We start from the raw sequence: 144,179 nt of genomic DNA, 5'->3' as shown, positions 1-144,179 counted from the left end.
AAAGTCACTGAGCTCTTCAGTAAGCCCAATCTATTGCCAATGTTTGTCTATGGAGATTGCATGGCTCTGTGATCGAGTTAATACAACTGTCAGCAATGTGTGTTGCTGAAATACCCCAATCCACAAATTTGAAGGGGTGTCCCCATACTTTTGTATTTCTTTCACCAACATATGTATATTTGTATTCCCAATCATGTGAAATCCATAGGCCTAATGAATTAATTTCATTGGACTGATTTCCATATGAATGTATTCAGTAAAATCTTGCGTTTAAATTTTTGTTCAGTATAGAATATGTCAAGTTATCCCTCTGTCACAGATTTTGATTTATACTGCCTTACTCTGGCCACTGTACATACTGATAGTAATAGCTGTCCTCTGTTTCACTCTGAAGGAAAACATTTTAAAACATGCAGCTCTTTTCTCCAGCACTTTGGATATGAGATCAAATGTTTAATAAGAGGTGACATTATAGAATGTCACCTTTCATTTGAGAGTATTTTCATACATGAAGGGCACTATTCGGCATTTGCTGTATGATTGATGAGGATCTCCATATTGCAAATGTACGGTCCCTTACTAGACGTCCGCAAATGTTTTTAAAATAGGCCGATGTCCCCGGGCCGTGTCCCAGGGCCAGATCTACCGGGAAGTTGTCGAATTAAGTCTCTTGGACATTTGGTTTCCGTATTATGATATTTATTTTTTTTCACGCTGTTCTGGAAAATTCCACCAGATAGTGAGTGGCTGCTTATTGCAAATGGACAAAACATCACCAAAGCGACATGGCCATTTCTCCTAAATGGAAAAGACTTTGAAGACGAAACTCGGTGAGCTCAGGTTTTGCCAAATGGGCTGTTAGCCCAGAAACAAGATGGCGTAAAGGCTTCAATGCTTTTTGAGTTAAGGTCCATTTTCTGGGAATAAAGGTCAAACACTTTCATAGAGCGCTAATTTGACCTCTTCACGTCAAAGTAAATGAACTCTACGGTGTCAGGAAAAAAAGAACCAGCCATTTATCTATCGTAATTTATGAGAATTCGTACAATGTACAATTGGTGATGGTTAAACAAATTTTTTTTTCAAATAAGTTACAGATCCAGTTGCGGCATGTTCAGATGAATCCGTTAACTTCTACTTGCACAGCATCCCGGATCCGGGAGCACCCCCCACAGTAAAAAAGCTGACTAGCATAGCCTAGCATAGCGTCACAAGTAAATACTAGCATCTAAATATCATTAAATCACAAGTCCAAGACACCAGATGAAAGATACACATCTTGTGAATCCAGCCATCATTTCTGATTTTTAAAATGTTTTACAGGGAAGACACAATATGTAAATCTATTAGCTAACCACGATAAGAAAAGACACAACTTTTTTTTCCCACCATTTTTTTCCTGCATGGGTAACTATCACAATTTCGACCAAATAAAGATATATATAGCCACTAGCCAAGAAACAACTTCATAAGATGACAGTCTGATAACATATTTATTGTATAGCATATGTTTTTTTAGAAAAATGTGCATATTTCAGGTATAAATCACAGTTCTACATTGCAGCTGAAATCTGAAATAGTGCCGAAGCTGCCAGAATAATTACAGAGACCAACGTCAAATACCTAATTACTCATCTTAAAACATTTCTGAAAAATACACAGCGTACAGCAAATGAAAGCCCAACATCTTGTGAATCCAGCCAATATTTCAGATTTTTTAAGTGTTTTACAGCGAAAACACAATATAGCATTATATTAGCTTACCACAACAGCCAGAAACACAAGCAATTTACCAGCAGCAAAGGTTAGCGATCGTAACAATCCAGCAAAAGATATATAATTTTTGACTAACCTTGATATACTTCATCAGATGACAGTCCTGTAACATCATATTACACAATGCATATAGGTTTTGTTCGAAAATGTGCATATTTAGCAGCACAAATCGTGGTTATACAATGTGATCAGTAGCTGCATTTCATGCATTCTGGCCGGCGCCATCTTGGAGAGGCACCTAATCTAATCGATAAATAATCGTAAACTTGACTAAAAAATACAGGTTGGACAGCAATTGAAAGATGCATTAGTTATTAATGCAACCACTGTGTTAGATTTTTAAAATTAACGTTACTAGACATACAGTGTGCGTTACAGCCAGACCAGTGCCGCAATAATGGCGGACAAATCCTTTTACATTTTTCCACATAAATACGGAATAACATCATAAATAGCTCTTACTTTTGGACGAGCTTCCATCAGAATCTTGGGCAAGTGGTCCTTTGTCCAGAATCATCGTTGCTCGGTTGTAGATTGCCGTCTTCAACTTAGGAATCAGCAGCAAACATTAGCCATGTGGCGAAGACGTGCCCAAATGTTCAAAACGCAATACTAAGGAAATTCCGAAAATTGCAATATACTCGCATAAACTGATATAACTCGGTTTAACCTTTCTAGCCCCAGCGTTCCGCTAGCGGAACTCCTCCCACATTCCACTGAAAAGGCAGAGCGCGAAATTCAAAAAATATTTATATTTATGTTAGCTCACCAACAAATAGAAAAAAGCACAGACATTTTTCACAGCACAGGTAGTATGCACAAAATCAACCAAACTAACCTAGAACAAACCAAAGAAACCAAGAAACAACTTCATCAGATGACAGTCTTATAACATGTTATACAATAAATCGATGTTTTGTTCGAAAAATTTGCATATTTCAGGTATAAATCATAGTTTACATTGCGGCTACAATCAGAAATTGCACCGAAAGCAGCCAGAATAATTACAGACACCAGCGTGACATACCGAAATACTCATCATAAAACATTTCTGAAAAATACATGGTGTATAGCAAATGAAAGACAAAGATCTTGTGAATACAGCCAATATTTCCGATTTTTTAAGTGTTTTACAGCGAAAACACAATATAGCATTATATTAGCTTACTACAATAGCCTACCACACTACCACATTCATTCATCAAGGCACGTTAGCGATAGCAATAGGCACGTTAGCGTTAGCGAATAAACCAGCAAAAGATATTACATTTCACTAACCTTCATAAACCTTCCTCAGATGACAGTCCTATAACATCAGGTTATACATACACTTATGTTTTGTTCGAAAATGTGCATATTTAGAGCTGAAATCTGTGGTTATACAACGTAGCATAACGTAGCATAACGTGCTAACGTAGCATATTTTTCCCAGAATGTGCGGATATTTCTATTAGACTCTCACCTATTCTGACCAAATAGCTATTCATAAACATTACAAAAAAATACATGTTGTATAGGAAACGATAGATCCATTAGTTCTTAATGCAATCGCAGCGTTAGAATTCTAAAAATATCTTCATTACGACATAAGACTTAGTTATGGTAAGGGAATAACCAAAACCTGAGCGCAAAGCTACTAGTACACAGTTCGACAGATATATGAAATAGCATCACAAAATGGTTCCTACCTTTGCTGATCTTCCATCAGAATGTTGTACAAGGGGTCCTTTGTCCAGAACCGTCGTTGCTTGGATTCAGAACAAACTCTTTCCCTCTTGAATTAGCAAGCACACTGGCCAGGTGGTGCTAACCTCTCCTTCGTGAACAAACGCAAACGACGCAACACGCCTAATGTCCCGAATAAATTTCAATAGTCTAATAAAACTATATTGAAAAAACATACTTTACGATGATATTGTGACATGTATCAAATAAAATCAAAGCCGGAGAGAGTATTCGCCCATAACGACAGCTTTCCAGTAGGCAATAACAGGTCCCAACACGCGCCTTGCAGAAAACAGAAAATGGGGGACACGTTGTTCCAAGATGGTTTATTCAACCTCAGACAGAGATAATCAACTCATTTTTCCTCTCACTTCCTCTTGACATCCAGGGGAAGGTGTATGATGTGCACGTATAGTCATACGTATCATGCCCATTTATAGGCAGCCACTTGAACACAGCATCGATTTCAGACTTTCCACTTCCTGGTCAGAAAGTGTGCTGCCAAATGAGTTGTGTTTTACCCACAGACAAAATTCAAACGGTTTTAGAAACTACAGAGTGTTTTCTATCCAATAGTAATAATAATATGCATATTGTACGAGCAAGAATTGAGTACGAGGCCGTTTAAATTGGGTACGATTTTCCCCCAAAGTGAAAACAGCGCCCTCTGGTCCTCATCAGGTTAAAATAACTTCGTTATGATGTTTCTAACACCTATATCGAATTAAATTACAGACGGATATATCTAAGGCCGATAACTGAGCGTTTCAAAATGCCACCCTGAGGTCTTGCTTTGCGTCATGACGAATGTCAAAAAGAGAGCTCCCTTCGTTCCTTGGGGCTTTATAAGGTCTGAGATCTGCGTAGAAACTCCATTCCAATTCTCATTGGTTACTGACATCCAGGGGAAGGCGGGTGCAGTTCATGTCGACCCATAGGATACATACAGAGCTTTAAACTGATCTGAGAACAAAGCCTCGTTTTCAGACCTTCGCAGTTCCTGTCATGAATTTCGCTGCAGAAAGAGTTCTGTTTCACCCACAGACATAACTCAAACGGTTTTAGAAACTAGAGATTGTTTTCTATCCAATAGTAATAATAATATGCATATTGTACGAGCAAGAATTGAGTACGAGGCAGTTTAATTTGGGAACGATAAATGGTAACGTTGAAACAGCACCCCCTATATTGAGAAAAGGTTTTAAGGCAGGTTTTGGAGCTCTACCTGATTTCTGTGATTTTCTGAAATCACACACACACACAGTCAACGGGCAGTGACACAGTGTGGGGCTTAGAGACACACAGAGCCTGCAATAGTTACCTGCGTTAAAACTATCAAAGAACAGTCAGACCTAGAGCTCTGAAACTTTATATACATGTTGTAGAGCTTAATGCAACCGCCTTGTTAGATTTTTAAAAATAACTTTACCATAACAAACAGCTTGCGTTATTGCGAGACAGCGCTCGCGAAAACGGCAGAGAATAGGAATCAACATTTTCCACAGAAATACAAAATAACATCATAAATTGTTCTTACTTTTCCTGAGCTTCCATCAGAATCTTGTACAAGGAGTCCTTGGTCCAGAATAAATCGTTGTTTGGTTTTAGAATGTCCTTTTCTTCTGTCGAATTCGCGCCACAATGCTAGCCAAGCTTGATAACGTTCCCATCTTCTCTCTACGCAAAGAATGGAAAACTCCAAAAGTCCCAATAAACGTTGAATAATCTGATAAAACTCGGTTGAAAAAACAGACTTTACGATGTTATTATCACATGTATCAAATAAAATCAGAGCCGGAGATATTCGCCGTGTAAACCGAACGCTTATCAGAAGACAAGATCGAGGTGCTTCGCGCGCCTTGGTAGAGAAAGGAAATTCCTGACCTGCCACTCCAAAAGCTCTTGTTCAACCTCAGATCAAGCTAGACACCCCATTCCACCTTCCACTGCCTGTTGACATCTAGTGGAAGGCGTATGAAGTGCATGTATATCGATAAATATAAGCCAGTTGAATAGGCAGGCCCTGAAACAGAGCCCCATTTTCAGAATTTTCACTTCCTGACTGGAAGTTTGCTGCCAAATGAGTTCTGTTTTACTCACAGATATAATTCAAACAGTTTTAGAAACTTGAGAGTGTTTTCTATCCAATAATACTAAAAGAGTTGGCAAATGGCATCACTGTAGTCCCTAGGCCGTGCCGAGATCAAGAGGATGCCCCACTTGACCGTAGCTCGCTCTGTCTGACCGCAGTGACCGTGCAAGAAAGTAGGCACAAAATGAAGCCTGGCAAAACCGTTAAACCACACACAAGTCAGAGTTATATTTTAAACTTCATCTTTAAACATATGAGCTTCACCATAGCCCTTTGACTCTCAGATCAATTCAGTGTCTATAAATTAATTATCTGAGAGTACTTACAAAATAATAAAAAAAATTGTAAACTTTGTAAACTTTTCTACGCTAGCCAGCTGACATGTGGCGTGCCGTCATGTCTCCTGAGGTTGTGGATTATGTTCCAAACTCGGCTCTGACATCACCCAAACCAGTTAGTCTGCACAGGTATCCTTTTAGTCTTTTAGTGACCAAAACCTAACCCATACTATACTTTCCCCATTAAAATGCTCAGTTGAGAAAATGTACCATTCCTCTCATCTCTACCTATCAAAAAGGCTGAAGGACAGGCCAGGTGGGCACAGCAACATCCAATCCTTTCATACATTACATCATGCTTTCATTAATTATTTGTTAATCTAACCGTGTGTGTGTGTGTGTGTGTGTGTGTGTGTGTGTGTGTGTGTGTGTGTGTGTGTGTGTGTGTGTGTGTGTGTGTGTGTGTGTGTGTGTGTGTGTGTGTGTGTGTGTGTGTGTGTGTGTGTGTGTGTGTGTGTGTGTGTGTGTGTGTGTGTGTGTGTGTGAGTAGAGAGGCTCCTAAGAGGGGAGTGTCTGTCAGTAACTCAGGGATAAATAGAGAGGCAGAGCTCAGAGTTTGTCAGAAGGCGGACCTGACAGGGTCACACACAGGACCAAGCAGGAACAACAGGAACAAGACCTCAGCATTTTGACCTTTTACTACAAATGGAGAAACATGAAGATGTTCAATACTGTTTTCAAGAGAGAAACTCTTCCTGCAGAAAGGCTCGGCTATCGACATCTATCTACATAACACTGTACATCTTCTTCTCATTGTTTTCAGCGGTTACAGTATTTTTGAACGTACTGGTGATCATCTCCATCTCTCACTTCAAGCAGCTCCACACTCCAACCAACCTGCTCATCCTCTCTCTGGCTGCGTCAGATCTCCTGGTGGGACTGATTGTGATACCAGTAGTGACTGTAGCAATAATGGAACCATGCTGGGGTTTTGGGGAATATTTCTGTGTGTTTCATGCATACGTCTCTTTTTTATGTACTTCTTTATCTCTGGGTAATTTGGTCTTGATATCTATTGACCGCTATGTTGCTGTGTGTGATCCCTTATTGTACCACTCTAAAATAACAATAACAAGAATTATGTGTTGTATATTCATTACCTGGTGTTGTTGTATCATATATCGTGCCGGTATTATAAAACACTTTGTAAATGTACAAGTACGAAGTAGGTGTTTGAAAGAATGTTTCACTGTTGAAATAACATGGAGTAATATAATTGACCTTGTAATTACAACGGTTGTCCCGTGCTCTATTATTATAACACTTTATATGAACATCTTTGTGGTGGCCAGATCACAGGCCAGAAAGGTATTTTCTAAAGAGGCTGCCAGTGTGTCTGGTGTTAAAACTGCACAGGCAAATAAGTCTGAGAGAAAAGCAGCAAAAACTCTTTCTATTGTTGTTTTCAACTATCTCATTTGTTGGATTCCATTTCTATTTTCTTCTTTCTTTCTTGTGTCTTTTTTAAGTGACAATTTATCATTTATCATCGGTCTTCTACCACTTGTTAATTCTTTTATCAATCCAATAATTTATGCTTTCTTTTATCCATGGTTCAAAGTGACAGCTAAACATATTTTAACTCTGAACCTATGTTTGACAAACATAAGTTTAATATAGTTTTGTAATACAATTGTTGTAATTGCTTCTTTCATGTAACAATACACTGACATTACTTATCTCAGTGTTGTTATCATATATATATGTGGTGTTGATACAGAATAATTAGTCTGGATTGGAATGGAATGACTTGGAGAAGGCAACAGAAGGAGTAAGCTTGTTGTCTAAAAAAACTATGTAGACATTTTGGTTTGTATATTCCAAATAACAAAGTATGTGGTTGTTCCATGTTATTTAATTATATGTAAGTATAATGTAAGTATTCTAAAAGTACATTTTGAGGATGTCATGAGTCATTATGTAGGTTTAACATCACCCTGTAGTGGCTCAATTGGGACACACATGCCTTCAACAAGTGCAGTAACATGTTTTATGTACAATATGATATCAGATAACGTCCACGTGTAACTCAATAGTGTATTGTGTAAGTAGTTGATGGTCAAATGTAAGAATATGCAATTATGGGTAACACTTTATAATGTGCGGTAATAAACTATTTTTAAGGAATTTACAGTTTGTTCACCTTTTATTAATCATTACCCCCCACATGTGTTAAATGTTAGTCAGCTAGGTATTCTCACATGTATAAATAACTACTATATGTATTAATGATTAAGCACAACAGTGCAGGAGACCGCAGCAGACAGTTCAACCTCAACATACTGGGTATGAACACTACCACTAATCTCACAACCACTATTCTCACTACATCTCTGCTGCCAGGTCAGGGGTCACACCAGAGCAGGTCTCAGATGCTGTGGAGTCAGAATGAATATAGAGATTGGTAACACTTTATAATAACACTTTGTAATAAAGAATGTATAATTGAATAGTTAAAAGTTTAATCATCATTCATGTATTACTCCCACAGTTGTTTTAATAAGCTATTTATTCGCACATTTATAAACAGCATAGTATGTAATAATGATTCAGAAGATCATTCGTAAGATGTTTAATAAATTAACGTATAAACCATTTACTGATCATTAGTAAAGTAGTTTTGCAGTCCCTAATCTAAAGTGAGGACTATTCACACTTTCTTAATACTTTATAAATGTTTTGAACAGTGACCAGTGTAATTTATAACAAAAAAGAAGGACATTCTATTGGTAGATATTCCAGCAGTACCTGATGCTCCTTAAGTTCTCACAATGACCTAGAACAAATCAATGGTTAAACAATAAGCACACAACACAGAGGATGTTAAAGGAAATATATTTAACATTTTATTCCAAAACAGTCACATTGTTGTAGTAGTGTGCTGAAGGAAGTCATGTGTTTGTCTGAAAATGATAACAGTCTTGTTTGTTGGCAGTCACTACCAAAACCAAAGTGTGGATTGCAGTCACTCATTAGAAATCAAATCACATTTCATTTTGTATGGGTCACATAAAGATGTTTAGCAGATGTTATTGTGGTTGTAGCGAAATGCTTGTGCATCTAGTTCTGCCAGTGCAGCAATATCTAACAAGTAACATCTAACAAATTCACAACAAATACCTAATACACACAAATCTAAGTAAAGACTGGAATTTAGAGTATATGAATATGTGGATGAGCAATGTCAGAGAGGCACAGACTAAGAGCAGTTCATAGACTGTTTACAGGGTCAGGGAACCAATATATAAATCCATAAATTAAATGAACATTACATTTAAAGGGTTACTAACTTTAATACACTAACAAATCAAATCAAAATCTAATTTTACATGCCACATAAACATATTTAGCAGAGGTTATTGCAGGTGTAGTGAAATGCTTGTGTTCCTAGCTCCAACAGTGCAGAAGTATCTAACAACTTACAACAATACACACAAATCTAAAAGTAAAAGAATGGAATTAAGAAATATATAATTATTAGGACAAGCAATGTCTGAGTGGCATTGACAAAAAATACAGTAGAATACAATATATACATATGAGATGAGTAAAATAGCATGTAAACATTATTAAAGTGACTATTGTTCCATTATTAAAATGACCAGTGATTCCATGTCTATGTACATAGGGCAGCATCCTCTAAGGTGCAGGGTTGAGTAACTGGGTGGTAGTCGGCTAGCGATGGCTATTTAACAGTCTGATGGCTTTGAGTTAGAAGCTGTTATTCAGTCTCTCGGTCACAGCTTTGATGCACCTGTACTTATCTCACCTTCCGGATGATAACGGGATGAACAGGTCGTGGCTTGGATGGTTGTTGTCCTTGATGATCTTTTTGGCCATCCTGTGACATCGGGTACTGTTGGTTTCCTGGAGGGCAGGCAGGGTTCCCCCGGTGATGCGTTGGACACCACCCTCTGGAGAGCCTTAAGTATTCAGACCCTGTACTCAGGAACTTGTTGAAGCATTGTTGCCAGCGAATACAGGGTATGACGCTACAAGCTTGGCACACCTGTATTTGGGAATTTCTCCCAATCTTCTCTGCAGATCCTCTCAAGCTCGGTCAGGTAGAATGGGGAGCGTCCCTGCACAGCTATTTTCAGGTCTCTCCACAGACATTCGGTCAGGTTCTAGTCCGGGCTCTGGCTGGGCCATTCAAGCACATTCAGAGACTTGTCCCGAAGCCACTCCTGCATTGTCTTGGCTGTGTGCTTAGGGTCATTGTTCTTTTGGAAGGTGAACCTTTGACCCGTCTGAGGTCCTGAGAGCTCTGGGGCAGGTTTTCATCAAGGAACTCTCGCTGTACTTTACTCCCTTCATACTTCCCTTTTTCCTGACTAGTCTCTCAGTCCCTTACACTGAAAAACATCCCGGCAGCATGATGCTGCCACCACCATGCTTCACCGTAGGGATGGTGCCAGGTTTCCTCCCAATGCGACGCTTGGCATTCAGTCCAAAGAGTTACATTTTGTTTTCATCAGACCAGAGAATCTTGTTTCTCATGGTCTGAGAGTCCTTTAGGCGCCATTTGGCAAACTCAAAGGCTGTTATGTGCCTTTCAAATCAAATCAAATCAAATTGTATTTGTCACATACACATGGTTAGCAGATGTTAATGCGAGTGTAGCGAAATGCTTGTGCTTCTAGTTCCGACAATACAGTAATAACCAACAAGTAATCTAACCTAACAATTCCACAACTACTACCTTATACACACAAGTGTAAAGGGATGAAGAATATGTACATAAAGATATATGAATGAGTGATGGTACGGAACGGCATAGGCAAGATGCAGTAGATGGTATAGTGTACAGTCTATACATATGAGATGAGTAATGTAAACATAAAGTGGCATAGTTTAAAGTGGCTAGTGATACATGTGTTACATAAAGATGGCAAGATGCAGTGGATGATATACAGTACAGTATATACATATACATATGACATGAGTAATGTAGGGTATGTAAACATTATATTAAGTGGCATTGTTTAAAGTGGCTAGTGATACATTTTTACATAATTTCCATCAATTCCCATTATTAAAGTGGCTGGAGTTGAGTCAGTATGTTGGCAGCGGCCACTAAATATTAGTGGTGACTGTTTAACAGTCTGATGGCCTTGAGATAGAAGCTGTTTATCAGTCTCTCGGTCCCTGCTTTGATGCACCTGTACTGACCTTGCCTTCTGGATGATAGCGGGGTGAACAGGCAGTGGCTCGGGTGGTTGTTGTCCTTGATGATCTTTATGGCCTTCCTGTGACATCGGGTGGTGTAGGTGTCCTGGAGGGCAGGTAGTTTGCCCCCGGTGATGCGTTGTGCAGACCTCACTACCCTCTGGAGAGCCTTACGGTTGTGGGCGGAGCAGTTGCCGTACCAGGCGGTGATACAGCCCGACAGGATGCTCTCGATTGTGCATCTGTAGAAGTTTGTGAGTGCTTTTGGTGACAAGCTGAATTTCTTCAGCCTCCTGAGGTTGAAGAGGCGCTGCTGCGCCTTCTTCACAACGCTGTCTGTGTGGGTGGAGCAATTCAGTTTGTCCGTGATGTGTACACCGAGGAACTTAAAACTTTCCACCTTCTCCACTACTGTCCCGTCGATGTGGATAGGGGGGTGCTCCCTCTGCTGTTTCCTGAAGTCCACAATCATCTCCTTTGTTTTGTTGACGTTGAGTGTGAGATTATTTTCCTGACACCACACTCCGAGGGCCCTCACCTCCTCCCTGTAGGCCGTCTCGTCGTTGTTGGTAATCAAGCCTACCACTGTAGTGTCGTCCGCAAACTTGATGATTGAGTTGGAGGCGTGAATGACCACACAGTCGTGGGTGAACAGGGAGTACAGGAGAGGGCTCAGAACGCACCCTTGTGGGGCCCCAGTGTTGAAGATCAGCGGGGTGGAGATGTTGTTACCTACCCTCACCACCTGGGGGCGGCCCGTCAGGAAGTCCAGGACCCAGTTGCACAGGGCGGGGTCGAGACCCAGGATCTCGAGCTTGATGACGAGTTGAGGGTACTATGGTGTTAAATGCTGAGCTGTAGTCGATGAACAGCATTCTCACATAGGTATTCCTCTTGTCCAGATGGGTTAGGGCAGTGTGCAGTGTGGTTGCGATTGCGTCGTCTGTGGACCTATTGGGGCGGTAAGCAAATTGGAGTGGGTCTAGGGTGTCAGGTAGGGTGGAGGTGATATGGTCCTTGACTAGTCTCTCAAAGCATTTCATGATGACGGAAGTGAGTGCTACGGGGCAGTAGTCGTTTAGCTCAGTTACCTTAGCTTTCTTGGGAACAGGAACAATGGTGGCCCTCTTGAAGCATGTGGGAACAGCAGACTGGGATAAGGATTGATTGAATATGTCCTTAAACACACCAGCCAGCTGGTCTGCGCATGCTCTGAGGACGCGGCTGGGAATGCCGTCTGGGCCTGCAGCCTTGCGAGGGTTAACACGTTTAAATGTTTTACTCACCTCGGCTGCAGTGAAGGAGAGCCCGCAGGTTTTGGTAGCGGGCCGTGTCAGTGGCGCTGTATTGTCCTCAAAGCAAGCCAAAAAGTTATTTAGTCTGTCTGGGAGCAAGACATCCTGGTCCGCGACGGGGCTGGTTTTCTTTTTGTAATCCGTGATTGACTGTAGACCCTGCCACATACCTCTTGTGTCTGAGCTGTTGAATTGCGACTCTACTTTGTCTCTATACTGGGACTTAGCTTGTTTGATTGCCTTGCGGAGGGAATAGCTACACTGTTTGTATTCGGTCATGTTTCCGGTCACCTTGCCCTGGTTAAAAGCAGTGGTTCGCGCTTTCAGTTTCACGCGAATGCTGCCATCAATCCACGGTTTCTGGTTTGGGAATGTTTTAATCGTTGCTGTGGGTACGACATCGTCAATGCACTTTCTAATGAACTCGCTCACCGAATCAGCGTATTCGTCAATGTTGTTGTTGGACGCAATGCGGAACATATCCCAATCCACGTGATCGAAGCAGTCTTGAAGCATGGAATCAGATTGGTCGGACCAGCGTTGAACAGATCTGAGCGCGGGAGCTTGCTGTTTTAGTTTCTGTTTGTAGGCTGGAAGCAACAAAATGGAGTCGTGGTCAGCTTTTCCAAAAGGAGGGCGGGGGAGGGCCTTATATGCGTCGCGGAAGTTAGTTTAACAATGATCCAAGGTTTTACCAGCCCTGGTAGCACAAGTTTTGTTTTCAGATTAGCCTTGTTAAAATCCCCAGCTACGATGAATGCAGCCTCAGGGTGTGTGGTTTCCAGTTTACAAAGAGTCAGATAAAGTTCGTTCAGGGCCATCGATGTGTCTGCTTGGGGGGGGATATATGGCTGTGATTATAATCGAAGAGAATTCCCTTGGTAGATAATGCGGTCGACATTTGATTGTGAGGAATTCTAAATCTGGTGAACAGAATGACTTGAGTTCCTGTATGTTGTTATGATCACACCACGTCTCGTTGATCATAAGGCATACACCCCCGCCCCTCTTCTTACCAGAAAGATGTTTGTTTCTGTCGGCGCGATGCGAGAAGAAACCAGCTGGCTGCACCGACTCCGTTAGCGTCTCTTGAGTGAGCCATGTTTCCGTGAAGCAAAGAACGTTACAATCCCTGATATCTCTCTGGAATGTTACCCTTGCTCGGATTTCATCAACCTTATTGTCAAGAGACTGGACATTGGCGAGTAGTATGCTAGGGAGTGGAGCGCGATGTGCCCGTCTCCGAAGCCTGACCAGGAGACCGCTTCGTTTGCCCCTTTTTCGGCGTCGTTGTTTAGGGTCACCGGCTGGGATCAGATCCATTGTATTGGGTGGAAGGCAAAACACAGGATCCTCTTCGGGAAAGTCATATTCCTGGTTGTAACGATGGTGAGTTGACGTTGCTCTTATATTCAGTAGTTCCTCCCGACTGTATGTAATGAAACCTAAGATTACCTGGGGTACCAATGTAAGGAATAACACATAAAAAAACAAAATACTGCATAGTTCCCTAGGAACGCGAAGCGAGGCGGCCATCTCGGTCGGCGCCGGAAGTTAAAACCTTTTACTGTGGTGTGGCTTCAGTTTGGCCACTCTACAATACAGGCCTGATTGTTGGAGTGCTGCAGAGATGTTTATCCTTCTGGAAGGTTCTCCCATCTCCACAGAGGAACTCCGGAGCTCTTTCAGAGTGAACATCAGGAACATTGGTCACCTTCTCCCTGATTGCTCAGTTTGGCCGGGCAGCCAGATCTAGGAAGAGTCTTGGTGGTTCCAAACTTCTGAAATTTCTAGCACTGAGATGCAGTGCCTTAGACCACTCCGCCCCTCAGGAGCCCAAATCATGTCCAATCAATTGAATCTACCACAGGTGGACTCCAATCAAGTTGTAGAAACATCTCGAGGATGATCAATGGAAACAGGATGCACTTTAGCTCAATTTCGAGTCGCATAGCAAAGGGTCTGAATACTTATGTAAATAAGGTATTTCTGTTTTATTTTTAATACATTTGCAAACATTCCAAAAAACCTGTTTGTGTGTAGATTGATGAGAGAAAAAAGTGGAACTAAGGAGCTGGGCCCCTTAGTTCCAGTAAAGGGAAACCTTAACACTACAACATACAATGACATTCTAGACGTTGTGGCAATCCAGGCTGTATCACAACCGGGAGTAACCATAGGGCAGCGCACAATTGGCCCAGCATCATCCAGGTTTGGCCGGTGATGCCCGTGTACAGATGTTGAAGACTGACATGCGTAAATGATCATGTTGAAACATGAGGTGATGGTGGTGAATGAATGGCACTAAAATGGGCCTCAGGATCTCGTCACGGTATTTCTGTGATTTCAACAGAAAGGTTTTACTTGCTATGACTGTGATATACCTTCGTTTTTATTAACCTTGGTTGAATGCAGTGACTGTACGTTACTAAGGACAAGAGCGCCCGCTAAATGACCAAAATGTAAATAAAAAAAATGTAACTTGCAAAGAACACTGGGTAATATCAAATCAAATCAAATGCATTTATATAGCCCTTCTTACATCAGCTGATATCTCAAAGTGCTGTACAGAAACCCAGCCTAAAACTCCAAACATCAAGCAATGCAGGTGTAGAATATGTAGCTGCAATTCCTGTACTGTAAATTACATTACAGTAAAAATGTTAGTACCATAAAAATGAATTGCCAAAAATTGATTACAGTCACTGTACTGTAAAATAAATTACGGTAACTTACTGGCCAATTGCTTCCAGTAAGTTACTGTACATTTTACAGGAAATGCTTTACAGTGTGGTTCCAGTTGCATCCTACTAGGGCAGCACCAGTCTGCAGTTGGCCTCGTGGCACCTTGTACAGGGACATGCTGAGGGCCTATGAGACCAGGAGGAACTAGTTCCCACTGGATCTTAATTTCCAACTGCGCCAGAGAAAGCTGCTCCACTGGCTGCAGGATGGAAATTTTGAAGAACAGATGTTTCTATACACAGCCATGGCAGCTGCTGCTCCAGCCTGACACCAGTCTACCTGTAGGGGACAGAAAAAACAAGACATTAGGTTCACACCTAGGTTTCAATTGACAATATTTGGAATGTCAAATCAAATTATATTTTATTAGTCACGTGCGCCGAATACGCATGTGATATGCTTACAGTGAAATTATTAATTACGAGCCCAAAACCAACAATGCAGTTGAAAAAAATACAGATAAGAATAAGAAATAAAAGTAACAAGTATTTAAAGAGCAGCAGTAAAATAACATTAGCGAGACTATATACAGGGAGGTACCGGTGCAGAGTCAACTTGCGGGGGCACCTGTTAGTTGAGGTAATATCTACATGTAGGTAAGAGGGGGAGGGGGGGGCAATGCAAATAGTCTGGGTAGCCATTTGATTATATGTTGATGAGTCTTGTGGCTTGGGGGTAGAAGCTGTTTAGAAGCCTCTTGGACCGATACTTGGTCCTCCAGTACCGCTTGCCGTGCTGTAGCAGAGGGAACAGTCTATGACTGGGGTGGCTGGAGTCTGACACATTTTAGGGCCTTCCTCTTCCACCGCCTGGTATAGAGGTCCTGGATGGCAGGATGTTTGGCCCCTCTGTAGTGCTTTGTGGTCGGAGGCCGAGCAGTTGCAGTGATGTAACAGTGATGTAACTAGTCAGGATGCTCTCGATGGTGCAGCTGTAGCACCTTTTGAGTATCTGAGGACCAATGCCAAATCTTTTCAGTCTCTTGAGGGGGAGTAGGTTTTGTCGTTCCCTCTTCACAACTGTCTGTTTTTTTCTTGCCTTGTCCCGTTTATAAATCCTTTTCTTTGTATATATTTCGTTAATAATAAAAACATTTAAATCTCAATTTCCATCTACGGACTGAACATACTCTCCTACAATCCGCCTCACCCAATGTAGTACGGATCTGCTATTTTTTATGCTTTGGAACCGGAATCAACATCAGATGCTAGCCAGCTAACTAGCTACTAGCTAGTAGTCAGTTAGCCACTGCTAGCGGTCATCACCGTTAACTCGGACATCAGCCAGCCTCAGCCCGATCAACTCCTGCCTGTCTGCACAGTGTGATATCAACCCAGAGCATATTGGACTGCTTTTTCCCTACCACATCTCCGGAGTCCTACCACAAGCGCTGAACCTTTGCACGGGTTCATCGCAGCTAGTTAGCTGCTATCCGAGCTGCTGCTCCTGGCTAAAGTCTCTGTCCCGAAGCAAGCACCAGTTAGCCTGGAGCTAGCCTCAAGCTAGGCCCATCTCCCGGCTAGCCTCAGAGATCCATCAGCCAATTCCTGGGCTACAATACCTATTTGCCTTTTGGCCTGGACCCCTTCACTGCCGACACGGAGCCCCGCAAATCCATCACGACTGGTCTGCCGACATAACCGCCCGAGGGGGTTTCTACAGGCTCTTCCATTTCAACGTCTCCCAGAGACCCATCTGCTAGCTTGCTAGACCCGGCCTGCTAGCTGTCTGAATCGCCATGTCTCCAGCTCGCCTAGCTACTCACTGGACCCTATGATCACTCGGCTACACATGACTCTCCCTAATGTCAATATTCCTTGCCTACTGCTGTTTTGGTTAATGATTATTGTCTTATTTCACTGTAGAGCCTCCAGCCCTGCTCAATATTCCTTAGCTAGCCATTTTGTTCCACCCCCCACACATGCTGTGACCTCACCTGGCTTAAATGGTGGGCTTAAATGGTGCCTCTAGAGACAAAACCTCTCTCATTGTCACTCAATGCCTAGGTTTACCTCCACTGTATTCACACCCTACCATACCCTTGTCTGTACATTATGCCTTGAATCTATTCTTCCGCGCCAGAAATCTGATTATTTTACTCTCTGTTCCTGTCTCACTAGACGACCAGGTCTTATAGCCTTTAGCCATGCCCTTATCCTACTCTGTTCCTCTGGTGATGTAGAGGTTAACCCAGGCACTGCAGCCCCAGCACACTGAAGTAATCCCTGTTCTCTATTTTACTATGCAGTGTCCATATGCAAAGTGCTTTACTCCAGCACTTTGGATATGAGATTTAGTTTAATATGAGGTGACATTATAGAACATCAACTTTTATTTTAGGGTATTTTCATACAAACGGTGCATTCGGAAAGTATTCAGACCTCCTGGCTTTTTACACATTTTGTTACGTTACAGCCTTATTCTAAAATGTATTAAACACTTTTTTCTCTCATCAATCTACACACAATACCCCACAAACAGGTTTTTAGGAATGTTTGCAAATGTATTAAAAATAAAATAGAAATACCTTATTTACATAAGTATTCAGACCCTTTGCTATGAGACTAGAAATTGAGCTAAAGTGCATCCTGTTTCCATTGATCATTCCTTGAGATGTTTCTACAACTTGATTGGAGTCCACCTGTGGTAGATTTAATTGATTGGACATGATTTGGGCTCCGGAGTGGCGGAGCGGTCTAAGGCACTGCATCTCAGTGCTAGAAACCCTGGTCAAAACTGGTCGTGATTGGAGGTCCCATAGGACAGCACACAATTGGCCCAGCGTCCTCTGGGTTTGGCCGGTGTAGGCCGTCATCGTAAAAAATAATTTGTTCTTTAACTGACTTACCTAGTTAAATAAAAAATATTATTTTTTGGAAATGCACATACCAGTCTATATAAGGTCCCGCAGTTGACAGTGCATGTCAGAGCAGAAACCAAGCCATAAGGTCGAAGGAGATGTCAGTAGAGCTCCGAGACAGGAATGTGTCGAGGCACAGATCTGTGGAAGGGTACCAAAACTTTTCTTCAGCATTGAAGGCCCCCAAGAACACAGTGGCCTCCATTCTTAAATGGAAGAAGTTTGGAACCACCAAGACTCTTCCTAGATCTGGCTGCCCGGCCAAACTGAGCAATCAGGGAGAAGGTCCTTGGTCATGGAGGTGACCAAGTACCTGATGTTCACTCTGAGAGTGCTCCGGAGTTCCTCTGTGGAGATGGGAGAACCTTCCAGAAGGACAAACATCTCTGCAGCACTCCAACAATCAGGCCTTTAGTGTAGAGTGGCCAGACTGAAACCACACCACAGTAGATGGCACATAACAGCCTTTGAATTTGCCAAGTGGCACCTAAAGGACTCTCAGACCATGAAAAACAAGATTTTCTGGTCTGATGAAACCAAAAATTAACTCTTTGGCCTGAATGCCAAGCGTCGTGTTGGGAGGAAACCTGGCACCATCCCTACGGTGAAGCACGGTGGTGGCAGCATCATGCTGTCGGGATGTTTTTCAGTGTAAGGGACTGAGAGATTAGTCAGGATATAGGGAAAGATGAACGGAGCAAAGTGCAGAGAGAGTTCCTTTATGAAAACCTGCCCCAGAGCTCTCAGGACCTCAGACGGGTCAAAGGTTCACCTTCCAAAAGAACAATGACCCTAAGCACACAGCCAAGGCAATGCAGGAGTGGCTTCGGGACAAGTCTCTGAATGTGCTTGAATGGCTCTGCCAGAGCCCGGACTAGAACCTGACCGAACGTCTGTGGAGAGACCTGAAAATAGCTGTGCAGCGACGCTCCCCATTCTACCTGACCGAGCTTGAGAAGATCTGCAGAGAAGAATGGGAGAAATTCCCCAAATACAGGTGTGCCAAGCTTGTAGCGTCATACCCTGTATTCGCTGGAAACAATGCTTCAACAAGGTACTGAGTACAGGGTCTGAATACTTAGGGCTCTCCACAGGGTGGTGCGGTCCAACGCATCACCGGGGGCAACCTGCCTGCCCTCCAGGAAACCAACAGTACCCGATGTCACAGGATGGCCAAAAAGATCATCAAGGACAACAACCATCCAAGCCACGACCTGTTCATCCCGCTATCATCCGGAAGGTGAGATAAGTACAGGTGCATCAAAGCTGTGACCGAGAGACTGAATAACAGCTTCTAACTCAAAGCCATCAGACTGTTAAATAGCCATCACTAGCCGACTACCACCCAGTTACTCAACCCTGCACCTTAGAGGATGCTGCCCTATGTACATAGACCTGGAATGACTGGTCACTAATAATGGAACAGTAGTCACTTTAATAATGTTTACATGCTATTTTACTCATCTCATGTGTATATACTGTATTCTACTGTTTTTTTTGTCTATTTGTGTTTGTGTTTGTCTATCTAGTTGTGTTTATTTGTGTGTATTGTTGTGAATAGTTAGATACTTCTGCAATGTTGGAGCTAGGAACAAAAGCATTTCACTACACCTGCAATAACCTGCTAAATATGTTTATGTGGCCTATAAAATTTGATTTTGATTTGATTTTGCAGTGTATTAAAGGTAGTAACCCTTTAAATGTAATGTTCATTTAATTTATGTATTTATATATTGGTTCTCTTACCCTGTAAGCAGTGTATGAACTTCTCTTAGTCTATGCCGCTCTGACATTGCTCATCCATATATTCATATACTCTTATTTACATTCCTTTACTTAGATTTGTGTGTGTTAGGTATTTGTTGTGAATTTGTTAGATGTTACTTGTTAGATATTGCTGCACTGTCGGAACTAGATGCACAAGCATTTCGCTACACCCACAATAACATCTGCTAAACACATGTTTGTGACATATTAAATGTGATTTGATTTCCAATGAGTGACTGCAATCCACACTTTGGTTTTGGTAGTTACTGCCAACAAACAAGAAAGTTATCATTTTCAGACAAACACATTACTTCCTTTAGCACACTACTACAACAGTGTGACTGTTTTGTAATAAAATGTAAGATATATTTTCTTTAACATCCTCTGTGTTGTGTGCTTATTGTTTAACCATTGATATGTTCTAGGTCATTTTGAGACCTTAAGGAGCATCAGGTCCTGCTGGAATATCTACCAATAGCATGTCCATCTTATTGTGATAAATTACACTGGTCACTGTTCAAAACATTTATAAAGTATTAAGAAAGTATTAATAGTCCTCACTTTAGATTAGGGACTAGAAAACTACTTTACTAATGATCAGTAAATGGTTTATAAGGATATTTAGGAGATAGGGTGCAGGCCAGGCAGCAGGCTGTTAGCCAGCCTGCCAACTTAGTGGAGTCTGCCACTAGCAAAGTCAGTGTAGTAGGCTCAGCTATCCCCATTGAGACCGTGTATGTGTCTCGACCTAGGTTGGGCAACACTAAACATGGCGGTGTTCGCCTTAGCAATCTCACTGGAATAAAGACCTCCTCCATTCCTGCCATTATTGAAAGAGATTGTGACACCTCACATCTCAAAATAGGGTGACTTAATGTTAGATCCCTCACTTCCAAGGCAGTTATAGTCAATGAATTTATCACTGATCATAATCTTGATGTGATTGGCCTGACAGAAACATGGCTTAAGCCTGATGTATTTACTGTGTTAAATGAGGCCTCACTTCCTGGTTACACTAGTGACCATATCCCCCGCGCATCCCGCTAGAGAGGAGGTGTTGCTAACATTTATGATAGCAAATTTCAATTTCCAACAAAAAAAAAATGACGTTTTCATTTTTTGAGCTTCTAGTCATGAGCTCTATGCAGCCTATTCAATCACTTTTTATCGCTACTGGTTACATATATAGCGTTCCTCGCTGAGTTCCCTGAATTCCTCCAGAAACATTCTCAGGACCATCATGATGGTAACACGGATGTTCAGGAGTCAGTCAAGCACACCTTCTATGTTGACAATGCTCTCCAAACTCTAGCCATGGGGACCAAAGCAAAGTCATTGGTGGACAGGCTGCAAAGCTGCCTCTTGGCCGGGGGGTTGAATGGGCCAGTAACATTACCTCTGTGGAACACCTTCTCCAGGAGGGAGGTCAAATAGCAGTGAGCTATGGCTCTCCCAGACCACCATCCACAAGAACCAACTCTGGGCCTGAGCTGTTAGCCAGACACCCTCGGCTACAAACATCGACCTGCCCAGAGAGAAGAGGAACCAAACTTGAGGGTCATTTACAGAGTTTACAAGCCAACTCCACCTTATCCTCCAGTGACAGGGGGGGTCAGATCATCATACTGTTACGACAGATGGCAAAACCTACCTCCTTCCTTCAACTGCCCTTGGTACTCCATGGGGCAGCAGTACCACTCCCCTTCATCATCCTCCTGCCTGACCAGACTCAGTCACTCCCAACTTGGGGATAAGCGACAGCTCTCCGCCCCAAACTATCTATGCTGACAGTGATGTCAGTGGCCTCTTCTCTTTTTTCTCTTTTTCAACTGGCCTCTTCAATCCAGCATTTTGTATATGAAATCTACTGTTTCATGAAGCGACATTATAGATCGTCACCTTTTACTTGAGGGTATTTTCATACATATGTTTTACCGTTTAGGAACAAATACTAATTTTGTATCTAGTCACCCCATTTGAAGAAGTCATAAGTATTTGGACACCTTCACTTGTAGTGTATTAAAGGTTGTAACACTTTAAACGTAAAGTTCAGTTAAATTATGTATTTAGAAATTGGTTCCCTTACCCTGTAAACGGTGTATGAACTTCTCTAATGAGTGACTGCAATCCACACTTTGGTTTAGGTAGTCAGGGCCAACAAACAATAATGTTATCATTTTCAGACAAACACATTACTTCCTTCAGCACACTACTACAACAGTGTGACTGTTTTGGAATAAAATACTCAATATATATCCTTTAATGTCCTCTGTGTTGTGTGCTTATTGTTTAACCATTGATATGTTCTAGGTCATTTTGAGAACTTAAGGAGCATCAAGTACTGCTGGAATATCTACCAATAGCATGTCCATCTTTTTGTGATAAATTACACTGGTCACTGTTCAAAACATTTATAAAGTATTCGGAAGTATGAAATGTCCTCACTTTAGATTAGGGACTGCAAAATGACTGTATTAATGATCAGTGAATGGTTTATAAGTTAATTCATTAAACATCTCATGAATGATCATCATTATTATATACTATAAATGGTGTTAATAAATATGTGAATAACCAGCTTACTAAAACAAATGTGGGAGTTATAATACATGAATGATGAATAAACTCTTTACTAAACCATTATACATTCTTTATTACAAAGTGTTATTATAATGTGTTACTAATCTCTATATTAGTTCTGACTCCACAGTCTCTGAGAGAGCTGCTCTGGTGTGACCCTTGACCTGGCAGCAGTGATGTAGTGAGAGTGGTTGTGGTGTCTGCTGTGGTCTCCTGCACTGTTGTGCATAATCATTAATGCATATTGTAGTTATTTATACATGTGAGAATCCCTAGCTGACTAAAATTTAACAAATGTGCGAGTAATGATGAATATATTGTGAACAAAATGTAAATGGCTTACAAATGGTTTATTACTTAACATTATAGTTGTACCCTTAATTGCATATTCTTGCATTTTACCCTCAACTACTTACACAATACACCATTGAGATAGACTTGGACATTATCTGATATCATGCAGTATTGTACATTTCAACTTTACTGCTGAAGATGTTGTGTCACAATTGAGCCACCAGAGGGAGATGTTAAACAACATATAGAATGATTCATGACGTCCTCAGAATGTACTTTTATGTACTTACATACTATTTATCATTGAATAACATGGAACAACAACAGACTTATGCCTTCTTATGCCTTCTCCAAGTCCTTCAAATCCATTCCATCCTAATCATTCTGTATCAACACAACATGTATCTATGATGACAACACTGAGATAAGTAATGTAGTATATTGTTACATGAAAGAAGCAATTACAGCAATTGTATAACATAACTATATAAAACCTTTGTGAAACTAGGGAATACAATTATAGGAGCTTCAGAGTTAAAATATGTTTAGCTGTCACTTTGAACCATGGATAAAATAATGCATAAATTATTATTATTATTTATTAAGGATTAACAAGTGGTAGAAAACGGATGAAAAGTGATAAATTGTCACTTAAAAAAGTTGAGTACAGATCCAAAGGTGTTCGATGGGTTTGAGGTCAGGGCTCTGTGCAGGCCAGTCAGATTCTTCCACAACGATCTCGACAAACAATTTCTGTATGGACCTCACTATGTACACTTTGGCATTTTCATGCTGAAACAGGAAAGGGCCTTCCCCAAACTGTTGTCACAAAGTTTACAATGTCATTGTATGCTGTAGTGTTAAGATTTCCCTTCACTGGAACTAAGGGGCCTAGCTCAACCCATGAAAAACATCCTGAGACCGTTATTCCTCCTCCACCAAACTTTACAGTTGGCACTACGCATTGGGGCAGGTAGCGTTCTCCTGGATTCCGCCAAACCCAGATTTGTCTGTCGGACTGCCAGATACTGAAGCGTGATTAATCACTCCAGAGAATGCGTTTCCACTGCTCTAGAGTCCAATGACGGCATGCTTTACAACACTTGAGCCGAAACTTGGCATTGCCCATGGTGATCTTAAGATTGTGTTTGGCTGCTCGGCCATGTAAATCCATTTCATGAAGTTCCCAATGAACAGTTATTGTGCTGACGTTGCTTTCACAGTTAGTTTGGAACTCGGTACTGAGTGTTGCAGCCGAGGACATAGGATTTTTACACGCTACGCGCTGCAGCACACCTTCCCGTTCTGTGAGCTTGTGTGGCCTACCACTTAGCGGCTGAGTTGTTTTTGCTCCTAGACGTAAAAACACAACCAAGACGATGCAAGAGTGGCTTCAGGACAAGTAAGCGACGCTCCCCATCCAACCTGACAGGCCTTAGAGGATCTTCAGAGAAGAATGGGAGAAACTCCCCAAATACAGGTGTGCCAAGCTTGTATCGTCATACTGGCAAAGGTGCTGGCAAAGGTGCTTCAACAAGGTACTGAGTAAATGGTCGAAACACTTAGGGATCTCCAAAGGGTGGTGCGGTCTGCCAAACGTATCACAGGGGGCACACTGCCTGCCCTCCAGGACACCTACAGTACCCGATGTCACAGGAAGGCCAAAAAGATCATCAGGACCATCAACCACCCGAGAAACGGCCTGTTCAACCCGCTATCATCCAGAAGGCAAGGTCAGTACAGGTGCATCAATGCCGGGATCGAGAGACTGAAAAACAGCTTCTATCTCAAAGCCATCAGACTGTTAAATACCCATCACCAGCCGACTACCACCCGGTTACTCAACCCTGCACCTTAGAGGATACTGCCCTATGTACATAGACATGGAATCACTGGTCAATTTAAAGGAAACACTAGTCACTTTAATAATGTTAACATAATATTTTACCCATTTCATATGTACATACTGTATTCTACTGCATTTTTTATCAATACCACTCAGACTTTGCTATTCCTAATATTTATATATTTATTTTATTTTTTAGATTTGTGTGTATTATTGTGAATTGTTAGATACTACTGCACTGTTGGAGCTACGAACAAAGAATGTTGGTTAACTAGCAATAACATCTTCTAAATATGTGTATGTGACCAATACAATTTGATTTTGATTTGATTTTGTGTATTAAAGGTAATAACCCTTTAAACATAATGTTCAGTTAAATTATGTATTTAGATATTGGTTCCATTACCCTGTAAGCAGTCTATGAACTGCTCTAATGAGTGACTGCAATCTACACTTTGGTTTAGGTAGTCACTGCCAACAAACAAGAATGTTATCATTTTCAGACAAAACACATTACTTCCTTCAGCACACTACTATAAGTGAGACTGTTTTGGAATAAAATGTTCAACATATTTCCTTAAACATCCTCTGTGTTGTGTGCTTAATGTTTAACCATTGATATGTTCTAGGTCATTTTGTGTACTTAAGGAGCTTTAGGTACTGCTGGAATGTCTACCAATAGCATGTCCATCTTTTTGTGATAAATTGCACTGGTCACTGTTCAACATTTTTTAAAAGTATTAATAAAGTATGAATAGTCCTCACTTTAGATTAGGGACTGCAACACTACTTTACTAATGATCAGTAAATGGTTTAAAAATACATTTATTAAACATTAAACAAGTTACAACTTCTTATGGCTGGGGGGCAGTATTAAGTAGCTTGGATGAATAAGGTGCCCAGAGTAAACTGCCTGCTACTCAGGCCCAGGAGCTAAGATATGCATATTATTATTAGTAGATTTGGATAGAAAACACTCTGAAGTTTCTAAAACTGTTTGAATGATGTCTGTGCGTATAACATAACTCATATGGCAGGAAAAACCTGAGAAAAAATCCAACCAGGAAGTGGGAAATCTGAGGTTTGTAGTTTTTCAACTCATTGCCAATCGAATATACAGTGTCTATGGGGTCATATTGCACTTCATAAGGCTTCCACTAGATGTCAACAGTCTTTAGATCCTTGTTTCAGGCTTCTACTGTGAAGGAGGGGGGAATGAGAGCTCTTTCAATGAGGTGTCTGGCATGAGCTGATCACGCGTACTCCCGTGAGAGCGGCCTGCGTTCCATTGCATTTCTGAAGACAAAGGAATTCTCCAGTTGGAACATTACTGAAGATTTATGTTAAAAACATCATAAAGATTGATTCTATACATCGTTTGACATGTTTTTACGAACTGCATTGTGAATTTGGATTTGTGAACTCAAGGCGCGAACAAAAAGGAGGTATTTGGAAACAAATGATGGACTTTATCGAACAAAACAAACATTTATTGTGGAACTGGGATTCCTGGGAGTGCATTCTGATGAAGATCATCAAAGTTAAGTGAATATTTATAACGCTATTTCTGACTTCTGTTGACTCCACAACATGGCGGATATCTGTATGGCTTGTTTTTTGTGTCTGAGCGCCATACTCAGATTATTGCATGGTGTGCTTATTCGGTAAAGCTTTTTTGAAATCTGACACAGCGGTTGCAATAACTTTTACTTGGTACTCATCCCGGATCCGGGAGCACCCCCCACAGTAAAAAAGCTGACTAGCATAGCCTAGCATAGCGTCACAAGTAAATACAAGCATCTAAATATCATTAAATCACAAGTCCAAGACACCAGATGAAAGATACAGATCTTGTGAATCCAGCCATCATTTCTGATTTTTAAAATGTTTTACAGGGAAGACACAATATGTAAATCTATTAGCTAACCACGTTAGCAAAAGACACCACTTTTTTTACTCTACCAGTTTTTTACTCCATCAGTAGCTATCACTAATTCGACAAAATAAAGATATATATAGCCACTAACCAAGAAACAACTTCATAAGATGACAGTCTGATAACATATTTATGGTATAGGATATGTTTTTTTAGAAAAATGTGCATTTTTCAGGTATAAATCACAGTTGTACATTGCAGCTGCAATCTGAAATAGCGTTGGAAGCAGCCGGAATAATTACAGAGACCGACGTCAATTACCAAAATACTCATCCTAAAACATTTCTGAAAAATACACAGCCTACAGCAATCGAAAGACACAGATCTTGTGAATCCAGACAATATTTCAGATTTTCTAAGTGTTTTACAGCGAAAACACAATATATCGTTATATTAGCATACCACATGAGCTAACATCACACCAGCATTAAATCAAGGCAAAGGGGGCGATAACGTTATCGCCACCAAAATATATAAATTTTTTCACTAACCTTCTCAGAATTCTTCAGATGACAGTCCTGTAACATCATATTACACAATGCATATAGAGTTTGTTCGAAAATGTGCATATTTAGCATCACAAATCGTGGTTATGCAATGTAATCTGTCAAAACATGGCATGCATTTGGGCCGGCGCCATCTTGGAAAGGCACCTATGTTTACGATTATTTATCGATTAGATTGACTAAAAAAATACAGGTTGGACAGCTAATGAAAGATGCATTGGTTATTAATGCAACCGCTGATTTAGATTTTTAAAATTTACGTTACTAGACATACATTGTGAGTTACAGCCAGATTAGTGCCGCAAAAAATGGCTGACAACTGCGTTTACATTTTTCCACATAAATACGGAATAAAATCATAAATAACTCTTACTTTTGGACGAGCTTCCATCAGTATCTTGGGCAATGTGTCCTTTGTCCAAAATAATCGTTGCTTTGTTGTAAAACGACCTCCTCAACTTCGAAACTAGCAGCTAACGATAGCTACACGGCACACACATGCCCAAATCCTCAAACGCAATACTAAGGAAATTCCGAAAAATAGCAATATACTCGCATAAACTGATATAAATCGGTTTCAAATAACTTCGTTATGATGTTTCTAACACCTATATCGAATTAAATCACAGACGGATATATCTTTGATCAATAACGAGAGCTTTTGAGCATGCGATTCTGATGTCCTCCCTTGCGTCCTGGCAAGCGTCGAAAAGAAGGGACATCTCACTCCATTCCCTTTTAAAAACTCTGACAAACACGTAGAGACACCATTCCACTTCTCATTGGTTACTGACATCCAGGGGAAGGCGGGTGCAGTTCATGTCAAGCCATAGGGCACACACAGAGTTTTAAACTGATCCGAGATCAGAGACTATTTTTCAGAGCTTCGCATGTCCTGTCATGTGCTTCGCTGTAGAAAGAGTTCTGGTTCACCCACAGACATAATTCAAACGGTTTTAGAAACTAGAGATTGTTTTCTATCCAATAGTAATAATAATATGCATATTGTACGAGCAAGAATTGAGTATGAGGCAGTTTAATTTGGAGACGATATTTTCCAAAGTGGAAACAGCACCCCCTGTATTGAGAAAAGGTTTTAAGGAGAAGTTTATCTAAAGTTCCATGCATAACACTTGTAATTTCATCAACATTTATGATGAGTATTTCTGTAAATTGATGTGGCTCTCTGCAAAATCACCAGATGTTTTGGAAGCAAAACATTACTGAACATAACGCGCCAATGTAAACTGAGAATTTTGGATATAAATATGAACTTTATCGGACAAAACATACATGTATTGTGTAACATGAAGTCCTATGAGTGTCATCTGATGAAGATCATCAAAGGTTAGTGATTCATTTTATCTCTATTTCTGCTTTTTGTGACTCCTCTCTTTGGCTGGAAAAATGGCTGTGTTTTTCTGTGACTAGGTTCTGACCTAACATAATCATTTGGTGTGCTTTCGTCGTAAAGCCTTTTTGAAATTGGACACTGTGGTGGGATTAACAACAAGTTTATCTTTAAAATGGTGTAAAATACTTGTATGTTTGAGGAATTTCATTTTTATGATATTTCTGTTGTTTGAATTTGGGCCCCTGCACTTTCACTGGCTGTTGTCATGTCGATCCCGTTAATGGGATCTCACCCATAATAAGTTTTAAGAAAGTTTGAATAGTCCTCACTTTAGATGAGGGACTGCAAAACTACTTTACTAAAGATTATTAAATGGTTTATATGGATATTTATTAAACATCATGAATGATTTTATGAATCATTATTGCAGACTATAAATGTTGTATATAAATGTGTGAATTACCAGCTTACTAATACAAATGTGGGTGTAATGATATATGAATAATGAATAAACTATTTAATGATCGATTATACATTCTTTATTACAAAGTGTTATTATAAAGTGTTACTAATCTCTATATTCATTCTGACTCCACAGCATCTGAGAGAGCTGCTCTTGCATGACCTATGACCTGGCAGCAGTGATGTAGTGAGAGTTGTTAACAATTAAAGCATATAGTAGTTATTTATACATTTGAGAATACTTAGCTGACTAACATTTAACAAATGTGAGAGTAATGATTCAACAATGGTAAGCAAACTGTAAATTCCTTACAAATGGTTTATTACTGAATGCTATAATGAAGTGTTTCCCATAATTGCATATTCTTAATTTTGACCATCAACTACTTACACAATACACCATTAACTACACCTTGGGTGTTATCTGATATGATGCCTATTGTACATTTAAATTTGACTACTTGTTGAAGGCACTGTGTACCATTTAAGCCACTAGATGGTGATGTTAAACATACATAATGACTCATGACGTCCTCAGAATGTACTTTTAGAATACTTACATACTATTTATCATTAAATAACATGGAACAACAACACACTTTGGTATTTGGAATATACAACCCAAAAATGTCTTCAAAGTGTTTTATAAAACAATCTTATTCCTTATTTTGCCTTCTCCAATTCATTCCAATCCAATCCAGCCAAATCATTCTCTATCAACACCACATGTATCTATGATGACAACACTGAGATAAGTCCTGTCAGTGTATTGTTACATGAATGAAATACTTACAACAATGGTATTACAAAACTATATGAAACCTGTTTCTCAAACTGGGGAATGAAAACAAAGGAACTATGAACGCCGTAAGATCAGGGTTAAAATATGTTTAGCTGTCACTTTGAACCATGGATAAAAGAAAGCATAAATTATTGGATTGATGAAAGAATTAACAAGTGGCAGAAAACCAAGGATAAATGAAAAATTGTCACTAAAAAAAGACAACTGAAAGAAAGAAGAAAATAGAAATGGAATCCAACAAATGAGATAGGTGAAAACAACAATAGACAGAGTTTTTGCTGCTTTTCTCTCAGACTTATTTGCCTGTACAGTTTTAACACCAGACACACTGGCAGCCTCTTTTGAAAATACCTTTCTGGCCTGTAATCTGGCCACCACAAAGATTTTCATATAAAGTGTTATAATAACAGAGCATGGGACAACCATTGTAAATACAATTTCAACGATATTACCCCATGTTATTCCTTCAAAAATAAAACATTCTGTCAAACACCTATTTGGTACCTGTACATTTACAAAGTTTTTTATAATAGCAGCATCGTATATGATACAACAACACCAGGTAATGGATATACAACACATCAACCTTGTTATTGTTATTTTAGAGTGGTACAATAAGGGATCACACACAGCAACATAGCGGTCAATAGATATCAAGACCAAATTGCCCAGAGATAAAGAAGTACATAAAAAATCTATGTAGATATGAAACACACAGAAATATTCCCCAAAACCCCAGCATGGTTCCATTATTGCTACAGTCGTTACTGGTATCGCAATCAGTCCCACCAGGACATCTGCCACAGCCAGAGAGAGGATGAGCAGGTTGGTTGTAGTGTGGAGCTGCTTGAAGTGAGAGATGGAGATGATCACCAGTACGTTCAAAAATACTGTAACTGCTGAAATCAATGAGAAGAAGATGTACAGTGTTATGTAGATAGATGTCTATAGCAAAGCCTTTCTGCAAGAAGAGTTTCCATCTTGAAAACAGTATTGAACATCTTCATGTTTCTCCATTTGTAATAAAAGGTAAAAATGCTGAGGTCCTTCTCCTGCTTGGTCCTGTGTGTGACCCTGTCAGGTCAGCCTTCTGACAAACTCTGAGCTCTGCCTCTCTATTTATCCCTGAGTTACTGACAGAAACTCCCCTCCCAGGATCTCTCTGCACGCACACACACACACACACACACACACACACACACACACACACACACACACACACACACACACACACACACACACACACACACACACACACACACACACACACACACACACACACACACACACACACACACGCACACGCACACACACACACACACACACACACACACACACACACACACACACCACCACCACAAACAAAACAAGTGATTGGCGGCAACGTCAGAGTTCAGATTGGAACATAATCCACAACCTCAGGAGACATGACGGCACGCCACATGTCAGCTGGCCAGTGTGTAGGAAAGTTGACAGTAAGGAAGGTCATGATATAGCATTAGTTTACGGTGTAAACGCTTATTGTAAATGCATTCAAAATTGTGACATTTCATAGGAACATTCCATAGACTTTAAAAATGTCCATCTGACCTGAATTATTCATACATTACAAAATCAAATCAAAATCAAATTTTATTGGTCACATACACATTTTCAGATGATATTGCGGGTGAAGAGAGATGCTTTGATTCCTACAGTTGCTTCAACAGTGCAGTAGAATCTAACAATTCACAATAATACACACAAATCTAAAAATAAAATAATGGAATTAAGAAATATATAAATATTTGGACAAGCAATGTCTGAGTGTTATTGACCAAAAATACAGTAGAATACAGTATGTACATATTAAATGGGTAAAATAGTATGTACACATTATTAAAGTGACTAGTGTTCAATTTAAAGTGACCAGTAATTCCATGTCTATGTACATAGGGCAGCATCCTCTAAGGTGCAGGGTTGAGTAACCGAATGGTAGTCGGATTGTGATGGGTATTTAACTGTCAGATGGCTTTGAGATAGAAGCTGTTTTTCAGTCTCTCGGTCACAGCTTTGATGCACCTGTACTGAACTCGCCTTCTGGATGATAGCGGGGTAAACAGGCCGTGGCTCGGGTGGTTGATGTCCTTGATGATCTTTTTGGCCTTCCTGTAACATTGGGTACTGTTGGTTTCCTGGAGGGCAGGCAGGTTGCCCCCGGTGATGCGTTGGACCGCACCACCCTCTGGAGAGCCCTAAGTATTTAGACCCTTTACTCAGTAACTTGTTGATGCATCTTTGCCAGCGATTGCAGGGTATGATGCTACAAGCTTGGCACACCTGTATTTGGGGAGTTTGTCACATTCTTCTCTGCAGATCCTCTCAAGCTCTGTCAGGTTGGATAGGGAGCTTCGCTTCACAGCTATTTTCAGGTCTCTCCACAGATGTTCAATCAGGTTCTAGTCTGGGCTCTGGCTGGGCCACTCAAGCACATTCAGAGACTTGTCCCGAAGCCACTCCTGCATTTTCTTGGCTATGTGCTTAGCGTTGTTGTTCTGTTGGAAGGTGAACCTTCGACCCAGTCTGAGATGCTGAGCTCTCTGGAGCAGGTTTTCATCAAGGATCTCTCTGTAGTTTGCTCCGCTCATCTTTCCCTTAATCCTGACTTGTCTCTCAGTCCCTGCCACTGAAAAACATCCCCACAGCATGATGATGCCAGCATCATGCTTCACCGTAGGGATGGTGTCAGGTTTCCTCCAGATATGACGCCTGGCATTCAGGCCAAAGAGTTCAATTTTGGTTTCATCAGACCGGATAATCTTGTTTCTCATGGTCTGAGTGTCCTTTAGGTGCCTTCTGGCAAACTCCAATACTCTTATGTGCCTTTTACTGTGGCGTGGCTTCCATCTAGCCACTCTTTTGTCACACAACACAATACCACAAATGTCTCAAGTTTTAAGGGAGCATGCAAATTGGCATGCTGGCATGCTGAACGGAATAATGTATGTAACCGGTGAGAAATGGCAAGTTAGTACGTGGGGTGCGTGCTAATAGCGTTTCAATCGTTGACGTCACTCGCTCTGAGACCATGAAGTAGTTGTTCCCTTGCTCTGCAAGGGCCACGGCTTTTGTGGAGCGATGGGTAATGGTGTTTCGTGGGTGACTGTCGTTGCTGTGTGCAGAGGGTCCCTGGTTCGAGCCCAGTTAGGGGCGAGGAGAGGGACAGAAGCAAAACTGTTACAAGTACACCAGAGCTGTTGACAGAGAATGTAATGTTCATTTCTCTACCATAATCTGCCTCGGCAGTACGTCCAACCGGCATACTGTGTTACTTTAATAAGATTTTTTGTTAACTTTAGTTTATTTTGTACAATTTTATTTATTTGGAGCAGTGGCTTCTTCCTTGCTGAGTGGCCTTTAGGTTATCTTGATATAGAACTTGTTTTACTGTGGATATAGATACTTTTGTACCTGTTTCCTCCAGCATCTTCACAAGGTCCTTTGCTGTTGTTCTGGGATTGATTTGCACTTTTCGCACCAAAGTACGTTCATCTCTAGGAGACAGAACGTGTCTCCTTCCTGAGCGGTTTGACGGCTGCGTGGTCCCATGGTGTTTATACTTGCGTACTATTGTTTGTACAGATGAACATGGTACCTTCAGGTGTTTGTAAATTGCTCCCAAGGATGAACCAAACTTGTGGAGGATCCAAACATTTTTCTGAGGTCTTGGCTGATTTCTTTTGATTTTCCCATGATGTCAAGCAAAGAGGCACTGAGTTTGAAGTTAGGCCTTGAAATACATCCACAGGTACACCTCCAATTGACTCAAATGATGTCAATTAGCCTATCAGAAGCTTCTAAAGCCATGACATAATTTTCTGGAATTTTCCATGCTGTTTAAAGGCTCAGTCAATTTAGTGTATGTAAACTTCTGACCCACTGAAATTGTGACACAGTGAATTATAAGTGAAATAATCTGTCTGTAAACAATTGTTGAAAAAATTACTTGTCATGCACAAAGTAGATGTCCTAACCGACATGCCAAAACTATAGTTTGTTAACAAGAAATGTGTGGAGTGGTTGAAAAACGAGTTTTAATGACTCCAAACTAAGTGTATGTAAACTTCCGACTTCAACTGTATCTTCTCTGTTCTGCCGGGGCATTGAAAATCCCTCCGGCTCTATAATGTCTGTGTCGTCGTTCAGCCACGACTCTGTGAAACATAGGATATTACAGTTGTTATGTCCCATTGGTAGGATAATCGTAATCGTAGGTGATCCATTTTATTTTCCAATGATTGCATGTTAGCAAGTAGAATTGATGACAATGGGGGATTACTCGCTCACCTACGGATTCTCAAAAGGCAGCCTGATCTGCGTCATCTTTCCCTCCGTCTTTTTTTCACGCAAATGACGTGGATCTGGGCCTGTTCCCGGGAGAGCAGTATATCTTTCTCATCGGACTCGTTAAAGGAAAAAACTTCTTCCAGTCCGTGTTGAGTAATCGCTGTTCTGATGTCCAGAAGTTATTTTCGGTCATAAGAGATGGAAGCAGCAACATTATGTACAAAATAAGTTACAAACAACGCAAAACAATTATCAAAATAGCACAACTGATTACGGGCATGTAAAACATCAGCCATCCTCTTCGGCGCCATTTTTTCTTGAAGACGGTGACTGAGGTGGTATACTCCTCAATGCCATTGGATGAATACCGGAACATTTTCCAGTCTGTGCTAGCAAAACAGTCCTGTAGCGTAGCATTCGCGCCATCTGACCACTTAAGTATTGAGAGAGTCACTTTAAAACTGCATTCGTTTTTGCTTGTTAGCAGGAATCAGGAGGATAGAACTATGGTCAGATGTGCCAAATGGAGGGCAAGGGAGAGCTTTGTATGCGGCTCTGTGTATGGAGTAAAGGTTGTCTAGAGTTTTTTCCCTCTGGTTGCACACATGGCATGCTGGTAGAAATTTGGTAAAACGGATTTAAGTTTGCCTTCATTAAAGTCCCCGGCCACTAGGTGCTATGTTATGAACAAGCATTTTCTTGTTTGCTTATGGCCTTCCGATCGTTGAGTGCGGTCTTAGTGCCAGCATCTGTTTGTGGTGGTAAATAGAAGGCTACAAATAATATAGATGAGAACTCTCTTGGTTAGATAGTGTGGTCTACAGCTTATCATAAGGTACTCTACCTCAGGCGAGCAATACCTCGAGACTTCTTTAATATGTGAAATCACCACCAGCTATTATTTACAAATAGACACACACGCCCGCCCCTCGTCTTACCAGACGTAGCTTCTCTGTCCTGCCGATGCACGGAATACCCAGCCAGCTCTATATTATCTGTGTCGTCGTTCAGCCACAACTCGGTGAAACATAAGATATTACAGTTTTTAATTTCCTGTTAGCAGGATAGTCTAAATCGTGGATCATCAATTTTATTTTCAAGTGATTGAAGGTTGGACAACTGTACGGATGGTGGTGGAAATTTACTCACTCGCCTACGAATTCTCAGAAGGCAGCCCGACCTCCGTCCCCTTCTTCTTCATCTTTTCTTTACGCAAATGCCTGGGGTTTGGGCCTGGTCTAGAGAAAGCAGTATGCCCTTTACGTCGGACTCGTTAAAGGAAAAAGCTTCTTCCAGTCCGTGGTGAGTAATCGCTGTTCTGATGTCCAGAAGCTCTTTTCGGTCATAGGAGACGTTAGTAGTAACATTATGTACAAAATAAGTTAAAAAATAAGTTACAAACAATGCGAAAAAACAAACAAAATAGCACAGTTGGTTAGGAGCCCGTACTGTTCTATAGTGTATTGTCAGAAAACGGACATGGCAGATTCACCGCTACGGATTCCAGGATTAAAGGGAAATGTCACTCAAAAACAAGAATCAAAGTGTCGACGGCTACATCATCATGATGATGATGCAAAATATTGTATGATGCAAAACGCATCACATGATGATTTGGCCGGTGACACTTTGCTTCTTGAAAGTCCAATATATTGAAAAGTTGACATCAGACATGCAAAACATTTTGGGACTGTATCAACAGTGGACCTGTAAAAAATAAGAAAAAACATGTTTTTTGAGTGTCCATTTAAGGACATAATTGCTAACCTCTAGGCCACTCCACACTATTAGCCACAACCCTGGGTCAGTGATGCATCGCACCACGGCCACCCCGGGCTGCAATCGATTTAACACACTGCTGCAATACCCACGTACATGCTCTAAAGAGGTTAACAAAGCCATCTACACAGCCGTCAGCAACGCAGCAAAGGAGTACAGCCTGCAGGTATATGGTACGTGAACAACAACATCAGAATAGTACCAAATGTATGTGTACAGTATGTGTGTGTGTGTGTGTGTGTGTGCGTGCGTGCGTGCGTGCTCATGTATGTTAATATACAGTATGTGTATTTTGTCCCTCCAATCTCGCCCAGGATCTGTGGTTAGGTCCCAGGTCCCAGAAAACTTGAGTGTATTGGTGAACAACCCTGTGTCTCTTACCTGTGAGGCCTCTGGCATCCCTCGTCCTGCTATCACCTGGCTGAAGGATGGAAACACAACAGCGCAGGAGACCGCAGCAGACACTTCAACCTCAACGTACTGAGTATGATCTCTATGACTACTCTCACTACATCACTGTCAGAGTGCTGCCAGGTCAGGGGTCATGCCAGAGCAGCTCTCTCAGATGCTGTTGAGTCTGAATGAATATGTGACAGACAGGCTCAATTCGGTCCTACTGTCTGAAGCAACATTTACATTTTTTTACATTGGATAAAATTAGAGACTCATTCACACTGCGTTCACAACCTCTTAAGCCTTAACTCCACCCATGTCTTTTAGGACTCACATGTGAGGCCATGTGCTAAACAGAGTGAGTAAGGTAGTGTCGTAAACAACCAAATATTTCAAGACTAAAAGTGGTGAAAATAGTGGCAAAAATACACTTTATCTAGTCCTGGGCCTATGAAAGCACTGAAGTTGGAAGGCAGAGTTTTCCGAGTTCCCAGGTCCGACTTCCCAGTTGTTTTGAACGCTGCATAAGCCCAACCTATACTGTCTGTAATAGCTAGCCACCATGCATGAATCTCCACAGGTAGGTCAAGCTAACCGACTACATTCAATGTTAGCTAGCTAGCTAATATTAGGCTATAACTAGCAATGCAAATGGCTTTCTGAGATACGAGTAATATTACTACACAGATCATGGATGTAATGTTATCTAGCAAGCCAGCAATGAAAACAACTTTTTGACAAAATTAGAAACGTATACTAATTGAAAATGTAGCTTGCTAGACTCTTACCCATATATAGTACATGGATGAGTGCAGATAGCATACACTTTTATGGATACCATGGCTGCCCTTAGTTTGAAGATGTAATCCAGAGATAGGTGTTTTATATCCCTCTGCATAGTTGCAATCAAACGCCAGAATGTTCTCCATCTCCTTAGCTATCCTACTCTGCCTCCACCGGGCATCTCGGTCAACTTCTTCAATGACAACAACACTGTTGATTGTCGTTTCTTCCCCATCATTGTCATCAGAAGACTCTACAATGTCTGGTTCAATGAACATGTTTTTACCTAAATCAGGGATTTCCTCATCGTCTGATTAATTTTCAGAATCAGAGAGAGTCAACATGGCATGATCGTTCTCTAGTAACTGGACAGCAGTAGCAACACATTTGCAATTCTTCATGATATCTTTCTAAAAAGCAGAGGTAGAAAAGATGATCTACACATACTGAGAAGCTCGTGTTATAGTCAGAAGCATGCTACATGGTAGACCAATCCAAACTCATCTCTCCGTATATCCAGCCGTCCATTATCTCAGCCAATCATGGCTAGCGGCAAGGTTCCTGACTTTTTCCGTGGCTAAACCAACTAAGCTCAAAAATGTATTTTTTTTCTCGTATTTACAGATAGCATACACTTTTGTTACATGAAAGTTGCTCATACGTTCCAGAAGGCATTTCTGCCCCCCAAAAAACACATTTTGATGAGAATAAATGTTTACGGTCAAATGCCTCTTCTGGGAAGTAGTGACGTGTGACATATGCCTAGTTTCCTGAAATGAGTCACATATAGAGATTTAGTAACACTTTATAATAATACCTTGTAATAAAGCATTTGTAATGGATTAGAACATTGTTTTTTCATCATAAATGTGTCGTTACTGCCACATCTGTAACTGTTAGTAAGCTAGTTATTCACACATGTATTAATAAGTTATAATTAGTAAGCTGGTTATTCACATATTTATTTACCTCTTAAGGATCAGACCATTCAATTTCCTCCTAAAATGACATCAGTCCATCACAACTGTTTCCCACTGACATTTATCGAAAGCGCCTGATAAATTCAGGGCAGCAATATTATTGAGAGCAGTAGCAACATATTTGCGGTTCTCCATGGCTGAAGATATATATTCTGAGAAAAAAAACTGTATTACCAGCAGCTCATTTTATAGACACAAGACCGCAGACCAATCCAAACTAATCTTTCGGCATGTCCAGCCCACTCATTATCTCAGCCTGTCATGGCTTGCGGGAAGGTTGCTTGCTTTCTCTATGGCTAAACCAACTAGGCTCGTAATTTAACCATTTTATTTGTATTTACAGAGGACATACAAGTTTGATATTAAGGCACATGAAAGTTCACATGTTCGAGAAGGAATTTCTGCCAAAAAATGCATTTTGATAAACTACAACAATTTACGTTCAAAAGGCTCTCCTGTGAAGTCGTGACTTGCGACATACGCCTAGTTTCCTGAAATCGGGTCACATTTGTCACGTGCACCTAATACACCAGGTATAGTATATATACAGGTGGTACCGGTACAAAGGTGGTACCGGTACAGAGTTGTGATCATACCACGACATACCCAAATCTAACTGCCTGTAGCTCAGGTAAATAAACAATTTACTAATCCATCATAAATGCTTCATAACAATGTGTTATTATAAAGTACTACCAGTTAGGGTTACAGTATGAAGGTTGTAACATCTTAAAAATCAAACTAATATCTACTTTGAGTAAACAACTTGAAAATCAGCATCCGAAAGGTTTGTTCTCATGAACACCATGGCGTTCTCTGTTTTGCTCTACCACCACAACAAGAGTCATTTGACTCATTTGAAGGTAACCGGTTTAGTATAGAGGTCATTTGTATTTTTTTATAAAGAAATAAAGTATAAATAAAATCTCTATATATATTTTCTGAGCTTTCTTATATAGGACAGACACTTCAAAACCTTATTCCTTATGATTTATTATTTGACTGTCTTTTTTGCCATTTATGAATGTGTTATTCAATGTGTTTCTATGGGCTATAGTAGTAAAGGCCAAATCAAATATATTTTGGAACTGAATTGGAATTGTTTATCTTAAAACAACCCCCCCAACCTCCAAAGGCTGAGACTTTTACTAATTAATGCCCCCCCCCACATTCTGCTAAATGACTAAAATGTGTAGCAGAGGTGAGGTAAGCTCTTGTGATGAGGTGACCCTGCCACAATCAGTGTCACCCTCGGTCCAATAGTACATTTCTTATTGGACTATTGGTTAAGATGTTGGTTTTCCACTTAGGAAACAACAGTTCAGATCCCACTTGTGACAGAGTCATGATTCAGAGGTGGGATTCTTGACCTGTGCAGGGAAGACTAGTTTAGGGGTGAGGGTTGTACTGAGGCTGAGGCCTGGTGGAAGTTGTACTCACACAAATGACAATAGAGCTGTACTTAGGTTCACGTTGAATGTTTATGTTGTATTAGGACCTTATTGGGGCCCTGGAGTAAAGCATTTGTGTGTCTCCAACACCTTTAATTGGTAGAATTCCTTAGAGGTTTGGACGTCAATCACAAGAGCACAGGTTGCGTTTTGCTGTGTGTGTGTGTGTGTGTGTGTGTGTGTGTGTGTGTGTGTGTGTGTGTGTGTGTGTGTGTGTGTGTGTGTGTGTGTGTGTGTGTGTGTGTGTGTGTGTGTGTGTGTGTGTGTGTGTGTGTGTGTGTGTGTGTGTGTGTGTGTGTGTGTGTGTGTGTGTTCTTGTCTTACCACTTTAATTGGTAGAGTGACGTGTCATTATTACAGAGCCTTGCAGGTCAGTGCTAACAGGTCCCTCTGGAACCTGAGACAACAACAAACTATACAAACAATATGATTGGGCAGAATACTGCAGGGTGATGTCTGGCAAATAGTATGTGTCCCAATGATGTAACTGTCTCCCTCAACTTGAATCATTGTTTCATAATTCAGTTCAGATGGACATTTGTACAAGTCTATGGAATGTTCCTATGGTATGCCATTAGCACATATTGCATAAAGATATGCCATCTTAGCAACTGCAATGGCCAAATGACATATGCTGTGATGTTGTCCTGTTGTTTCGCAAGGCCATCCTTCCAAATCGTATTTCGTTGTCTTGACTATTGGAAGTCTAAAGAACTTCAGTATGAGATGTTGTGTTTGTGGCAGGGCTGGCATCTAACACTCACCATTAGCTTCTTATCTTAATAAAGGCCACTATGGAAAACGCTGTGGTAGTTTGTGCATGCAAAACACCATGTTTACCATTACAGCAAGAGTGAAGGAAAAGCAGCCAACAAGTTCTCAGCATATGTGGTAATTAAGAGAACTTTGGCAGTATGCCGGTTGGACGTACTGCCAAATTCTCTAAAATGACTTTGGAGGCAGCTTATGGTAGAGAAATTAACATTACATTCTCTGTCAACAGCTCTGGTGTAATTTCTTGTGGTCAGCATGCCAGCATTGCAATTTGACTGCTCCCTTAAAACTTGAGACATCTGTGGCATCGTGTTGTGTGACAAACTGCATTTTTTAGAGTGGCCTTTTATTGTACCCTGCACAAGTTGCACCTGTGCAAGGATCATGCTGTTTAATCAGCGTCTTGACATGTCAAACCTGTCAGGCACGATAGACAATGGGGACATGCTCACTATCAGGGATTTAAACAAATTTGTGTACAACATTTTTGATGAATATTTTTGTGAGTTTGGAATAACCGCAGACCACGTGTAACCACGTCAGCCCAGGTACTCCACATCGGCTTCTTCACCTGTGGGATCATGCAAAGGAGATGTTTTGCACTGCATGAGGCAAATGGTGGTCACACAAGACACTGACTGGTTTTCTGATCCACGTCCCTACTTTGTTTTTCAAGGTACACTACATGACCAAAAGCATGTGGACACTTGCTCGTTGAACATCTCATTCCAAAATCATGGGCATTAATATGGAGTTGGTCCGCTCTTTGCTGTTATAACAGTCCTCACTCTTCTGGGAAGGCTTTCCACTAGATGTTGGAACATTGCTGCGGGGACTTTGGTTCCATTCAGCCACAGGAGCGTTTGTGAAGTCGTCCATTGGTTTTGGCCGATTAGGAGGTGCTCGATGGGGTATGCTGCAGTGTTAAGATTTCCCTTCACTGGAGCTAAGGGGCCTAGCTCAAAAATGTCAGCAACGGTTGAGGCTGAAATAGCCAGATCCACTCATTTGAAGGCATGTCCCCATACTTTTGTATATGTAGTCTATCTGTGACCAAGAGATGCATATCTGTATTCCCAATCATGTGAAATCCATAGGTTAGGGACGAACAAATGTACTAAAATTTACTGATTTCCTAATATGACTGTGACTCAGTAAACTCATGCATTTATATGTTTCTTCAGTATAGAATAAGTCAAGTCATTCCTCTGTAACAGATTGTGAATTATATTGCCGTCCTCTGGCCTCTGCACACACTGAAAGCAATCCCTGTCCTCTGTTTCACTCTGCAGGAAAACACTTTAAGAAATGTGGTTCTTTACTCCAGCACTTTGGATATGAGATCAAATGATTAAATATAGAATGTCACCTTTTATTTGAGGATATTTTCATACGTACAGTGCATTCGGAAAGTATTCAGACTTTGTAACTATTTTGTGACTATTTTCACATTTTGTTACGAAACAACCTTATTCTAAAATGTATTAAATACTTTTTTTCTGTCATCAATCTACACAATACCACATTAACAGGTTTTTAGAATTTTTAGCAAATGTATTAAAAATAAAAACAGAAATACCTTATTTACATAAGTATTCAGACCCTTTGCTGTGAGACATGAAATTGAGCTAAGGTGCATCCTGTTTACATTGATCATCCTTGGGATGTTTCCACAACTTGAATGGAGTCCACCTGTGGTAGATTCAGTTGATTGGACATGATTTGGAAAGGCACACTCCTGTCTATTTAAAAGGTCCCACAGTTGACAGTGCATTTCAGACCAGAAACAAAGCCATGAGATCGAAGAAATTTTAGATCTCCGAGACAGGATTGTGTCGTGGCACCGTTCTGGGGAAGGGTACCAAAAAATGGCTGCAAGATTATAGGTTCCTAAGAGCACAGTGGTCTCCATAATCCTTAAATGGAAGACGTTTTAAACCACCAAGACTCTTCCTATAGCTGGCCGCCCGGCCAAACTGAGCAATCTGGTAGAAGGGCCTTGGTCATGGATGTTCACTCTGAGAGAGCTCCAGAGTTACTCTAGGGAGATGGGAGAACCTTCCAGAAGGACAAACATCTCCATATTGTAGAGTGGCCAGATGGAAGCCATGCCAGAGTAAAAAGCACATAACAGCCTTGGAGTTTGCAAGGAGGCACCTAAAGGACTCTCAGACCATGAGAAACAAGATTCTCTGATCTGACGAAACCAAGATTGAACTCTTTGGCCCGAATGCCAAACTTCACGTCTGGAAGAAACCTGGCACCATCACTACTGTGAAGCATGGTGGTGGCAGCATCATGCTGTGGGGATGTTTTCATTGGCAGGGACGGAGAGACTAGTCAGGATTAAGGGAAAGATGAACGGAGCAAAGTACAGAGAGATCCTTGATTAAAACCTGCTCCAGAGAGCTCAGGATCTCAGACTGGGTTGAAGGTTCACCTTCCAACAGAACAACGACCGTAAGCACACAGACAAGACAATGGAGGAGTGGCTTCGGGACAAGTCTCTGAAAGTGCTTGAGTGGCCCAGCCAGAGCCCGGACTAGAATCTGATGGAACGTCTGTGGAGAGACCTGAAAATAGCTGTTACAGCGACTCTCCCCATCCAATCTGACAGAGCTTGAGAGGATCTGCAGAGAAGAATGGGAGAAACTCCCCAAATACCCTGTAATCGCTGGCAATGATGCTTCAACGAGATACAGAATAAAGGGTCTGAATACTTAGAGGTCTCCAGAAGGTGGTGCGGTCTGCCCAACGCATCACCGGGGGCACACTGGCTGCCCTCCAGGACACCTACAGTACCCAATGTCACAGAAAGGCCAAAAAGATCATTAAGGACATCATCCACCTGAGCCACGGCCTGTTCACCCCGCTATCATCCAGAAGGCGAGGTCAGTACAGGTGCATCAAAGCTGGGACAGAGAGACTGAAAAACAGCTTCTATCTCAAGGCCATCAGACTGTTAAATACCCATCACCAGCCGACTACCACCCGGTTACTCAACCCTGCACATTAGAGGATGTTGCCCTACAGTCTGTACATAGTCATGGAATCACTGGTCACTTTAATAATGGAACACTAGTCACTTTAATAATGTTTACATACTGCTTTACTCATCTCATATGTATATACTGTATTTTACTGTATTTTTTTGTCAGTACCACTCAGACATTGCTTGTCCTAAAATATACATATTTTTTAATTCCATTATTTTACTTTTATATTTGTGTGTATTGTTGTGAATAGTTAGATACTTCTGCACTGTTGGAGCTAGGAACAAAAGCAGTTCACTACACCCGCAATAACATCTGCTAAATATGTTTATGGGACCAATAAAATTAGATTTTGATTTGATTTTGAAGTGTATTCAAGGTAGTAACCTTTGAAACGTAATGTTCAGTTAATTTATGTATTTGGATATTGGTTCCCTGACCCTGTAAGCAGTCTATAAACTGCTCTTAGTCTGGGCCACTCTGACATTGCTCATCCATATATTCTTAATTCCATTCCTTTACTTAGATTTGTGTGTATTAGGTATTTGTTGTGAAATTGTTAGATATTACTTGTTAGATATTGCTGTACTGTCAGAACTAGATGCACAAGCATTTCGCTACACCTGCAATAACATCTGCTAAACACCTGTATGTGACCAATACAATTTGATTTGATCTCATTTCTAATGAGTGACTGCAATCCACACTTTAGTTTTGGTAGTCACTGCCAACAAACACGAATGTTAACATTTTCAGACAAACACATTACTTTCTCCAGCACACTGCCACAACAGTGTGATTCTAAGAGAGCATATTACATCAGCAAAAGGCAACCTGTGCTCTGTGAATAAGGTCTAAAACTAAGGAATTCCACCAATTAAAGGTGTTACTCCAGGAACCTAATAAGGCCCTAATACAGCATAAACATTGAAAGTGAACCTGAGTAAAGCTTTATTGTCATTTGTGTGAGTACAACTTCCATTAGGCCTCAGCCTCAGTACAACCCTCACCCCTAAACTAGTCTTCCCTGCACAGGTCAAGAATCCCACCTCTGAATCATGACTCTGTCACAGGTGGGATCTCAACCGTGGGATCCTGATTGGAAAACCAACATCTTAACCAATAGTCCAAGAGGAAAGTACTTCTTCGACTGAGGGTGACACTGATTTAGAGGTACCAGGCAGAGCTACCTCAACATGAGAGCATGAGTCTGACTCACCTCTTCTACACTTTTTCTATTTTAGTCATTTCACTTTGTCTGCATGTTGAACGAGTGGATTACTGAAATCGATGGCGCCAACTAAACAGACTTTTTGGGATATAAAGAAGGATTTTATCAAACAAAACGACCATTCATGTTGTATCTGGGACCCTTGGGATTGCAAACAGAGGACGATCTTCAAAAGTAAGTGATTTATTTAATTGTTATTTTTGATTTGGTGAAGCCTGTGCTGGACGAAAAATATGTTGATGTGGGGCGCCGTCCTCAGACAATCGCATGGTATGTTTTCGCCGTAAAGCCTATTGTAAATCGGACAACGCAGTTAGATTAACCAAAATGTAAGTTTTTAAATGACATAAGATACTTGTATGTTCATGAATGTTTAATATTATGATTATTTATTTGAATTGCGCTCCCTCCAATTTCACCGGATGTTGTCGGCTGGTGTCCCGCTAGCATTGGATGGGTGCTCTATTGGCAGAGTCACTCAGACCACGTATCCCATTAACCTGAGAGTGTCGGGTAATCACAGTGAGTTTATGTAGTTCCTGCCCGTCGAATCCCCTCATGCACCCGTGGTTTTGGGGTTTTCCAGGCTCCAAAGGGACAATCTATTGATTGACTGGGCTACTAGTTCTATCCTGGGTTGGAGCCTGTTTTGCATGGGCATTGCCTGAAGTCGGGGCTGCCTGCCCCGAAATGTCTTCCTGCGGGCTTGGGAAAAGCCCCGGACCTCTCTGCCGTTCCCGCGGAGTACCAGGACCTTTTCAGCAAGGAGGTTTTCAGCAAGGCCCGTGCTACAGCTCTTCATCTGCATCGGTCCTATGACTACGCCATCGACCTTCTCCCGAGCACTCATCACCTGGGGGGTAGCTTTATTCCCTGTCAGACTCAGATGTGAAGGCGATGGAGACGTATATTGAGCACTCCCTGGCTGCAGGGGGTATCAGTCCTTCTGCCTCTCCTGCCGGCGCAGGGTTCTTTTTTGTTGAGGACAAAACCCTGCGTCCATGTATCGACTACCGGGGCCTGATTGACATCAAGGTTAAAAAACGTTACCCTCTTCCACTCATCGCCTCGGCTTCGAGCCTCTCCAGGAGGCTACCATCTGCTCCAAGTTAGACATCCGGAACGCCTACCATCTGGTACGGATCTGGGAAGGGGATGAGTTGAAGACCGCTTTTAACACAGCTAGGGGCACTACGAATACCTGGTGATGCCATTTGGACTGTCCATCGCTCCTGTTGTGTTCCAGGCCCTGGTAAACAACATTCTCCGGGACATGTTGAACCGGTTCGTATTCGTCTACCTTGATGACATCCCCATGTTTTCCTACTCTGCTCAAGAACATGTCCTCCATGTCAGACAAGTTCTCCAGCATCTTCTGGAGAACCAGCTGTAAGTCAAAGCAGAATTTTTTTAATTCCCTCGCTCCACCATCTCCTTCCTGGGGTACATATTAGCTGCAGGCAACATCAGGATGGATCCTGTAAAGGTGAGAGCGGTGGTGGATTGGCTGCAACCCAACTCCAAAGTTCAGCTGCAATGCTTCCTAGGGTTTGACAATTTCTTTCTCCTGTTCATCCGGGGCTACAGCACCCGGGCTTCCCCCCTGTCACCACTCACCTTTCCCAATTTTCTGTTTACGTGGTCTCCAGCTGCAGACCAGGCGTTCTTGTACCTCAAACACCAATTAACTTCTTCCCCCGTCCTAATCCATCCAGATCCGTATTGGCAGTTTGTGGGGGAGGACAACGCTTCAGACGTCAGAGTGGTGGCTGTCCTGTCCAAGTGTTTGGCCAAAGAACAAAACTGCATCCTTTTGCTTTCCTCTCCCATCGTATCAACCTCACACGAAGTCTAAAATGTCATGGTATGCTGTAGTGTTAAGATTTCCTTTCACTGGAAATAAGGGTTCTAGATCAAAACCATTAAAAACTGCCAGATACCAGTATTCCTCCCACACCAAACTTTACAGTTGGCACTATGCATTTGGGCAGGTAGCGTTCTCATGTAATCTGCCAAAACTAGACTCGTGAAGTGTGATTAATCACTCCAGAGACACTTTTTTCACTGCTCCAGAGCCCAATGGCGGTGTGCTTTACACCACACGATCCGACACTTGGCACTGCGCATGGTGATCTTAGGCTTGTCTGCAGCTGTACGGCCATGGAAACCCATTTCATGAAGCTCCTGATGAACAGTTATTGTGCTGACGTTGCTTCCAGAGGCAGTTTGGAACTCGGTAGTGAGTGTTGCAACCAACGACAGAGGATTTTTAATCGCTACGCGCTGCAGCACTCGGCCTTCACGTTCTGTGAGCTTGTGTGGCCTACCACTTAGCGGCTGAGACATTGTTACTCTTAGATGTTTCCATTTAACAATAACAGCACTTACAGTTGAACAGGGCAGCTCTAGCAGGGCAGAAATTTGACGAACTGACTTATTGGAAAGGTGGCATCCTATGACGGTGCCAGGTTGAAAGTCACCGAGCTCTTCAGTAAACGAATTCTACTGCCAATGTTTGTCTATGGAAATTGCATGGTTTTGTGCTCGAGTTTATACAACTGTCAGTAACGGGTGTGGCTGAAATAGCCAAATCCACTTTTTGAAGGGGTGTCCCCATACTTTTGCGTATATAGTGTATCTTTGACCAACATATGCATATTTGTATTCCCAATCATGTGAAATCCATAGATTAAGGACAAATTAATTAATTTCAATAGACTGATTTCCTTATGACTTTAACTCAGTAAAATCTTGCGTTTATATTTTTGTTCTGTATAGAATAAGTCAAGTTATCCCTCTGTCACAGATTGTGAATTATACTGCCTTCCTCTGGTCACTGTATATACTGAAAGTAATCCCTGTCCTCTGTTTCACTCTGCAGGAAAAAGTTTTACAAAATCTAGCTCTTCACTCCAGCACTTTGGATATAAGATGAAATGTTTAATATGAGGCGACATTATAGAATGTCACCTTTAATTTTAGGGTATTTTCATACATACAGTGCATTCAGAAAGTATTCATACCCCTTTACTTTTTCCACATTTTGTTACGTTACAGCCATACAGTATTACAGTATTCAATTATTTGTTTTTATCATCAGTCTACACACATTTTGCAAATGTATTAAAAATAAAAACCGAATACCTTATATATATAAATATTCAGACCCTTTGCTATGAGACTCAAAATTGAGCTCAGGTGCATCCTGTTTCCATTGATCATCCTTGATGTTTCTATAACTTGATTGAAGTCCACCTGTGGTAGAATCAATTGATTGGACATGATTTGGAAAGGCACACACCTGTCTATATAAGGTCCCACTGTTGAAATTGCATGTCAGGGCAGAAACCAAGTCATGAGGTTGAAGGAATTGTTCCTAGAGCTCCTAGACAGGATTGTGTCGAGGCACCGATCTGGGGAAGGGTATCAAAAAATGTCTGCAACATTATAGGTTCCCAAGAGCACAGTGGTCTCCATCATTCTAAAATGGAACACGTTTTAAACCACCAAGACTCTTCCTATAGCTGGCTGCCCGGCCAAACTGAGCAATCTGGGAGAAGAGCCTTGGTCAGGGAGGTGACCAAGAACATGCTGGTCACTCTGAGAGAGCTCCACAGTTCCTCTGTGGAGATGGGAGAACCTTCCAGAAGTACAACCATCTTTGCAGCACTCCAACAATCAGGCCTTTATTGTAGAGTGAGTGGTCAGACAGAAGCCACACGTCAATTAAAGACACATAAAAGCCTTGAAGTTTGCCAAAAAAGCACCTCAGACCATGAGAAACAAGATTATCTGGTCAGATAAAACAAAGATTGAACTCTTTGGTCTGAATGTCAAGTGTCACGTTTGGACGAAACCTAGCACCATGCTGTGGTGAAGCATGGTGGTAGCAGCATCAGGCTGTGGGGATGTTTTTCAGTGGCAGGGACTGGGAGACTAGTCAGGATCGAGGGGAAGATGAACGGAGCAAGGTACAGAGAGATCCTTGATGATAACCTGCTCTAGAGCCCTCAGGACCTCAGAATGGGATGAATGCTCACCTTCCATTTTGACAATGACCCTAAACACACAGCCAAGACAATGCAGGAGTGACTTCTGGAAAAGTCTCTGAAAGTCCTTAAGTGGCCCAGCCAGAGCCCGGACTTAAACCTGATCGAACATATCTGGAGAGACCTGAAAATAGCAGGTGTGCCAATATTGTAGCGTCATATCCTGTAATTGCTGCTAAAGGTGCTTCAAAAAGGTACTGAGTAAAGAGTCTGAATACTTATGTAAATGTAAGTCTGAAATGTTTAATACATTTACAAACAAAATAAAACCTGTTTTTCTTTGTCATATTAGTAGTTAATGTTACTCTTCAGTGACACAGACCACAAAAATAGGTTTATTCAAAGAAGACAAATCATAGGTTTTATAGATGTTATGCTGAGAGGTAGTTGATCATTCTCCCCTGTCCTCAGTGAATCTCTCCACAGAACAAAGAGACAGGATATAGTTTTATAACCCAACCCCAGCCTGTGGTTGACCAATTAGAATTCCTTGCAATAAAACTGGGCCAAACGCCAAATAACAAGTATCATGTTTCAGGCTCAATGTCTAGACAAATTCCTCCCATGTCTCTGACTCATTGATCATTAATTCCCTATTCCAGAAAAAACACTATTTCCATTGACCGTTAATTCCTTATGGACCGTTAGTCCTCTGCGTTGTGTATTATCTTAAAACATTCTAACATTTGTAATGAACACGAAGGGAGACAGAGAGCTGGTTTCAAGTGCAGGGATTAGTAGGTGTTTATTGTAAAGGATCACTGTTAGATGGAGCGGCACAGGGGAACCAAAGAGCAGACTCATACGAGGAAACTGGATGAATAAACCAAAGTAATTATTGCCAAACAGGGAGAGATGGAGTGCAGGCCAGAGGAAGCTTGGGTGGGTTGTAAGAAACCAGATGTGGAGGCTGGGGTTGGAGTGAGCTGGGTTGGGACAGGGTAAAGAGGTCCGGAGGGAAACCCAAGGCAGTGATGGTGAGCTGAATCCAGAACAGGGTAGCAGGGTGGTGAGATGTGGAACAGGAAACAGGGACCAGAGTCAGAGCTGCGAAACTGCAGTGGAGAGGATAAATAGCGTCAGGCAGGGAAACAAACACAGCAGGGTAACAGGATCTTGAATAACAATAAATAGCTAGAAGCAGGACTGAGCAGAGATTACGATCTGGCAGAGTGGAAGTGGCAGGACTGAGTTTTTGTAGAGGTCTTGATTATGGAATGGGTTGCAGCTGGTGGTGATCTGCTCTGACTCCAGCACACCTGTCTCCAACCACACAATCGCACAGAGAGGGAGAGGGAGAGAGAGAGAGTGCACTGGGGAAGTGGCTGCAGGTCAAGAAGACACCAAATGAACACACGAGGGCGTAGCAGGAGCAGATGTGACAACCACAGGAGGAGGCATGTAGCTGGGTCCAGGGGCAGACAGAAGGTCATACACAGGGGGTCCAAAAAGTCATCAGTACAGGCAGGGAAAAGGCTAGTAACATCGTCCGGGAGATTAGGCTAAAGTACAGGTAGGGAATAGGCAAAAGGCATCATTAGTGAGGAAGTCAAAAAACTATCTTATGCGGGAGGAGTAAATTACATGAAAACCAGCGATTCGAAAAGACGTGTGTCACAAAACCTCAATGATGGGGTGCAAAGAACTGAACTAAATAGGTGTGATCATGACATACAGATCTGTGAACAGGTGATCAGAATTCAGGTGATTGGGATCTGGAGAGTGAGCGTTCAGGGGATCTACGTGTTTGAGAGTGTGAGTTGGAAGCAGACGTTACAACAGTCATTATGGGGTATTGTGCGTAGATTGATTAGGGGTGAATAAAACAATGCAACACATTTTAGAATAGGGCTGTAACGTAAGAAAATGTAGAAAAAGTCAAGGGATCTGAATCATTTCTGAATGCACTTTCTGTTTTACTGTTTAGAAATAAAAACACCTTATGTATCTAGTCCCCCCATTTGAAGAATTCATAAGTATTTGAACAACTTCGGCAATCATTCCTCTCCATGGAGTTGAGGCGGTGGGAGAAGAAGGATGCAGCTTAAGGTCCCGGGCAGAACATTGGGACAGAACCCCCACTCCGACATCTGAAGCATTGGCCTCCACCACGAAGTGACGGGAAGGGTCCGGATGAACCAGGATCGGAGCCGTGGTGAAGCGATGTTTAAGGTCCCGGAATGCCCGGTCAGTGGCCGTGGATCATGTGAATGGAACCTTGGTAGAGGTGAGGGCAGACAGGGGGAGGCCAGGGTGCTGTAACCCCGGATAAAGCAGCAATAAAAGTTGGCAACTTCAGGATGCGTTGCAGCTGCACCCTGGACGTAGGCTTAGGCCAGTCCACCACCGCTTTCACCTTCTCGGGGTCTATCTGGACACTCCCAACAGAGATGATGTAGCTCAGTAAAGGAATGGTGGAGCAATGGAACTCGCACGTTTCCTCCTTGACAAACAACTAGTTCTCCAGAAGGCGCTGGAGAACCTGTCGGACATGGAGCACGTGTTCCTCGCGGGAGAAGATGAGGATGTCATCAATGTAGACGAAGACGAAGCGGTTCAGCATGTCGCGGAGAACATCGTTCAACAGAGCCTGGAACACAGCAGGGGCATTGGCGAGGCCAAATGGCATGACCAGATATTTGTTGTGGCCGCTGGCTGGGTTGAAGGCGGTCTTCCACTCATCCCCCTCGTATCTGCAGCAGGCCGCAGGGTCTTATCCTTGATGATAAAACGATGGTGCCGACAGAGAAAGTCGCCTCGCTTCAGGTCCTGAGAAAACTATGCAGTTATTTGTTTTGTAATGTGTTATTTCTTACATTGTTAGCCCAGAAAATCTCAAGTGTTATTACATACAGCCGGGAAGAATTATTGGATCTAAAAGCTATGTCAACTTACCATAATTATGACCAGGAATACGTCTTTCCTGAAACAGATCCTTTAATCGGACCACCACCCTGGACATGCGATCTTATCCCAGAGGCCGACCCAAAACAACGTGGTCGCTGCAAATTTGGCTGGACATCTAAAACACTCAAACTTTACAGATGCACGGCCATCGCTCATCCATATATTTATATGTACATACTCTTATTCATCCCTGCAAATTTGTGTGTATCAGGTAGTTGTTGTTAATTTGTTGTTATATATTACTGCATAGTCGAAACTAGAAGCACAAGCATTTCGCTACACTTGCATTAACATCTGCTAACCATGTATGTGACCAATACATTTGATTTGATAGGCGTTTCGTAGATCCAGCTTGGAGAAGACAGTGGCCTCCTGGAGCAGCTCGAAGGCTGAGGAAATGAGTGTTAGCGGATAACAGTTTTTCACAGTGATGTCACTGAGTCCCCGGTAGTCAATGCACTGCCCCAGGGTCTTGTCCTTCTTCTACACGAAGAAGAACCCTGAGCCAGCGGGAGAAGAGGAGGGACGGATAAATCCTGTAGCTAGGGAGTCCCCAATGTAGTCCTCAATAGCCTTGGTTTCTGGTCCCAACAGCGAGTACAGACGTCCCAGGGGCGGCGTGGTGCCAGGGAGAAGGTCAATCCCGCAGTCATAGGGGCTGTGTGGCGGAAGGGAAGTGGCTCGGGCCTTGCTGAACAACTCTCGGAAGATCCTGGTACTCTGCGGGAATGGCAAAGAGGTCTGGAACCACCTCCGAGAGCAAAGGAAGACGTCCTGGGGCAGGTTGCACCGACTTCAAAACAATGGGAATGGCAGAACAGACTCCAGCCCATCATAGCACCCGTAGAACAGTTGATGAGTGGAATGTGTCGCTGGAGTCAGGAGAATCCCAACATCATTGGAATCTGGGGGGACTTGATGAGCAGGAACTGAATGGTCTCGCTGTGATTCACTGACACACGTAGGTTGATGGGAGTGGTGTTATTGGTGACCCGACCTATAGAGAGCACGTCCAGCACGGTGCATGGTGTCGGGAAACAGTGCCACTGCCCTTTTCGGTGACTCTCGAGGAAGGTCGGGAAACCTTGGGTGCTCTCGGCCACGGGACCGTCGGGGACTTCCAGGATGGCTCGAAGGCGAGGTGAAATCTCTGGACGAGCGAGTGACATCGAATTCCCTGCTCATCTGTCATTCCAGCAATCTCCCATCGATGTGGATGGTCAAAGCGATGAGGGAGCCAAGATCCATGGGTAACTCCTGCCGGAGCTAGATTGGCCTCCGGGCAGCTTCTAGAGAACGAGGCATCGAAAACCTTCCTCACCTCTCCCACGAACCCCCCCCCCAGGCTGACGCATATGGCCGGCTGCTGTTCCCATACGGCGGTAGCCCAGGTGAGAGCCCTCTCAGACATCAACATGATGAGGTAGGCTATTTTGGAGCGATCTGAGGGGAAGGAGGAGGGCTGAAGCTCGAAAATGAGGACAATCTTTGCTAAAAAACGCCCGACAGGTGCTCGGCTCTCCATTAAATAGTTTCGGGGGATATAACCCGGGGATTCAAGGAAGGTGGAGTGGCCGGTGGGGCGGTGCTGCTAAATTGAATTGTTCATGTAGCATGTCCAACACCCGGTCATGGCACTCAGCCAACGTTTGAACCCCCTCCCATCAGCCCACGAAGCAATTCCTCATGCATACCAATGGAGGCTCCTTAGGAGGAGATGTCGTTGGGCAGCTGGTCCGGGTCTGCTGGGTCAGTCAGGGCCAATTCCTACTATCAGATATGAAGGTAAGACCCAGATGCGGACCACGTTGGATAACCAATAGTTTAAAAATCCCAAAGGGGCAGGCAGACAGACAGGTTAAGGCAGGCAGGGGTCAAAAGTCTAGAGAAGTGGGGGAAAGGTACATTACGGCAGGCAGGCTCAGGGTCAGGGGCAGGCAGAGTCGTCAGGCAAGCAGGCTCAGAGACAGGACAGGCAAGGGTCAAAACCAGGAGGGCAAGAAAAATAGAGACTGGAGAAAAGCAGGAGCTGAGACAAACCGCTGGTTGGCAAGACGAACTGGCACAGACAGACAGAAAACACAGGTATAAATACACAGGGGACAATGAGGAAGAAGGGCGACACCTACAGGGGGGTGGACACAATCACAAAGATAGGTGAAACAGATCAGGGTGTGACACAAACAGGCAAAATGTCAGTAGAGAGATAAAGTGGAGTCACAATTCAACGACTCAGACAAGGGATTTATTAATAATTCAGTTCAGATCGACATTTTTATAGTCTATTGAACGTTCCTATGGAATTCCACTATTTTGATTGCATTTGCTATAAACATGTACACCATAAACTTATGCTATCTCATCAACTTAACTACTGTCAACTTTCCTAAACACTGACTAGCTGACATGTGGCGTGCCGTCATGACTCCTGAGGTTGTGGAATATGTTCCAAACTGAGCACTGACATCACCCAAACCAGTCAGTCAAAACAGTTATCATATTTAGTCTTTTAGTGACCAAAACATCACCAATACTATATTTTCCCCATTAAAATGCTCAGTTGAGTACCTTTTCTCTCATCTCTAACGATCAATAAGGTTGAAGGACAGGCTAGGTGGGCACAGCAACATCCAAACCCGTCATGCATTCATACATTACATCATGCTTTCACAAATTATTTGTTTATCCAACCATTTGTTAATTTGTGTGTTCACTTGAGTATGTTTTGTTGGTTGGGGTGGTGTGTGTGTGTCTGTGTGTGTCTGTGTGTGTGTGTGTGTGTGTGTGTGTGTGTGTGTGTGTGTGTGTGTGTGTGTGTGTGTGTGTGTGTGTGTGTGTGTGTGTGTGTGTGTGTGTGTGTGTGTGTGTGTGTGTGTGTGTGTGTGTGTGTGTGTGTGTGTGTGTGTGTGTGTGTGTGTGCCTACTTTGCTTGTTTATGTACTTCTTTATCTCTGGGTAATTTGGTTATGATATCTATTGACCGCTATGTTGCTGTGTGTGATCCCTTATTGTACCACTCTAAAATAACAATAACAAGAATCATGTGTTGTATATCCATTACCTGGTGCTGTTGTATCATATACCGTGCTGCTAATATACAATTTTTTGTAAATGTACAGGTACCGAGTAGGTGTTTGAAAGAATGTTTCACTGTTGAAATAACATGGAGTAATATAATTGACCTTGTAATTACAACGGTTGTCCCGTGCTCTATTATTATAACACTTTATGTGAAAATCTTTGTGGTGGCCAGATCACAGGCCAGAAATGTATTTTCTAAAGAGGCTGCCAGTGTGTCTGGTGTTAAAACTGTACAGGCAAATAAGTCTGAGAGAAAAGCAACGAAAACTCTAGCTATTGTTGTTTTCACCTATTTCATTTGTTGGATTCCATTTCTATTTTCTTCTTTCTTTCTTGTGTCTTTTTTAAGTGACAATTTATCATTTATCATCGGTCTTCTACCACTTGTTAATTCTTTTATCAATCCAATAATTTATGCTTTCTTTTATCCATGGTTCAAAGGGACAGCTAAACATATTTTAACTCTGAACCTATGTTTGACAAACATAAGTTTAATATAGTTTTGTAATACAATTGTTGTAATTGCTTCTTTCATGTAACAATACACTGACATGATTTATCTCAGTGTTGTTATCATATATATATATGTAGTGTTGATACAGAATAATTAGTCTGGATTGGAATGGAATGACTTGGAGAAGGCAACAGAAGGAGTAAGCTTGTTTTCTAAAAAAACTATGTGGACATTTTCGTTTGTATATTCCAAATAACAAAGTATTTGGTTGTTCAATGTTATTTAATGATAACTAGTATGTAAGTATTCTAAACGTACATTTTGAGGACGTCATGAGTCATCATGTATGTTTATCATCACCCTCTAGTGGCTCAATTGGGACACAATGCCTTCAACAAGTGTAGTAACATTTTTATGTACAATATGATATCAGATAACTTCCAAGTATAACTCAATGGTGTATAACTCCAATGGTGTATAAACGTATAACTCAATGGTGTATAACTCCAATGGTGTATAAACGTATAACTCAATGGTGTATAACTCCAATGGTGTATAAACGTATAACTCAATGGTGTAATGTGTAAGTAGTTGATGGTCAAATGAAAGAATATGCAATTATGGGTAACACTTTATAATGTTTGGTAATAAACTATTTGTAAGGAATTTACAGTTTGTTCACCTTTTTTTAATCATTACTCCCACATTTGTTAAATTTTAGTCAGCTAGGCTTTCTCACATTTATAAATAACTACTACAGTATATACATCAATGATTCAACACAACAGTGCAGGAGACCACAGCAGACACTTCAACCTCAACATACTGGGTATGAACACTACCACTACTCTCACTACATCTCTGCTGCCAGGTCAGGGGTCACACCAGAGCAGCTCTCTCAGATACTGTTTACTCTGAATGAATATAGAGATTGTTAACACTTTATAATAACACTTTGTAATAAAGAATGTGTAATGGAATAGTAAAACATTTAATCATCATTCATGTTATACTCCCACATTTGTTTTAATATGCTATTTATTCACACATTTATAAACAACATAGTATTAAATAATAATGATTCAGAAGATCATTCGTAAGATGTTTAATAAATATCCTTATAAACCATTTACTGATGATTAGTACAGTCATTTTGCAGTCCCTAATCTAAAGTGAGGACTATTCATACATCCTAATACTTTATAAATGTTTTGAACAGTGACCTGTGTAATTTATCACAAACATGGATGGACATGCTATTGGTTCTCAAAATGACCTAGAAAAAATCTATGGTTAAACAATAAGCACACAACACAGAGGATGTTAAAGGAAATATATTGAACATTTTATTCCAAAACATTCACACTGTTGTAGTAGTGTGCTGAAGGAAGTAATGTGTTTGTCTGAAAATGATAACATTCTTGTTTGTTGGCAGTGACTACCAAAACCAAAGTGTGGTTTGCAGTCACTCATTAGAAAACAAATCACATTTCATTTTGTATGGGTCACAAACATGTATTTATCAGATGTTATTGCGGGTATAGCGAAATGCTTGTGCATCTAGTTCTGACAGTGCAGCAATATCTAACAAGTAATATCTAACAATTTCACAACAAATACCTAACAAACACAAATCTAAGTAAAGGAATGGAATTAAGAATATATGCATATATGGATGAGCAATGTCAGAGCGGCATAGACTAAGAGCAGTTCATAGACTGTTTACAGGGTAAGGGAACCAATATATGAATGCATAAATTAACTGAACATTACGTTTAAAGGGTTAATATCTTTAATACACTACAAAATCAAATCAAATCTAATTTTATAGGTCACATAAACATATTTAGCAGAGGTTATTGTGGGTGTAGTGAAATGCTTTTGTTCCTAGCTCCAAAATTGCAGAAGTATCTAACAATTCACAACAATACACACAAATCTAAAAGTAAAAGAATGGAATTAAGAAATATATAAATATTAGGACAAGCAATGTCTGAGTGGCATTGACCAAAAATACAGTAGAATACAGTATATACATATGAGATGAGTAAAGCAGTATGTAAACATTATTAATAAAGTGACTAGTGTTCCATGATTAAAGTGACAAGGGATTCCATGTCTATGTACATAGGGCAGCATCGTTTAAGGTGCAGAGTTGAGTAACTGGGTGGTAGTCGGCTAGTGATGGCTATTTAACAGTCTGATGGCAATGAGATAGTAGCTGTTTTTCAGTGTCTCGGTCACAGCTTTGATGCACCTGTACTTATCTCACCTTCTGGATGACAGCAGGGTGAACAGGTCGTGGCTCGGAAGGTTGATGTCCTTGATGATCTTTTTAGCCATCCTGTGACATTGGGTACTGTTGGTTTCCTGGAGGGCAGGCAGGTTGCCCCCGGTGATGCGTTGGACCGCACCACCCTGTGGAGAGCCCTAAGTATTCAGACCCTGTACTCAGTACCTTGTTGAAGGATTGTTGCCATCGATTACAGGGTATGACGCTACAAGCTTGGCACACCTGTATTTGGGGAATTTCTCCCATTCTTCTCTGCAGATCCTCTCAAGCTTGGTCAGGTAGAATGGGGAGAGTCGCTGCACAGCTATTTTAAGGTCTCTCCACAGACGTTCGGTCAGGTTCTAGTCCGGGCTCTGGCTGGGCCATTCAAGCACATTCAGAAACTGGTCCCGAAGCCACTCCTGCATTGTCTTGGCTGTGTGCTTAGGGTCATTGTTCTTTTGGAAGGTGAACCTTTGACCCGTCTGAGGTCCTGAGAGCTCTGGGGCAGGTTTTCATCAAGGAACTCTCTCTGTACTTTGCTCCGTTCATCCTTCCCTTTATCCTGACTAGTCTCTCAGTCCCTTCCACTGAAAAACATCCGGACAGCATGATGCTGCCACCGCCATGCTTCACCGTAGGAATGGTGCCAGGTTTCCTCCCAATGCGATGCTTGGAATTTGCAAATTGTGTTGATGTGAGCCATCACCAGCCTTTCAAAGCACTTCATGGCTACGAACGTGAGTGCTACGGGTCGGTAGTCATTTAGGCAGATTGTCTTCGTGGTCTTGGCCACAGGGACTATGGTGGTCTGCTTGAAGTATTTTGGTAATACAGACTCAATCAGGGACATGTTGAAAATGTCCATGAAGACACCTGCCAGTTGATCAGCCCCGCAGTCGTGTGAATGTTGACCTGTTTAAAGGTCTTACTCACGTTGGCTACGGAGAGCGTGATCACACAGTCATCCGGAACAGCTGATGCTCTCATGCATGCCTCAGTGTTGCTTGCCTCGAAGCGAATATAAATGTGATTTAGCTTGTATGGTAGGCTCGTGTCATTGGGCAGCTCGCGGCTGTGCTTCCCTTTGTAGTGTGTAATAGTTTGCAAGCCCTGCCACATAAGACGAGCGTCGAAACTGGTGTGGTACGATTCAATCTTAGCCCTGTCTTGACGCATGACCCCTGACCTGGCAGCACTAATAGTGATGTAGTGAGAGTAGTCGTAGTGGGGTTCAACATTTTGTCAAGGTGGGAAAGGGCAGTGTGGAGTGTGATTGTGATTGCATTATTTGTTTATCTGTTGGGGCGGTATGCGAAATGGAGTGGGTCTAGGGTTTCCAGGATGATGGTGTTGATGTGAGCCATGACCAGCCTTTCAAAACACTTCATGGCTACCGACGTGAGCGCTACGGGTCGGTAATCATATAGGCAAGTTACCTTAGCTTCCTTGGGCCCAGGTACTAGGCTGCTCTGAGTGAAACATGTAGGTATTACAGACTCAATCAGGGAGAGGTTGAAAATGTCAGTGAAGACTCTTGCCAGTTGGGTCCGAGCATGCTTTGAGTACACGTCCTGGTTGTCCATCTGGCACCGCGGCTTTGTGAATGTTGACCTGTTTAAAGACCGAGAGCGTGATCACACAGTCGTGTGGATCGGCTGGTACTCTCAAGCATGCTTTAGTGTTGCTTGCCTCGAAGCGAGCCTAAAATGCATTTAGCTCGTCTGATAGGCTCGCGTCACTGGGCAGCTCGTGGCTGGTTTCCCTTTGCAGTCTGTAATAGTTTTCAAGCTCTGACACATTCAAACAGTGTCAGAGCCGATGTAGTAGGATTCAATCTTAGTACTGTATTGACGATTTGCCTGTTTGATGGTTCGTCTGAGGATATAGCGGGATTTCTTACAATCGTCCGGATTAGTGTAAGAGGTAGCTTGAAAGAGGTAGCTCTAGGCTTTAGCTCAGTGCGGATGTTCCCTGTAATCCATGGCTCCTGGTTGGGATATGTACGTGTGGTCACTGTGGGGATGACGTTGTCGATGGACTTATTGATCAAGTCAAATCAAACTTTATTTGTCACGTGCCAAATACAAGAAGTGTAGACCTTACTGTGAAATGCTGAATACAACAAGTGGAGACCTTACTGTGAAATGCTGAATACAACAAGTGTAGACCTTACTGTGAAATGCTTACTTACAAGCCCTTAAAACTTATTGTCAATAGGGGGGCGCTATTTTCACTTTGGAAAAAATCGAGCCCAATTTAAATGGCCTCGTACTCTATTCTAGATCATACAATATGCATATTATTATTACTATTGCATAGAAAACACTCTCAAGTTTCTAAAACTGTTTAAATTAAATCTGTGAGTAAAACAGAACTCATTTTGCAGCAAACTTCCAGACAGGAAGTGAAAAATCTGAAAACGAGGCTCTGTTTCAGGACCTACCTATTCAATTGCCTAATATTTATCGATATGCATGCACCTCATACGCCTTCCAGTAGACGTCAACAGGCAGTGGAAGGTGGAATGGGGTGTCTAGCTTGATCTGAGGTCGAACAAGAGCTTTTGGAGTGGCAGGTCAGGAATTTCCTTTCTCTACCTAGGCGCGCGAAGCACCCCCATATTGTCTTCTGATAAGCGTTCGGTATACACGGCTAATATCTCCGGCTCTGATTTTATTTGATACATGTGATAATAACGTCGTAAAGTATGTTTTTTCAACCGAGTTTTATCAGATTATTCAACGTTTATTGGGACTTTTGGAGTTTTCCGTTCTTTGCGTCGAGAGAAACTGGGAACGTCATCAACATTGGCTAGCATTGTGGCACGAATTCGACAGGAGAAAAGGACATTCTAAAACCAAACAACGATTTATTCTGGAAATAGGACTCCTTGTACAAGATTCTGATGGAAGCTCAGCAAAAGTAAGAACAATTTATGATGTTATTTCGTATTTCTGTGGAAAATGTTATTTCTATTCTCTGCCGTTTTGGCGGGCGCTGTCTCGCAATAACGCAAGCTGTTTGTTATGGTAAAGTTATTTTTTAGAATCTAACACGGCGGTTGCATTAACTTCTCACGAGTCACCAACCCTGATCCGGTAGCACCCCCCACCCCCCCCCCCCCCCCCACTGAGTAGCATAGCTAGCATAGCGTCACAAGTAACTTGTAGCATCTAAATATCATTAAATCACAAGTCCAAGACACCAGATGAAAGATACAGGTCTTGTGAATAAAGCCACCATTTCAGATTTTTAAAATGTTTTACAGGGAAGACACAATATGTAAATCTATTAGCTAACCACGTTAGTAAAGGACACGATTTTTTTACTCCCAACAGTTTTTTCCTGCGTCAGTAGCTATCACTAATTCGACTAAATAAAAATATATATAGCCACTAACCAAGAAACAACTTCATAAGATGACAGTCTGATAACATATTTATGGTATAGCATAGTTTTTTTTTTTTTAAATGTGCATTTTTCAGGTATAAATCACAGTTCTACATTGCAGCTGCAATCTGAAATAGTGCTGACCCAGCCAGAACAATTACAGAGACCAACGTCATATAACGAATTACTCATCTTAAAACATTTCAGAAAAATACACAGCGTACAGATATTGAAAGCCCAACATCTGGTGAATCCAAACAATATTTCAGATTTATTAAATGTTTTATAACGAAAACAAAATGTAGCGCTAAATTAGCATAGCTATACCAGGCAGATTCGGCTAGGCGCCCACGGCCAGTTCACATGCACAACAGATATGATATAACATCGTAAATTGGGTCTTACTATGGCTGATCTTTCATCAGAATGTTGATCAAAGTGTCCTTTGTCAAGATGAGTCGTTGGTTCCGTTCAGAATTGTTCCTTTCCCACTCCATTTAGCACAGGTACTGGTCGAGTGGCACGGATCTCTCAAACGTAAATAAAATCAGACAACGGAACACCACAAAACTCCCGAAAAAATTCAAATAATCTGATTAAACTATATTGAAAAAACATACATTACGATGATATGGTCACATGTATCAAACAAAATTCGACACGGAGATAGTTTTCATCCATAACGCCAGCAAAACAGTACACAATCGCAGCTCCAACTCGTGCGAATCAGAAAACCGGAAGTTGTCGGTCACGCCAAAGAAATAGGTCTTATTTCACGTCAGTACCAGATAAACAAAGAATTTCTCCTCTGACGTCCTCTTGACACCCAGAGGAAGGCGAATGAAGTGTGTTTCTGGTCATAGGGGTCATGACCATATATAGGCAGAGCGTTGAAGCGAGCATAGACTTCTTGCATTCTACTTCTTGGTCAGGGAAAGTGCTGTCAAATGACTTGTGTATCACTCAGAGACAAAATTGAAACGGTTTTAGAAACTAGAGATTGTTTTCTTTCCAATGGTATTATTTATATGCATATAGTAAGAGAAATAATTGAATAAGAGGCAGTTTAATCTGTAGAGCAAATTATGCTAATGGAAAAATAGCACCCCCTGTATTCTCAAGAAGTTAAGAACCAGTGTATCTTTCATTTGCCATACAACAAGTATTTTTTAGTAAAGTTTATGATGAGTTCTTTGGTCAGATTAGGTGAGTGTCCAAAATAGCTCCGGACATTCTGGTGAATCGATGCTACATATTCACAATGTATAACCACGGTTTGCAGCTCTAAATATGCACATTTTCGAACAAAACATAAGTGTATTGTATAACCTGATGTTATAAGACTGTCATCTGATGAAGTTGGTGAAGGTTAGTGATTAATTTTATATATTTTGCTGGTTTTTGCGAATGCTATCTATGCGGTGAATAAATGCGGTTGTGTCTTTGGCTATTGTGGTAAGCTAATATAATGCTATATTGTGTTTTCGCTGTAAAACACTTAAAAAATCAGAAATATTGGCTGGATTCACAAGATGTTTATCTTTCATTTGCTGTACAGCATGTATTTTTCATAAATGTTTTATGATGAGTATTTAGGTATTTCACGTTGCTCTCTGTAATTATTCTGGCTGCTTTGGTGATATTTTTGATGGTAGCTGCAATGTAAAACTATGATTTATACCTCAAATATGCACATTTTCGAACAAAACATACAGTTATTGTATAACATGTTATAAGACTGTCATCTGATGAAGTTGTTTCTTGGTTAGTGACTAATTATATCTCTATTTGGTCGGTTTTGTGATAGCTACCTATGCGGTAGAAACATGGTGAAAATATGCGGTTGAGTCTTTGGCTATTGTGGTTAGCTAATAGAAATACATATTGTGTTTTCGCTGTAAAACATTTAAAAAATCGGAAATGATGGCTGGATTCACAAGATGTTTATCTTTCATTTGCTGTATTGGATTGTGATTTCATGATATTTATATGCTATTATTTACTTGTGGCGCTATGCTAGGCTATGCTAGTCAGCTTTTACTGATGAGGATGCTCCCGGATCCGGGATGGGTGTTAAGTAAAGGTTTTAACCAACAGTGCAGTTCAAGAAGAGTTAAGAAAATATTTACCAAATGAACTAAAATAACTATAAAAAGTAACACAATATCATAACAATAACAAGGCCATATACAGGGCATACCGGTACCGAGTCAGTGTGAGGGGGTACAGGTTAGAGGTAATTTGTACATGTCGGTAGGGGTGAAGTGACTATACATAGATAATAAACAGCGAGCAGCAGCAGTGTACAAAACAAATGGAGGAGGTGGGGTTTCAATGTAATAGTCCGGTGGCCATTTGATTAATTGTTCAGCAGACTTATGGCTTGGGGGTAGAAGCTGTGAACTGTAATGTTCAGTAAGTTATGTATTTACATATTGGTTTCCTTACCCTGTAAGCAGTCCATGAACTGCTCAAATAAGTGACTGCAATCCACGCTTTGGTTTTAGTAGACAAAATCAAAGCATTTTCGGATGAAAAATGTTACTTTACTCAGAACATGTTGTTTCATGTTATTAAATGATAAATAGAATCTAAGTATTCTAAAGGTACATTTTGAGAACATCATGAGTTATTATGTATGTTTAACATTACCCTCTAGTGGCTGATTTGGGACACAATGCCTTCAACAAATGTAGTCAAATTTAAATGTACAATATGCATGATATCAGATAAAATCCAAGTCTATCTCAATGGTGTATTGTGTAAGAAGTTGATGGTCAAATTTAAGAATATGCAATTATGGGTAACACTTTATTATAGCATTCAGTAATAAACCATTTGTAAGGAATTTACAGTTTGTTCACCTTGTATTAATCATTACTCCCAAATATGTTAAGTGTTAGTCAGGTAGGTATTCTCAAATGTATAAATTACTAGTATATGCATTAATGATTAGGCGCAACAGTGCAGGAGACAACAGCAGACAGTTCAACTTCAACATACTGGGTATGAACATTACTACTACTCTCACTACCACTACTCTCACTACATCACTGCTGCCAGGTCAGGGGTCACACCAGAGCAGCTCTCTCAGTTACTGTTTACTCTGAAGGAATATAGAGATTGGTAACACTTTATAATAATATTTAACTAGTTAAGTCAGTTAAGAACAAATTATTATTTACGATGACGGCCTAAACCAGCCAAACCCAGAAGACACTGGGCCAATTGTGTGCCGTCCTATGGGACTCCCAATAACGACCAGTTGTGATACAGCTGGATTTGAACCAGGGTGTCTGCGGTGACACATCTAGCACTGACATGCAGTGCCTTAGACCGCTCCACCACTCGGGAGCCCAAATTGTGTCCAATCAATTAAATCTACCACAGGTGGACTCCAATCAAGTTGTAGAAACATTTCAAGGATGATCAATGGAAACAGGATGCGCTTTAGCTCAATTTCTAGTCTCATAGCAAAGGGTCTGAATACTTATGGCCCTCCAGAGGGTGGTGCGGTCCAACTCATCACCGGGGGCAACCTGCCTGCCCTCCAGGACACCTACAGTACCCAATGTCACAGGATGGCTAAAAAGATCATCAAGGACAACAACCTTCCGAGCCACGACCTGTTCACCCTGCTGTCATCCAGAAGGTGAGATAAGTACAGGTGCATCAAAGCTGTGACCGAGACACTGAAAAACAGCTTCTATCTCAAAGACATCAGCCTGTTAAATAGCCATCACTAGCCGACTACCACCCAGTTACTCAACCCTGCACCTTAGAGGATGCTGCCCTATGTACATAGACATGGAATCACTGGTCATTTTAATAATGGAACAGTAGTCACTTTAATAATGTTTACATGCTATTTTACTCATCTCATATGTATATACTGTATTCTACTGTATTTTTTGTCAATGCCACTCAGACATTGCTTGTCCTAATAATTATATATTTCTTAATTCCATTCTTTTACTTTTAGACTTGTGTGTATTGTTGTGAATTGTTAGATACTTCTGCAATGTTGGAGCTAGGAACAAAAGCATTTCACTACGCAATAACGTCTGCTAAATATGTTTATGTGGCCTATAAAATTAGATTTTGATTTGATTTTGTAGTGTATTAAAGGTAGTAACCCTTTAAATGTAATGTTCATTTAATTTATGCATTTATATATTGGTTCCCTTACCCTGTAAACAGTGTATGAACTGCTCTTAGTCTATGCATCTCTGACATTGCTCGTCCATATATTCATATATTCTAAATTCCAGTCTTTACTTAGATTTGTGTGTATTAGGTATTTGTTGTGAATTTGTTAGATGTTACTTGTTAGATATTGCTGCACTGGCAGAACTAGATGCACAAGCATTTCGCTACACCCACAATAACATCTGATAAATACATGTTTGTCACCCATACAAAAGGAAATGTGATTTGATTTCTAATGAGTGACTGCAATCCACACTTTGGTTTTGATAGTTACTGCCATCATTTTCAGACAAACACATTACTTCCTTCAGCACACTACTACAACAGTGTGACTGTTTTGGAATAAAATGTTTAACATATTTCCTTTAACATCCTCTGTGTTGTGCGCTTATTGTTTAACCATTGATATGTTCTAGGTCATTGTGAGAACTTAAGGAGCGTCTGGTCCTGCTGGAATATCTACCAATAGCATGTCCATATTTTTGTGATAAATTACACTGGTCACTGTTCAAAACATTTATATAGTATTAAGAAAGTATGAATAGTCCTCACTTTAGATTAGGGACTGCAAAACTACTTTACTAATGATCAGGTAATGGTTTATACGTTAATTTATTAAACATCTGATGAGAGATCATATAAATAATTTTTACATACTAAAAAAGTTGTTTATAAATGTGTGAATAACCAGCTTACTAAAACAAATGTGGGAGCAATGATACATGAATGATGAATAAACGATTTACTAATCCATTATACATTCTTCATTACAAAGTGTTATTATAAAGTGTTACCAATCTCTATATTAATTCTGACTCCACAGCCTCTGAGAGAGCTGCTCTGGCGTGACCCCTGACCTGGCAGCAGTGATGTAGTGAGAGTAGTGGTACTGTTCATACCCAGTATGTTGAGGTTCAAGTGTCTGCTGTGGTCTCCTGCACTGTTGTGTTGAATAATTAATGCATATAGTAGCTATTTATACATGTGAGAATACCTAGCTGACTAACATTTAACACATGTGGGAGTAATTATTATTAAATGGTGAGAAAACTGTAAATTCCTTACAAATAGTTTATTACTGAACATTATAAAGTCTTACACATAATTGCATATTCTCACATTTTACCATCAACTACTTACACAATACACCATTGAGATAGACTTGGACATGATCTGATATTGCGCAATATTGAACAATTCAACTTCAGTACACTTGTTAAAGGCATTGTGTCCCAATTCAGCCACTAGACGGTGATGTTAAACAACATATAGAATGACTCATAACCTCCTCGGAATGTACTTTTAGGAGACAAACACAGGCTTTGGTATTTGGAATATACAACCCTAAATTACTACAATGTATTTTTTAAAACAAGCTTATCCGTTCTTATGCCTTCTCCTAGTCATTCCAATCCAATCCAGCCAAAACATTCTGTATCAACACCACATGTACCTATGATGACAACACTGAGATAAGTCACGTCACTGTACTGCTACATGAAAGAAGCAATTACAACAATTGTATTACGTAACTATGTCAAACCTATGTTAGTCAAATGTAGGAATAAAACATAGGAACTATGAACGCCTTAACTTCAGAGTTAAAATATGTTTAGCTGTCACTTTGAACCATGGATAAAAGAAAGCATAAATGATTGGATTAATTAGGGAATTAACAAGTGGCAGAAAGCTGATGATAAATGATAAAACATTTTCACTTAAAAAAGATACAAAAAGGAAATGAAATAGTGATGGCATCCAACAAATGAGATAGGTGAAAACAACAATAGCTAGAGTTTTTGCTGCTTTTCTCTCAGACTTATTTGCCTGTACAGTTTTAACACCAGACACACTGGCAGCCTCTTTAGAAAATACCTTTCTGGCCTGTGATGTGGCCACCACAAAGATGTTCATATAAAGTGTTATAATAATAGAGCATGGGACAACCATTGTAATTACAATATCAATGATATTACTTGATGTTATTGCTACAGTTAAACATTCTGTCAAACACCTACTGGGTATCTGTACATTTACAAAGTTTTTTACAATAACAGCATCGTATATGAGACAACAACACCAGGTAATGGATATACAACACATCATTCTTGATGTTGTTATTTTAGAGTGGTACAATAAGGGATCACACACAGCAACATAGCGGTCAATAGATATCAAGACCAAACTGCCCAGAGATAAAGAAGTACATAAACAAGCAATGTAGCCATGAAACACACAAAAATATTCCCCAAAACCCCAGCATGGTTCCATTATTGCTACAGTCATTACTGGTATCACAATCAGTCCCACCAGGAGATCTGACACAGCCAGAGAGAGGATGAGCAGGTTGGTTGGAGTGTGGAGCTGCTTGAAGTGAGAGATGGAGATAATCACCAGTACATTCAAAAATACTGTAACTGCTGAAATCAATGAGAAGAAGATGTACAGTGTTATGTAGATAGATGTTGATAGCAAAACCTTTCTGCAAGAAGAATTTCCGTCTTGAAAACAGTATTGAATATCTTCATGTTTCTCCATTCGTAATAAAAGGTAAAAATGCTGAGGTCCTTCTCCTGCTTGGTCCTGTGTGTGACCCTGTCAGGTCCGCCTTCTGACAAACTCTGAGCTCTGCCTCTCTATTTATCCCTGAGTTACTGACAGAAACTCCCCTCCCCAGGATCTCTCTGCACACACACACACACACACACACACACACACACACACACACACACACACACACACACACACACACACACACACACACACACACACACACACACACACACACACACACACACACACACACACACACACACACACACACACACACACACACACACACACAAACGTGAGCACACAAACGAACAAACGGTTGGATAAACAAATAATTAATGAAAGCATGATGTAATGTAATACGGGATTGGATGTTGCTGTGCCCAGCTAGCCTGTCCTTCAGCCTTACTGATAGTTAGAGATGAGAGAAAAGGTACATTTTCTCCAAATCAAATCAAATCAAATGTTATTTGTCACAAGCGCCAATCAGGTGTGGACCTTACAGTGAAATGCTTACTTACCAACAATGCAGTTTTAAGAAAAAATAAATGTTAAGTGAAAAATAGATCAGTAAAAAATAATAGTAACAAATAATTAGAGCAGCAGTAAAATAACAATAGCAAGGTTATATTCAGGGTGTACCGGTACAGAGTCAATGGGCGGGGGCACCGGTTAGTCGAGGTAATTGAGGTAATATGTACATGTAGGTCGAGTTAAAGTGACTATGCATAGATAAATAACAGAGAGTAGCAGCACCGTAAAAGAGGAGGGGGGCAATGCAAATAGTCTGGGTAGCCATTTGATTAGCTGGTCAGCAGTCTTACGGCTTGGGGGTAGAAGCTGTTAAGCAATCTTTTGGACCTAGACTTGGCAGTCCGGTACCGCTTTCGTGCGGTAGCAGAGGGAACAGTCTGTGACTAGGGTGGCTGGAGTCTTTGACAATTTTTAGGGCCTTCCTCTAACACAGCCTGGTATAGAGGTCTTGATTGGCAGGAAGCTTGGCCCCAGTGATGTACTGGGCCGTACTCACTACCCTCTGTAGTGCCTTGCGGTCGGAGGCCGAGCAGTTACAAATACCAGGCAGTGATGCAACCAGTCAGGATGCTCTCGATGGTGCAGCTGTAGAACTTTTTTAGGATCTGAGGACCCATGCTAAATCTTTTCAGTCTCCTGAGAGGGAATAGGCTTTGTTGTGCTCTCTTCATGACTGTCTTAGTGTGCTTGGACCATGATAGTTTGTTTGTGATGTGGACACCAAGGAACTTGAAGCTCTCAACCAGCTCCACTATAGCCACGTCGATGAGAACGGGGGCATGCTCGGTACACATTTTCCTGTAGTCCACAATCATCTCCTTTGTCTTGATCACTGGCACCACACGTCCAGGTCTCTGACCTCCTCCCTATAGGCTGTCTCATCTTTGTCGGTGATCAGGCCTACCACTGTTGTGTCATCGGCAAATTGAATGATAGTGTTGGAGTCGTGCCTGGTCATATGGTCATGCAGTCATGAGTGAACAGGGAGTACAGGAGGGGACTGAGCGGGCACTCCTGAGGGGCCGCTGTGTTGAGGATCAGCGTTGCGGATATGTTGTTACCTATCTTTACCACCTGGGGGCAGCCCGTCAGGAAGACCATTCTAAGCATTATTGATGGAAAAATATAGTAGGGGTGATGATTTGGTCACTAAAAGGTTTTTAAACATGGGAAATAGGATAATTGTGCAGACTAACTGTTTTTGGGGATGTTAGTGCTTGGAACATAATCCACAACCTCAGGAAACGAGATGGTAAGTCACATGTCAGCTGGCTAGTGTAGGAAAGCTGACAGTAAGGAAGTTGACGAGAGGGCATGACTTCATGGTGTACACGCTTATAGCACATCAATCAGAATGAATAGTGGGATTCCATAGGAACATTCCATAGACGTTAGAAATGTCCATCTGAACTGAATTCTAAACCATATTTCTTCAAGTCGAGGGAGACTTTGTCTCAGTTACATCATGGGGACAAGTACTTTTTGTCAGACATCAGAACAACCAAAATGTATTGTGACCCAATCACCCATTGATGTTTTTTTAATGTGACTAAGAAATGTGATTTCCAGTTCGGTTCAGTTGTATCGATCAGTGATCTCAAAAGCACTTCAAGTAATTAGGGGCAGTTCAAAATGTACTGGGAATATTTTCATTAAACTTCCCCTTGTACTGTAAAAACAAATGTACACACCCTCCCCCCTCATAGAATTAACTCTAGATAATGCTTAGAAACGTGGTTATCGACATTGCCACTTCAGCATACTTTGTGGCAGTCGATGCCACCCAGGGCTACGGGCCAGAAGGTTGAGGGATCACCGACCACCACGGACGAGCTCAATCTCCTTGCATGTTTCATTAGGCCTACAACACGATGAGAGCTGGCAATTATAATCTAGGGAGATATTAGATATACCGACTTCGGGCGCTTCAATATCATGGCTTGCATTTTCAACATCACAATATTCAGACTTGACAATAGTGACAAACAGAAAATACATCCCTCCCTACCTTCTAGGCCTTACCAGTATCGAAGGCTTAGCTTTAAAATCTGACATGTTCATTAAATAGTACCCGCAAAACACCAGTCTCAACGTCAACAGTGAAGAGGCGACTGTGGGATGCTGGCCTTCTAGGCAGAGTTCCTCTGTCCAGTGTCTGTGTTCTTTTGCCCATCTTAATCCTATATTTTTATTTGCCTGTCTGAGATATGGCTTTTTCTTTGCAACTCTGCCTAGAAGGCCAGCATCCCGGAGTCACCTCTTCACTGTTGACGTTGAGACTGGTGTTTTACGGGTACTATTTAATGAAGGATCATCAAAAGTCGTGCTTTAAATTCTCGGACATCCAAAAGATTCCTACATGCCCTTCCAGACGCCCTCCGCCTACCCAAGGACGTCAGAGTACAAAATCAGTTCACCACCTAACTGAGGAACTCAGTTTAACCTTGCGCAATACCCTTGATGCATTCGCACCCCTAAAAACAAAAAACATGTGTCATAAGATGCTAGCTCCCTGGTATACAGAAAATACCCGAGCACTGAAACAACTTCCAGAAAATTGGAAAGGAAATGGCGCTACACCAAACTAGAAGTCTTCCGACTAGCTTGGAAAGACAGTACCGTGCAGTATCGAAGAGCTCTCACTGCTGCTCGATAATCCTATTTTTCCAACTTAATTGAGGAAAATAAGAACAATCCCAAATTTATTTGTAATACTGTCGCAAAGCTAACTTAAAAGAAGCATATAACTTAAATCTGCATATTCCTCCAAAGCTCAGTTGTCCTGAGTCTGCGCAACTCTGCCAGGACCTAGGATCAAGGGAGATACTCAAGTTTTTTAGTATTATATCTCTTGACACATTGATGAAAATATTCATGGCCTCTAAACCTTCAAGCTGCATTCTGGACCCTATTCCAACTAAACTACGGAAATATCTGCTTCCTGTGCTTGGCCCTTCTATGTTGAACAAAATAAAAGGATCTCTATCGACCGGGTGTGTACCAAACTAACTAAAAGTGGCAGTAATAGAGCCTCTCTTGAAAAAGCCAAACCTTGACCCAGAAAATATAAAAAAACTATCGGCCTATATCGATTCTCCCATTCCTCTCAAAAATTTTAGAAAAAGCTGTTGCGCAGCATCTCACTGCCTTCCTGAAGACAAACAATGTATACGAACGCTTCAGTCTGGTTTTAGACCCCATCATAGCACTGAGACTGCACTTGTGAAGGTGGTAAATGACCTCTTAATGTGTCTATCTATGTAATGTGTATGTATCTATGTAATGTATCTGTGTAATGTATCTATGTAATGTATCTATTTAATGTGTCTGTATCTATGTAATTGCAACGAATGTCGGCGGGATAAGGAGAAGAGGACCAAGGTGCAGCGTGGTAAGTGTTCATATTACCTTTAATAAAATACGAAACACTTGACGAAACAACAAAAACGACAAACGAACAGTCCTGTAAGGTGAACACACAAAACAGAAAACAACCACCCACAAACACAGGTGGGAACAGGCTACCTAAGTATGGTTCTCAATCAGAGACAACGATAGACAGCTGCCTCTGATTGGGAACCATACTAGCCCAAACACATAGAAATACAAAAACAAGGACAACATAGAACACCAGACATAGAATGCCCACCCTGATCAACCAAAATAGAGACATAAAAAGGATCTCTAAAGTCAGGGCGTGACAGTAAGGTGCGGACTCCGATCGCAAGACATGAAACTATAGGGGAGGGTCTGGGTGGGCATTTCACCGCGGTGGCGGCTCTGGCGCGGGACGTGGACCCCGCTCCACCTTAGTCTTGGCCCACTTAGGTGGCGCCTCTGGAGCGGGGACCCTTACCGCCGACCCCGGACCGGGGACCCTCGCAGCGGGCCCCGGACAGGAGGGCAACTCTGGCTGCTCTGGACAGGAGGGAGACTCTGGCTGCTCCGGACAGGAGGGAGACTCTGGCTGCTCCGGACAGGAGGGAGACGCTGGCTGCTCCGGACAGGAGGGAGACTCTGGCTGCTCCTGACTGAAGCCCGTCGCTGGAGGCGCCGGACTAGAGGGCGTCGCTGGAGGCTCCGGATTAGAGGGCGACGCTGGAGGCTCCGGACTAGAGGGCGTCGCTGGAGGCTCCGGACTAGAGGGCTTCGCTGGAGGCTCCGGACTAGAGGGCGTCGCTGGAGGCTCCGGACTAGAGGGCGTCGCTGGAGGCTCCGGACTAGAGGGCGACGCTGGAGGCTCCGGACTAGAAGGCATTGCTGGAGGCTCCGGACTGACGTCCTTCGTTGGAGGCCTCGTGCCATAACTCCTCACTGGAGGTTTCGTGCCATGGATCCTCACTGGAGGCTTCGTGCCATGGATCCTCACTGGAGGCTTCGTGCCATGGATCATCACTGGAGGCTTCGTGCCATGGATCCTCACTGGAGGCTTCGTGCCATGGATCCTCACTGGAGGCTTCGTGCCATGGATCATCACTGGAGGCTTCGTGCCATGGATCATCACTGGAGGCTTCGTGCCATGGATCATCACTAGAGGCTTCGTGCCATGGATCATCACTGGAATGGAGAGACACACAGGAGGCCTGGCTCTGAGAGAAGGCACAGGACTCACCAGGCTGGGGAGACATGCAGGAGGGTTAGGGCTTAACACAGGCACAGAACTCACCAGGCTGGGGAGACATGCAGGAGGCCTTGTCCTTGGCCGAGGCACCGGATGCACTGGACCGTGGAGGCGCACTGGCGGTCTCGAGCGCAGAGCTAGCACAACTCGTCCAGGCTGGATCCCCCCTGTAGCCCTGCAAGTGCGGGGAGTTGGAACAGGCCGCACTGGGCTGTGCTGGCGAAACGAGGACACCGTGCGTAGGGCTGGTGCAGTATACCCCGGGCCGGGGAGACGCACTGGAGACCAGATGCGCTGAGTCGGCATCTTCCCTCCTGGCTCGATGCCCACTCTAGCCTAGCCGATTCGAGGAGCTGCGATGTAGTGCACCGGGCTATGCGTGCGCACTGGGGACACTGTGCGCTTCACTGCATAACACGGTGCATGCCCAGTCACTCTCTCGCCACGGTAAGCACGGGGAGTTGGCTCAGGTCTCCTACCTTAGTCCGCCAATCTCCCCGTGTGCCTCTCGTGCCCGTTACCTCGAGCCAATTCCTCGCAGAGTCGCCGCTCCGCTCTAGCTGCCTCCAGCTCCTCTTTCGGACGGCGATACTCCCCCGGCTGTGCCCAGGGTCCCTTGCCGTCCAATATTTCCTCCCATGTCCAGGAGTCCATCCTCCCACGCTGCTTGGTCCTTTGGTGGTGGGTAGTTCTGTAACGAACGTCGTCGGGAGAGGAGAAGAGGACCAAGGTGCAGCGTGGTAAGTGTTCATATTTTAATCAATCAACTGAACACTGAACAGAACAACAAAAACGACAAACGAACAGTTCTGTAAGGTGACGACACACAAAACAGAAAACAACTACCCACCAACACAGGTGGGAACAGGCTACCTAAGTATGGTTCTCAATCAGAGACAACGATAGACAGCTGCCTCTGATTGGGAACCATACCAGGCCAAACACATAGAAATACAAAACAAGGACAACATAGAACACCAGACATAGAATGCCCACCCAAACTCACGCCCTGACCAACCAAAATAGAGACATAAAAAGGATCTCTAAGGTCAGGGAGTGACAGCCGGTGCACGGAATACCCAGCCAGCTCTATATTATCTGTGTCGTTGTTCAGCCACGACTCGGTGAAACACAAGATATTACAGTTTTTATTACTGTGGCCTACGAATTCTCAGAAGGCAGCCCGACCTCCTTTCCCTTCTTCTTCTTCTTTTCTTTACGCAAATGACGGGAGTTTGTGCCAGGTCTCGAGAAACGGGATATCTTTCACGTCGGACTCGAGCGCGTTCTTTGGTATTTTTCTCCGGTAAAGACAATAATGATTCTCCGTCTAAAATTGTATCGTTTATTTACATATTAGGGTACCTAAGGTTTGATTATAAACGTTGTTTGACTTGTTTTGGAAAAGTTTATTAGTAATGTTTAAAATTAATTTTGTATTTTGATGGAGGGAAACTGGGTGGATTATTGACTGAAGCGCGCCAGCTATACTGAGTTTTTATGGATATGAAGAAGGACATTATCGAACAAAAGGACCATTTGTGATGTATCTGGGACCTTTTGGAGTGCCAAGAGAAGAAGATCATCAAAGGTAAGGCATTTATTATATCGCTATTTCTGACATTCGTGGCGCGCCTGCCTGGTTGAAATATGTTTTTCATGCTTTTGTATACGGGGCGCTGTCCTCAGATAATCGCATGGTGTGCTTTCACCGTAAAGCCTTTTTTAAATCTTACACAGCTGCTGGATTAACAAGAAGTTAAGCTTTATTTTGATGTATTACACTTGTGATTTTATGATAGTTAAATATTTATAATTCTGTAGTTTGAATATGGCACTCTGCAATTTCACCCGGATGTTGGCAAGGTGGGATGCTACCGTCCCACCTTCCCATAATAAGTTTTAAGGGCATAATTATTAACCTCTAGGCCATGGGTGTCAAACTCTGGCCCGCGGGCCAAATTTGGCCCGCGGGGTAATTATATTTGGCCCGCGAGACAATACCAAATTACTACTAGAGCTGGCCCGCCGGTATTATACAGCGCATTCACCGCTAATACTACGAATCCCATAATGCTCTGCTGTTGTTTTCGCGCGCCAATCAGGACAGGACCCAGAAACGCCCTCTCCTCTGTGACAGTAGTCATAGCAACATAGACGCTACAACTGTCAGCGCGCTATCCCTTCCCAAAAATGGCGAAAAGAAAGGCAGAAAACAGGAGCTTTCTGGGCAAGTGGGAGGCAGAATATCTGTTTACATATGTAAAAGACAAACCTGTTTGTCTTGTTTGTGGAGTCAACGTGGCTGTAAGTAAGGAGTAGAACATTAGACGACACTATGAAACGAAACACCATGACAAATACAAGGACCTGGACATGACTCAAAGGAGCCAGAAAGTAGAGGAGATGAAAAGAAGTTTGGTTTCACAACAGAATATGTTCAAAAAAGCCACATCACAAAGTGAGGCTGCTGTAAAGGCTAGTTATATAGTGGCAGCAGAGATCGCAAAATCAGCCCGGCCCTTTAATGAGGGAGAGTTCGTGAAAAAGATTAGATCAGTGTGCAATAATTAACGTTTTCTTTGTGCACTTTTTCTTGCTACAAGGCATGGGCTTGAATGGTTGATTATTAGCCAGTGGAAAAAGTTTTAAAAAGTTTATTTTGGTATTTAAATCAGAAGGCTGCAAATAGAAAAGAGGCATACGATTTTTATTTAAATTTTATTTATTTAATAAATGAATGCCATTGATGTGTTTTTTCATTTGAAATTCGATTTTGCATGTCTCCACTATTAAATTATATATTGTATGGTAATAAGCGATGCTTGTTCCATATTCAATGTTAAAGCAAAACTTGTTTGGGTCCATATTAAAAGGTTCATTTGTTCAATGTTGGCCCGCGACTTTGTTCAGGTTTTACATTTTGGCCCACTGGGTATTTGAGTTTGACACCCCTGCTCTAGGCCATTGCAAACTATTAGCCACAACCCTGGGTCAGTGATGCAGCGCACCACGGCCACCCCGGGCAGCAATCGATTTAACACACTGCTGCAATACCCATGCTCTAAAGAGGTTAACAAAGCCATCTACACAGCCGTCAGCAACGCAGCAAAGGAGTACAGCCTGCAGGTATATGGTACGTGAACAACAACATCAGAATAGTACCAAATGTATGTGTACAGTATGTGTGTGTGTGTGTGTGTGCGTGCGTGCGTGCGTGCTCATGTATGTTAATATACAGTATGTGTATTTTGTCCCTCCAGTCTCGCCCAGGATGTGTGGTCAGAAACAGGTCCCAGAAAACTTGAGTGTATTGGTGAACAACCCTGTGTCTCTTACCTGTGAAGCCTCTGTCATCCCTCGTCCAGCTATCACCTGGCTGAAGGATGGAAACACAACAGCGCAGGAGACCGCAGCAGACACTTCAACCTCAACGTACTGAGTATGATCTCTACGACTACTCTCACTACATCACTATCAGAGTGCTGCCAGGTCAGGGGTCATGCCAGAGCAGCTCTCTCAGATGCTGTTTTGTAGCAACATTTTTAGTTTTTTACATTGGATAAAAATAGAGACTCGTTCACACTGCTATTTCACACCCTCTTAAGCCTTAGCTCCACCCATGTCTTTAAGGACTCACGTGAGGCCATGTGCTAAACAGAGTGAGTAAGGTAGTGTAGTAAACAACCAAATATTTCAAGACCAAAAGTGGTGAAAGTAGTAGCAAAAATATACTTTGTCTAGTCCCATCCATTATCTCAGCCAATCATGGCTAGCGGCAAGGTTCCTGACTTTTTCCGTGGCTAAACCAACTAAGCTCGTAAATGTATTTTTTTTCTCGTATTTACAGATAGCATACACTTTTGTTACATGAAAGTTGCACATGAAAGTTGCTCATACGTTCCAGAAGGCATTTCTGCCAACAAAAAAACACATTTTATTTAGAATAAATGTTTACGGTCAAATGCCTCTTCTGGGAAGTAGTGACGTGTGACATATGCCTAGTTTCCTGAAATGAGTCACATATAGAGATTCAGTAACACTTTATAATAATACCTTGTAATAAAGCATTTTTAATGGATTAGAACATTGTTTTTTCATCATAAATGTGTCGTTACTGCCACATCTGTAACTGTTAGTAAGCTAGTTATTCACACATGTATTAATAAGTTATAACTAGTAAGCTGGTTATTCACATATTTATTTACCTCTTAAGGATCAGACCATTCAATATCCTCCTAAAATGACATCAGTCCATCACAACTTTTTCCCACTGACATTTATCGATAGCGCCTGATAAATTCAGGGCAGCAATATTATTGAGAGCAGTAGCAACATATTTGCGGTTCTCCATGGCTGAAGTTATATATTTTGAGAAAAAAAACTGTATTACCAGCAGCTCATTTTATAGACACAAGACCGCAGACCAATCCAAACTCATCTTTCGGCATGTCCAGCCCACTCATTATCTCAGCCTGTCATGGCTTGCGGGAAGGTTGCTTGCTTTCTCTATGGCTAAACCAACTAGGCTCGTAATTTAACCATATTATTTGTATTTACTGAGGACATACAAGTTTGATATTAAGGCACATGAAAGTTCACATGTTCGAAAAGGAATTTCTGCCAAAAAATGCATTTTGATAAACTACAACAATTTACGTTCAAAAGGCTCTCATGTGAAGTCGTGACTTGCGACATAAGCCTAGTTTCCTGAAATCGGGTCACATTTGTCACGTGTGCCGAATACAACAGGTATAGTAGACCTTACTGTGAAATGCTAACTTACAAGCCCAAACCAACAGTGCAATTTCTAAGTTAAAACTTGTTATGGCTGCAGGGGGCGTATTGAAAAACTGGAAATATGTGCCCATTTTCAAATGGCCTCTTACTCAATTTTTGCTCGTACAATATGCATATTATTATTACTATTGGATAGAAAACAGTCTCTAGTTTCTAAAACCGTTTGAATTATTTCTCTAAGTGGAACAGAAGTCTTTTTACAGCCCATTTCCTATCCGGAAGTGAGATTTCCAAAATCGATGTCTCTCTTCAAGAGCTTGTCTATAAAAGGGCATGTCACTTAAGACCGTAGAAACACGTCATACGCCTTCCCCTGGGTGTCATGCGGAAGTGAGAGCAGAAATGACTTGATTATCTCGTCCTGGGATTGAACACAACCTCTTGGAGTGAGAGCTGCGCACTTTATTTTTTTTTCTGGGCGCGAAGTAGGACCTGGACTCGGCTCCTGGAAAACCCTCGTTAAAGGTGAATATGATCTCCGGCTTCGATTTTATTTGATACATGTCACAATATCATCATAAAGTATGTTTTTTCAATATAGTTTAATTATATTATTGAAATTTTTTCTGGACTTTAGACGTGATGCGACGCAAGAATTTTGTCAAGACGGAGAGGTTAGCTCCACACGGCCAGTGTGCTTGCTAATTCAAGAGGGAAATCGTTCGTTATGGATCCAAAGAAAGACGGTTCTGAACAAAGGACCCCTTGGAGAACATTCTGATGGAAGATCAACAAAGATAAGGACCCAATTTGGGATGCTTTTTCATATATCTGTCGAACTGTGCTATTGCTACCGTTTGACTAGAATCGATGCTGCTGTGTGCTAGCTATTGTAGTAAGCTAATATAACGATATATTGTGTTTTCGCTGTAAAACACTTCAAAAATCGGAAATATTGGCTCTATTCACAAGATCTTTGTCTTTCATTAGCTATCCACCATATATTTTTCTGAAATGTTTTATGATGTGTAATTAGTAGTTGACGTTGGTGTCTGTATTTTCTCTGGCTACTCCCGTGCGATTTCTGACTGTAGCTATGATGGTAGCAGTAATGTAAAACTGATTTATAGCTAAAAGATGCACATTTTTTGAACAAAACATAGATTTATTGTGTAACATGTTATAGGACTGTCATCTGAGGTAGTTTTTTCTAGGTTATTTAGGTTGGTTCTAGGTTAGTTAGGTTGGCTTTTGCATGCTACTTGCATCCTACTTGTGCTGTGAAAAATGTCTGTCCTCTTTTTTATTTGGTGGTGAGCTAACATAAATATATGTGGTGTTTTCTCTGTAAAACATTTAAAAAATCGGACATGTTGGCTGGATTGACAAGATGTTTATCTTTCAAATGCTGTATTGGACTTGTTAATGTGTGAAAGTTAAATATTTTAAAAAAATAGATTTTGAATTTCGCGCCCTGCACTTGAGCTGGATGTTGTCATAGGTGTACCGGCGTCGGGCTGCAGCCATAACAGGTTAAAAAATAGGTATTAGGTAAACAAAAGATAAGGAATTAAAAAATAAAAAACAGTAAAATGACAGTGAGAATGACAGTTGCGAGGCTATATACAGGTGGTACCGGTACAAAGTTGTGATCATACCACGACATACCCAAATCTAAATGCCTGTAGCTCAGGTAAATAAACAATTTACTAATCCATCATAAATGCTTCATAACAATGTGTTATTATAAAGTGCTACCAGTTAGGGTTACAGTATGAAGGTTGTAACATCTTAAAAATCAAACTAATATCTACTTTGAGTAAATAACTTGAAAATCAGCATCCGAAAGGTTTGTTCTCATGAACACCATGGCGTTCTCTGTTTTGCTCTACCACCACAACAAGTGTCATTTGACTCATTTGAAGGTAACCGGTTTAGTATGGAGGTCATTTTAATTGTTTTATAAAAAAATAAAGTGTAAATAAAATCTCTATATATATTTTCTGAGCTTTCTTATATAGGACAGACACTTCAAAACCTTATTCCTTATGATTTATTATTTGACTGTCTTTTTTGCCATTTATGAATGTGTTATTCAATGTGTTTCTATGGGCTATAGTAGTAAAGGCCAAATCAAATATCTTTTGGAACTGAATTGGAATTGTTTATCTTAAAACAACCCCCCAACCTCCAAAGGCTGAGACTTTTACTAATTAATGCCCCCCCCCATTCTGCTAAATGACTAAAATGTGTAGCAGAGGTGAGGTAGCTCTTGTGATGAGGTGACCCTGCCACAATCAGTGTCACCCTCGGTCCAATAGTACATTTCTTCTTGGACTATTGGTTAAGATGTTGGTTTTCCACTTAGGAAACCACAGTTCAGATCCCACCTGTGACAGAGTCATGATTCAGAGGTGGGATTCTTGACCTGTGCAGGGAAGACTAGTTTAGGGGTGAGGGTTGTACTGAGGCTGAGGCCTAGTGGAAGCTGTACTCACACAAATGACAATAGAGCTGTATATAGGTTCACGTTGAATGTTTATGCTGTATTGGGGCCTTATTGGGGCCCTGGAGTAAAGCATTTGTGTGTCTCCAACACCTTTAATTGGTAGAATTCCTTAGAGGTTTGGACGTCATTCACAAGAGCACAGGTTGCGTTTTGCTGTGTGTGTGTGTGTGTGTGTGTGTGTGTGTGTGTGTGTGTGTGTGTGTGTGTGTGTGTGTGTGTGTGTGTGTGTGTGTGTGTGTGTGTGTGTGTGTGTGTGTGTGTGTGTGTGTGTGTGTGTGTGTGTGTGTGTGTGTGTGTGTGTGTGTGTGTGTGTGTGTGTTCTTGTCTTACCACTTTAATTGGTAGAGTGACGTGTCATTATTACAGAGCCTTGCAGGTCAGTGCTAACAGGTCCCTCTGGAACCTGAGACAACAACAAACTATACAAACAATATGATTGGGCAGAATACTGCAGGGTGATGTCTGGCAAATAGTATGTGTCCCAATGATGTAACTGTCTCCCTCAACTTGAATCATTGTTTCATAATTCAGTTCAGATGGACATTTGTACAAGTCTATGGAATGTTCCTATGGTATGCCATTAGCACATATTGCATAAAGATATGCCATCTTAGCAACTGCACTGGCCAAATGACATATGCTGTGATGTTGTCCTGTTGTTTCGCAAGGCCATCCTTCCAAATCGTATTTCGTTGTCTTGACTATTGGAAGTCTAAAGAACTTCAGTATGAGATGTTGTGTTTGTGGCAGGGCTGGCATCTAATAATTGTCATAAGGTGAATGCACCAATTTGTAAGTCGCTCTGGATAAGAGCGTCTGCTAAATGACTTAAATGTAAATGTAAATGTAACACTCACCATTAGCTTCTTATCTTAATAAAGGCCACTATGGAAAACGCTGTGGTAGTTTGTGCATGCAAAACACCATGTTTACCATTACAGCAAGAGTGAAGGAAAAGCAGCCAACAAGTTCTCAGCATATGTGGTAATTAAGAGAACTTTGGCAGTATGCCGGTTGGACGTACTGCCAAATTCTCTAAAATGACTTTGGAGGCAGCTTATGGTAGAGAAATTAACATTACATTCTCTGTCAACAGCTCTGGTGTAATTTCTTGTGGTCAGCATGCCAGCATTGCAATTTGACTGCTCCCTTAAAACTTGAGACATCTGTGGCATCGTGTTGTGTGACAAACTGCATTTTTTAGAGTGGCCTTTTATTGTACCCTGCACAAGTTGCACCTGTGCAAGGATCATGCTGTTTAATCAGCGTCTTGACATGTCAAACCTGTCAGGCACGATAGACAATGGGGACATGCTCACTATCAGGGATTTAAACAAATTTGTGTACAACATTTTTGATGAATATTTTTGTGAGTTTGGAATAACCGCAGACCACGTGTAACCACGTCAGCCCAGGTACTCCACATCGGCTTCTTCACCTGTGGGATCATGCAAAGGAGATGTTTTGCACTGCATGAGGCAAATGGTGGTCACACAAGACACTGACTGGTTTTCTGATCCACGTCCCTACTTTGTTTTTCAAGGTACACTACATGACCAAAAGCATGTGGACACTTGCTCGTTGAACATCTCATTCCAAAATCATGGGCATTAATATGGAGTTGGTCCGCTCTTTGCTGTTATAACAGTCCTCACTCTTCTGGGAAGGCTTTCCACTAGATGTTGGAACATTGCTGCGGGGACTTTGGTTCCATTCAGCCACAGGAGCGTTTGTGAAGTCGTCCATTGGTGTTGGCCGATTAGGAGGTGCTCGATGGGGTATGCGGCAGTGTTAAGATTTCCCTTCACTGGAGCTAAGGGGCCTAGCTCAAAAATGTCAGCAACGGTTGAGGCTGAAATAGCCAGATCCACTCATTTGAAGGCATGTCCCCATACTTTTGTATATGTAGTCTATCTGTGACCAAGAGATGCATATCTGTATTCCCAATCATGTGAAATCCATAGATTAGGGACGAACAAATGTACTAAAATTGACTGATTTCCTAATATGACTGTGACTCAGTAAACTCATGCATTTATATGTTTCTTCAGTATAGAATAAGTCAAGTCATTCCTCTGTAACAGATTGTGAATTATATTGCCGTCCTCTGGCCTCTGCACACACTGAAAGCAATCCCTGTCCTCTGTTTCACTCTGCAGGAAAACACTTTAAGAAATGTGGTTCTTTACTCCAGCACTTTGGATATGAGATCAAATTATTAAATATAGAATGTCACCTTTTATTTGAGGATATTGTCATACGGACAGTGCATTCGGAAAGTATTCAGACTTTGTGACTATTTTGTGACTATTTTCACATTTTGTTACGAAACAACCTTATAATCTATAATGTATTAAATCCTTTGTTTCTCTCATCAATCTACACAATACCACATTAACAGGTTTTTAGAATTTTTAGCAAATGTATTAAAAATAAAAACAGAAATACCTTATTTACATAGGTATTCAGACCCTTTGCTGTGAGACATGAAATTGAGCTAAGGTGCATCCTGTTTACATTGATCATCCTTGAGATGTTTCCACAACTTGAATGGAGTCCACCTGTGGTAGATTCAGTTGATTGGACATGATTTGGAAAGGCACACTCCTGTCTATTTAAAAGGGCCCACAATTGACAGTGCATTTCAGAGCAGAAACAAAGCCATGAGATCGAAGAAATTGTAGATCTCAGAGACAGGATTGTGTCGTGGCACCGTTCTGGGGAAGGGTACCAAAAAATGTCTGCAAGATTATAGGTTCCTAAGAGCACAGTGGTCTCCATAATCCTTAAATGGAAGACGTTTTAAACCACCAAGACTCTTCCTATAGCTGGCCGCCCGGCCAAACTGAGCCATCTGGTAGAAGGGCCTTGGTCATGGATGTTCACTCTGAGAGAGCTCCAGAGTTACTCTAGGGAGATGGGAGAACCTTCCAGAAGGACAAACATCTCCATATTGTAGAGTGGCCAGATGGAAGCCATGCCAGAGTAAAAAGCACATAACAGCCTTGGAGTTTGCCAGGAGGCACCTAAAGGACTCTCAGACCATGAGAAACAAGATTCTCTGATCTGACGAAACCAAGATTGAACTCTTTGGCCCGAATGCCAAACTACACGTCTGGAAGAAACCTGGCACCATCACTACTGTGAAGCATGGAGGTGGCAGCATCATGCTGTGGGGATGTTTTCATTGGCAGGGACGGAGAGACTAGTCAGGATCAAGGGAAAGATGAACGGAGCAAAGTACAGAGAGATCCTTGATTGAAACCTGCTCCAGAGAGCTCAGGATCTCAGACTGGGTTGAAGGTTCACCTTCCAACAGAACAACGACCGTAAGCACACAGACAAGACAATGCAGGAGTGGCTTCGGGACAAGTCTCTGAAAGTGCTTGAGTGGCCCAGCCAGAGCCCGGACTTAAACCTGATCGAACATATCTGGAGAGACCTGAAAATAGCTGTGCAGCAATGCTCCACATCCAACCTGACAGGTGTGCCAATATTGTAGCGTCATATCCTGTAATCGCTGCTAAAGGTGCTTCAAAAAGGTACTGAGTAAAGAGTCTGAATACTTATGTAAATGTAAGTTTGAAATGTTTAATACATTTACAAAAAAATAAAACCTGTTTTTCTTTGTCATATTAGTAGTTAATGTTACTCTTCAGTGACACAGACCACAAAAATAGGTTTATTCAAAGAAGTCAAATCATAGGTTTTATAGATGTTATGCTGAGAGGCAGTTGATCATTCTCCCCTGTCCTCAGTGAATCTCTCCACAGAACAAAGAGACAGGATATAGTTTTATAACCCAACCCCAGCCCGTGGTTGACCAATTAGAATTCCTTGCAATAAAACTGGGCCAATGGCCAAATAACAAGTATCATGTTTCAGGCTCAATGTCTAGACAAATTCCTACCATGTCTCTGACTCATTGATCATTAATTCCCTATTCCAGAAAAAACACTATTTCCATTGACCGTTAATTCCTTATGGACCGTTAGTCCCCTGCGTTGTGTATAATCTTAAAACATTCTAACAGTTGTAATGAACACAAAGGGAGACAGAGAGCTGGTTTCAAGTGCAGGGCGTAGTAGGTGTTTATTGTAAAGGATCACTGTTAGGTGGAGCGGCACAGGGGAACCAAAGAGCAGACTCATACGAGGAAACTGGATGAATAAACCAAAGTAATTATTGCCAAACAGGGAGAGATGGAGTGCAGGCCAGAGGAAGCTCGGGTGGGTTGTAAGAAACCAGATGTTGAGGCTGGGGTTGGAGTGAGCTGGGTTGGGACAGGGTAAACAGGTCCGGAGGGAAACCCAAGGCAGTGATGGTGAGCTGAATCCAGAACAGGGTAGCAGGGTGGTGAGATGTGGAACAGGAGATAGGGACCAGAGTCAGAGCTGCGAAACTGCAGTGGAGAGGATAAAAGAGGATATAGCGTCAGGCAGGGAAACAGACACAGCAGGGTAACAGGATCTTGAATAACAATAAATAGCTAGAAGCAGGACTGAGCAGAGATTACGATCTGGCAGAGTGGAAGTGGCAGGACTGAGTTTTTGTAGAAGTCTTGATTATGGAATGGGTTGCAGCTGGTGGTGATCTGCTCTGACTCCAGCACACCTGTCTCCAACCACACAATCACACAGAGAGGGAGAGGGAGAGAGAGAGAGTGCACTGGGGAAGTGGCTGCAGGTCAAGGAGACACCAAATGAACACAAGAGGGCGTAGCAGGAGCAGATGTGACAACCACAGGAGGAGGCAGGTAGCTGGGTCCAGGGGCAGACAGAAGGTCATACGCAGGGGGTCCAAAAAGTCATCAGTACAGGCAGGGAAAAGGCTAGTAACGTCGTCCGGGAGATTAGGCTAAAGTACAGGTAGGGAATAGGCAAAAGGCGTCATTAGTGAGGAAGTCAAAAAACTATCTTATGCGGGAGGAGTAAATTACATGAAAACCAGAGATTCGAAAAGACATGTGTCACAAAACCTCAATGATGGGGCAAAGAACTGAACTAAATAGGTGTGATCATGACATACAGATGTGTGAACAGGTGATCAGAATTCAGGTGATTGGGATCTGGAGAGTGAGCTGTGTTCAGGGGATCTACGTGTTTGAGAGTGTGAGTTGGAAGCAGACGTTACAACAGTCATTATGGGGTATTGTGCGTAGATTGATTAGCGGTGAATAAAACAATGCAACACATTTTAGAATAGGGCTGTAACGTAAGAAAATGTAGAAAAAGTCAAGGGGTCTGAATCATTTCTGAATGCACTTTCTGTTTTACAGTTTAGAAATAAAAACACCTTATGTATCTAGTCCCCCCATTTGAAGAATTCATAAGTATTTGAACAACTTCGGCAATCATTCCTCTCCATGGAGTTGAGGCGGTGGGAGAAGAAGGTGCAGGGATGCAGCTTAAGGTCCCGGGCAGAACATTGGGACAGAACCCCCACTCCGACATCTGAAGCATTGGCCTCCACCACGAAGTGACGGGAAGGGTCCGGATGAACCAGGATTGGAGCCGTGGTGAAGCGGTGTTTAAGGTCCCGGAATGCCCGGTCAGTGGCCGTGGATCATGTAAACGGAACCTTGGTAAAGGTGAGGGCAGACATGGGGAGACCAGGGTGCTGTAACCCCGGATAAAACGGCGATAAAGTTGTTGACTTCAGGATGTAGGCTTAGGCCAATCCACCCCTGCTTTCACCTTCTCGGGGTCCATCTGGACACTCCCAACAAAGATGTAGCCCAGGAAAGGAATAGTGGAGCAATGGAACTCGCACATTTCCTCCTTGACAAACAACTAGTTCTCCAGAAGGAGCACGTGTTCCTCGAGGGAGCGGGAGAAGATGAGGATGTCATCATTGTAGACGAAGACGAAGCTGTTCAGCATGTCGCGGAGAACATGGTTCACCAGAGCCTGGAACACGGCAGGGGAGTTGGCGAGGCCACATGGCATGACCAGATATTCCTAGTGGCCGCTGGCTGTGTTGAAGGCGGTCTTCCACTCATCCCCCTCGTATCCGCAGCAGGGTCTTGTCCTTGATGATAAAGCGATGGCGACGACAGAGAAGGTCACCTCGCTTCAGGTCCTGAGAAAACCATGCAATTATTTGTTTTTTAATGTGTTATTTCTTACATTGTTAGCCCAGAAAATCTCAAGTGTTTATTACATACAGCTGGGAAGAACTATTGGATATAAAACTGATGTCCACTTACCATCATTATGACCAGGAATACGTCTTTCCCGAAACAGATCCTTTGTTCTGACCTCCACCCTGGACATGCGATCTTATCCCAGAGGCCGACCCAAAACAATGTGGTCACTGCAAATTTGGCAAGTCAGCTAAAACACTCAAACATTACGGATGCACAATCGTGAGCATCCTGTTGGGCTGTATCACCTCCTGCTACGGCAACTGCACTGCCCTTAACCGCAAGGCTCTCCAGAGGGACGTGTGGTCTGCACAACGCATTACCGGGGGCAAACTACCTGCCCTCCAGGAAACCTACAGCACCCGATGTCACAGGAAGGCCAAAAAGACCATCAAGGACAACAACCACCCAAGCCCCTGCCTGTTCCCCCCACTATCATCCAGAAGGCGAGGTCAGTACAGGTGCATCAAAGCTGGGACCGAGAGACTGAAAAACAGCTTCTATCTCAAGGCCATCAGACTGTTAAACAGCCATAACTAACAAAGGTATTATAAGTCACTTTAAATAACGGCACTTCAAAAATGTTAACATATACATATGAGATGAGTTATGTAGGATATAAAGTATTCTCTACCATCTACTGTGTCTTTCCTATGCCGCACGGTCATCACTCATCCATATATTTATATGCACATACTCTCATTCATCCCTTTACATTTGTGTGTATCAGGTAGTTGTTGTGAATTTGTTAGATTACTTGTTATATATTACTGCATAGTCGGAACTAGAAGCACGAGCATTTCGCTAAACTTGCATTAACATCTGCGAACCATGTGTATGTGACCAATACATTTGATTTGGTAGGCGTTTCGTAGTTCCAGCTTGGAGAAGACAGTTGCCCCCTGGAGCAGCTCGAAGGCTGAGGAAATGAGTGTTAGCGGATAACGGTTCTTCACAGTGATGTCACTGAGTCCCAGGTAGTCAATAAACTGCCGCAGGGTCTTGTCCGTCTTCTACACGAAGAAGAGCCCTGCGCCAGCGGGAGAGGAGGAGGGACGGATAAATCCTGTAGCTAGGGAGGTCCCAATGTAGACCTCAATAGCCTTGGTCTCTGGTCCCGACAGCGAGTACAGACGTCCCTGGGGCGGCGCGGTGCCAGGGAGAAGGTCAATCCCGCAGTCATAGTGATGAAGCTTGAAAATAAGGACAACCTTCGCTAAAAAATGCCCGACAGGTGCATTAAAGAGTTTCGGGGGAGATAACCGGGGATCCAAGGAAGGGGGAGTGGCCGGTGGGACGGCACTGCTACCCACCGAGTTACTGGAGGACAGTGGGTTTGCCACCTTGGCAGGCTGCCCCCCAGACAACCGGTGGAATTGTTCCTGTAGCATGTCCAACGCCCGGTCATGGCGCTCAGCCAACGTTTGAACCCCCTCCATCAGCCCACGAGGCAATTCCTCATGCCTACCAATGGAGGCTCCTTGGGAGGAGATGTCGTTGCGCAGCTGGTCCGGGTCTGCTGGGTCAGTCAGGGCCAATTCCTACTATCAGATATGAAGGTAAGACCCAGATGCAGACCCCGTTGGATAACCAATAGTTAAAAAATCCCAAAGTGGCAGGCAGACAGACAGGTTAAGGCAGGCAGGGGTCAATAGTCCAGAGAAGTGGGGGAAAGGTACAGGACGGCAGGCAAGCTCACGGTCAGCCAAGCAGGCTCAAAGAGTATATGCAAAGGTCAAAACCAGGAGGGCGAGAAAAAGAGAGACTGGGGAAAAGCAGGAGCTAAGAAAAACTGCTGGTTAGCTTGAACAAACAAGACGAACTGGCACATTTAGACAGAAAACCCAGAAAACCCAGAAAACACAGGTACACAGGGGATAATGAGGAAGAAGGGCGACAACCGGAGGGGGGTGGACACAATCACAAGGACAGGTGAAACAGATCAGGGTGTGACACATTCAGGCAAAATCTCAGTAGAGAGACAAAGTGGAGTCGCAATTCAGCGGCTCAGACACGGGATTTATTAATAATTCAGTTCAGATCAACATTTTTATGGTCCATGGAATGTTCCTATGGAATGCCACTATTATGACTGCATTTGCTATTAGCATCTCATCAACTTCCCTGCTGTCAACTTTCCTACACACTGACCAGCTGACATGTGGCGTGCCGTCATGTGTCCTGAGGTTGTGGATTATGGTCCAAACTGAGCTCTGACATCACCCAAAACAGTTAGTCAGAGTTTCCAATGTAAAATAGCCTTTGAGTGACCAAAACATCACCCATGCTATATTTTCCCCATTAAAATGCTCAATTGAGTAAATGTACCTTTTCTCTCATCTCTAACGATCAGTAAGGCTGAAGGACAGGCTAGGTGGGCACAGCAATATCAAATCCCGTCATACATTACATCATGCTTTCACAAATGATTTGTTTATCCAACCATTTGTTAATTTGTGTGTTCACTTGTTTTGTTGGTGGTGGTGGTGTGTGTGTGTGTGTGTGTGTGTGTGTGTGTGCAGAGAGACTCCGGGGAGGGGAGTTTCTGTCTGTAACTCAGGGATAAATAGAGAGGCAGAGCTCAGAGTTTATCAGAAGGCGGACCTGACAGGGTCACACACAGGACCAAGCAGGAGCAGGACCTCAGCATTTTGACCTGTTATTACAAATGGAGAAACATGAAGATGTTCAATACTGTTTTCAAGACGGAAACTCTTCTTGCAGAAAGGCTTTGCTATCGACATCTATCTACATAACACTGTACATCTTCTTCTCATTGTTTTCAGCAGTTACAGTATTTTTGAACGTACTGGTGATCATCTCCATCTCTCACTTCAAGCAGCTCCACACTCCAACCAACCTGCTCCTCCTCTCTCTGGCTGTGTCAGATCTCCTGGTGGGACTGATTGTGATACCAGTAACGACTGCAGCATTAATGGAATCATGCTGGAGTTTTGGGGAATATTTCTGTGTGTTTCAGATCTACGTTACTTTATTATGTACTTCTTTATCTCTGGGTAATTTGGTCTTGATATCTATTGACCGCTATGTTGCTGTGTGTGATCCCTTATTGTACCACTCTAAAATAACAATAACAAGAATTATGTGTTGTATATCCATCACCTGGTGTTTTTGTATCATATACCGTGCTGCTATTATAAAAAACTTTGTAAATGTACAGGTACCCAGTCGGTGTTTGAATGAATGTTTTATTGTTGAAGGGTCAATCTGGGTTAATATAATTGACCTTGTTATTACAATGATTGTCCCATGCTCTATTATTTTAACACTTTATTTGAAAATCTTTGTGGTGGCCAGATCACAGGCCAGAAATGTATTTTCTAAAGAGGCTGCCAGTGTGTCTGGTGTTAAAACTGTACGGGCAAATAAGTCTGAGAGAAAAGCAACAAAAACTCTAGCCATTGTTGTTGTCAACTATTTCTGTTGTTGGATTCCATTTCTATTTGTTTTCTTTTTTTCTTTTTTAATTGTTAATTTATTATCAGTTATCATCGGCTGTCTGCCTCTTGTTAATTCCTTAATTAATCCAATAATTTATGCTTTCTTTTATCCATGGTTCAAAGTGACGGCTAAACATATTTTAACTCTGAACTTAAGGCGTTCATAGTACCATTGTTTTCATATTACCTGTGTTTGCGAGGGATGGGGGAAAAGTGTGACACCAATCAGGCCCCCGAGGTCTGGAATTGCCCTGCTCGAGTCTAGTGGCTCAATTGGGGCGCAAACCTTCAACAAGTGCAGTAAAATTTAAATGTACAATTTGCACGGTATCAGATCACGCCCAAGTATAACTCAATAGTGTATTGTGTAAGTAGTTGATGGTCAAATGTAAGAATATGCAATTATGGGTAACACTTTATAATAGTGTTCAGTAATAAACCATTTCTGAGGTATTTACAGTTTGCTCACCATTTATTCATCATTACTCCCACATTTGTTAAATGTTAGTCAGATAGGTATTCAAAATGTATAAAAAACTACTACATGAATTAATGATTAAGCACAAAAGTGCAGGAGACAACAGCAGACAGTTCAACCTCAACATACTGGGTATGAACACTACCACTACTCTCACCACAACCACTCTCACTACATAAATGTTGCCAGGTCAGGGGTCACACCAGAGCAGCTCTCAGATGCTGTGGAGTCATAATTCAAATAGAGATAGGCAACCCTTTATAATAACACTTTGTAATGAAGAATGTATAGTGGATTAGTAAATAGTTTATTCATCATTCATGTATCATTACTCCCACATTTGTTTTTAATGAGCTGGTTATTCACACATTTATTAACAACTTTTAAAGTATGTAATAATGATTCAGAAGATGTTTAATACATATCCTTATAAACCATTTACTGATCATTAGTAAAGTAGTTTTGCAGTCCCTTATCTAAAGTGAGGACTATTCACACTTGCTTAATACTTTATATATGTTTTGAACAGTGAACAGTGTAATTTATCACAAAAAGATGGACATGCTATTGGTAGATATTCCAGCAGGACCTGATGCTCCTTAAGTTCTCACAATGACCTAGAACATATCAATGATTAAACAATAAGCACAGAACACAGAGGATGTTATTAAATGAAATATATTGAACATTATATTCCAAAAACATTCAGACTCTGGATAAGAGCGTCTGCTAAATGACTTAAATGTAAATGTAAATGTAGTAGTGTGCTGAAGGAAGTAACGTGTTTCACTGAAAATGATAACATTCTTGTTTGTTGTCCCTGACTACCTAAACCAAAGTGTGGATTGCAGTCACTCATTAGAGAAGTTCATAGACCGTTTACAGGGTAAGGAAACCAATTTCTAAATACATAGAAGTTTAAACATTAAGTTTAAAGTGTTACAACCTTTAAAACACTACAAGTGAAGGTGTCCAAATACTTATGACTTCTTCAAATGGGGGGACTAGATACAAAATTAAAATTATTATGTATGAAAATACCCTCAAATAAAAGGTGACGTTCTATAATGTCGCCTCATGAAACATTAGATTTCATATCCAAAGTGCTGGATTGAAGAGGCCAGTTGAAAAACAGTTTTACTGCAGAGTTTTACACCCACTGGGCCAACACTGGTTGAATCAACGTTGTTGTTTTTTAACCAACATAGAGTTGACATTGAATTGATGTCTGTGCCCAGTGGGCAGGGATTGCTTGCAGTATGTGCTGTGGCCATAGGATGGTGGTATACTTCACAATCTGCGACTGAGAGGAATAACTTTACTCATTCTATATGAAAGACACGTTTGTCTGTTCTATTAAGTAAATGTATATCTGAACTTTATGTGTTTGGTGAAAGTGTGCCTCTGCCAAACTGAGAAGTGACCATCTGTATAAAAAGTACCAAAGCCTTTTCATTACAGGAGACACCCTGAATACAGTGTCTTCAGAAAGTATTCACACCGCTTGACTTATTACACATTTTGTTGTGTTACAGCCTGAATTTAAAATGGATCAAATATGTATTTTTTCATCCATCTACACACACCACATAACTAGAAAGTGAAAACATGTTTTTAGACATTTTTACAAATGTATTGCAAATTAAATACAGAAATATCTAATTTACATAAATGTCCCATTTTAAATGACATGCAGCTTCATAAAGCCTTTATACATACTACATAAATGTGTCACAAATCATCTATAGAGTATGTCATCATCTATAAAGGGTTTATAAATGTGGCATAATTGTGTGACATAACCATTAACGTCAAATGTTACATAACTCACTAGGTCATATGTGACATAAACCTGTGCATTATAAAGGGTGGCATTGCCAACGTTTAATAAATAAGGACAGATGTCAAATTTGAACAAATTATATTAATTACATATGTTTGTATCAACTGAATGTATTTTCAGGTGGTGTTGGTTTTCTTACATTTCAGTTAATCTAGGTTTCCAACATGTTTTTATACATTTTGAAATAATATGACAAAGTTCAGTTTCTATAACTATTCTACGCATTATTTTACATGCAACCTTAATACTGATGGGTCATGAAATGTGGTTAAACCAATGTATGTTGCCTAATATAGTGTATTGTCAACAATTCAATCATATTTTCACCAAAATAAGTATTTTTAATAAAAACTAAATGTACCTATTCTAAGTCCACCGTACTTTTTACTGACATATCAACCACCTGGTTAAGAATTTGTTTTGACAATTCTTGCTTTTTAGTCTTTTTACATTTTAATTATTTATTTTCATATTCCTACTATTCAAGGTCTCTACTAACAGGACTGGTGCTATATTAATCCCTCACCAATTGAATTCCTGCCTTTTGTCCAACATCTCTGGTGACTGCTTTTGAGTTTTCTTTACAGCCCTTTGAATGTGCAAAGTTAGAGTCTCACAACACTGAACTGCAGCAACCAAAAACAATACAAATGATGTTAATTGATGCTGGAGGGCTGGGGGAGTTGACCAATCAGGTTTAAGGCTTGTTTCATATCCACTTCTAAATCCATTGTCTAAACATGTTCTACCAGCCAGTTGAGAACAGGATTCAGTAAAGGGTAGAGCCTTCAAAAATGGTTCCATAAAGCACCAAAAAGGGATCCGCTATGGTTACAAGGAACCCTTATTTGGTACCATATAGAACCATTTGTTTACAGCTGATCTCATACTACTGTATCTCTTCTACATCTGAAGACACTGCTGGAAATGCAGATAGGGGCCACTTCAGAATAGCTGCCTCCTCTGTTTTCTGGAACTCAGCTGTCTTAGATGATCATTGAGTGGATAGAGGGCCCTCTTGGCCCAAAGCTTGCTATAGCATGGGCAGCACCATTGAGGGCTTTCACCATTTTTAAGTAGTCAGCTAGGTGGGACTTGCGAAGTGCTAAGTAAGAATTCCATAATTCCATCCAGGTCAGCAGACATTCCATAACTGCTGGTGGAAATGATCCCATCTATCTTAGCTTATTGCCTGTTCAGACACAGTAGGTGGTGCTATGCACATGTTCATGAAGTGTGCACACATTTATGAAGTGCTGCCAATTAGGGTTACAGTATGAAGGTAGTAACTTCTCAAAAAGCAAACTAATGTCTACTTTAGGTAAACAACTTGGAAAGGCCTTATCAGACGCCTGATTCGTGAAATTAGTGCTGCGTTTGTGAAACAAGCATTTAGCATGTAAGATGTGTCTATATGGATCCTGGATCATATCATATCTGTGTTGATCCTGGATCATCATATATCAGTGTTGATCCTGGATCATCATATACAGTGGGGAGAACAAGTATTTGATACACTGCCGATTTTGCAGGTTTTCCTACTTACAAAGCATGTAGAGGTCTGTAATTTTTATCATAGGTACACTTCAACTGTGAGAGACGGAATCTAAAACAAAAATCCAGAAACTCACATTGTATGATTTTTAAATAATGAATTTGCATTTTATTGCATGACATAAGTATTTGATCACCTACCAACCAGTAAGAATTCCGGCTCTCACAGACCTGTTAGTTTTTCTTTAAGAAGCCCTCCTGTTCTCCACTCATTACCTGTATTAACTGCACCTGTTTGAACTCGTTACCTGTATAAAAGACACCTGTCCACACACTCAATCAAACAGATTCCAACCTCTCCACAATGGCCAAGACCAGAGAGCTGTGTAAGGACATCAGGGATAAAATTGTAGACCTGCACAAGGCTGGGATGGGCTACAGGACAATAGGCAAGCAGCTTGGTGAGAAGGAAACAACTGTTGGCACAATTATTAGAAAATGGAAGAAGTTTAAGATGACGGTCAATCACCCTCGGTCTGGGGCTCCATGCAAGATTTCACCTCGTGGGGCATCAATGATCATGAGGAAGGTGAGGGATCAGCCCAGAACTACACGGCAGGACCTGGTCAATGACCTGAAGAGAGCTGGGACCACAGTCTCAAAGAAAACCATTAGTAACACACTACGCCGTCATGGATTAAAATCCTGCAGCGCACGCAAGGTCCCCCTGCTTAAGCCAGTGCATGTCCAGGCCTGTCTGAAGTTTGCCAATGACCATCTGGATGATCCAGAGGAGGAATGGGAGAAGGTCATGTGGTCTGATGAGACAAAAATAGAGCTTTTTGGTCTAACTCCACTCGCCGTGTTTTTTTATTTTATTTTTTTTTATTTATTTAACCTTTATTTAACCAGGTAGGCAAATTGAGAACACGTTCTCATTTACAATTGCGACCTGGCCAAGATAAAGCAAAGCAGTTCGACACATACAACAACACATAGTTACACATGGAGTAAAACAAACATATAGTCAATAATACAGTGAAAAAAAAAATAAGTCTATATACAATGTGAGCAAGTGAGGTGAGATAAGGGAGGTGAAGGCAAACAAATATATGTATAAATAAATAAAATAAATAAATAAAAATATGAAAGGCCATGGAGGTGAAGTGAATACAACACAGCAAGTAAAATAAAACTAAAAAAAACCCTGGAATGGTTGGTTTGCAGCGGAAGAAAGTGCAAAGTAGAGACAGAAAATAATGGGGTGCAAAGGAGCAAAATAAATTAATAAAATAAATACAGTAGGTAAAGAGGTAGTTGTTTGGGCTAAATTGTAGATGGGTTATGTACAGGTGCAGTAATCTATGAGCTGCTCTGACAGCTGGTGCTTAAAGCTAGTGAGGGAGATAGGTGTTTCCAATTTCAGAGATTTTTGTAGTTCGTTCCAGTCATTGGCAGCAGAGAACTGGAAGGAGAGGCGTCCAAAGGAAGAATTGGTTTTGGGGGTGACTAGAGAGATATACCTGCTGGAGCGCGTGCTACAGATAGGTGCTGCTATGGTGACCAGCGAGCAGAGATAAGGGGGGACTTTACCTAGCAGGGTCTTGTAGATGACCTGGAACCAGTGGGTTTGGCGACGAGTATGAAGCGAGGGCCAGCCAACGAGAGTGTACAGGTCGCAGTGGTGGGTAGTATATGGGGCTTTGGTGACAAAACGGATGGCACTGTGATAGACTGCATCCAATTTATTGAGTAGGGTTTTGGAGGCTATTTTGTAAATGACATCACCGAAGTCGAGGATTGGTAGGATGGTCAGTTTTACAAGGGTATGTTTGGCAGCATGAGTAAAGGATGCTTTGTTGCGGAATAGGAAGCCAATTCTAGATTTGACTTTGGATTGGAGATGTTTGATGTGAGTCTGGAAGGAGAGTTTACAGTCTAACCAGACACCTAGGTATTTGTAGTTGTCCACATATTCTAAGTCAGAACCGTCCAAAGTAGTGATGTTGGACAGGCGGGCAGGGGCAGGCAGCGATCGGTTGAAGAGCATGCATTTGGTTTTACTTGTATTTAAGAGCAGTTGGAGGCCACGGAAGGAGAGTTGTATGGCATTGAAGCTCGCCTGGAGAGTTGTTAACACAGTGTCAAAAGAAGGGCCAGAAGTATACAGAATAGTGTCGTCTGCGTAGAGGTGGATCAGAGAATCACCAGCAGCAAGAGCGACATCATTGATGTATACAGAGAAGAGAGTCGGTCCAAGAATTGAACCCTGTGGCACCCCCATAGAGACTGCCAGAGGCCCGGACAACAGACCCTCCGATTTGACACACTGAACTCGATCAGAGAAGTAGTTGGTGAACCAGGCGAGGCAATCATTAGAGAAACCAAGGCTGTCGAGTCTGCCAATGAGGATGTGGTGATTGACAGAGTCAAAAGCCTTGGCCAGGTCAATGAATACGGCTGCACAGTATTGTTTCCTATCGATGGCGGTTACGATGTCGTTTATGACCTTGAGCGTGGCTGAGGTGCACCCATGACCAGCTCTGAAACCAGATTGCATAGCGGAGAAGGTGTGGTGGGATTCGAAATGGTCGGTAATCTGTTTGTTGACTTGGCTTTCGAAGACCTTAGAAAGGCAGGGTAGGATAGATATAGGTCTGTAGCAGTTAGGGTCAAGGGTGTCCCCCCCTTTGAAGAGGGGGATAACCGCAGCTGCTTTCCAATCTTTGGGGATCTCGGACGACACGAAAGAGAGGTTGAAGAGGCTAGTAATAGGGGTGGCAACAATTTCAGCAGATAGTTTTAGAAAGAAAGGGTCCAGATTATCTAGCCCGGCTGATTTGTAAGGGTCCAGATTTTGCAGCTCATTTAGGACATCAGCTGACTGTATTTGGGAGAAAGAGAAATGGGGGAAGCTTGGGCGAGTAGCAGAGGGGAGGGCAGTGCTGTTGTCCGGGGTAGGGGCAGCCAGATGGAAAGCATGGCCAGCCGTGGAAAAATGCTTATTGAAATTCTCAATTATAGTGGATTTGTCGGTGGTGACAGTGTTTCCTATCTTCAGAGCGGTTGGAAGCTGGGAGGAGGTGTTCTTATTCTCCATGGACTTTACGGTGTCCCAGAACTTTTTTGAATTTGTGTTGCAGGAAGCAAATTTCTGCTTGAAAAAGCTAGCCTTGGCTGTTCTAACTGCCTGTGTATATTGGTTTCTGGCTTCCCTGAAAAGTTGCATATCACGGGGGCTGTTCGATGCTAATGCAGAACGCCATAGGATGTTTTTCTGTTGGTTAAGGGCAGTCAGGTCAGGAGAGAACCAAGGGCTATATCTGTTCCTGGTTCTAAATTTCTTGAATGGGGCATGCTTATTCAAGATGGTGAGGAAGGCATTTTTAAAAAATGACCAGGCATCCTCTACTGACGGGATGAGATCGATATCCTTCCAGGATACCCCGGCCAGGTCGATTAGAAAGGCCTGCTCGCTGAAGTGTTTCAGGGAGCGTTTGACAGTGATGAGTGGAGGTCGTTTGACCGCTGACCCATTACGGATACAGGCAATGAGGCAGTGATCGCTGAGATCTTGGTTGAAAACAGCAGAGGTGTATTTGGAGGGCAAGTTTGTTAGGATGATATCTATGAGGGTACCCGAGTTTACGGAATTGGGGTGGTACCTGGTAGGTTCATTGATAATTTGTGTGAGATTGAGGGCATCAAGCTTAGATTGTAGGGTGGCTGGGGTTTTGAGCATGTTCAAATTTAGGTCGCCTAGCAGCACGAACTCTGAAGATAGATGGGGGGCAATCAGTTCACATATAGTGTCCAGAGCACAGCTGGGGGCAGAGGGTGGTCTATAGCAGGCGGCAACGGTGAGAGACTTGTTTTTAGAGAGGTGGATTTTTAAAAGTAGAAGTTCAAATTGTTTGGGAACAGACCTGGATAGTAAGACAGAACTCTGCAGGCAGTCTTTGCAGTAGATTGCAACACCGCCCCCTTTGGCCGTTCTATCTTGTCTGAAAATCTTGTAATTGGGGATGAAAATATCTGAGTTTTTGGTGGTCTTTCTAAGCCAGGATTCAGACACGGCTAAAACATCCGGGTTGGCAGAGTGTGCTAGAGCAGTGAACAAAACAAATTTAGGGAGGAGGCTTCTAATGTTAACATGCATGAAGCCAAGGCTATTACGGTTACAGAAGTCATCAAAAGAGAGCGCCTGGGGAATAGGAGTGGAGCCAGGTACTGCAGGGCCTGGAGTGTTTGGAGGAAGAAGAAGTATGAGTACAACCCCAAGAACCCCAAGAACACCATCCCAAACGTGAAGCATGGAGGTGGAAACATCATTCTTTGGGGATGCTTTTCTGCAAAGGGGACAGGACGACTGCACCGTATTGAGGGGAGGATGGATGGGGCCATGTATCGTGAGATCTTGGCCAACAACCTCCTTCCCTCAGTAAGAGCATTGAAGATGGGTCGTGGCTGGGTCTTCCAGCATGACAACGACACGAAGCACACAGCCATGGCAACTAAGGAGTGGCTCCGTAAGAAGCATCTCAAGGTCCTGGAGTGGCCTAGCCAGTCTCCAGACCTGAACCCAATAGAAAATCTTTGGAGGGAGCTGAAACTCCGTATTGCCCAGCGACAGCCCCGAAACCTGAAGGATCTGGAGAAGATCTGTAGGGAGGAGTGGGCCAAAATCCCTGCTGCAGTGTGTGCAAACCTGGTCAAGAACTACAGGAAACGTATGATCTCTGTAATTGCAAACAAAGGTTTCTGTACCAAATATTAAGTTCTGCTTTTCTGATGTATCAAATACTTATGTCATGCAATAAAATGCAAATTAATTACTTAAAAATCATACAATGTGATTTTCTGGATTTTTGTTTTAGATTCCGTCTCTCATAGTTGAAGTGTACCTATGATAAAAATTACAGACCTCTACATGCTTTGTAAGTAGGAAAACCTGCAAAATCGGCAGTGTATCAAATACTTGTTCTCCCCACTGTATCAGTGTTGATCCTGGATCATCATATATCTGTGTTGATCCTTGGTCATTATTTAGTTGTATTGACACTGGATCATATCATATCTGTGTTGATCCTGGATCTTCATATATCTGTGTTGATCCTGGATCATTATTTAGTTGTATTGACATTGGATCATATCATATCAGTGTTGATCCTGGATCTTCATATCTGTGTTGATCCTGGATCATCACATATCTGTGTTGATCCTTGCTCATTATTTAGTTGTATTGACACTGGATCATATCATATCTGTGTTGATCCTGGATCATCATATATCAGTGTTGATCCTGGATCATCATATGTCAGTGTTGATCCTGGATCATCATATATCTGTGTTGATCCTGGATCATATTATATCTGTGTATATGATGATCCAGGATCAACACTGATATATGATGATCCAGGATCAACACAGATATGATATGATCCAGAATCATCACTGATATATGATGATCCTGGATCACCATCTATCTGTGTTGATCCTGGATCTTCATATATCAGTGTTAATTCTGGACCGACATATGTGACAGACAGTCTTGATTCGGTCTTATGTAGCAAAATTTGAAATTGAGTTTCTTTACATTGGATAAAAGCAGAGACACAGCTACAAAATGGTATATCATACACTGCATTTGAGGAACAATGAGAAAGTAATTCTGCTTTGAAATTTGATATACTTGTTATCTCACTTTTGAGAAAATGGCCTTTGAATATTTGGGACCTATTGGAGAGCAGTTCTTTGTCTACTCCCATTCAGCATTGTTCACACCCTCTAATCTTTACCCCCCACCCAAACTCTGACCATTTTACTCACCCTAGTAGAGCTGGTTAGACTGTTTTCATGTTATACAGAGTGTTGGTGACTGTAACTGTGCTGCTGGTAACAATTTATCTATGCTTTTTTTGCGGACGTTTACTGACACCGGCCATATTCAACGGTTGTTGAGTAAATTAATGAGTTATTCTGGGCACTGGCACACTCAGACGAGAGTGCTCTGTAATCGGAGTAGATGGCCAGACTGAATTTACAAAAGCACCTGAAATGGTTACTTGCATAGTGGAGTCTTTTGTTAAAACAGCTAACAATGAACCATAATCCCAGGTCATAACATTACTATCCTGCATGAATCTGCAGGTAGCTAACTAACCAGGTTCAGTGTTAGTCAGCTAACATTAGGCTATAACTAGCCAAGCAAATGGATCTGAGGGAGAAACTCCCCAAATATAGGTGTGCTAAGATTGTATCGTCATACCCTGTAATCACTGGCAAAGGTGCTTCAACAAGTTACTGAGTAAAGGGTCTGATTACTTAGGGCCCTCCAGAGGGTGGTGTAGTCTGCCCAACTCACCACCGGGGGCACCCTGCCTGCCCTCCAGGAAACCTACAGTACCCAATGTCACAGGATGGCAAAAAAGATCATCAAGACCATCAACCACCCGATCCACGGCCTGCTCACCCTGCTATCATCCAGAAGGCCAGGTCAGTACAGGTGCATCAATGCTGGGATCGAGAGACTGAAATACATCTCAAAGCCATCAGACTGTTAAATAGCCATCACTGGCCGACTACCACCCAGTTACTCAACCCTGCACCTTAGAGGATGCTGCCCTATGTACATAGACATGGAATTCCTGGTCGGTGACTTTAAATGGAACACTAGTCACTTTAATAATGTTTATATGCTATTTTACCCATGTCATATGTATATACTCTATTCTGCTGTATTTTTTGTCAACACCACTCAGACATTGCTTGTCCTAAAATATGTATATATTTTTTAATTCCATTCTTTAAATTGTTGATTTGTGTGTATTATTGTGAGTTGTTAGATACTACTGCACTGTTGGAGATAGGAACATAAGCATTTCACTACACCCGCAATAACATCTGCTAAATATGTGTATGTGACCAATAACATGTGATTTTGAAATGATTTTGTAGTGTATTAAAGGTAGTAACCCTTTAAACGTAATGTTCAGTTAAATTATGTGTTTAGATATTGGTTCACTTACCCTGTATGAACTGCTCTTAGTCTATGACGCTCTGACATTGCTCACCCATATATTCTTAATTCCATTCCTTTACTTAGATTTGTGTGTATTAGGTATTTGTTGTGAAATTGTTAGATATTGCTGCACTGTCAGAACTAGGTGCATAAACATTTCGCTACACCCGCAATAACATCTGCTAAACACATGTTTTTGACCAATACAATCTGATTTGATTTCTAATGAGTGACTGCAATCAGTCAGTGCCTAGAAACAAGAATGTATCATTTTCAGACAAACCACATTACTTCCTTCAGCACACTACTACAACATTGTGACTGTTTTGGAATTTTTTTTCCAATATATTTCCTTTAACATCCTCTGTGTTGTGTGCTTATTGTTTAACCATTGATATGTTCTAGGTCATTTTGAGAACTTAAGGAGCATCAGGTACTGCTGGAATATCTACCAATAGCATGTCCATCTTTTTGTGATAAATTACACTGGTCACTGTTCAAAACATTTATAAAGTATTTAGAAAGTATGAATAGTCCTCACTTTAGATTAGGGATTGCAAAACTACTTTACTAATGATCAGTAAATGGTTTATAAGAATATTTATTAAACATCTGATGAATGATCTTCTGAATCATTATTACATAATATAAAAGTTTATTATAAATGTGTGAATAAATAAAATAAATATGGGAGTAATCATAAATAAAGTATGAATATACTATTTACTAATCCATTATAAACTATTTAGTGTGTTACCCACTCTCTATATTCATTCAGAGTAAACAGTATCTGAGAGAGCTGCTCTTGTGTGACCCCTGCCCTGGCAGCAGTGATGTAGTGAGAGTAGTGGTAGTGTTCATACCCAGTATGTTGAGGTTGAAGTGCCTGCTGTTGTCTCCTACAATGTTGGGCTGAATAATTAATGTATATACTGTAGTAGTTATTTATAAATGTGAGAAAACCTAGCTGAGTAACATTTCAGAAATGTGGCCTCAATATTAAATGGTGAGCAAACTGTAAATTCCATACAAATGGTTTATTACTGAATGTTATTATAAAGTGTTACCCATAATTGCATATTCTTACATTTTACCCTCAAATACTTACACAATACAAAATTGAGATAGACTTGGACGTAATCTGATATGCAGTTAAGTACATTTCAACTTTACGACTTGATGTAGACGTTAGGTCACAATTGAGCCACTAGAGGGAGATGTTAAACCACATATAGAATGATTCATGACGTCCTCGGAATGTACTATTAGAATACTTACTATTTATCATTAAATAACATGGAACAACCACAGCCTTAGGTATTTGGAATATACAATCCACAATGACTACAATGTCCTTTATAAAACAAGCTTATGCCTTCTTATGCCTTCTCCAAGTCATTCCAATCCAATCCAGACAAATCATTCTGTATCAACACCACATGTATCAATCATGACAACACTGAGATAAGTAATGCCAGTGTATTGCTACATGAAATAAATATTTATAACAATTGTAAAACAAAATTATATCAAACCTATTTTTACCAACCTAGGGAATAAATACATATGAACTATGAACGTCTTATCTTCAAAGTTAAAATAAGTTTAGCTGTCACTTTGAACCATGGATAGTAAAAAGCATAAATTATTGGATTAATTAAAGAATTAACAAGTGGCAGAAAACTGATGAAATATGATACGAAATTGTCAATTAAAATAGAAAAAAAGAAGAACATAAATAGAGCTGGAATCCAACAAATGAAATAGTTGACAATAACAATAGCTAGAGTTTTTGTTGCTTTTCTCTCAGACTTTTTAGCCTGTAGAGTTTTAACACCAGATACACAGGCAGCCTCTTTTGAAAATATCTTTCTTGACTGTGATCTGGCCACCACAAAGATTTTCAAATAAAGTGTTATAATAACAGAGCACGGAACAACCATTGTAATTACAATGTAAATTATATTAACCCAGATTGACCCATCAACAATAAAACATTCTTTAAAACACCTACTTAGTACCTGCACATTTACAAAGTTTTTTATAATAACAGCATCGTATATGATACAACAACACCAGGTAATGGATATACAACACATGATTCTTGTTATTGTTATTCTAGAGTGGTACAATAAGGGATCACACACAGCAACATAGCGGTCAATAGATATCAGGACCAAATTGCCAAGCGATAAAGAACTACATAAAAAAGTAATGTAGAAATGAAACGCACAGAAATATTCCCCAAAACCCCAGCATGGTTCCATTAATGCTATAGTCACTACTGGTATCACAATCAGTCCTATTTATCCCTGAGTTACTGACAGACACTCCCCTCCCAGTAGCCTCTCTGCACGCACACACACACACACACACACACACACACACATACACAAATGAACAAGCGGTTGGATAAACAAATAATTTATGAAAGCATGATGTAATGTATTACGGGATTGGATGTTGCTGTGCCCAGCTAGACTGTCCTTCAGCTTTACTGATAATTAGAGATGAGAGAAAAGGTACATTTTCTCCTATTCAATTCAAATCAAATTTTATTTATCATAAGCGCCGAACAGGTGTGGACCTTACAGTGAAATGCTTACTTTCAAGCCGTTAACCAACAATGCAGTTTTAAGAAGAAAAATGTGTTATGTTAAAAAAAGATAAGCAAAAAATAACAGTAACAAATAATTAAAGAGCAGCAGTAAAATAAGAATAGCGAGGTCATATCTTCTTATGGCTAGGGTGGCAGCATTTTCACGTTTGGATGAAAAGCGTGCCCAAAGTAAACTGCCTGCTACTCAGTCCCAGTTTCTAATATATGCATATTATTAGTATCTTTGGATGGAAAACACTCTGAAGTTTCTAAAACTGTTTGAATGATGTCTGTGAGTATAACAGAACTCATATGGCAGGTGAAAACCTGAGAAAAATCCAACCAGGAAGTGGGAAATCTGAGGTTTGTAGTTTTTCAACTCTTGGCCTATCGAATACACAATGTCTATGGGTTCATTTTGCACTTCCTAGGGCTTCCTTCCACTAGATGTCAACATGTCTTTAGAACCTTGTTTGATGCTTCTACTGTGAAGTGGGGGCGAATGAGAGGGGATTGAGTAAGGTCTCTCCCAGAGTGCCACGAGCTGACCATGCGCATTCATGTGAGAGTTAGCTTGAGTTCCATAGCATTTCTGAAGACAAAGGAATTCTCCAGTTGGAACATTATTGAAGATTTGTGTTTAAAAAATCCTAAAGATTGATTCTATACTTCGTTTGACATGTTTCTACGAACTGTAATATGACTTGTCGACTGAACTTTTGCCTGGACCTGCCCCCGCGTCGTGAGATTAGATTGTGTACTGAACGCGCGAACTAAAAGGAGTTATTTGGACATAAATGATGGACTTTATGGAACAAATCAAACATTTATTCTGTAATTGGGATTCCTGGAAGTGCATTCTGATGAAGATCATCAAAGGTAAGTGAATATTTATAATGCTTTTTCTGACTTATGTTGACTCCAACATGGCGGATATCTTCTTGGGTTGTGTTGGTCTCTGAGCGCCGTACTCAGATTATTGTATGGTTTGCTTTTTCCGTAAAGTTTTTTTGAAATCTGACACAGCGGTTGCATTACGGAGAAGTATATCTTTAAATCTGTGAGTAACACTTGTATCTTTTATCAATGTTTATTATGAGTATTTCTGGAAATTGATGTGGCTCTGTGCAAATTCACGGGATGTTTTGGAGGCAAAGCCAAATCTAAACTGAGTTTTTTGGATATAAATATGAACTTGATCGAACAAAACATACATGAATTGTGTAACATGTTGTCCCGGGAGTGTCATCTGATGAAGAATATCAAAGGTTAGTGATTAATTTGATCTCTATTTCTGCTTTTTGTGACTCCTCTCTTTGGTTGGAAAAACACTGTATGCTTTCTGTGACTAGTTGCTGACCTAATATAATGATATATTCTGCTTTCGCCTAAAAGCTTTTTTGAAATCGGACAATGTGGTTGGATTAACAAGAATGTTATCTTTAAAATGGTGTCTAATACTTGTATGTATGAGAAATTTGAATAATCAGATTTCTGTTGATTGAATTTGGGGGCCTGCAATTTCATTGTCTATTGGCGAGGGGTTCCGCTAGACAGGATATACAGGGTGTACCGGTACAGAGCCAATGTGCAGGGGCACCGGTTAGTCGAGGTAATTGAGGTAATATGTACAGTTGATGTCGGACGTTTACATACACTTATGTTGGAGTCTTTAAAACTCGTTTTTCAACCACTCCACACATTTCTTGTTAACAAACTATAGTTTTGGCAAGTCGGTTAGGACATCTACTTTGTAAATGACACAAGCCATTTTTCCAACAATTGTTTACAAACAGATTATTTCACTTATAATTCACTGTATCAGAATTCCAGTGGGTCAGAAGTTTACATACACTAAGTTGACTGTGCCTTTAAACAGCTTGGGAAATTCCAGAAAATGGTGTCATGGCTTTAGAAGCTTCTGATAGGCTAATTGACATCATTTGAGTCAATTGGAGGTTTACCTGTGGATGAATTTCAAGGCCTACCTTCAAACTCAGTGCCTCTTCGCTTGACATCATGGGAAAATGAAACGAAATCAGCCAAGACCCCAGAATTTTTTTTAGACCTCCACAAGTCTGGATCATCATTGGGAGCAATTTCCAAATGCCTGAAGGTAACACGTTCATCTGTACACACAACAACACACAAGTATAAACACCATGGGACCACGCAGCCGTCATACTGCTCAGGAAGGAGACGCGTTCTGTCTCCTGGAGATTAACTTCCTTGGGGGGGGAAAGTGCAAATCAATCCCACAACAACAACAAAGGACCTTGTGAAGATGCTGGAGGAAACAGGTACAAAAGTATCTATATCCACATTAAAACGAGTCCTATATTGACATAACCTGAAAGGTCACTCAGCAAGGAAGAAGCCACTACTCCAAAACCGCCATAAAAAATGCCAGACTATGGTTTGCAACTGCACATGGGAACAAAGATCGTACTTTTTGGAGAAATGTCCTCTGGTCTGATGAAACAAAAATATAACTATTTTGCCATAATGACCATCATTATGATTGGAGGAAAAAGGGGGAGGCTTGAAAGCCGAAGAACACCATCCCAACCGTGAAGCATGGGGGTGGCAGCATCATGTTGTGGGGTGCTTTGCTGCAGGAGGGACTGGTGCATTTCACAAAATAGATGGCATCATGAGGAGGGGAAAATTATGTGGATATATTGAAGCAACATCTCAAGACATCAGTCAGGAAGTTAGAGCTTGGTCACAAATGAGTCTTCCAAATGGACAATGACCGCAAGCATACTTCCAAAGTTGTGGCAAAATAGCTTAAGAACAACAAAGTCAAGGTATTGGAGTGGCCATCACAAAGCCCTAACCTCAATCCTATAAAATATTTGTGGGTGTAACGGATGTGAAATGGCTAGCTAGTTAGCGTTGGTGCGCGCTAATATCCTTTCAATCGGTGACGTCACTTGCTCTGAGACCTTGAAGTAATGGTTCCCCTTGCTCTGCAAGGGCCGCGGCTTTTGTGGAGCGATGGGTAACGATGCTTCGTGGGTGACTGTTGTTGATGTGTGCAGAGGGTCCCTGGTTCGCGCCCGGGTCGGGGCGAGGGGACGGACTAAAGTTAAACTGTTACATTGATGCTGTTGACCCGGATCACTGGTTGCTGCGGAAAAGGAGGAGGTCGAAAGGGGGGTGAGTGTAACGAACGTGAAATGGCTAGCTAGTTAGCAGTGGTGCGCGCTAATAGCCTTTCAATCGGTGATGTCACTTGCTCTGAGACCTTGAAGTAGTGGTTCCCCTTACTCTGCAAGGGCCGCGGCTTTTGTGGAGTGATGGGTAACGATGCTTCGTGGTTGACTGTTGTTGATGTGTGCAGAAGGTCTCTGGTTCGCGCCCGGGGTGAGGGGACAGACTAAAGTTATACTGTTACATGGGCAGAACTGAAAAAGAACTGAAAAAGCGTGTGCGAGCAAGGAGGCCTACAAACCTGACTCAGTTACACCAGCTCTGTCAGGAGGAATGGGTCAAAATTCACCCAACTTATTTTGGGAAGCTTGTGGAAGGCTACCTGAAACGTTTGACCGAAGTAAAACATGTTAAAGGCATTGCTACCAAATACTATTTGAGTGTAGGTAAACTTCTCACCCACTGGGAAGGTGCTGAAAGAAATAAAAGCTGAAATAAATCATTCTCTCTACTGTTATTCTGACATTTCACATTCTTACAATAAAGTGGTGATCCTAACTGACCTATGACAGGGAATTTTTACTAGGATGTAATGTTAGGAATTGTAAAAAACTGAGTTTAAATGTGTTTGGCATAGGGTGTTGTAAATGTAAACTTCTGACTTCAACTGTACATAATATAGGTCGAGTTAAAGTGACTACGCATAGATTATAAACAGAGAGTAGCAGCAGCGTAAAAGAGGCGAGGGGCAATGCAAATAGTTTGGGTAGCCACTTGATTAGCTGTTCAGCAGTCTTACGGCTTGGGGGTAGAAGCTGTTAAGAAGTATTTTGGACCAAGACTTGGCGGTCCGGTAACGCTTGCCGTGCAGTAGCAGAGAGATACGTCTATTACTAGGGTGGCTGGAGTCTTTGACAGTTTTTAGGGCCTTCCTCTGACACAGCCTGGTATAGAAGTCCTGGATGGCAGAAAGCTTGGCCCCAGTGATGTACTGGGCCGTACTTACTACCCTCTGTGGTGCCTTGCAGTCAGAGGCCGAGCAGTTACAATAACAGGCAGTGATGCAACCAGTCAGGATGTTCTCGATGGTGCAGTTGTTAAAGTTTTTGAGGATCTGAGGACCGATGCTATATCTTTTCAGTCTCCTGAGGGGGAATAGGTTTTGTCGTGCCCTCTTCACAACTGTCTTTGTGTGCTTGGACCATGTCCTTTCCTGTAGTCCACAATGATCTCCTTTATCTTGATCACGTTGAGCGAGAAGTTCTTGCCCTGGCACCACACGACCAGGTCTCTGACCTCCTTTCTAAAGGCTGTCTCATCGTTGTCGGTGATCAGGGCTACCACTGTTGTGTCATCGGCAAACTTAATGATGGTGTTGGAGTCGTGCCTGGTCATGCAGTCATGAGAGAACAGGGAGTACAGGAGGGGACTGAGCACGCACCCCTGAGGGGCCCCCGTGTTGAGGATCAGCGTTGCGAATGTGTTGTTACCTACCCTTACCACCTGGGGGCAGCCCGTCAGGAAGTCCATTCTGACCATTTTAAATGGGAAAATATAGTATGTGTGATGATTTGGCCACTTAAAGGTTTTTAATCATGGGACATAGGATAACTGTGCAGACTAACTGTTTTTGGTGATGTCAGTGCTCAATTTGGAACATATTCCACAACCTCAGGAAACGAGACGGCACGTCAGCTGGCTGGTGTAGGAAAGCTGATAGTAGGGAAGTTGATGAGAGGGCATGACTTCATGGTGTACACGCTTATAGCACATCAATCAGAATTAATAGTGGGATTCCATAGGAACATTCCATAGACGTTTAGAAATGTCCATCTGAACTGAATTATGAACCATCAAGTCGAGGGACACTTTGTCTCAGTTACATCATGGGGACAAATACTTTTTGTCAGACATCAGAACAACCAAAATGTATTCTGACCCAATCACCCATTGATGTTTTTTAATGTGACTAAGAAATTTGATTTCCAGTTCAGTTGTATCGATCAGTGATCTCAAAAGCACTTCAAGTAATTAGGGGCAGTTCAAAATGTACTGTGAATATTTTCACATGAACCTCCCCTTGTACTGTAAAAACAAATGTACACACCCTCCCTCCTCATAGAATTAACTTGAGATAATGCTTAGAAATGTGGATATCGACATTGCCACTTCAGCATACTTTTGTGGCACAGTCAATGCAGGGCTACGGGCCAGAAGGTTGAGGGCTCACCGACCACAACGGACGAGCTCAATCTCCTTGCATGTTTCATTATGCCTACAATACGATGAGAGCTGGCTGTAGACAGTTATCATCTAGGGGGATATTAGATTGCCAACATTTTGATGCCAATTATATAAAATATATGGAACGCAACATAGGTTTTCACCAATAAGTTTCTGTGCCAATGCATCACACAACTAATAAACAAAGACTACCAACTTCAGGCTCTTCAATATCAAGGCATGCGTTTTCAACACCACAATAAACAGACTTTGACAATCGCGACAAACAGAAAATACATCCCTCAGTACCTTCTTGGCCTTACCAGTATCGAAGGCTTAGCTTTCATTAAGTTCATTAAATAGTACGAGCAAAACACCAGTCTCAACGTCAACAGTGAAGAGGCGCCTCTGGGATGCTGGCCTTCTAAGCAGAGTTCCTCTGTCCACATGTTATCAGACTGTCATCTTATGAAGTTGTTTCTTGGTTAGTGGCTATATATATCTTTATTTAGTCGAATTAGTGATAGCTACTGATGCAGGAAAAAAATGGTGGAGTAAAAAAAGTGGTGTCTTTTGCTAACGTGGTTAGCTAATAGATTTACATATTGTGTCTTCCCTGTAAAACATTTTAAAAATCAGAAATGATGGCTGGATTCACAAGATCTGTATCTTTCATCTGGTGTCTTGGACTTGTGATTTAATGATATTTAGATGCTTGTATTTAATTGTGACGCTATGCTAGGCTATGCTAGTCAGCTTTTTTACTGTGGGGGGTGCTCCCGGATCCGGGATGGGTACCAAGTAAAAGTTAATGATGGTGGACATCTCTCTTACTAATGGAAAAAAGTTATATAGGTACCTGGGTGTCACCTGGGTACCTGGGTTTCACGACTTCCGCCGAAGTTGGTCCCTCTCCTTGTTCGGGTGGCGTTCGGGGGTCGACGTCACCGGCTTTCTAGTCACCACCGATCCATGTTTCATTTTCGTTTTGTTTTGTCTTCATTGTACACACCTGGTTTCCATTACATAATCATGTTCCTTATTTAACCCTCTGGCTTCCCCTTTTGTTTTGTGCGTGATTGTGTTTTGTCAAGTGGTTCCGTGTACGTGTTCTGGATTGTTTATGTTTATCCTTGTTGGATTATGGTTGATATTGAGTAAAGATCGTGGCTTTACTCATACCTGTGTCCTGCGCCTGACTCCGCTTCATTCCATTCACCTGGAACACTGACACTGGGGGCTGAGTCTGTGATAATTTTGTGGACCAGACCAAATTAAATTAATACTACTCTTTTTTCCACAGATGGCCAGCCTAGCTGCTTAAACTGCTTATGAATATGAGGGGGGTTAAAGTACAATTCTTACAAGCCTTTTTGGCTGGTCTGTAGCTTAGTCTTTAGATGTTTGGGGCTGCTGGTAAACTATCATGTACAGGTATAATGTCATGCCCTGACCTTACAGATCCTTTTTTATTCTCTATTTCGGTTAGGTCAGGGTGTGACTAGGGTGGGTAGTCTAGTTTTTTCATTTCTATGTTGGCCTGGTATGGTTCCCAATCAGAGGCAGCTGTCTATCGTTGTCTCTGATTGGGAATCATATTTAGGCAGCCTTTTCCCACTGGGTTTTTGTGGGATCTTGTTTTTTTGTGCAGTTGCCTTGAGGACTGCAATACTGCACGTTTGTTATGTTCTTTGTTGTTTTGGTTGTAAGTTTCATTATTAAATAATATGTGGAATTCTATGCACGCTGCGCCTTGGTCCATTAATTCAACCAACGATCGTGACAGAAGATCCCACCACTAACAGACCAAGCAGCGTGCCAAGGAGGAGCAGGGATCCTGGGCCTGGGAGGGAAGCCAGGAGTGGAGGACATCCTGGACTTGGGTGGAAATAATGGAAACAGGAGGAAGCAGCGAAGGAGGAACAACAACGACGCCAGGGTTCGCGGCCAGGACGAGAGCCCAAAAGACAGCCCAAATTATTTTTGGGGGGGGGGGCACAAGGAGTGGTCGGCGGAGCCGAGGGGTGAACCAGAGCCAGTCAGGGAGTCGAGTGAGGTACTCGACGAAAGATTCCGGAGAGAGGTGTTGGCGTTGAGAGCGCTGCAGAGCGGGCGTGCTGAGGAGCGTGACACCAGTACGGTGTCATATGCACCAGTTTCACGCATTTTGGCCTCCCTTGCGCCTCCCCAGTCCGTTACGTCCTGTGTCTCCTCCACGCACTCGCCCTGAGGTGTGTGTCACCGTTCCGGGACAATGTGTGCAGGATCTACGCACTGTATCTCCAGTGCGCCTTCACAGCCCAGTGCTTCCTGCTCCCCGCACTTGCTGTGCAAAGGTTGTCATCTGTCCAGGACACGTTGTGCCAGCTCTACGCTCCAGACATCCAGTGCGCCTCCACAGCCCAGTACGCCCTGTGCCGGCTCCACGCACCAGGCCTCCAGCGACGGTTCCCAGTCCGGAGCCTTCGGCGGCGGTTCGCATTCCAGAACCTCCGGCGACGGTTTGCAGTCCTGCCCCTCCGGTGAGGATCCATGGCCCGGAGCCTCCTGTGATGATTCATGTCCCGGAGCATCCAGTGATGATCCAGAGCCCGGAGACTCCAGTGATGATCCAGGGCCCGGAGCCTCCACTGACGATCCACGGTCCGGTTCCTCCGTCGACAATCCACGGTCCCTGAGACCCCGGCGACGATCTACGGTCCGGAGTCCCCGTCGACGATCTACGGTCCGGAGTCCCCGGCGACGATCCACGGTCCGGAGCTTCCGGTGACGATCCCTTCACCAGAGTCGCCACCGAAGATGGCGGATCCGCGAGCAGAGCGGGGTCTACGTCCCTCAACGGAGCCGCCACCGCGGCTAGATGCCCACCCGGACCTTCCCCTATAGAGTCAGGTATTGCGGCCGGAGTCCGCACCTTCGCGGGGGGGGGGGGGGGGGGGGGGAGTACTGTCACGCCCTGACTTTAGAGATCTAGTTTTTTCATTTCTATGTTGGCCTGGTATGGTTCCCAATCAGAAGCAGCTGTCTATCGTTGTCGCTGATTGGGGATCATATTTAGGCAGCTTTTCCCACTGGGTTTAAGTGGGATCTGGTTTTTGTGCATTTGCCTTGAGCACTGCAATACTGCACATTTGTTAAATTCTTTGTTGTTTTGGTTGTAAGTTTCATTATTAAATAATATGTGGAACTCTATGCACGCTGCGCCTTGGTCCATTAATTCAACCAACGATCGTGACACATAATCAAAGTGATACTAGACTACCGCACTTGCCAGAGTCTTTATGGTTGTCACGTCCTGACCATAGTTCTTGTGTGTTTTGCTTGTTTAGTGTTGGTCAGGACGTGAGCTGGGTGGGCATTCTATGTTGTGTGTCTAGTTTGTCTGTTTCGGTGTTCAGCCTGATATGGTTCTCAATCAGAGGCAGCTGTCAATCGTTGTCCCTGATGGAGAATCATATATAGGTGGCTTGTTTTGTGTTGGGGATTGTGGGTGGTTGTCTTCTGTCTTTGTGTTCTGCACCAGATAGGACTGCTTTTGGTTTTCACATTTATTGTTTTGTTGTTTGTAGTGTTCAGACATTCTTTATTAAATTATGTTTAACACTAGCCGCGCTGCGTTTTGGTCCTCTCCTTCATCCCAGGAAGAAAACCGTTACAATGGTGTCTATAGCAAGATGTTTCATCCAATTGGCGACAGACATAAAAAAAGGTGAAAGCCCTTAAAACCTCTTGAAGCTAGGGGGCAGTCTTTTGATGTTTGGATAAAAACAGTTCCCAAAGTAAACTGCCTTTTTCTCAGGCCCAGAAGCTAGAATATGCATATAATTGGCATATTAGGAAGGAAAACACTCTAAAGTTTCCAAAACTGTCATAATATTGTCTGTGAGTATAACATAACTGATATTGCAGATGAAATCCTGAGGAAAATCCAACAAGTGCTGTTTTTCTGAAACTACTCTGTTCCATTGCAAGCCTATCCTCCATTTAAAGGGATATCAACCAGATTCCTTTCCCTATGGCTTCCACAGGGTGTGAACAGTCTTTAGACATAGTTTCAGGCTTTTATTCTGAAAAATGAGCGAGAATGATCACATCGCGTCAGTGGATAGCCAGATATCCTTAGATTTGTTCATGTGCGCGCCACTGGAGCGAGACCTTTTCTTTCTCTCTTGTATCGAAAAGTTTACCGTCCGGTTGAAATATTATCGATTATTTATTGTAAAAACAACCTGAGGAATTGATTATAAAAAACATTTGACATGTTTCTACAAACTTTACGGATACTATTTGGAATTTTTCTTCTGCCCGTCGTGACCTGCACGAGCCTGTGGATTACTAAAAAAAACGCACCAACCAAATGGAGGAATTTGGATATAAAAATTATCTTTATCGAACAAAACAAATATTTATTGTGTAACTGGGAGTCTTGTGAGTGCAAACATACGAAGATCATCAAAGGTAAGCGATTAATTTGATTGCTTTTCTGACTTTCGTGACCAATCTACTTTGCTGCTAGCTGTTTGTAATGTTTTGTCTGCTGAGAGCTGTTCTCACATAATCGCATGGTTTGCATTCACCGTAAAGTATTTTTGAAATCTGACCCGCCCTGTTGGATTAACAATAGGTTTCGCTGTGTTTTGGTGTATTGCACTTGTGATTTCATGAAAATTAAATATTTTTAGTAATTTAATTTGAATTTGGCGCTCTGCAATTCAGCGGATTTTGACGAAAATGATCCCGCTAAAGGGATTGAGCGCCAAGATGGTGCTGCCAAAGCCAAAATAAGCTTTGGGCCAAGAGGGCCCTCTATCCACTCGATGATCAGTTCAGACAGCTGAGCTCAAGAAAAACAAGGGGGAAGCTGTTCTGAAGTTGCCCCTACCTGCATATTCAGTTTCCTCTTCAGATCTAGAAGAGATACAGAAGTATGTGATGAGCTGAAGTGTGTATATACTCCCTAAAAACAGATGGTTCTATATGGTGCCAATGAGAGGTATTTGTCTTGTAACCATAGCAGATCCCTTTTTGGTGCAATATGGAACACTTGTTTAAGACTCTACCCGTTACTGAACGCTGTTCTCAACTGGATGGTAGAGCCTGTTTTGACAATGGATTTAGAATTGGATATGAAACAAACCTTCACTTGAACCTGATTGGTCAACTCCCCTAACCCTCCTGCATCAATTAACATGCTATGATATGATATTGTGTTGCTGGAGTTCAGTGTTGTGGCACTTTAACTTTTCCCATTCAGAGGGCTGTAAGAAAACTCAAAATCTGTCAACAAAGATGTTGGATAAAAGTCAGGAATTCAATTGGTGGGGGATTAATATAGCACAATTTCTGTTAGTAGAGACCTTGAATAGTAGGAATATGAAAATAAATAGTCAAAATGTAAAATGGATAAAAAACAAGAATCTTGTAAAAATGTTCTTAACCAGGTGGTTGATATGTCAGTAAAGAGTATGGTGGACTAAGAATAGGGTACATGTAGTTTTTATTAAAAATACTTATTTTGGTGAAAAACATGATTGTATTATTGACAACACAGTGCCACAACACTGTACTCCAGCAACCCAAAATTATACAAATTATGTTAATTGATGCAAGAGCGCATATTGATGACAACACACTATATTAGGCAACATACATTGGTGTAACCGCATTTCATGACTCATGGGATGAATTAATCAATATACATAATTAAGGTCACCTATAAAATAATACCTATAATAGTACCTATAATAGTAATAAAAACTGCACTTTGTCATATATTATCTCAAAATGTAGCCTGACCATGGTGGAAACATGGTGGAAGGATCTGGATTAATTGAAATGTAAGAAAACCAACACCACCTCAAAATGGATTCATTTCATACACACATATGCAATGAACATAATTTATTGTAAGGGTGCGTGCTGGTGGCAGGGAAGTCAGGCGCAGGAGATTGAACTTGGTATAAAACGGAGCAGTTTAATTAATAAGTGCTCAAAAACTCAGAAAACCAAAATAATACAATTGGGTACAAAACCCGTCGCATACCAGATAATATCTTGCACATAGCTTACAAACAAACAATCACCGACAAGGACAATGAAGGGGAACAGAGGGTTAAATACACAACATGTAATGAATGGGATTGGAACCAGGTGTGATGGAAGACAAGAAAAAACCAATGGAAAATGAAAAGAGGATCAGCGATGGCTAGAAGGTCGGCGACTTCGACCGCCGAACGCCGCCCGAACAAGGAGAGGGACCAACTTCGGCGGAAGTCGTGACATTTATACACATTTGACATCAGTCCTCATTCAATTTGAACAATGCTGAACTACATACAGAGTAAAAGCCTTTGGAAGCAGACCTAAAGTCATTTTTGTAATATTGTTGAGATTAGTAAAAATGCTATGCAAATTGCCATTCTATAACGGCATCGCTGGTATGATCCTCTTGACTTCTCAGCTGTCTGGTAGAGTTTGGTTATTTCCAAAATCAACATCAAGTTGAACATTTTTTTAAACTATTGGAAATTCAACATGTTTCTCAAGAAGAGACAGTTAAAGGTATAAAGAACCATGATCGTAAGGTTCTAGTTGAAACCTTCATGGTGCCATAAAGAACCATTTCATAAGGTTTTATTAAGGTTCTGGGAACTGGTGACAGGTTGTCACTTATCAAACCAATCAACTATTTTGCATAGATGGAGCTCCAAACAGAGGTTATGTTTCTGAAAAATGTTCAGCAACAAGCTAGCTATCGTAAGATACAAAACTAATGGCAAGCGTTAGAAGCCAGCCCTGCCATTGAAATGCAAAATGTGAAACTGAAGTTCTTTAGACTTCCAATATTCAAGACAACAAAATGAGATTTGGAAGGATGGCCTTGTGAAACTACAGGACACATCATGGCATGTGTCATTTGGCCAGTGCTTAAGACAATAACAGTCAGGCAGTTGATAAGACGGTACATCTTTATGGTGTTTGTTCTAATGGCATTTCATAGGAACATTCCATAGACTTGTACAAATGTCCATCTGAACTGAATTATGAAACAATGATTCAAGTTGAGGGAGACAGTTACATCATTGTGACACATAATATTTACCATACAGTATTCTGACCCAATCATATTTTTTGTCTAATTAGATGTTGTGGTCTCAGATTCAAGAGGGACCTGTTAGCACTAATATGCAAGGCTCTGTAATATTGACACGTATATCACTCTGCCAATTAAAGGTGTCAAACAAGAACACACACACACACACACAGTCATCCAGACGCACACACACACACACACAGTCATCCAGACACACACACAGTCATCCAGACGCACACAGTCAGTCAGTCATCCAGACGCACACAGTCAGTCAGTCAGTCATCCAGACGCACACAGTCAGTCAGTCAGTCAGTCAGTCAGTCATCCAGACGCACACAGTCAGTCAGTCAGTCAGTCAGTCAGTCAGTCAGTCAGTCATCCAGACGCACACAGTCAGTCAGTCAGTCAGTCAGTCAGTCAGTCATCCAGACGCACACAGTCAGTCAGTCAGTCAGTCAGTCAGTCAGTCATCCAGACGCACACAGTCAGTCAGTCAGTCAGTCAGTCAGTCAGTCATCCAGACGCACACAGTCAGTCAGTCAGTCATCCAGACGCACACAGTCAGTCAGTCAGTCAGTCAGTCAGTCAGTCAGTCATCCAGACGCACACAGTCAGTCAGTCAGTCAGTCAGTCAGTCAGTCAGTCATCCAGACGCACACAGTCAGTCAGTCAGTCAGTCAGTCAGTCAGTCAGTCATCCAGACGCACACAGTCAGTCAGTCAGTCAGTCAGTCAGTCAGTCAGTCATCCAGACGCACACAGTCAGTCAGTCAGTCAGTCAGTCAGTCAGTCATCCAGACGCACACAGTCAGTCAGTCAGTCATCCAGACGCACACAGTCAGTCAGTCAGTCAGTCAGTCAGTCAGTCAGTCATCCAGACGCACACAGTCAGTCAGTCAGTCATCCAGACGCACACAGTCAGTCAGTCAGTCAGTCAGTCAGTCAGCCAGACGCACACAGTCAGTCAGTCAGTCAGTCAGTCAGTCAGTCATCCAGACGCACACAGTCAGTCAGTCAGTCAGTCAGTCAGTCAGTCATCCAGACGCACACAGTCAGTCAGTCAGTCAGTCAGTCAGTCAGTCAGTCATCCAGACGCACACAGTCAGTCAGTCAGTCAGTCAGTCAGTCAGTCAGTCAGTCATCCAGACGCACACAGTCAGTCAGTCAGTCAGTCATCCAGACGCACACAGTCAGTCAGTCAGTCAGTCATCCAGACTCAGTCAGTCAGTCAGTCAGTCAGTCAGTCAGTCAGTCAGTCATCCAGACGCACACAGTCAGTCAGTCAGTCAGTCATCCAGACTCAGTCAGTCAGTCAGTCAGTCAGTCAGTCAGTCATCCAGACTCAGTCAGTCAGTCAGTCAGTCAGTCAGTCATCCAGACGCACACAGTCAGTCAGTCAGTCAGTCAGTCAGTCAGTCAGTCAGTCAGTCAGTCAGTCAGGCAGGCAGGCAGGCAGGCAGGCAGGCAGGCAGGCAGGCAGGCAGGCACACACATACAGTACACTGTCATTTCACCTCTCTAGTCTTCATGATTCTCAAAGAGCATATTGCATCAGCAAAACTCAATCTGTTCTCGGTGACTGATGTCACAGGGACTATATTGTCTCTACTGTGTAACTCTTTAAAGATGTTAGTTTTACTTTTTTAAGTTTGCATCCCCTGTATGCAAGGCTCTGGAACAATGAGGTCCAAAACTCTAAGGAATTCCACCAATTAAAGGTGTTACTCCAGGGTCCTAATAAGGCCCCAATACAGCATAAACATTCACCGTGAACCTAAGTAAAGCTCTATTGTCGTTTGTGTGAGTGTAACAGTGTTCCTTCTGTACCTCTCCTCGCCCCTACCTGGGATCGAACCAGGAACCCTCTGCACACATCGACAACAGTCACCCTCATAGCATCTTTACTTATTGCTCCACAAAAGCCACGACCATTGCAGAGGAAGCAACAACTACTTCAAGGTCTCAGAGAGACTGACGTCACCGATTCAAACGCGATTAGCGTGCATCCCGCTAACTAGCTAGCCATTTCACACCGGTTACATGAGCACAACTTCCATTAGGCCTCAGCCTCAGTACAACCCTCACCCCTAAACATGTCTCATTACGAGACCATGAGTCTGACTCACCTCTGCTACACATTTGACATTTCAGTCATTTAGCACATAGGGGGGTTGTGTTATTGATAAAGATGCTCATTAGGAGGTAGGTTTTCAGACGAACCCCTCCCCTAAATTCACCCAAGTCTCAATCCTAGTCAGTCAGTCAGTAGTGTTTTGACAAATAACAAGACATTTTCACAAGTACAGAACTACATTTTTTTTACCTGGCCTCTCTGAGTTGGCACATCCTGATTTCATGGGGCATGATCCAGGATCAACACATACATTTAATATGATCCAGGGTCAATATAGACATGTCTAACATGCCAAAAGACTCTGGTTTGACCCCTGAACTGGCATCAGTGATGTAGTGAGAGTAGTGGTAGTGAGAGCAGTGGTAGTGAGAGTAGTGATAGTGAGAGTAGTGGAAGTGAGAGTAGTGATAGTGAAAGAAGTGGTAGTGAGAGTAGTGGTAGTGAGAGTAGTGGTAGTGAGAGTAGTTGTACTGGTGAGAGTAGTGGTAGTGAGAGTAGTGGTAGTGAGAGTAGTGGTAGTGAGAGTAGTAGTGGTGAGAGTAGTGGTAGTGAGAGTAGTGGTAGTGAGAGTAGTGGTAGTAGTGAGAGTAGTGATAGTGAGAGTAGTAGTAGTGAGAGTAGTGGTGGTAGTGAGAGTAGTGGTGATAGTGAGAGTTGTGGTAGTGAGAGTAGTGGTAGTGAGAGTAGTGGTAGTGAGAGTAGTGGTAGTGAGAGAAGTGGTAGTGAGAATAGTAGTAGTGAGAGTAGTGGTAGTGAGACTAGTGGTAGTGAGAGTAGTGGTAGTGAGAGTAGTGGTAGTGAGAGTTGTGGTAGTGAGATTAGTGGTAGTGAGAGTAGTGGTAGTGAGAGCAGTGGTAGTGAGAGTAGTGGTAGTGAGAGTAGTGGTAGTGAGAGTAGTAGTAGTGAGAGTAGTGGTAGTGAGAGTAGTAGTAGTGAGAGTAGTGGTAGTGAGAGTAGTGGTAGTGAAGTAGTGGTAGTGAGAGTAGTAGTAGTGAGAGTAGTGGTAGTGAGAGTAGTGGTAGTGAGAGTAGTGGTAGTGAGAGTAGTGGTAGTGAGAGTATTGGTAGTGGGAGTGGTGGTAGTGAGAGTAGTGGTAGTGAGAGTAGTGGTAGTGAGAGTAGTGGTAGTGAGAGTAGTAGTGAGAGTAGTGGTAGTGAGAGTAGTGATAGTGAGAGTAGTGGTAGTGAGAGAAGTGAGAGTAGTGGTAGTGAGAGTAGTGGTAGTGAGAGTAGTGGTAGTGAGAGTAGTGGTAGTGGGAGTAGTGGTAGTGAGAGTAGTGGTGGTGAGAGTAGTGGTAGTGAGAGAAGTGGTAGTGAGAGTAGTGGTAATGAGAGTAGTGGTAGTGAGAGTAGTGATAGTGAGAGTAGTGGTAGTGAGAGTAGTAGTAGTGAGAGTAGTGGTAGTGAGAGTAGTGGTAATGAGAGTAGTGGTAGTGAGAGTAGTGGTAGTGGTGAGAGTAGTGGTAGTGAGAGTAGTAGTAGTGAGAGTAGTGGTAGTGAGAGTAGTGATAGTGAGAGTAGTGGTGGTGAGAGTAGTGGTAGTGAGAGTAGTGGTAGTGAGAGTAGTGATAGTGAGAGTAGTGGTGGTGAGAGTAGTGGTAGTGAGAGTAGTGGTAGTGAGAGTAGTGGTAGTGAGAGTAGTTGTACTGGTGAGAGTAGTGGTAGTGAGAGTAGTGGTAGTGAGAGTAGTGGTAGTGAGAGTAGTGGTAGTGAGAGTAGTGGTAGTGAGAGTAGTAGTGGTGAGAGTAGTGGTAGTGAGAGTAGTGGTAGAGAGAGTAGTGGTGAGAGTAGTGGTAGTAAGACTAGTGGTAGTGAGACTAGTGGTAGTGAGAGTAGTGGTAGTGAGAGTATTGGTAGTGAGAGTAGTGGTAGTGAGAGTAGTGGTAGTGGTGAGAGTAGTGGTAGTGGTGAGAGTAGTGGTAGTGAGAGTAGTAGTAGTGAGAGTAGTGGTGGTAGTGAGAGTAGTGGTAGTAGTAAGAGTGGTGATAGTGAGAGTAGTGGTAGTGAGAGTAGTGGTAGTGAGAGTAGTGGTAGTGAGAGTAGTAGTGGTGAGAGTAGTGGTAGTGAGAGTAGTGGTAGAGAGAGTAGTGGTGAGAGTAGTGGTAGTAAGCCTAGTGGTAGTGAGACTAGTGGTAGTGAGAGTAGTGGTAGTGAGAGTATTGGTAGTGAGAGTAGTGGTAGTGAGAGTAGTGGTAGTGGTGAGAGTAGTGGTAGTGAGAGTAGTAGTAGTGAGAGTAGTGGTGGTAGTGAGAGTAGTGGTAGTAGTAAGAGTAGTGGTAGTGAGAGTAGTGGTAGTAGTGAGAGTAGTGATAGTGAGAGTAGTAGTAGTGAGAGTAGTGGTGGTAGTGAGAGTAGTGGTGATAGTGAGAGTTGTGGTAGTGAGAGTAGTGGTAGTGAGAGTAGTGGTAGTGAGAGTAGTGGTAGTGAGAGAAGTGGTAGTGAGAGTAGTAGTAGTGAGAGTAGTGGTAGTGAGACTAGTGGTAGTGAGAGTAGTGGTAGTGAGAGTAGTGGTAGTGAGAGTTGTGGTAGTGAGATTAGTGGTAGTGAGAGTAGTGGTAGTGAGAGCAGTGGTAGTGAGAGTAGTGGTAGTGAGAGTAGTGGTAGTGAGAGTAGTAGTAGTGAGAGTAGTGGTAGTGAGAGTAGTAGTAGTGAGAGTAGTGGTAGTGAGAGTAGTGGTAGTGAAGTAGTGGTAGTGAGAGTAGTAGTAGTGAGAGTAGTGGTAGTGAGAGTAGTGGTAGTGAGAGTAGTGGTAGTGAGAGTAGTGGTAGTGAGAGTAGTGGTAGTGAGAGTATTGGTAGTGGGAGTGGTGGTAGTGAGAGTAGTGGTAGTGAGAGTAGTGGTAGTCAGAGTAGTGGTAGTGAGAGTAGTAGTGGTAGTGAGAGTAGTGATAGTGAGAGTAGTGGTAGTGAGAGAAGTGAGAGTAGTGGTAGTGAGAGTAGTGGTAGTGAGAGTAGTGGTAGTGAGAGTAGTGGTAGTGGGAGTAGTGGTAGTGAGAGTAGTGGTGGTGAGAGTAGTGGTAGTGAGAGAAGTGGTAGTGAGAGTAGTGGTAATGAGAGTAGTGGTAGTGAGAGTAGTGATAGTGAGAGTAGTGGTAGTGAGAGTAGTAGTAGTGAGAGTAGTGGTAGTGAGAGTAGTGGTAATGAGAGTAGTGGTAGTGAGAGTAGTGGTAGTGGTGAGAGTAGTGGTAGTGAGAGTAGTAGTAGTGAGAGTAGTGGTAGTGAGAGTAGTGATAGTGAGAGTAGTGGTGGTGAGAGTAGTGGTAGTGAGAGTAGTGGTAGTGAGAGTAGTGATAGTGAGAGTAGTGGTGGTGAGAGTAGTGGTAGTGAGAGTAGTGGTAGTGAGAGTAGTGGTAGTGAGAGTAGTTGTACTGGTGAGAGTAGTGGTAGTGAGAGTAGTGGTAGTGAGAGTAGTGGTAGTGAGAGTAGTGGTAGTGAGAGTAGTGGTAGTGAGAGTAGTAGTGGTGAGAGTAGTGGTAGTGAGAGTAGTGGTAGAGAGAGTAGTGGTGAGAGTAGTGTTAGTAAGACTAGTGGTAGTGAGACTAGTGGTAGTGAGAGTAGTGGTAGTGAGAGTATTGGTAGTGAGAGTAGTGGTAGTGAGAGTAGTGGTAGTGGTGAGAGTAGTGGTAGTGGTGAGAGTAGTGGTAGTGAGAGTAGTAGTAGTGAGAGTAGTGGTGGTAGTGAGAGTAGTGGTAGTAGTAAGAGTGGTGATAGTGAGAGTAGTAGTAGTGAGAGTAGTGGTGGTAGTGAGAGTAGTGGTAGTGAGAGTAGTAGTAGTGAGAGTAGTGGTAGTGAGAGTAGTGGTAGTGAGAGTAGTGGTAGTGAGAATAGTGGTAGTGAGAGTAGTGGTAGTAAGAGTAGTGGTAGTGAGAGTTGTGGTAGTGAGAGTAGTGGTAGTGAGAGTGGTGGTAGTGAGAGTAGTGGTAGTGAGAGTTGTGGTAGTGAGAGTAGTGGTAGTAGTGAGAGCAGTGGTAGTGAAAGCAGTGGTAGTGAGAGTAGTAGTAGTGAGAGTTGTGGTAGTGAGACTAGTGGTAGTGAGAGTAGTGGTAGTGAGAGCAGTGGTGGTGAGAGTAGTGGTAGTGAGAGTAGTGGTAGTGAGAGCAGTGGTGGTGAGAGTAGTGGTAGTGAGAGTAGTGGTAGTGAGAGTAGTAGTAGTGAGAGTAGTGGTAGTGAGAGTAGTAGTAGTGGGAGTAGTGGTAGTGAGAGTAGTGGTAGTGAGAGTAGTGGTAGTGAGAGTAGTAGTAGTGAGAGTAGTGGTAGTGAGAGTAGTAGTAGTGAGAGTAGTGGTAGTGAGAGTAGTGGTAGTGAGAGTATTGGTAGTGAGAGTGGTGGTAGTGAGAGTAGTGGTAGTGAGAGTAGTGGTAGTGAGAGTAGTAGTGAGAGTAGTGGTAGTGAGAGTAGTGGTAGTGAGAGTAGTGGTAGTGAGAGTAGTGAGAGTAGTGGTAGTGAGAGTAGTGGTAGTGAGAGTAGTGGTAGTGGGAGTAGTGGTAGTGAGAGTAGTGGTAGTGAGAGTAGTGGTAGTGAGAGTAGTGGTGGTAAGAGTAGTGGTAGTGAGAGTAGTGGTAGTGAGAGTAGTGGTAATGAGAGTAGTGGTAGTGAGAGTAGTGATAGTGAGAGTAGTGGTAGTGAGAGTAGTAGTAGTGAGAGTAGTGGTAGTGAGAGTAGTGGTATTGAGAGTAGTGGTAGTGAGAGTAGTGGTAGTGGTGGGAGTAGTGGTAGTGAGAGTAGTGGTAGTGAGAGTAGTGGTAGTGAGAGTAGTGATAGTGAGAGTAGTGGTGGTGAGAGTAGTGGTAGTGAGAGTAGTGGTAGTGAGCGTAGTTATAGTGAGAGTAGTGGTGGTGAGAGTAGTGGTAGTGAGAGTAGTGGTAGTGAGAGTAGTGGTAGTGAGAGTAGTTGTACTGGTGAGAGTAGTGGTAGTGAGAGTAGTGGTAGTGAGAGTAGTGGTAGTGAGAGTAGTGGAAGTGAGAGTAGTGGTAGTGAGAGTAGTGGTAGTGAGAGTAGTAGTGGTGAGAGTAGTGGTAGTGAGAGTAGTGGTAGTGAGAGTAGTGGTGAGAGTAGTGGTAGTGAGACTAGTGGTAGTGAGACTAGTGGTAGTGAGACTAGTGGTAGTGAGAGTAGTGGTAGTGAGAGTATTGGTAGTGAGAGTAGTGGTAGTGGTGAGAGTAGTGGTAGTGAGAGTAGTGGTAGTGAGAGTAGTAGTAGTGAGAGTAGTGGTAGTGAGAGTAGTGGTAATGAGAGTAGTGGTAGTGAGAGTAGTGGTAGTGGTGAGAGTAGTGGTAGTGAGAGTAGTAGTAGTGAGAGTAGTGGTAGTGAGAGTAGTGATAGTGAGAGTAGTGGTGGTGAGAGTAGTGGTAGTGAGAGTAGTGGTAGTGAGAGTAGTGGTAGTGAGAGTAGTGGTAGTGAGAGTAGTGGTAGTGAGAGTAGTAGTGGTGAGAGTAGTGGTAGTGAGAGTAGTGCTAGTGAGAGTAGTGCTAGTGAGAGTAGTGGTAGTGAGACTAGTGGTAGTGAGACTAGTGGTAGTGAGAGTATTGGTAGTGAGAGTAGTGGTAGTGAGAGTAGTGGTAGTGAGAGTAGTGGTAGTGGTGAGAGTAGTGGTAGTGAGAGTAGTAGTAGTGAGAGTAGTGGTGGTAGTGAGAGTAGTGGTAGTGAGAGTAGTAGTAGTGAGAGTTGTGGTAGTGAGAGTAGTGGTAGTGAGAGTAGTGGTAGTGAGAGTAGTGGTAGTGAGAGTAGTGGTAGTGAGAGTAGTGGTAGTGAGACTAGTGGTAGTGAGAGTTGTGGTAGTGAGAGTAGTGGTAGTGAGAGTAGTGGTAGTGAGAGTAGTGGTAGTGAGAGTTGTGGTAGTGAGAGTAGTGGTAGTGAGAGTAGTGGTAGTGAGAGCAGTGGTAGTGAGAGTAGTAGTAGTGAGAGTAGTGGTAGTGAGACTAGTGGTAGGGAGAGTAGTGGTAGTGAGAGTAGTGGTAGTGAGATTAGTGGTAGTGAGAGTAGTGGTAGTGAGAGCAGTGGTAGTGAGAGTAGTGGTAGTGAGAGTAGTGGTAGTGAGAGTAGTAGTAGTGAGAGTAGTGGTAGTGAGAGTAGTAGTAGTGAGAGTAGTGGTAGTGAGAGTAGTGGTAGTGACAGTAGTGGTAGTGAGAGTAGTAGTAGTGAGAGTAGTGGTAGTGAGAGTAGTAGTAGTGAGAGTATTGGTAGTGAGAGTATTGGTAGTGAGAGTATTGGTAGTGAGAGTATTGGTAGTGAGAGTTGTGGTAGTGAGAGTAGTGGTAGTGAGAGTAGTGGTAGTGAGAGTAGTGGTAGTGAGAGTAGTAGTGAGAGTAGTGGTAGTGAGAGTAGTGGTAGTGAGAGTAGTGGTAGTGAGATAAGTGAGAGTACTGGTAGTGAGAGTAGTGGTAGTGAGAGTAGTGGTAGTGGGAGTAGTGGTAGTGAGAGTAGTGGTAGTGAGAGTAGTGATAGTGAGAGTAGTGGTGGTGAGAGTAGTGGTAGTGAGAGTAGTGGTAGTGAGAGTAGTGATAGTGAGAGTAGTGGTGGTGAGAGTAGTAGTAGTGAGAGTAGTGGTAGTGAGAGTATTGGTAGTGAGAGTAGTGGTAGTGAGAGTAGTGGTGGTGAGAGTAGTGGTAGTGAGAGTAGTGGTAGTGAGAGTAGTGGTAGTGAGAGTAGTGGTAGTGAGAGAAGTGGTAGTGAGAGTAGTGGTAGTGAGAGTAGTAGTAGTGAGAGTAGTGGTAGTGAGAGTAGTAGTAGTGAGAGTAGTGGTAGTGAGAGTTGTGGTAGTGAGAGTATTGGTAGTGAGAGTAGTGGTAGTGAGAGTAGTGGTAGTGAGAGTAGTGGTAGTGAGAGTAGTGGTAGTGAGAGTAGTAGTGAGAGTAGTGGTAGTGAGAGTAGTGGTAGTGAGAGTAGTGGTAGTGAGAGAAGTGAGAGTAGTGGTAGTGAGAGTAGTGGTAGTGAGAGTAGTGGTAGTGGGAGTAGTGGTAGTGAGAGTAGTGGTAGTGAGAGTAGTGGTAGTGAGAGTAGTGGTGGTGAGAGTAGTGGTAGTGAGAGTAGTGGTAGTGAGAGTAGTGGTAATGAGAGTAGTGGTAGTAAGAGTAGTGATAGTGAGAGTAGTGGTAGTGAGAGTAGTAGTAGTGAGAGTAGTGGTAGTGAGAGTAGTGGTAGTGGTGAGAGTAGTGGTAGTGGTGAGAGTAGTGGTAGTGAGAGTAGTGATAGTGAGAGTAGTGGTGGTGAGAGTAGTGGTAGTGAGAGTAGTGGTAGTGAGAGTAGTGATAGTGAGAGTAGTGGTGGTGAGAGTAGTGGTAGTGAGAGTAGTGGTAGTGAGAGTAGTGGTGAGAGTAGTGGTAGCGAGACTAGTGGTAGTGAGAGTTGTGGTAGTGAGAGTAGTGGTAGTGAGAGTAGTGGTAGTGAGAGTAGTGGTAGTGAGAGTAGTGGTAGTGAGAGTAGTGGTAGTGAGAGTTGTGGTAGTGAGAGTAGTGGTAGTGAGAGTAGTGGTAGTGAGAGCAGTGGTAGTGAGAGTAGTAGTAGTGAGAGTAGTGGTAGTGAGACTAGTGGTAGTGAGAGTAGTGGTAGTGAGAGTTGTGGTAGTGAGATTAGTGGTAGTGAGAGTAGTGGTAGTGAGAGCAGTGGTAGTGAGAGTAGTGGTAGTGAGAGTAGTGGTAGTGAGAGTAGTAGTAGTGAGAGTAGTGTTAGTGAGAGTAGTAGTAGTGAGAGTAGTGGTTGTGAGAGTAGTGGTAGTGACAGTATTGGTAGTGAGAGTAGTAGTAGTGAGAGTAGTGGTAGTGAGAGTAGTGGTAGTGAGAGTATTGGTAGTGAGAGTGGTGGTAGTGAGAGTAGTGGTAGTGAGAGTAGTGGTAGTGAGAGTAGTGGTAGTGAGAGTAGTAGTGAGAGTAGTGGTAGTGAGAGTAGTGGTAGTGAGAGTAGTGGTAGTGAGATAAGTGAGAGTAGTGGTAGTGAGAGTAGTGGTAGTGAGAGTAGTGGTAGTGGGAGTAGTGGTAGTGAGAGTAGTGGTAGTGAGAGTAGTGATAGTGAGAGTAGTGGTGGTGAGAGTAGTGGTAGTGAGAGTAGTGGTAGTGAGAGTAGTGATAGTGAGAGTAGTGGTGGTGAGAGTAGTGGTAGTGAGAGTAGTGGTAGTGAGAGTAGTAGTAGTGAGAGTAGTGGTAGTGAGAGTAGTGGTAGTGAGAGTAGTGGTAGTGAGAGTGGTGGTAGTGAGAGTAGTGGTGGTGAGAGTAGTGGTGGTGAGAGTAGTGGTAGTGAGAGTAGTGGTAGTGAGAGTAGTGGTAGTGAGAGTAGTGGTAGTGAGAGTAGTGGTAGTGAGAGTAGTGGTAGTGAGAGTAGTAGTGAGAGTAGTGGTAGTGAGAGTAGTGGTAGTGAGAGTAGTGGTAGTGAGAGAAGTAGTAGTGAGAGTATTGGTAGTGAGAGTATTGGTAGTGAGAGTATTGGTAGTGAGAGTATTGGTAGTGAGAGTTGTGGTAGTGAGAGTAGTGGTAGTGAGAGTAGTGGTAGTGAGAGTAGTGGTAGTGAGAGTAGTAGTGAGAGTAGTGGTAGTGAGAGTAGTGGTAGTGAGAGTAGTGGTAGTGAGATAAGTGAGAGTACTGGTAGTGAGAGTAGTGGTAGTGAGAGTAGTGGTAGTGGGAGTAGTGGTAGTGAGAGTAGTGGTAGTGAGAGTAGTGATAGTGAGAGTAGTGGTGGTGAGAGTAGTGGTAGTGAGAGTAGTGGTAGTGAGAGTAGTGATAGTGAGAGTAGTGGTGGTGAGAGTAGTAGTAGTGAGAGTAGTGGTAGTGAGAGTATTGGTAGTGAGAGTAGTGGTAGTGAGAGTAGTGGTGGTGAGAGTAGTGGTAGTGAGAGTAGTGGTAGTGAGAGTAGTGGTAGTGAGAGAAGTGGTAGTGAGAGTAGTGGTAGTGAGAGTAGTAGTAGTGAGAGTAGTGGTAGTGAGAGTAGTAGTAGTGAGAGTAGTGGTAGTGAGAGTTGTGGTAGTGAGAGTATTGGTAGTGAGAGTAGTGGTAGTGAGAGTAGTGGTAGTGAGAGTAGTGGTAGTGAGAGTAGTGGTAGTGAGAGTAGTAGTGAGAGTAGTGGTAGTGAGAGTAGTGGTAGTGAGAGTAGTGGTAGTGAGAGAAGTGAGAGTAGTGGTAGTGAGAGTAGTGGTAGTGAGAGTAGTGGTAGTGGGAGTAGTGGTAGTGAGAGTAGTGGTAGTGAGAGTAGTGGTAGTGAGAGTAGTGGTGGTGAGAGTAGTGGTAGTGAGAGTAGTGGTAGTGAGAGTAGTGGTAATGAGAGTAGTGGTAGTAAGAGTAGTGATAGTGAGAGTAGTGGTAGTGAGAGTAGTAGTAGTGAGAGTAGTGGTAGTGAGAGTAGTGGTAGTGGTGAGAGTAGTGGTAGTGGTGAGAGTAGTGGTAGTGAGAGTAGTGATAGTGAGAGTAGTGGTGGTGAGAGTAGTGGTAGTGAGAGTAGTGGTAGTGAGAGTAGTGATAGTGAGAGTAGTGGTGGTGAGAGTAGTGGTAGTGAGAGTAGTGGTAGTGAGAGTAGTGGTGAGAGTAGTGGTAGCGAGACTAGTGGTAGTGAGAGTTGTGGTAGTGAGAGTAGTGGTAGTGAGAGTAGTGGTAGTGTAGTGAGAGTAGTGGTAGTGAGAGTAGTGGTAGTGAGAGTAGTGGTAGTGAGAGTTGTGGTAGTGAGAGTAGTGGTAGTGAGAGTAGTGGTAGTGAGAGCAGTGGTAGTGAGAGTAGTAGTAGTGAGAGTAGTGGTAGTGAGACTAGTGGTAGTGAGAGTAGTGGTAGTGAGAGTTGTGGTAGTGAGATTAGTGGTAGTGAGAGTAGTGGTAGTGAGAGCAGTGGTAGTGAGAGTAGTGGTAGTGAGAGTAGTGGTAGTGAGAGTAGTAGTAGTGAGAGTAGTGTTAGTGAGAGTAGTAGTAGTGAGAGTAGTGGTTGTGAGAGTAGTGGTAGTGACAGTAGTGGTAGTGAGAGTAGTAGTAGTGAGAGTAGTGGTAGTGAGAGTAGTAGTGAGAGTAGTGGTAGTGAGAGTAGTGGTAGTGAGAGTAGTGGTAGTGAGATAAGTGAGAGTAGTGGTAGTGAGAGTAGTGGTAGTGAGAGTAGTGGTAGTGGGAGTAGTGGTAGTGAGAGTAGTGGTAGTGAGAGTAGTGATAGTGAGAGTAGTGGTGGTGAGAGTAGTGGTAGTGAGAGTAGTGGTAGTGAGAGTAGTGATAGTGAGAGTAGTGGTGGTGAGAGTAGTAGTAGTGAGAGTAGTGGTAGTGAGAGTAGTGGTAGTGAGAGTAGTGGTAGTGAGAGTAGTGGTGGTGAGAGTAGTGGTAGTGAGAGTAGTGGTAGTGAGAGTAGTGGTAGTGAGAGTAGTGGTAGTGAGAGTAGTGGTAGTGAGAGTAGTAGTAGTGAGAGTAGTGGTAGTGAGAGTAGTAGTAGTGAGAGTAGTGGTAGTGAGAGTTGTGGTAGTGAGAGTAGTGGTAGTGAGAGTAGTGGTAGTGAGAGTAGTGGTAGTGAGAGTAGTGGTAGTGAGAGTAGTGGTAGTGAGAGTAGTAGTGAGAGTAGTGGTAGTGAGAGTAGTGGTAGTGAGAGTAGTGGTAGTGAGAGAAGTGAGAGTAGTGGTAGTGAGAGTAGTGGTAGTGAGAGTAGTGGTAGTGGGAGTAGTGGTAGTGAGAGTAGTGGTAGTGAGAGTAGTGGTAGTGAGAGTAGTGGTGGTGAGAGTAGTGGTAGTGAGAGTAGTGGTAGTGAGAGTAGTGGTAATGAGAGTAGTGGTAGTAAGAGTAGTGATAGTGAGAGTAGTGGTAGTGAGAGTAGTAGTAGTGAGAGTAGTGGTAGTGAGAGTAGTGGTAGTGGTGAGAGTAGTGGTAGTGGTGAGAGTAGTGGTAGTGAGAGTAGTGATAGTGAGAGTAGTGGTGGTGAGAGTAGTGGTAGTGAGAGTAGTGGTAGTGAGAGTAGTGATAGTGAGAGTAGTGGTGGTGAGAGTAGTGGTAGTGAGAGTAGTGGTAGTGAGAGTAGTGGTGAGAGTAGTGGTAGCGAGACTAGTGGTAGTGAGAGTTGTGGTAGTGAGAGTAGTGGTAGTGAGAGTAGTGGTAGTGAGAGTAGTGGTAGTGAGAGTAGTGGTAGTGAGAGTAGTGGTAGTGAGAGTTGTGGTAGTGAGAGTAGTGGTAGTGAGAGTAGTGGTAGTGAGAGCAGTGGTAGTGAGAGTAGTAGTAGTGAGAGTAGTGGTAGTGAGACTAGTGGTAGTGAGAGTAGTGGTAGTGAGAGTTGTGGTAGTGAGATTAGTGGTAGTGAGAGTAGTGGTAGTGAGAGCAGTGGTAGTGAGAGTAGTGGTAGTGAGAGTAGTGGTAGTGAGAGTAGTAGTAGTGAGAGTAGTGTTAGTGAGAGTAGTAGTAGTGAGAGTAGTGGTTGTGAGAGTAGTGGTAGTGACAGTAGTGGTAGTGAGAGTAGTAGTAGTGAGAGTAGTGGTAGTGAGAGTAGTGGTAGTGAGAGTATTGGTAGTGAGAGTGGTGGTAGTGAGAGTAGTGGTAGTGAGAGTAGTGGTAGTGAGAGTAGTGGTAGTGAGAGTAGTAGTGAGAGTAGTGGTAGTGAGAGTAGTGGTAGTGAGAGTAGTGGTAGTGAGATAAGTGAGAGTAGTGGTAGTGAGAGTAGTGGTAGTGAGAGTAGTGGTAGTGGGAGTAGTGGTAGTGAGAGTAGTGGTAGTGAGAGTAGTGATAGTGAGAGTAGTGGTGGTGAGAGTAGTGGTAGTGAGAGTAGTGGTAGTGAGAGTAGTGATAGTGAGAGTAGTGGTGGTGAGAGTAGTGGTAGTGAGAGTAGTGGTAGTGAGAGTAGTAGTAGTGAGAGTAGTGGTAGTGAGAGTAGTGGTAGTGAGAGTAGTGGTAGTGAGAGTGGTGGTAGTGAGAGTAGTGGTGGTGAGAGTAGTGGTGGTGAGAGTAGTGGTAGTGAGAGTAGTGGTAGTGAGAGTAGTGGTAGTGAGAGTAGTGGTAGTGAGAGTAGTGGTAGTGAGAGTAGTGGTAGTGAGAGTAGTAGTGAGAGTAGTGGTAGTGAGAGTAGTGGTAGTGAGAGTAGTGGTAGTGAGAGTAGTAGTAGTGAGAGTAGTGGTAGTGAGAGTAGTGGTAGTGAGAGTAGTGGTAGTGAGAGTATTGGTAGTGAGAGTTGTGGTAGTGAGAGTAGTGGTAGTGAGAGTAGTGGTAGTGAGAGTAGTGGTAGTGAGAGTAGTAGTGAGAGTAGTGGTAGTGAGAGTAGTGGTAGTGAGATAAGTGAGAGTACTGGTAGTGAGAGTAGTGGTAGTGAGAGTAGTGGTAGTGGGAGTAGTGGTAGTGAGAGTAGTGGTAGTGAGAGTAGTGATAGTGAGAGTAGTGGTGGTGAGAGTAGTGGTAGTGAGAGTAGTGGTAGTGAGAGTAGTGGTAGTGAGAGTAGTGGTAGTGAGAGTAGTGGTAGTGAGAGTAGTGGTAGTGAGAGTAGTGGTAGTGAGAGTAGTGGTGGTGAGAGTAGTGGTAGTGAGAGTAGTGGTAGTGAGAGTAGTGGTAGTGAGAGTAGTGGTAGTGAGAGTAGTGGTAGTGAGAGTAGTGGTAGTGAGAGTAGTAGTAGTGAGAGTAGTGGTAGTGAGAGTAGTAGTAGTGAGAGTAGTGGTAGTGAGAGTAGTGGTAGTGAGAGTAGTGGTAGTGAGAGTAGTGGTAGTGAGAGTAGTGGTAGTGAGAGTAGTGGTAGTGAGAGTAGTGGTAGTGAGAGTAGTAGTGAGAGTAGTGGTAGTGAGAGTAGTGGTAGTGAGAGTAGTGGTAGTGAGAGAAGTGAGAGTAGTGGTAGTGAGAGTAGTGGTAGTGAGAGTAGTGGTAGTGGGAGTAGTGGTAGTGAGAGTAGTGGTAGTGAGAGTAGTGGTAGTGAGAGTAGTGGTGGTGAGAGTAGTGGTAGTGAGAGTAGTGGTAGTGAGAGTAGTGGTAGTGAGAGTAGTGGTAGTGAGAGTAGTGATAGTGAGAGTAGTGGTAGTGAGAGTAGTAGTAGTGAGAGTAGTGGTAGTGAGAGTAGTGGTAGTGGAGAGTAGTGGTAGTGGTGAGAGTAGTGGTAGTGAGAGTAGTGATAGTGAGAGTAGTGGTGGTGAGAGTAGTGGTAGTGAGAGTAGTGGTAGTGAGAGTAGTGATAGTGAGAGTAGTGGTGGTGAGAGTAGTGGTAGTGAGAGTAGTGGTAGTGAGAGTAGTGGTGAGAGTAGTGGTAGCGAGACTAGTGGTAGTGAGAGTTGTGGTAGTGAGAGTAGTGGTAGTGAGAGTAGTGGTAGTGAGAGTAGTGGTAGTGAGAGTAGTGGTAGTGAGAGTAGTGGTAGTGAGAGTTGTGGTAGTGAGAGTAGTGGTAGTGAGAGTAGTGGTAGTGAGAGCAGTGGTAGTGAGAGTAGTAGTAGTGAGAGTAGTGGTAGTGAGAGTAGTGGTAGTGAGAGTAGTGGTAGTGAGAGTAGTGGTAGTGAGAGTAGTGGTAGTGAGAGTAGTGGTAGTGAGAGTAGTGGTAGTGAGAGTAGTGGTAGTGAGAGTAGTGGTAGTGAGAGTAGTGGTAGTGAGAGTAGTGGTAGTGAGAGTAGTGGTAGTGAGAGTAGTGGTAGTGAGAGTAGTGGTAGTGAGAGTAGTAGTGAGAGTAGTGGTAGTGAGAGTAGTGGTAGTGAGAGTAGTGGTAGTGAGAGAGTGAGAGTAGTGGTAGTGAGAGTAGTGGTAGTGAGAGTAGTGGTAGTGAGAGTAGTGGTAGTGAGAGTAGTGGTAGTGAGAGTAGTGGTAGTGAGAGTAGTGGTAGTGAGAGTAGTGGTAGTGAGAGTAGTGGTAGTGAGAGTAGTGGTAGTGAGAGTAGTGATAGTGAGAGTAGTGGTAGTGAGAGTAGTAGTAGTGAGAGTAGTGGTAGTGAGAGTAGTGGTAGTGAGAGTAGTGGTAGTGAGAGTAGTGGTAGTGAGAGTAGTGGTAGTGAGAGTAGTGGTAGTGAGAGTAGTGGTAGTGAGAGTAGTGGTAGTGAGAGTAGTGGTAGTGAGAGTAGTGGTAGTGAGAGTAGTGGTAGTGAGAGTAGTGGTAGTGAGAGTAGTGGTAGTGAGAGTAGTGGTAGTGAGAGTAGTGGTAGTGAGAGTAGTGGTAGTGAGAGTAGTAGTAGTGAGAGTAGTGGTAGTGAGAGTAGTAGTAGTGAGAGTAGTGGTAGTGAGAGTAGTGGTAGTGAGAGTAGTGGTAGTGAGAGTAGTGGTAGTGAGAGTAGTGGTAGTGAGAGTAGTAGTAGTGAGAGTAGTGGTAGTGAGAGTAGTGGTAGTGAGAGTAGTGGTAGTGAGAGTAGTGGTAGTGAGAGTAGTGGTAGTGAGAGTAGTGGTAGTGAGAGTAGTGGTAGTGAGAGTAGTGGTAGTGAGAGTAGTGGTAGTGAGATAAGTGAGAGTAGTGGTAGTGAGAGTAGTGGTAGTGAGAGTAGTGGTAGTGAGAGTAGTGGTAGTGAGAGTAGTGGTAGTGAGAGTAGTGGTAGTGAGAGTAGTGGTGGTGAGAGTAGTGGTAGTGAGAGTAGTGGTAGTGAGAGTAGTGGTAGTGAGAGTAGTGGTGGTGAGAGTAGTGGTAGTGAGAGTAGTGGTAGTGAGAGTAGTAGTAGTGAGAGTAGTGGTAGTGAGAGTAGTGGTAGTGAGAGTAGTGGTAGTGAGAGTAGTGGTAGTGAGAGTAGTGGTAGTGAGAGTAGTGGTAGTGAGAGTAGTGGTAGTGAGAGTAGTGGTAGTGAGAGTAGTGGTAGTGAGAGTAGTGGTGTGAGAGTAGTAGTGAGAGTAGTGGTAGTGAGAGTAGTGGTAGTGAGAGTAGTGGTAGTGAGAGTAGTAGTAGTGAGAGTAGTGGTAGTGAGAGTAGTGGTAGTGAGAGTATTGGTAGTGAGAGTTGTGGTAGTGAGAGTAGTGGTAGTGAGAGTAGTGGTAGTGAGAGTAGTGGTAGTGAGAGTAGTAGTGAGAGTAGTGGTAGTGAGAGTAGTGGTAGTGAGAGTAGTGGTAGTGAGATAAGTGAGAGTATGGTAGTGAGAGTAGTGGTAGTGAGAGTAGTGGTAGTGGGAGTAGTGGTAGTGAGAGTAGTGGTAGTGAGAGTAGTGATAGTGAGAGTAGTGGTGGTGAGAGTAGTGGTAGTGAGAGTAGTGGTAGTGAGAGTAGTGATAGTGAGAGTAGTGGTGGTGAGAGTAGTGGTAGTGAGAGTAGTGGTAGTGAGAGTATTGGTAGTGAGAGTAGTGGTAGTGAGAGTAGTGGTGGTGAGAGTAGTGGTGGTGAGAGTAGTGGTAGTGAGAGTAGTGGTAGTGAGAGTAGTGGTAGTGAGAGTAGTGGTAGTGAGAGTAGTGGTAGTGAGAGTAGTGGTAGTGAGAGTAGTGGTAGTGAGAGTAGTGGTAGTGAGAGTAGTGGTAGTGAGAGTAGTGGTAGTGAGAGTAGTGGTAGTGAGAGTAGTGGTAGTGAGAGTAGTGGTAGTGAGAGTAGTGGTAGTGAGAGTAGTGGTAGTGAGAGTAGTGGTAGTGAGAGTAGTGGTAGTGAGAGTAGTGGTGGTGAGAGTAGTGGTAGTGAGAGTAGTGGTAGTGGGAGTAGTGGTAGTGAGAGTAGTGGTAGTGAGAGTAGTGGTAGTGAGAGTAGTGGTGGTGAGAGTAGTGGTAGTGAGAGTAGTGGTAGTGAGAGTAGTGGTAATGAGAGTAGTGGTAGTAAGAGTAGTGATAGTGAGAGTAGTGGTAGTGAGAGTAGTGGTAGTGTGAGAGTAGTGGTAGTGAGAGTAGTGATAGTGAGAGTAGTGGTGGTGAGAGTAGTGGTAGTGAGAGTAGTGGTAGTGAGAGTAGTGATAGTGAGAGTAGTGGTGGTGAGAGTAGTGGTAGTGAGAGTAGTGGTAGTGAGAGTAGTGGTGAGAGTAGTGGTAGCGAGAGTTGTGGTAGTGAGAGTAGTGGTAGTGAGAGTAGTGGTAGTGAGAGTAGTGGTAGTGAGAGTAGTGGTAGTGAGAGTAGTGGTAGTGAGAGTAGTGGTAGTGAGAGTAGTGGTAGTGAGAGTAGTGGTAGTGAGAGTAGTGGTAGTGAGAGTAGTGGTAGTGAGAGTAGTGGTAGTGAGACTAGTGGTAGTGAGAGTAGTGGTAGTGAGAGTTGTGGTAGTGAGAGTAGTGGTAGTGAGAGTAGTGGTAGTGAGAGCAGTGGTAGTGAGAGTAGTGGTAGTGAGAGTAGTGGTAGTGAGAGTAGTAGTAGTGAGAGTAGTGGTAGTGAGAGTAGTAGTAGTGAGAGTAGTGGTAGTGAGAGTAGTGGTAGTGAGAGTAGTGGTAGTGAGAGTAGTAGTAGTGAGAGTAGTGGTAGTGAGAGTAGTGGTAGTGAGAGTAGTGGTAGTGAGAGTAGTGGTAGTGAGAGTAGTGGTAGTGAGAGTAGTGGTAGTGAGAGTAGTGGTAGTGAGAGTAGTGGTAGTGAGAGTAGTGGTAGTGAGAGTAGTGGTAGTGAGAGTAGTGGTAGTGAGAGTAGTGGTAGTGAGAGTAGTGGTAGTGAGAGTAGTGGTAGTGAGAGTAGTGGTAGTGAGAGTAGTGGTAGTGAGAGTAGTGGTAGTGAGAGTAGTGGTAGTGAGAGTAGTGGTAGTGAGAGTAGTGGTAGTGAGAGTAGTGGTAGTGAGAGTAGTGGTAGTGAGAGTAGTGGTAGTGAGAGTAGTGGTAGTGAGAGTAGTGGTAGTGAGAGTAGTGGTAGTGAGAGTAGTGGTTGTGAGAGTAGTAGTGAGAGTAGTGGTAGTGAGAGTAGTGGTAGTGAGAGTAGTGGTAGTGAGAGAAGTAGTAGTGAGAGTATTGGTAGTGAGAGTATTGGTAGTGAGAGTATTGGTAGTGAGAGTATTGGTAGTGAGAGTTGTGGTAGTGAGAGTAGTGGTAGTGAGAGTAGTGGTAGTGAGAGTAGTGGTAGTGAGAGTAGTAGTGAGAGTAGTGGTAGTGAGAGTAGTGGTAGTGAGAGTAGTGGTAGTGAGATAAGTGAGAGTACTGGTAGTGAGAGTAGTGGTAGTGAGAGTAGTGGTAGTGGGAGTAGTGGTAGTGAGAGTAGTGGTAGTGAGAGTAGTGATAGTGAGAGTAGTGGTGGTGAGAGTAGTGGTAGTGAGAGTAGTGGTAGTGAGAGTAGTGATAGTGAGAGTAGTGGTGGTGAGAGTAGTAGTAGTGAGAGTAGTGGTAGTGAGAGTATTGGTAGTGAGAGTAGTGGTAGTGAGAGTAGTGGTGGTGAGAGTAGTGGTAGTGAGAGTAGTGGTAGTGAGAGTAGTGGTAGTGAGAGTAGTGGTAGTGAGAGTAGTGGTAGTGAGAGTAGTGGTAGTGAGAGTAGTAGTAGTGAGAGTAGTGGTAGTGAGAGTAGTAGTAGTGAGAGTAGTGGTAGTGAGAGTTGTGGTAGTGAGAGTATTGGTAGTGAGAGTAGTGGTAGTGAGAGTAGTGGTAGTGAGAGTAGTGGTAGTGAGAGTAGTGGTAGTGAGAGTAGTGGTAGTGAGAGTAGTGGTAGTGAGAGTAGTGGTGGTGAGAGTAGTGGTAGTGAGAGTAGTGGTAGTGGGAGTAGTGGTAGTGAGAGTAGTGGTAGTGAGAGTAGTGGTAGTGAGAGTAGTGGTGGTGAGAGTAGTGGTAGTGAGAGTAGTGGTAGTGAGAGTAGTGGTAATGAGAGTAGTGGTAGTAAGAGTAGTGATAGTGAGAGTAGTGGTAGTGGTGAGAGTAGTGGTAGTGGTGAGAGTAGTGGTAGTGAGAGTAGTGATAGTGAGAGTAGTGGTGGTGAGAGTAGTGGTAGTGAGAGTAGTGGTAGTGAGAGTAGTGATAGTGAGAGTAGTGGTGGTGAGAGTAGTGGTAGTGAGAGTAGTGGTAGTGAGAGTAGTGGTGAGAGTAGTGGTAGCGAGACTAGTGGTAGTGAGAGTTGTGGTAGTGAGAGTAGTGGTAGTGAGAGTAGTGGTAGTGAGAGTAGTGGTAGTGAGAGTAGTGGTAGTGAGAGTAGTGGTAGTGAGAGTTGTGGTAGTGAGAGTAGTGGTAGTGAGAGTAGTGGTAGTGAGAGCAGTGGTAGTGAGAGTAGTAGTAGTGAGAGTAGTGGTAGTGAGACTAGTGGTAGTGAGAGTAGTGGTAGTGAGAGTTGTGGTAGTGAGATTAGTGGTAGTGAGAGTAGTGGTAGTGAGAGCAGTGGTAGTGAGAGTAGTGGTAGTGAGAGTAGTGGTAGTGAGAGTAGTAGTAGTGAGAGTAGTGGTAGTGAGAGTAGTAGTAGTGAGAGTAGTGGTAGTGAGAGTAGTGGTAGTGACAGTAGTGGTAGTGAGAGTAGTAGTAGTGAGAGTAGTGGTAGTGAGAGTAGTGGTAGTGAGAGTATTGGTAGTGAGAGTGGTGGTAGTGAGAGTAGTGGTAGTGAGAGTAGTGGTAGTGAGAGTAGTGGTAGTGAGAGTAGTAGTGAGAGTAGTGGTAGTGAGAGTAGTGGTAGTGAGAGTAGTGGTAGTGAGATAAGTGAGAGTAGTGGTAGTGAGAGTAGTGGTAGTGAGAGTAGTGGTAGTGGGAGTAGTGGTAGTGAGAGTAGTGGTAGTGAGAGTAGTGATAGTGAGAGTAGTGGTGGTGAGAGTAGTGGTAGTGAGAGTAGTGGTAGTGAGAGTAGTGATAGTGAGAGTAGTGGTGGTGAGAGTAGTGGTAGTGAGAGTAGTGGTAGTGAGAGTAGTGGTAGTGAGAGTAGTGGTAGTGAGAGTAGTGGTAGTGAGAGTAGTGGTAGTGAGAGTGGTGGTGGTGAGAGTAGTGGTGGTGAGAGTAGTGGTAGTGAGAGTAGTGGTAGTGAGAGTAGTGGTAGTGAGAGTAGTGGTAGTGAGAGTAGTGGTAGTGAGAGTAGTGGTAGTGAGAGTAGTGGTAGTGAGAGTAGTAGTGAGAGTAGTGGTAGTGAGAGTAGTGGTAGTGAGAGTAGTGGTAGTGAGAGAGTGAGAGTAGTGGTAGTGAGAGTAGTGGTAGTGAGAGTAGTGGTAGTGAGAGTAGTGGTAGTGAGAGTAGTGGTAGTGAGAGTAGTGGTGGTGAGAGTAGTGGTAGTGAGAGTAGTGGTAGTGAGAGTAGTGGTAGTGAGAGTAGTGGTAGTGAGAGTAGTGGTAGTGAGAGTAGTGGTAGTGAGAGTAGTAGTAGTGAGAGTAGTGGAAGTGAGAGTAGTGGTAGGGAGAGTAGTGGTAGTGGTGAGAGTAGTGGTAGTGAGAGTTGTGGTAGTGAGATTAGTGGTAGTGAGAGTAGTGGTAGTAAGAGCAGTGGTAGTGAGAGTAGTGGTAGTGAGAGTAGTGGTAGTGAGAGTAGTAGTAGTGAGAGTAGTGGTAGTGAGAGTAGTAGTAGTGAGAGTAGTGGTAGTGAGAGTAGTGGTAGTGAGAGTAGTGGTAGTGAGAGTAGTAGTAGTGAGAGTAGTGGTAGTGAGAGTAGTAGTAGTGAGAGTAGTGGTAGTGAGAGTAGTGGTAGTGAGAGTATTGGTAGTGAGAGTGGTGGTAGTGAGAGTAGTGGTAGTGAGAGTAGTGGTAGTGAGAGTAGTGGTAGTGAGAGTAGTGGTAGTGAGAGTAGTGGTAGTGAGATAAGTGAGAGTACTGGTAGTGAGAGTAGTGGTAGTGAGAGTAGTGGTAGTGGGAGTAGTGGTAGTGAGAGTAGTGGTAGTGAGAGTAGTGATAGTGAGAGTAGTGGTGGTGAGAGTAGTGGTAGTGAGAGTAGTGGTAGTGAGAGTAGTGATAGTGAGAGTAGTGGTAGTGACAGTAGTGGTAGTGAGAGTAGTGGTAGTGAGAGTAGTAGTAGTGAGTGTAGTGGTAGTGAGAGTATTAGTAGTGAGAGTAGTGGTAGTGAGAGTAGTGGTAGTGAGAGTAGTGATAGTGAGAGTAGTGATAGTGAGAGTAGTGGTGGTGAGAGTAGTGGTAGTGAGAGTAGTGGTAGTGAGAGTAGTAGTAGTGAGAGTAGTGGTAGTGAGAGTAGTGGTAGTGAGAGTAGTGGTGGTGAGAGTGGTGGTAGTGAGAGTAGTGGTGGTGAGAGTAGTGGTGGTGAGAGTAGTGGTAGTGAGAGTAGTGGTAGTGAGAGTAGTGGTAGTGAGAGTAGTGGTAGTGAGAGTAGTGGTAGTGAGAGTAGTGGTGGTGAGAGTAGTGGTAGTGAGAGTAGTAGTGAGAGTAGTGGTAGTGAGAGTAGTGGTAGTGAGAGTAGTGGTAGTGAGAGTAGTGGTAGTGAGAGTAGTGGTAGTGAGAGTAGTTGTAGTGAGAGTAGTGGTAGTGAGAGTAGTGGTAGTGGTGAGAGTAGTGGTAGTGAGAGTTGTGGTAGTGAGATTAGTGGTAGTGAGAGTAGTGGTAGTAAGAGCAGTGGTAGTGAGAGTAGTGGTAGTGAGAGTAGTGGTAGTGAGAGTAGTAGTAGTGAGAGTAGTGGTAGTGAGAGTAGTAGTAGTGAGAGTAGTGGTAGTGAGAGTAGTGGTAGTGACAGTAGTGGTAGTGAGAGTAGTAGTAGTGAGAGTGGTGGTAGTGAGAGTAGTAGTAGTGAGAGTAGTGGTAGTGAGAGTAGTGGTAGTGAGAGTATTGGTAGTGAGAGTGGTGGTAGTGAGAGTAGTGGTAGTGAGAGTAGTGGTAGTGAGAGTAGTGGTAGTGAGAGTAGTGGTAGTGAGATAAGTGAGAGTACTGGTAGTGAGAGTAGTGGTAGTGAGAGTAGTGGTAGTGGGAGTAGTGGTAGTGAGAGTAGTGGTAGTGAGAGTAGTGATAGTGAGAGTAGTGGTGGTGAGAGTAGTGGTGGTGAGAGTAGTGGTAGTGAGAGTAGTGATAGTGAGAGTAGTGGTAGTGAGAGTAGTGGTAGTGAGAGTAGTGGTAGTGAGAGTATTAGTAGTGAGAGTAGTGGTAGTGAGAGTAGTGGTAGTGAGAGTAGTGGTAGTGAGAGTATTGGTAGTGAGAGTAGTGGTAGTGAGAGTAGTGGTAGTGAGAGTAGTGATAGTGAGAGTAGTAGTGAGAGTAGTGGTAGTGAGAGTAGTGGTAGTGAGAGTAGTGGTAGTGAGAGAAGTGAGAGTAGTGGTAGTGAGAGTAGTGGTAGTGGGAGTAGTGGTAGTGAGAGTAGTGGTAGTGAGAGTAGTGGTAGTGAGAGTAGTGGTAGTGAGAGTAGTGGTGGTGAGAGTAGTGGTAGTGAGAGTAGTGGTAGTGAGAGTAGTGGTAGTGAGAGTAGTAGTAGTGAGAGTAGTGGTAGTGAGAGTAGTGGTAGTGAGAGTAGTGGTAGTGAGAGTAGTGGTAGTGAGAGTAGTGGTAGTGGTGAGAGTAGTGGTAGTGAGAGTAGTAGTAGTGAGAGTAGTGGTAGTGAGAGTAGTGATAGTGAGAGTAGTGATAGTGAGAGTAGTGGTAGTGAGAGTAGTGGTAGTGAGAGAAGTGGTAGTGAGAGTAGTGATAGTGAGAGTAGTGGTGGTGAGAGTAGTGGTAGTGAGAGTAGTGGTAGTGAGAGTAGTGGTGAGAGTAGTGGTAGTGAGACTAGTGGTAGTGAGAGTTGTGGTAGTGAGAGTAGTGGTAGTGAGAGTAGTGGTAGTGAGAGTAGTGGTAGTGAGAGTTATGGTAGTGAGAGTAGTGGTAGTGAGAGTAGTGGTAGTGAGAGCAGTGGTAGTGAGAGTAGTAGTAGTGAGAGTAGTGGTAGTGAGACTAGTGGTAGTGAGACTAGTTGTAGTGAGAGTAGTGGTAGTGAGAGTTGTGGTAGTGACTTTAGTGGTAGTGAGAGTAGTGGTAGTGAGAGCAGTGGTAGTGAGAGTAGTGGTAGTGAGAGTAGTGGTAGTGAGAGTAGTAGTAGTGAGAGTAGTAGTAGTGAGAGTAGTGGTAGTGAGAGTAGTGGTAGTGACAGTAGTGGTAGTGAGAGTAGTAGTAGTGAGAGTAGTGGTAGTGAGAGTAGTGGTAGTGAGAGTAGTGGTAGTGAGAGTATTGGTAGTGAGAGTAGTGGTAGTGAGAGTAGTGGTAGTGAGAGTAGTGGTAGTGAGAGTAGTGGTAGTGAGAGTAGTGGTAGTGAGAGTAGTGGTAGTGAGATAAGTGAGAGTGAGAGTAGTGATAGTGAGAGTAGTGGTAGTGAGAGTAGTGGTAGTGAGAGTAGTGGTAGTGAGAGTAGTGGTAGTGAGAGTAGTGGTAGTGAGAGTAGTGGTAGTGAGAGTAGTGGTAGTGAGAGTAGTGGTGGTGAGAGTAGTGGTGGTGAGAGTAGTGGTGGTGAGAGTAGTGGTAGTGAGAGTAGTGGTAGTGAGAGTAGTGGTAGTGAGAGTAGTGGTAGTGAGAGTAGTGGTAGTGAGAGTTGTGGTGGTGAGAGTAGTGGTAGTGAGAGTAGTGGTAATGAGAGTAGTGGTAGTGGTGAGAGTAGTGGTACTGAGAGTAGTAGTAGTGAGAGTAGTGGTAGTGAGAGTAGTGATAGTGAGAGTAGTGGTGGTGAGAGTATTGGTAGTGAGAGTAGTGGTAGTGAGAGTAGTGATAGTGAGAGTAGTGGTGGTGAGAGTAGTGGTAGTGAGAGTAGTGGTAGTGAGAGTAGTTGTACTGGTGAGAGTAGTGGTAGTGAGAGTGGTGGTAGTGAGAGTAGTGGTAGTGAGAGTAGTGGTAGTGAGAGTAGTGGTAGTGAGAGTAGTGGTAGTGAGAGTAGTAGTGGTGAGAGTAGTGGTAGTGAGAGTAGTGGTAGTGAGAGTAGTGGTAGTGAGACAGTGGTAGTGAGACTAGTGGTAGTGAGAGTAGTGGTAGTGAGAGTATTGGTAGTGAGAGTAGTGGTAGTGAGAGTAGTGGTAGTGGTGAGAGTAGTGGTAGTGGGAGTAGTGGTAGTGAGAGTAGTAGTAGTGAGAGTAGTGGTAGTGAGAGTAGTGGTAATGAGAGTAGTGGTAGTGAGAGTAGTGGTAGTGGTGAGAGTAGTGGTAGTGAGAGTAGTAGTAGTGAGAGTAGTGGTAGTGAGAGTAGTGATAGTGAGAGTAGTGGTAGTGAGAGTAGTGGTGGTGAGAGTAGTGGTAGTGTGAGTTGTGGTAGTGAGAGTAGTGGTAGTGAGAGTAGTGGTAGTGAGAGTAGTGGTAGTGAGAGCAGTGGTAGTGAGAGCAGTGGTAGTGAGAGTTGTGGTAGTGAGATTAGTGGTAGTGAGAGTAGTGGTAGTTAGAGCAGTGGTAGTGAAGGTAGTGGTAGTGAGAGTAGTGGTAGTGAGAGTAGTAGTAGTGAGAGTAGTGGTAGTGAGAGTAGTGGTAGTGAGAGTAGTGGTAGTGAGAGTAGTAGTAGTGAGAGTAGTGGTAGTGAGAGTAGTAGTAGTGAGAGTAGTGGTAGTGAGAGTAGTAGTAGTGAGAGTAGTGGTAGTGAGAGTAGTGGTGGTGAGAGTAGTGGTGGTGAGAGTAGTGGTAGTGAGAGTATTGGTAGTGGGAGTAGTGGTAGTGAGAGTAGTGGTAGTGAGAGTAGTGGTAGTGAGAGTGGTGGTAGTGAGAGTAGTGGTAGTGAGAGTAGTGGTAGTGAGAGTAGTAGTGAGAGTAGTGGTAGTGAGAGTAGTGGTAGTGAGAGTAGTGGTAGTGAGATAAGTGAGAGTGAGAGTAGTGATAGTGAGAGTAGTGGTAGTGAGAGTAGTGGTAGTGAGAGTAGTGGTAGTGAGAGTAGTGGTAGTGAGAGTAGTGGTAGTGAGAGTAGTGGTGGTGAGAGTAGTGGTGGTGAGAGTAGTGGTAGTGAGAGTATTGGTAGTGGGAGTAGTGGTAGTGAGAGTAGTGGTAGTGAGAGTAGTGGTAGTGAGAGTAGTGGTGGTGAGAGTAGTGGTAGTGAGAGTAGTGGTAGTGAGAGTAGTGGTAATGAGAGTAGTGGTAGTGGTGAGAGTAGTGGTAGTGAGAGTAGTAGTAGTGAGAGTAGTGGTAGTGAGAGTAGTGGTGGTGAGAGTAGTGGTGGTGAGAGTAGTGGTAGTGAGAGTAGTGGTAGTGAGAGTAGTGATAGTGAGAGTAGTGGTGGTGAGAGTAGTGGTAGTGAGAGTAGTGGTAGTGAGAGTAGTGGTAGTGAGAGTAGTTGTACTGGTGAGAGTAGTGGTAGTGAGAGTGGTGGTAGTGAGAGTAGTGGTAGTGAGAGTAGTGGTAGTGAGAGTAGTGGTAGTGAGAGTAGTAGTGGTGAGAGTAGTGGTAGTGAGAGTAGTGGTAGTGAGAGTAGTGGTAGTGAGACAGTGGTAGTGAGACTAGTGGTAGTGAGAGTAGTGGTAGTGAGAGTATTGGTAGTGAGAGTAGTGGTAGTGAGAGTAGTGGTAGTGGTGAGAGTAGTGGTAGTGAGAGTAGTGGTAGTGAGAGTAGTAGTAGTGAGAGTAGTGGTAGTGAGAGTAGTGGTAATGAGAGTAGTGGTAGTGAGAGTAGTGGTAGTGGTGAGAGTAGTGGTAGTGAGAGTAGTAGTAGTGAGAGTAGTGGTAGTGAGAGTAGTGATAGTGAGAGTAGTGGTAGTGAGAGTAGTGGTGGTGAGAGTAGTGGTAGTGTGAGTTGTGGTAGTGAGAGTTGTGGTAGTGAGAGTAGTGGTAGTGAGAGTAGTGGTAGTGAGAGCAGTGGTAGTGAGAGCAGTGGTAGTGAGAGTTGTGGTAGAGAGATTAGTGGTAGTGAGAGTAGTGGTAGTTAGAGCAGTGGTAGTGAAGGTAGTGGTAGTGAGAGTAGTGGTAGTGAGAGTAGTAGTAGTGAGAGTAGTGGTAGTGAGAGTAGTGGTAGTGAGAGTAGTGGTAGTGAGAGTAGTGGTAGTGAGAGTAGTGGTAGTGAGAGTAGTAGTAGTGAGAGTAGTGGTAGTGAGAGTAGTAGTAGTGAGAGTAGTGGTAGTGAGAGTAGCGGTAGTGAGAGTGGTGGTAGTGAGAGTAGTGGTAGTGAGAGTAGTGATAGTGAGAGTAGTGGTGGTGAGAGTAGTGGTAGTGAGAGTAGTGGTAGTGAGAGTAGTGATAGTGAGAGTAGTGGTAGTGACAGTAGTGGTAGTGAGAGTAGTGGTAGTGAGAGTAGTAGTAGTGAGTGTAGTGGTAGTGAGAGTATTAGTAGTGAGAGTAGTGGTAGTGAGAGTAGTGGTAGTGAGAGTATTGGTAGTGAGAGTAGTGGTAGTGATAGTAGTGGTAGTGAGAGTAGTGGTAGTGAGAGTAGTAGTGAGAGTAGTGGTAGTGAGAGTAGTGGTAGTGAGAGTAGTGGTAGTGAGAGAAGTGAGAGTAGTGGTAGTGAGAGTAGTGGTAGTGGGAGTAGTGGTAGTGAGAGTAGTGGTAGTGAGAGTAGTGGTAGTGAGAGTAGTGGTAGTGAGAGTAGTGGTGGTGAGAGTAGTGGTAGTGAGAGTAGTGGTAATGAGAGTAGTGGTAGTAAGAGTAGTGGTAGTGAGAGTAGTAGTAGTGAGAGTAGTGGTAGTGAGAGTAGTGGTAATGAGAGTAGTGGTAGTGAGAGTAGTGGTAGTGGTGAGAGTAGTGGTAGTGAGAGTAGTAGTAGTGAGAGTAGTGGTAGTGAGAGTAGTGATAGTGAGAGTAGTGGTGGTGAGAGTAGTGGTAGTGAGAGTAGTGGTAGTGAGAGAAGTGGTAGTGAGAGTAGTGATAGTGAGAGTAGTGGTGGTGAGAGTAGTGGTAGTGAGAGTAGTGGTAGTGAGAGTAGTGGTGAGAGTAGTGGTAGTGAGACTAGTGGTAGTGAGAGTTGTGGTAGTGAGAGTAGTGGTAGTGAGAGTAGTGGTAGTGAGAGTAGTGGTAGTGAGAGTTATGGTAGTGAGAGTAGTGGTAGTGAGAGTAGTGGTAGTGAGAGCAGTGGTAGTGAGAGTAGTAGTAGTGAGAGTAGTGGTAGTGAGACTAGTGGTAGTTAGACTAGTTGTAGTGAGAGTAGTGGTAGTGAGAGTTGTGGTAGTGACTTTAGTGGTAGTGAGAGTAGTGGTAGTGAGAGCAGTGGTAGTGAGAGTAGTGGTAGTGAGAGTAGTGGTAGTGAGAGTAGTAGTAGTGAGAGTAGTGGTAGTGAGAGTAGTAGTAGTGAGAGTAGTGGTAGTGAGAGTAGTGGTAGTGACAGTAGTGGTAGTGAGAGTAGTAGTAGTGAGAGTAGTGGTAGTGAGAGTAGTGGTAGTGAGAGTATTGGTAGTGAGAGTGGTGGTAGTGAGAGTAGTGGTAGTGAGAGTAGTGGTAGTGAGAGTAGTAGTGAGAGTAGTGGTAGTGAGAGTAGTGGTAGTGAGAGTAGTGGTAGTGAGATAAGTGAGAGTGAGAGTAGTGATAGTGAGAGTAGTGGTAGTGAGAGTAGTGGTAGTGAGAGTAGTGGTAGTGAGAGTAGTGGTAGTGAGAGTAGTGGTAGTGAGAGTAGTGGTGGTGAGAGTAGTAGTGGTGAGAGTAGTGGTAGTGAGAGTAGTGGTAGTGGGAGTAGTGGTAGTGAGAGTAGTGGTAGTGAGAGTAGTGGTAGTGAGAGTAGTGGTGGTGAGAGTAGTGGTAGTGAGAGTAGTGGTAGTGAGAGTAGTGGTAGTGAGAGTAGTGGTAGTGGTGAGAGTAGTGGTAGTGAGAGTAGTAGTAGTGAGAGTAGTGGTAGTGAGAGTAGTGATAGTGAGAGTAGTGGTGGTGAGAGTAGTGGTAGTGAGAGTAGTGGTAGTGAGAGTAGTGATAGTGAGAGTAGTGGTGGTGAGAGTAGTGGTAGTGAGAGTAGTGGTAGTGAGAGTAGTGGTAGTGAGAGTAGTTGTACTGGTGAGAGTAGTGGTAGTGAGAGTGGTGGTAGTGAGAGTAGTGGTAGTGAGAGTAGTGGTAGTGAGAGTAGTGGTAGTGAGAGTAGTGGTAGTGAGAGTAGTAGTGGTGAGAGTAGTGGTAGTGAGAGTAGTGGTAGTGAGACAGTGGTAGTGAGACTAGTGGTAGTGAGAGTAGTGGTAGTGAGAGTATTGGTAGTGAGAGTAGTGGTAGTGAGAGTAGTGGTAGTGGTGAGAGTAGTGGTAGTGAGAGTAGTGGTAGTGAGAGTAGTAGTAGTGAGAGTAGTGGTAGTGAGAGTAGTGGTAATGAGAGTAGTGGTAGTGAGAGTAGTGGTAGTGGTGAGAGTAGTGGTAGTGAGAGTAGTAGTAGTGAGAGTAGTGGTAGTGAGAGTAGTGATAGTGAGAGTAGTGGTAGTGAGAGTAGTGGTGGTGAGAGTAGTGGTAGTGTGAGTTGTGGTAGTGAGAGTAGTGGTAGTGAGAGTAGTGGTAGTGA

At 42.7% G+C, this 144,179-nt stretch overlaps 3 protein-coding genes and 1 pseudogene across 3 annotated transcripts; 2 read left to right on the top strand and 2 right to left on the bottom strand.

Annotated features, from left to right (window-relative positions):
* The first annotated feature begins 6,576 nt into the window (after window positions 1-6,576).
* On the top strand, window positions 6,577-7,789 carry LOC129816728 (trace amine-associated receptor 13c-like). The gene has a single exon (XM_055871546.1). The coding sequence runs from the start codon at window positions 6,577-6,579 to the stop codon at window positions 7,549-7,551; it is 975 nt and encodes a 324-aa protein (XP_055727521.1). The 3' UTR covers window positions 7,552-7,789.
* A 21,812-nt stretch (window positions 7,790-29,601) lies between these two features.
* LOC129816727 (trace amine-associated receptor 13c-like) lies at window positions 29,602-30,679 on the bottom strand (annotated as a pseudogene).
* A 24,840-nt stretch (window positions 30,680-55,519) lies between these two features.
* LOC129816193 (trace amine-associated receptor 13c-like) lies at window positions 55,520-89,634 on the top strand. The gene is made up of 2 exons (XM_055870432.1): window positions 55,520-55,577; window positions 88,511-89,634. Exons 1-2 carry the CDS (start codon window positions 55,520-55,522, stop codon window positions 89,350-89,352), a joined length of 900 nt encoding a protein of 299 aa, XP_055726407.1. The 3' UTR covers window positions 89,353-89,634.
* On the bottom strand, window positions 65,736-67,467 carry LOC129816726 (trace amine-associated receptor 13c-like). Its single transcript, XM_055871545.1, has one exon. It carries the CDS (start codon window positions 67,158-67,160, stop codon window positions 66,201-66,203), a length of 960 nt encoding a protein of 319 aa, XP_055727520.1. The 5' UTR covers window positions 67,161-67,467; the 3' UTR covers window positions 65,736-66,200.
* Window positions 89,635-144,179: the final 54,545 nt, after the last annotated feature.

The sequence above is a fragment of the Salvelinus fontinalis genome, chromosome 19, assembly GCF_029448725.1.
Source record: "Salvelinus fontinalis isolate EN_2023a chromosome 19, ASM2944872v1, whole genome shotgun sequence".
Classification (NCBI taxonomy): domain Eukaryota; kingdom Metazoa; phylum Chordata; class Actinopteri; order Salmoniformes; family Salmonidae; genus Salvelinus; species Salvelinus fontinalis.
Note: the sequence above shows the minus strand (reverse complement) of the source record. Positions and strands in the feature narration are given on the sequence as shown.

What these genes read in the sequence shown, in the direction of transcription:
- LOC129816728 (XM_055871546.1), top strand. Translation starts at nt 6,577, where the DNA reads ATGGAGAAACATGAAGATGTTCAATACTGTTTTCAAGAGAGAAACTCT.
- LOC129816193 (XM_055870432.1), top strand. Translation starts at nt 55,520, where the DNA reads ATGATTCAACACAACAGTGCAGGAGACCACAGCAGACACTTCAACCTC. An exon ending in CTTCAACCTCAACATACTGG is followed by an intron (nt 55,578 to 88,510) that starts GTATGAACACTA and finishes CATTGTTTTCAG; the next exon opens with CAGTTACAGTATTTTTGAAC.
- LOC129816726 (XM_055871545.1), bottom strand. Translation starts at nt 67,160, where the DNA reads ATGGAGAAACATGAAGATATTCAATACTGTTTTCAAGACGGAAATTCT.